This window comes from Lepisma saccharinum, chromosome 18, assembly GCF_977018435.1.
Source record: "Lepisma saccharinum chromosome 18, izLepSacc3.1, whole genome shotgun sequence".
In the NCBI taxonomy this organism is placed as follows: Eukaryota; Metazoa; Arthropoda; class Insecta; order Zygentoma; family Lepismatidae; genus Lepisma; species Lepisma saccharinum.
Window position 1 is genome coordinate 29648652 of NC_139246.1, and position 144179 is coordinate 29792830.

At 37.4% G+C, this 144179-nt stretch overlaps 2 protein-coding genes across 2 annotated transcripts; both read left to right on the plus strand.

The window, feature by feature from the left end:
- Positions 1 to 24320: 24320 nt before the first annotated feature.
- On the plus strand, positions 24321 to 90398 carry LOC146002183 (odorant receptor coreceptor-like). The gene is made up of 7 exons (XM_083139900.1): positions 24321 to 24605; positions 39828 to 40135; positions 42601 to 42700; positions 66505 to 66656; positions 68516 to 68615; positions 72960 to 73115; positions 90243 to 90398. The coding sequence occupies exons 1-7, from the start codon at positions 24321 to 24323 to the stop codon at positions 90396 to 90398; spliced, it is 1257 nt and encodes a 418-aa protein (XP_082996026.1).
- A 790-nt stretch (positions 90399 to 91188) lies between these two features.
- Positions 91189 to 105062, plus strand: LOC146002184 (odorant receptor coreceptor-like). Its single transcript, XM_083139901.1, has 5 exons — positions 91189 to 91739; positions 93021 to 93120; positions 94426 to 94527; positions 101808 to 101963; positions 105012 to 105062. Exons 1-5 carry the CDS (start codon positions 91189 to 91191, stop codon positions 105060 to 105062), a joined length of 960 nt encoding a protein of 319 aa, XP_082996027.1.
- Positions 105063 to 144179: the final 39117 nt, after the last annotated feature.

Sequence of the window (144179 nt, forward strand, 5' to 3'; positions counted from 1 at the left end):
TGTCGAAACAGATAAGACCGAAGATTCTGGGTGAGACCTTCACTGCGGACAGGAGCTAATTGTAGGGGAAGTGCCCTTTGATCTGTAGCGACTTCTAGTGGATAACAACATTTCTGTTTCCAACACGGGAAATCTGTTGAAAACATGAGATTTGATAAGAAATTCACAAGCGTTTTTCGAAATATTAACGACATTTGCTGGTAACATGTGTGAGCAACCCCGGTGTAAACGCGGCTTAAGAGCATGGATAAATCCTGGAAAGTTTCGATACAAAGTTTATTTTCCAACAGTTTTGTTATCCTGAATTGGTATTGAACTACAGCTAGGATCGTAGCAGTTAGTTAACACACTATTCTGTTCATCTTTTGAAACTTTTCAGGTACTACAAATCGACAATAACACTCGAAATAGACGATTACGTTACATTAACATGTAAATGTAATGTAATTGTTTGAGCAATGTTAATTTGTTCGAGCAATAAAATATAAATAAGAATTTAAGAATTAAGAATATGATTTACATTTATTGATTTACAGTATATTGATTTATTTGGTGTTTTAAAGTCTGTTTTATGCACAGTAAAGCCAATCGAGACTCGACCTACAGTTTAAAGTGGTATCCCAACAACTATGTGCCTCCACCTGGTATCGAACCCGTCGAACCTGGGACCCCTAATTTACAAGGCAACGACGCACAATATATTTCTTTCTGTACTGAAAACTTCCGTTTCACTTTACGGAAAGAATATAGAAACTTAGGAAAATAGACTGGCTCTAAATTAAGAATCATAACATTGTGTAAGATGACATGAACTTTCTCTTGCTATGCATAAGTAAATATTGAACAGTATTTATTGATTTCATTAAAGAAGGGAACAAATGAAAAAGTGTAAGCAAAATAATTAGTTGCAAGTCTAGATTCAATGGTGACAGTTGTTGCTTGATATGTTGAAAATCTCGCCGTAACTGCCGACCTGAAGGCACCATGCAGTGCATATCATCTCCCTCTCTCACTCTGTGTGGGAGTATGTAAATAGGAGTCCTAAACCAGCCTCAAATATGGTGTTAGAGATTTCAGAAACTGGAAAATTTCGATTGAAAATTTAAAGTTCATGGAAAACTTAAACTAATTTTACCTCGGAAAATAACAGTTGTCTCAATAATCAAATCGACTGAGGAGAATGTATTTTAAACTTTTTGGATGTTATTGTTAGTTCATTCAAAATATCTTGCTCATGATAACCTGTACCTGTAAAATTTTCCAAAATATTGAATTCAATGATTGTCTCTTCATTCCGTTTCCAGTCTCATAACTCTTATTTTGATCAAATATTGCTTACTTGATATATTAAAAATGTTTATGTGCAGATCTACCTGCTAATTTTATAAATCAGCGTTTAAAATGTTTTACATTATTAATGACTAGGCTATATATCTTGCAATTTCTTACGCAACTCACACTGTTTCACATGCAAAATTATTTTTCACTTTCAACCTCTCTAGTGTATTCCAATGTAATAATTTGATTCCACCCCCAAATAATTTGAAGCTTCAGAAAGCAGTTATAATTCCTAATATTTTTGCCTTACGAATTTGAAAAAAGTGGTACAGCAGCATGCCTGTGGTTTCATTTGAGGTGGGGGGCTAAACCTAGAGCCTATTGAACGTAGAGGCAACTTTAGTAAATAAGGCACAAACGGGTTTTCCTCCCTCCTTATGTATGTGTTTGTATGTGTTACCCCAGAAAACCAGAGTAGACGTAGAATGAGGTACCGACAGATTTTTTCTTAGTGTTTAGAACTAAGTTACAATATTTAGAACTAAATTATAATATTTAGAACTAAATCAACCTTTTTATTTGCGTATTTTATTCATTATTCATAAATTAATATTCATAAGACACAAATTATTCATAAACCAAAAGAGTTGATATAGTTTCAAATATTACAAATTAGTTCTAAATATTATAATTTAGTTCTGAATTTTGTAACTTTCTTCTAAACACTAAAAATGAAACTGCCGGTATTTCATTCTCATTCTACCTCTACTAACCAGGTAGTACATAACAGCGGTGATGAGAAGCACTGGCCTGGAGAAAAAGATTAAAAAATTGCTTCAATGTAAGAGAGGTTGTCAGAATTGCAACAGCGTGTTTGTGTTTACATTCTTTAATTTACATATGTTTGCAGCCACTATTGGCGACGACAAAGGCGAATTATGAGTTACAGTTACAAAGGTACACTCATACCCAGGCCAGAACTTGAACATACTTGATTGATTTATTTAAATTATGGACACGTCAGCGCATTGGCCATTGCATTTAGCACTCACTTGGGTTTCCAACCGAGTTCTCACTGCTTTATTTGAAAATGTTGATTTTTCTCAAAATTTCGGAGTGGTTCTAGTCCCTTCAAGCCTCCCCCTCTTCTGCCTACGCCAGTGATTACAACCGAGACAAATACTAGAACTGTTGTGGTCCGCAGGGCAAACATGTTAACACAAAGCAAAGGATTATGCTGCCTGTGTGTCTGGGCTCCAGAGCCTCGTAATTCTGCAGAATACGGCCCAGGCCTTTGGCACGTGGAATTTCTACCCTTCACGAAAGTCACACCTTACACCAGGCACAGGGAATCGAACCCGGTTCCCTCGCTACGTAGGTTACCAGTATACCACTCAACACGCTCGACCACCGAGATATCTACCTGTTCATATGACCCAATAAAAAGCACAGAAGAATGCTGCACGCTAGGTTGATGGAAATCAGATAGCCTAATTATTAAATAATACTTTTCACTGCAACGTGGAAGTTTAACGACTAACTGATAGAAATCATGCTATACAAAAAATATTTTAGTTTCTTTATTTTTTACTTCAGAAGATGTATACTTTCTTAAATATTCCCTCAAAATATTCTAAACTTCATGAAATACTGTTGTTTTGTTAAACAAACTTTACTTCTTTCCTTCATACACGGGAACAGACCCACCTGTGTATCTCGTAGCCGACGTAAAAGACCGGCCCCGAAGCTACGTCATCCAGTGATGCTGACGTCATGAAGTGAGTCCCAAGCAAGACGACGGGAGGATTGCTTCTTGTGCTATTACATGCTACATAAATTCTTCATTCAGGGACTGACACAGTGGCAAACGGAGGACGAAATTACAAATCAATTCACAAGGAGAGGATTATTTCATTCTTTGTCAGTTAAAATAAATACGTTCTAATAGTTTTTTTTGGCGATAAAACACGCCAATGATAACGAACCTAACTAATAGTGCTATTAAAAAGTAGAAACCTGAACTTTGTAGACCTTGTTGACTGACTAAATGTGATGCTCAAAAATTAATTTACTTTTCAGTTTTAAACCACGTTACGATTACATTATTTTCTTCTGTACACCCTTTATTAACGGGCATGGAAAACGTCAAAATATCCATTCACTCAGGCTGGATAAAATATAAGAACTTCAGATATAGTTTTTCATTCCAATTGCATTGCAACACACTCGGAAATCGAGATGGTAGTGTGAATATATGAATGAGAAGTCAGCAGGTCATTCCATGTCAAAGCAACCTATACAAAAATAATTTTGAACCTTTAGTATTCGGATTTTTAAAGATTTTTTTGTTTATACATTACACATATCAAAATGATAAAAAAATAGATTTTCGGGGCTCTTGGTTTTTGAGGTATTGACTTTCAAAAACTCAACAATTGCAAGAAATCGAGAACCTATTCATGGGCGTCCGGAAGGGGGGCAAGGGGGGCGTGCACCCCCTGGAAAACAAAAGTCAACCAAAAATTACATATTTCACACATATCATTTAATTTCAGCCACAATAATGTGTTTTAATTATTGCACGAACATGATAAATTCAAATTTAAGCAATATTTTTTGAGGGATGAACACTATTATTGGGGAAAATATGCCAAGTTGCCCCCCCCCCTTGGAAAAAATCCTGCGGACGTCCATGAACCTATTCTAATATATCAACACACATATGCAGTTTTCAATTTGCTTACCAAGCATTAAAATTGATAAATATGAGATATTTTCATGTTATTTGTAGTCCAAAAATTGTTTAATTAATTATTATAAAGACCTTTCCATCAACGTCTCGGCTTAAGTAACAGTTTTAACCTGGAAGTCAACAATTTAGGAAATTTAATACACAATATAAAATTAATTTCCATACAAACCCATTGCCGTCCCATTATAAAATTTCACACACAGTCAATTAATATCTTTGAAACTTCTATACTTTTCAAAAAAATTCAAAGGGGGTTCTTGAGATTTTGAAAAACTACAAAATTCAAATACCAGTCATGTTGCATTTCAAGTCAAAGCTCATTAAAACAAAAGAGAATGGCATAAATTTGAGCCGTCTAGGTCAAATAGGTTTTTTTCTACAGCTGTTTAAAAATTCCAAAATGTTAAATTTTTGCGATTGTTGAGTTTTTGAAAGTTAATAGCAAAAAATCTGAAATTTTAGTTTTTCTTTACTTTTCGGGTACTATCACTGCACCAAAAAATATCCATTTCTGAGAAGTCAAAGTTCAGACCATTGGTTGATTGGACATGGAATGACCCAGCAGTGAAACCCATCCCCCCAATTTTGGTCATTTTGGCTGCAATTTACTCTTTCAACACCAGCCCTGCTTGTCAGCTACATTCAATTTTGTGGCATTCTATGGAATACACACTAATTTCTTGCACTAGCTGTCCCTTGTAAAAATAAATACATACAAATTGCATCTTGCAACTTGAGCCTATGCACTTTGGTACAGTCAACAGCAAAGATAATGATAGGCAAATTTTCCACCGCTATTTTTGCTACTTTTTATTCTACATCCTGTGTTGTTTTAAGGAATGAAACTATGCTGGTTTGAAGCAGGCATAGTTCTCTGTTTATTGACATCTTTATTTCAATTCATTGGCATCATATTGTGTAATTCAGACTGAATGAAGATGGTGGTGAACAATTTGCCTACTGTTTCTTTCGCTGTTGGGTGTACACACAGGCAAGTTAAAACTCATTCTTGGGAAAATGACTTGTGGAAAATAATCATGTTCACAAATGATGAAGAAAATTAACATTAATAAAAAGTAGTTTTGAACCAGCCAGTTAAATGCTTGTAAAAGATCTATACAAATATCAAAGTGCAAATATGTCATGGAAGTGTTCCATATAATCTGTAAAATTCAAAATTACTTACCTACTCTGAGGAAAAAATGGAATTTTCTATGCACAAATCAGAATTATCAAGTCAAGTGCTGAAATTATGGACATCTCAAGACAGTCATGTCAAAGTTCTGACTGCAAAGAGGCTATTAAATTTGAGATTCTACTTGAAATTTTTTTTTTTAAAGCATGAGATTTAATTTAAGGATGAATGATTAATGTTTCAAAGTACTTCAAAAAAATACTATTGAAACCATACAATTGATTTTTTGCATAACTTTCCTGTAACTTTTTGCTAATCGTGTCGATTGCGATGTGATATGTGGAGTTTGATGATGGGACACTCAAAGAATACCCATGCTGATATTTGAACCTAACCTACACCCTGTCCCAGCTATCTCTGGAGCAGGCAAATGAAAAACAAATTTATGCACAAGACCAATGAACATGTGACAGGAACAGAATTGTATGGAGGGGGGAAAGTGGCTGCAGTTACAAGGCTTCCCAGCAGCATGTACTGCTTCGCTCTACTCACTCCCTTCTCTGCTGCTATGTGCAGCCTTGCTCCAGAGATAGTTGATACAGATTATAGCAACATCTCTGGCTTCATATTAACATTTTCATAGACTAAGAGTCACATGTGAATTTTCACTTAAAATATTTTCAATTTGATGGGGGCTGAAATTTATAAGAACCTGAAACAGAAAGGTTGTTACACCTAGATGTAAATGAATACTAGGCAATATATTCTGCAAATGTTCAATTTTTACCCCTAATGATATATGGCCTTTTGAGGGAGGGGATACACAAAATGGTAAATGACAAACTTATTGAGGTTTGAACATGTACACACACTAAAATAAAAACTATTAATATTCATGAAAGCATGTACGTCCAGTGAATAACATCTTTACTTACACATAGTGCAGATGTACTTGACATGAATGATTTCCAAAAGTTTTCTTGACTTCAAATGTTGGACAGAATGTAGAAGAGGGTATCAATACATTAAAGAAAACATGTGCAAAATTATATTATTTTATATTCATCTTAATTAATATACACATTACATATATTGATGTCAGAATGGAAGAGAAAAAAACTCATTTAAATAAAAGAAATTAAATTCAAACTGAATGCCATTGGTGACATCTCGAAACTTCGTTCTGAAATTTAAATTTGTTCAAAATCCACAGAAAAAGAATAACAAAAGATGTTAAATGAATTGCATAATATTACCACTGACAATTAAATTCTCAATATTAAAATTATTCAAAAACCCCAAAATAAAGAGAAAGTTAGCAAGTAAAGCAAACTAGTTACCATTTGGCTACACAGTAGTTTTCCAAACATTCATACCTGAAACATCTCAAACGATACTACCAAAATCAAAATACTATACATTATGATCGAAAGAGACAAACTGAATACATGCATCAATAAAAAAGGTGTGCTGCAGTTAACAATACTTTTACATTCAGTTCAAAATTAAACATTAAATAAACTAAACTGAGGTATGCACAAGTTGATGAGAGTTATTACTCACATTATGTGAGAATCTTGAAAGTAATTTCTCTCAGTCTCTTATAAAGTTGTTGGACACGTAGTTCAATACTGTGATTTAATATTGTACTTCAATTATGAATATTGCACTTTATAGGTTTACTGTACATAAAATAGAATACATTATTGGATGTATAACCTAAATTTGTATCTAATACATGTGAGCATTTCCACTTTCTATGTTGGGAGAAATTAAGTACAAACCGAAAAAAAAGCATACAGTCCCTTAATAAAACTACAAATAACTAACAAAGTAGAATACAATACAAATATGACAATTCTTGTAGGTCACAAGACATAAGTACATAAAAATTTTCACTTACACTTCATGAATTACATAACAACAAAGTTATCAAAATTCATACTGGACACAATTTCTGTATCTTTCTCCCACACTGAGATTTCTTACAACTCTTATTATTTTCCATTTTTACATAATTGTTTAACAAAATTTTACATGTTACTAAACAAACATTCTCAAGACGTACACCTAATGACAATTTGCAGTCACATTTGTCATGCACAGGCAAGTTGGAGCGAGTTATCTGAATACAGGATAGTTTATGTAAAACAGCCATCTGTCTTTCACACCTCCGAAAATCATCATGATGATTCAACATTATTTGTTGAAGTAGAAACCACACAATAGACACAGCAAGCACCACATTTTCTGTTGGAAGCCTTAATTTCCCACGGTCCAATGCATGTAGAAGAGAAAATGGGGCCTCGGGAACTTCAACACTTCCATCCATTTGTAGCCAAGATGTACAAGTAGCACATTTCTTCCCCATAGTTTCCTTCTTCACTGTATAGCCAGCAATGTATGTAATAACAGGCATCAGATCATCTGGGACAACTTCAAGTGACAAATCTTCATGCAGAACATCCAAGAAAATATCAACATCTACTACATCACATCTATGTTCTTCTTCACCTGGTGCCAAAGATCTGAGAGAGACATTTCCTTCTTCGCTGGAAAGTAGAACATTGCTTCTAAATCGAAGTTTCCGTTCATTCTCCAATACTTGCACATACTGGATGTAGTAATTTGATCCTGACATTTGGCGATACATCCCGAAGCGACCCTCCAAATCATCATTTTGAAACTTGCCTAACAGCAAATAATCCAGTCTGTATCGCTGAAACATGTATGATATCATGGCAACAAAAGCATCATTTGTGGTTATTAGAGACTGGAATGTCTGGGAGGTTAAGGCATTTGCAATGGGGACAGATAGCCTCCACTTCTTTAGCCACAATGACATTTTCTTCAAAAATGAAATAGGCATATCATTACCTTGCCTGATGGGTTCACGATACACATCATTGAAGCGTTTTCCTTCAAATGCACTTTTAACATTGACAATTTTCCACCATGTCACAAATATTTGTAGCAATATACAAGTGTCTTCAAAGTCTGGAAATCTTGCTGGATGATCGTTAGCCACACACTTCAAAGCAGCAATGTTTTTTTCATGGAAAATGCTTAAGGCAAGTTTCACATTTTGCTTCTGTATGCTTGAAGGGTACAAAACCTTGTTTGACAGCAGATGGCCATATTTCAATAAGGAATTCTTCTCCATGTCATACAACACTTCAAGGTGCTTGAATTGTGCTCTGCGGAGAGTTTGTTCATCTTCCACGTCAGGAAATAAAAAGGTCTTCTCCTCCTTTTTATTTATCCAATTATTCCTAACACATTTAATTATGTGCACACTATCGAATATGAAGAAAAGTAGCCTACTTTCATCTAAAGGATGCTTAATATATGGCTGTAAAGTTTTGTTGTCATCAAACAGTTCAAAAGTTTTTCTGTTGACTGCATTGTTGTCTGATATTACAGATATAATCCTGAAACCAATGCCTTCAATTTCTGTTATGACTGAGAGTAATAACGGTTTCAGAAAATCTGCTGTTAAATTGTACACTGGCACAATGCAAACCACGTCATTGTATGATGAGACTAAAGATGAAATCATAAAAATTTGAGCAGTTGTTGCCATTTTTTCAGGGTTGGAGTTACTGTAGCCATATAATAACGAGCCCGCTTTGAAACTGAGTTGAGGATCAATGTATATTTCATCAATCAGTAAATTTATAAGCAACTCGTGATCTTTCATATGTTTCATTTTTGTCTTCAAATACTTGATACTGCCTGAAATTTAAAGAGTACTGACTAACCATTGACTGCAGTGTGCGAATGTGTGGTAGAAATAAACACCGAGATTTCAACAATGCATTATATGCTGTACTAGAATGAACATATACTGCTGCTGCAAAAATTAGTGTCTGGTTGGAATACAGTCTTTGATATTTATCCTGCATGGAAAATTTTAGTTGTTCAACAATGAATTGCAACTCGGTACTTTCACAAAATGTTTCCCTTGATTCCAGTTCAGATATCAATGCAATGAGAGTTTCTGTCTTCGAAGGATCATTTATATGTTCTTCCACATATCCCATAACAACTTCAAGTGTTGACACATTGCAGATCTTATCACAGTGTTTGGGCAATTTATGTCTCTTGAGTTTTACCTTATTGACATACAAGTCAAATGTAAGGTCTGTTTCAATAACTATACAACCAACAATAATTGGATAAGTATCACAAATTTTGTACAAACACACATGCAGTTTGGAATTTTGTGTGACACAGCCATTTCTGTTGCAGCTTGTTTTCTTGTGAATTAAGATATGAAACTATGTCTGATAGGGTATGAAATGTGGTTTGCTCCATATGTACCCTGTAATCAACCAAACTCTCTTGAACTGCTCGTTGAAAGTTTTCTTCTTCTGCATCAACAAGTCGGCGACTACAACTTGGGTTGGATGTGAAATATGAAGGTAGATTGGGAAAGATTGTAGGTAATGCTCCATCTATCAGTTTTGGTATTTTCCTTTCAAATTCTTTAATTTCACCGTTGACTAAAAATTTATCTACCCTCACAATACAGGAGTCGTGGAAATGTTTTGAGCACACCACTGGATACTTTAATTTGGTTAAGTCTGTAGGAATTTTCCGTAGCCATTGGCTGTGAAGTGGTTCAGTCTTTGGGACAACAAATGTTGTTACATGTTCTCCTTCACCATCATAATTTGATCTGCACCCAGCCACACTACAACGTCTAGGCATAATTGATGCAAACCTGCAGAAGATAGCAGGCATTAAGTTGAAACATTCATATTAATCATAAACAATCTAGCAAAAGATAAAAATGTTCACTTGGAATGAATTTTCACATTTCCAATAAATGGTATTATAACTGCACACAAAATAAAATGCCTATGTTGTAGAAATGTGAAAACAATTCCTTCTAGGATTTCTTCCAAAATTTGTGGCCTCATATGGCATAACTTATGAAAATTTTAATTAATTTGCACAATATTGAAAATGACACGCATTAAATATAATTAATAACATATGTTTGAATAGTGATTCTCTGCCACGCAAAAGGTGTCGGTGTGGCAGACAAGAAAAAGAGAAGCACAAGTTCTTGGTGTATAATGCAGAATATAAAATTACTATTGGATGTGCGATATTGAATGGTAGTGCTTAAAAACTATAAGTACTGCTATTAAATATTATCATGCTTGAAAGAAACCAATAAGTATACCATGATTTCTGCCTGAAATACACCACCACTACAAAATTACCATTAATGGGCATTTAATTCTGCGTATAAATTTCAAAAGTGCCTATAAAGCCACATCTCCACATATATGAGCAACAAACCCACTACAGGTGGTCAAATAATAAAATTAAATCTAGTTTTAACAGTTAGAGAGGGTTCATTTTCAGTGCTGGTGAAACCTTTTGTATGGCTAATTTTGATGAAAGTAGATGAACTTCATATATACTAGAAACCACTTTGCGAATGAAGCTATAATCTTTGGGGGGATGCAACTCAGTATGAATTTTGATGTCAATTTCAATATGCCTGCCACTCAGCGACATATTTGTAATTTCACTTTAGAGGGTAGATTTGGGGAGGGGGGTATGCAAATTTGTATACCTTACAAGCCATTAAAATAAACTAAGGGGGATATAAACATGTCTGGCATGGATAAAAATAAGTTGTTGTTTTTAGTTGGGTATAAAATTATTTGTGGTTGGAAATCCCACGGAATCCCCCCCCCCCTAATTCACACTGCGCGCGTAATAATAAAATTTTGAGGTACACATAAGGAGGAGTATCATGAAACAAATAAAAAGTAATATACATACAATCTTTGCTGCACCACTGGTGCCTTGTGAATTCTTGTCCCCTCGTGGGGTATCATGTTGTGTACCCTGTGACTCCAGACAGTACACCCAGTAATGGTGATTAAGGTAAAAATGATCCATAGTTCTATCACACTGCATTTAATCATGTATTCCTGGACATTCACATGTGTAAACCTAAAGTTGAATGCTATGATATGAAGTAGCTAACTGTCTTTAATGTAAATATATCTTGCTACAGTTCAAGGAACTCATTTCCAGTGGAGCCTGTGACCGAGTATACAACTTAACATTTCTTATCTTTTTCCTTTAATTATCAGATCTTAATGCTTTGTGTACAGGTGCATAAAATCTCAAATAAGACATTTGGTCCTGAAATGTGGCCACTTAAATAACCCTCATGTAACCTGGAGTAGTTCCACTGTTTCTTTACTCATGAGTATCTCATTACATGCAAACACATGCAACAAACACATACTAACACTATGAAACCGGAGTACACTACAAAACAAATCCATAACAGAATTTAAACTCACATGCCTAACCTAACAAAAGAGGTCAGGCCGAGAGCAAAAATAAATGCTCATATGTAGCTTCGAAATATACATTACGTAGTTTTAGGAGCAAGAACTGTTACATGGCACATGAATCATACAATCTAGTTGGCTGCACTTTTTGACACTCTGTGCAGTTCAGGTGTATCCAGTGTCAGGTTGGTGTAATGGTGGTGCAAGGATATGACATTCAACCAACTAGACGGAAAGCGGTGTGAAAGTTCAGAATATTCAACAAATGCCTGTCTGCTACTTAAAACGGTAATTTTATTAGATAGCATGCACCACGTGACCATACACCAAACATACACCGGTCCAGACGGTAGTGCAGACACCAAATACACTACTTGACTCCAAATCAATGAACTAGATGACTCGGTGTTGCACTGTGCAACCAACTAGACGCTTCGGTGCAAACAGAGTCAAAAAGTGCAGCCAACTAGACGGGGCTAATATTCCTTGTTCTGAGTAATCAAACTATCCACCTACAGCTCATGAAAAGACTCTCTTTCAAAGAACTCATAATATTAAAAAAAAAATAACATTTGGACACCATCTTAATGGTCATTTTACCATCGCACAGGAATTGAAATTCCAGTAACATTCAATTTAATTAACTTAGGCTATGTGCAGAATGGTGTGCAGATTCAGATTCATTCACAAATTCATATGGCATATTCCAAATCAAATCACCCAGCAAAATCTGAGGAATGATGCACAGGTTCAGATTTAAATTAAATTTTGTATATTTGTTAACACTACCAAGGTATGCACACATGCAATAATTTTCTTCTGCAGACCTTGTAGTTACTGAGAAACAGGAGGCTAATTTTTTTTTAATTTTGCACCGAGGCCATTTTCCAAGTGGCGAAAACTATGTTATTTCAGTGTTGAATGTGCTGGACAGTAAATAATTGCAAAAAAATATGCTTTCACAGTGAGAATTCTTCTTCAAGTGCATCATCATTTTTCCCTAATAAGAGATGGCATTCGTGGGGTGGTTAAGCATTTAGAAACCAAAGAAAGCCTTCCAAGATGGCATGGTGATGTATTTAATACAGCAGAAAGATGTTTCAGTTTCTGTAAATGTAGAACTGAAAACATACAACTCTGGCTGGCAAAAAGGAAACCCTAACATACACACAAAACAACTACACAACAGAATTTCTATTGCAAAAACAATCCATGAAACAAAAGGTTTTTATCACTACTCTCCCCAGAGCCAAAATTTAATTGAAACAAAACAAATGGTGCTGATCCAGATTTTTTTATCACCACGAACTCTTATGTTGAGTGTGTGCATGATCACAGTCAGTTTCTTGGATTAGCATTCTCCAAAGTTGCAGCAGAAAATGATGTTGAAGTCAAATTTATGCACTGCTTTGGATTAATACGATCCTTTCACTGGCCTCCTGAAGAAAATGAAGATGTATGTCATGTTCCAGGATCAACCATTATTGAGGTTACAAGAGGATATTACTTTTCCGAAAAGACTTTGTATTTAAGCATTATTTTGGCAAAATTAGTGATATTGGGATATCAAATATATATATATATATATATAATATATATATATATATATATATATATATATATATATATATATATATATATATATATAATTTAAATAAACTGTTTTCCATGCATGCAAACCAAGAATTAATTTTAAAAGTGTCGTTTGAAGTTCATTCAGTCTAAAAAAGAACAGTTATGGACAATTCTTTTGTGCTGTTGAAGCACAAGAAGCTTGACTCATTTGTAAATTAAAAGAACAACAACAGAGAAACAGAACTATCTCCACATGGGCCTCATCTTATTTGACTGATATATGTGTATGGTATTTTATATGCTGTATAATTTTAATTAAGATAAACGTGCTTTCGAAATGATGTTTCATTACAAAAGTATGTTTAGGCACGTAACTTACTTTTTCCTCTCTCAGATTCTGATCACGTGATTCACATATTCATGTACATAAAACTTCTTTAAATATTTACTAAGATAAGCAATGCAAACCGTACTACTTTTATTTCATAACTTTTCAGAACAAGCTTTAAGCATCAGTTAAAAACAGCACTGGCATGGTAACTGATGTGCCGTATGTTGTTAATGCAAATTTAGTAATGTGAGAAAAAAAAAAGGCTGCGACTATTTTCACCAGGTGTTGAGAACAGCTTATGTGGCTATTTTCACTAGCAAAAGTCATTACCCTAATCGTACCACAACATTGTACTTTATTATATTAGTTGGCAGTGTTGCTGAAATTACTGCTAAGAAGATGTTTTAAATGAAAAGTGGGTGCTATTATTACTGTCACCACGTGATGAGAATAGCAGAAAGTGCTGAAGAACAGACTACATGATCAGGTGTTGGGAAGTACTTACAGAAGTGATTTTAATGCTAATAGCCCTAAACTTGTCCTGCCCAACCTAACCTAACAACAAAAGCAGTTACAAACATAATACCCCTTCATACTTGTGTCATGTGACATATTAGTATCCCATATCAGAACACCTTCTGGCAAGGGCACCCACAGGATTTTTTCCTCGGAGGGGGGGGCAGTCATAGCAACTTTTATTATTACTGCTTTTACTTTTGTAATTATTACTACTACTACTACTACTTATGTTATTTTAAAAAAATTACATACCTTTGAAATGTCCATATTCTGTATATCTACATATACTCTGCATAACAGTACACCTAACATTAATTCTTGGTCAAAAAAGCTGTTTTTTATAGTTAAATCCATGTGAAAATAACTAAGCTTAAATGTACCCCTGATACAAATAATAATAATATTAATAATTGCTGTAACTTGTGGCCTGTAAGTCATAGAAAACAACATATTGTGATGTAAAATATAGTCACAATTTCCTCATTCGAATTTCATTAACTATTTCCAGAATTATGAGGAGGGGCCCCCCTTGCCTTGTGGTCTTTTTCCAACTCCATGACATGCAGAAAAAAGTAACAGTCTCCTGCATGAAAATAAATGGGTACTAATCTGATATTCCCCAGACAGATTTCTTCATTTTTACAGAAGAAACTACTTACGATAATAAGTTCCTGTAGTATTGTCTAACATCTGGAAGGTGTTTTGTGTGATGTGGGAATGTTTCATAGCGGAAATTCAACCATTGACGCATAGCCCCACGAACCATTTCCGGTAAGGTTAGGTTAGGTAGGGTCACGTATAGGTTACAATAGTTAAAAATTGGTGTCGAAAAAAATATGCGTAGCCCCACACACCATTCTTGCATAGCCCCACGAACCAATGACACACAGCCCCACAAATTATTTGCGGAAACGTACGTTCTTCAGTTCCAAAAACACTTTTTTTTTTTTAAAAAAAAAAAAATGCAATTACTTTCATCAAAAAAACGTGAATGCACCTTCAAGAATGTTCCGCGAAGCAGATGGGTAAGTACGAATGTCAAAAATTCACAAAACGAAAAAGTTATAGGTGTCCGGGGACTATCAGATTTCTTAATTTCTACAGAAGAAACTACTTACCGTAATAAGTTCCTGTAGCATTGTCTAACATCTGGAAGGTGTTTTCTGTCATGTCTGAATGTATCAAAGCAGAAATTGTTTTTGTTTTTTTAAACTATGTTTGCCTAACCTAACATTACGTAATGTTTCTTGGTAAAATTCGTTCCATCCCCAAGAAGCATTACGTAAGGTTAGGTTAGGCAAACATAGTTAAAAAAAAAAAATATTTCCACTATGATACATTCAAACATGACCGAAAACACCTTCCAGATGTTAGACAATGCTACAGGAACTTATTACGGTAAGTAGTTTCTTGTGTAAAATTCTGTTTGAATTATAGTAAATTAGTACCGTAGATCATGCACATGGGCAATTTAAAATCTGGTGAAAATAGCTCAAAAGCTAGCTTCACCACCTGGTGATGAAAGTCACTCCGAAAAAACAATAGATAAACACTATATGCTATACAATATATATTGACACTCGCAGCAAAGGAATCTTGGGGACTTTTTTTATGAAATACATACACACATATCTATGGACTTCAGAAAAAATGTCTTAGCGAGAAGTCGATTTCACTAAGATATGACTTCTCACGTTAAGCACTGCATTTTGCTGCTATGACCTCGGCAATGGCTGATATGTGCAAAATTCTGAAACTTTAGCCTCCTGTTTCTCAGTAACTATGAGGACTGTGAATAAAATATTTGCATGTGTTCATACCTTGAACAGATACAAGTCTGAATCAGTGGGTGTCATGGCCTGCGTGATTTGACATGGAATCCATCACATGTTAATTCTAGTCTTGAGTAATGACAAATTGTAACAAATGTTTATATTTCCATGAACAGTTGTAAACTATTGCTGAACAACAACATTAAAGGGTAACAGTTTCATACATCGGAGACACATTTCTTGATACATTAAAGAATTATCAAATATGTAATTTTCTGGGGTGGACCATTATGGAACAGAGTAGATGTGATCATTTTATGCCTAGCCATGTAATGTATATTTTCACAGACATTTAGATATATTAAACACAAACTTACTAAAAAAAATTCACTAATATAAATGAAAACACGTAGTGCAATTGCATAAAATTCATAGTAGCTATAGAGCATTTTTGTGTCATGTAGGACTACTAAATTTTTACACAAACCACGATCTATCTCTGTCATACAGTGTGTACCCTAAATGCATTTCTTAGGAGTACAAAAATATCGATAACTGGGGGAATTATCGTTTACACTCGTAATTGTCATTTTGGAATGTGTTCCAACTAGGTAGAGAAAATATTTCTTTAAATATTAACAACATTTCTTTAAATATTTACAACACATTCTAGGGCCAAACGTGAAATAACGTGGTAGCCAACGTGTTGGCTTTTTCTACAAATATATAATTTCAACATGTTTGAATTTTCTACAATTACATAAATGTTAATGCTCTATGATGTTTTAAGAATACGTAAAAAATATCAAAATACAAATAACTTACCTTATTACTACTGAAGAAATGAATTAATGAGATACTGAATTCCTGGCATTTGAAACTACACGCGCCATATTTCCTACTACAAGACTCACTTGCTGACGTCACGGTTGTGTTTCGGGGCCGGTCTTTTTCGTCGGCTACGGTGTATCTCAGATGACGTCATACGCCAGAAGGGCGAGTTTTCAGGACCGCGTTGCATTCACCTTGCGGTCTTTCCACCATGGGAAAGCGCCAGCTCTAACCCCTATACATTTGTTCGTTCGTAGATTTCCCCTATATCACGTGTCCCTTGCAATTGTTGATATTGCATGATGTACGAAACACTCCATGGTGATGTGGTTAGCACAGCTCGCTACGGCGCCAGGTGTCTCGGGTTTGAATCCTGGTCTAGACATTGGTGTCATTTGTTATTTCATATCATCCTCATCTTCGCGATTAGCCAAAGGTGGCAGAAAAGGGAATTAAAATAAACCAAATCAATCAATCAATTATGGAGATATTTTAGAATGAGTAATCTTGAATTTCAGTCTGCCCATTATTTGTTTTGGTCAGTTTATAAATACTGTGAATCCTTCTTACAACATCGCAAGTATCATTAATGTTTTGGATTTTGCTCAAGCAAGACTCCCAAGTTGTTGTTTTTAAGTCGTCTCTCTTAACGAGGAACGCTAGTGGCAACCCTGCCACGCGCCCCTGCTAGTTATGTCAGAGCAAGCGTTTGCTGTGTTGGTTGCATACGTACAGGATAAGCGCTTTCGAGGTAAACTTTATAGGGAAAAGTTACTTGTTTTTATGATATCTACCAGCTCCCAAGCGTTGTTGAAAGAGTTTTGCGACACCCTGTACAGTAAACGTTCATGCAACTTCCCACTCTTTAAAATTATGCACTTTTTGCGTGGGGTCCGCCATCATAAATTAGGAGGTAGGAAAAGAAACGGATGACACGCTCACTCAACAAGAGGCCTTGCATCAGTGGTGCTTTCAAATCTGGGCCGATTAACAATTACAAAAGTCGGAACGAGTTTACGCCATAGATTGAGCTGATGCACTCGTATCCGGACTGAGATTTTCTGTGTCTTCTACAGATGACTGCAGGCATAGCAGCTTCGTCGACGGACAATATTTTCCAAATAACTGCCCTAAATCAAGAAATGTTCCAAAATAGTGGGACATTAAGTGAGATATAATATGTGACCCCTTACAACTACATCCATGCAACGAATGCACTTTACTTTACCCTTGCATGTTTCACATTCATATTATTTATTAGTATTTTTTGTGTTAAGAACTCTACACCGTTCCAACGACATTAAAGTCTAAAGTCTTAAAATACCACCATAAAATAGAGATTGTTCATTTTGTGCTCGTAGGCTTGTTTTGTTGCACTAAGTCGCTGTGTATTAGTAGCGACATGTTTTGTGCTGCCATTGGTTGGAAATGTTCCGTGTGTACGTCGAACCAAACTGTTTCTTTCAAGTTTAGTTGGTAAAACTACACACAATAATAAAACTAGACCGTATGATCGCAATAATCGAGACAGTTAGCTTCTTGTGCTTTTGTAGTCAGGTCAGTTCGTTCTGCCAAGACGACACCATATACTTTTTATAAGTAGTGAATTGAAAACATTTCTTGTGACTAAGAAATGTCTCCCTGTGTTGCTAATATCGGACTCTTGAGATAACAGTGCAGAATAACGGTTTGTTCGCCTCTACCTCAGTTTGGTGAAGCCACTTATTTTATTGCGACATGTTATGAGAGTTTCTTAGTCGACATACCAACAAAATGTGACGCAACATCAGTTTAGGGTTGTACAGTCACGGACACTTCTGGGTAGTAACGATTCCATTGAAAGTCAGTAGTGTTGCTATAACACAGAAGTGTCCGTGACTACAATATGATTATTTACCATAATATACTTCTCCCAACTCGGCCTCGAGAACATTGGTTCATTTCTTTTTCTTAATCGTGTTTTTTTTTTTATCCTGCGTTTGAGACTGGGTAACGACATGAAGACATACGATATTTAAACTTCTTGACTGTATGCTTGCTTTTGGTGCAAGTGGAACTCGTTTGTTTGAGTTGGTGTTTTAAGTCCGCTTTATGCACAGTAAGGCTAATCGGGACTGGACCTACAGTTTAAAGTGGAATCCAAACCACGAAATGCCTCCACCGAGTATCGAACCCGGGACCCCTTGATTACAAGGCGACGAAGAAACCACTACGCCATTTTTTAAGGAATACCCCTAACCGGAAGTATACCCCGTTTTTCAGTATATTCTCAAGATTTTCATTTCTCGGTTATTCTCCATTTTCAGTTTTTCTCATTTGGACAAACACAAATACCCGTGCCTTACCCGGGACTCGAACCCGGAACCCCTGGCGTCGTAGCGCACCGTGCTAACCAGTCCGACCGGAGGTGGACATGGCCATCGGGGAGGCCTTAGGTGGAACTCGTACCCCTCCTACTTGACTGCGAGAAGAACTACCGAAGTAAGAAAGGACCGGGCGTCCGGTAAAAAAGGCGCGAAAACGAAATGCTTGTGGTCTAGGTGATAGGACGCAAAGAAACACCTGCAGACTTGATGGGTGACGTGGATGTAGAGGTCAGTTGATGAACAGTTACTGTGAATGGGTGGTTGCAAGGAATGAGATTTATAAAACGTTTTATTGTTCGCTCCATTCGCGAAACAAATATTTCTGTACGCTTCACATCAAGTTTATACGTCAATCATTCATTACGAGTATTACAATTATGCCCTATCTCAGGGGATCCCAAACTTCGTAGTTTTAAAAATTTTCCGCGGCGCCCAAGTCAGAATGTAGGCATAGGCCTATCTAAAACTTGCAACGCTAAGTTAGTGTTGTTAGGTTGCTTGCCTTAAGTTAAAAAATAAGCACATATTTCAAATTCAGAAACATTGTTTATGTAAAAAGGACTAAATAAGCAAATGTTTGGAACAATCATATCTAAAACCATCTGTAGACTAACAAGTAAGTGGCATTTCAGTGAAAATATCGCACCCCGGGGAGCCGCGGATCACACTTTGGGAACCACTGCCCTATTCAATTTTGAATCAGTTTGTGAAGAAAGGTTTAATTAAAATGTCGATTAAGACTCACACCATTATAAACTTGGATAGTTTTACTGTACTGGACTTCTGGTAAATTAACACTTAATTCATTTTACAAAGAAATGAAATAAGTGACGTTTTGTTCAAATGTACAGTCTACATGGAACAGCCATCTGAAGCACCACTCTCCTCCACAAACTTAATAACTCCAACAGAAGTAATTTTTTGTCGACTATAGTCTCCAAATTCTGTTCTCACGCAGAGAGACAAAATCGTAACAATTCTATTGCGAGTGACCCTTCACAACGATGAAGAAAGTGAGATCCTAGTTCCAGCAAATAAATTGTTAGGGCCGCTTCGGTAGATTATAGTGCACGCTGAGTGTGCACAGAAAATAGAGTTTCAAATATAATGAGTGGCTTCGCAAATGATCTGCGGAGACTGTATTTGTATAAGCATTATCTTCCTTCCCTGAGGAGAATTGAATAAAACAATGGCTTGGTGTAGCTTTCAGAGGCGAGAGGCACCCCTGACACGCTTAACTTGCAAACCAGCATTCAGAAAGCGACAGGACAAGTTGCATGTGTCACTCTGATTAGGCAATTTTCTCAATACCGTGCTCTTGTTAGCTCATGCGCGGTGAATGTTTGAATTTAAACTAACTGTGCTAGTATCGCTTGCCGCTTGTAGCTTCTGTGTGAATTCTCCGTGTCGCTTGTCGCCTGTCACTTGTCGTCTGTCGTTTGCAGCTTTTTTGCTTTGTAAGGGAGATTTCACACGAAAGCGACAACCAACACCTGTCCCTTGGAAGCGAACCAGCAGTAATGAATTGAACCTTTCGAACAGAAGCGACACGACAAGATGCAGGTGTCGCTTGTAGTTTGCGTGTCGCTCTGATTTGCCAGTTTTGTTAATACTGTGCATCATGTCGCTTCGTACTTTTGTTCTCGCATGCGCGGTGAATGTTTTGCCTTATATTGAATTTTCTAATGTCGCTTGTTGCTTTGGTATAAAATTTCCATGTCGCCAGTCGCCTGCCGTTTAAGCAGATTCCAGACCGAAGCGTAACGCGACAAGCGACAAGCCTCGGTAATCAATGCTACGTTTCGAACTGATACAGCACAGTAAGCTGCAAATATTGCATGTCGCTTGGTTGTGTCACTCAAACTTGCTATTTTATCAATGTTGTGCATCGTGACGTCTCCACTTGTTGTCGTGCACGGGCGGTGAATGTCTTAGTCTACAAGACAAAAGGGATCCGTGTCTCTTATCGATGTGGAAGCACACTGTCGCTTGTCGCCTCCGTCAGAATTCTTCCCCTGACCCCTTCAAGGAGACTTCAGATCGAAGCGACAAGTGGCAGGCGACAACCGACAGGCAACACTGGCATGGACGTCAGCAGGTTTTTTTTTCAGGGAGGGGCAAGGAAGGTATTTTTCCAGGGGGGCAAATAAGCCACATTTTCCCCAAAGTTCCCTCAAAAAACATTGCTTACATTTGAATTTATCATGGTCGTGCATTAATGAACACTAATTATTGTGGCTGAAATGAAATTATATGTGTGAAATATATTATTTGTTTGACTTTCATTTTCCAGGGGGGGCACGGCCCCCCTTGCCCCCCTTTCGGACACCCACGAACACTGGCGACTTCAATCTAAAGCAAGAAATTCACCGCTCATGCTTGAAAAACCTAATGCATCGACCCGCAAGCGACATGTGCAGCTTGCCCTGTCGCATCAATGCGAAAGGTCGAATTGATTACTGATGGTTCAATTCCAAGCGATACGTATCTCTTGTCGCTTGTTAGATATTGCGTTTCGCTTGGTAGAAAAGAGCTTCGTTTCACACAGTTGCGGCATGATAGGCCGCACAAGCCTGCTTTGATTTCTGAAATCTTCAAACAACACAAAAAAGTATGCAAAGTAAAAATTAGATTCAGCGATTAGGGTAAATGTAATTATTTTCTCAATTCCACAGTGGGGCAAAAACTCCTTAAGTACGCCACTGACTGCGCCGCAGTTAATCCCTTCCTTACTCCGCCGCGAGAGGAACTCTTCCTTTCCCCCTCCCCTTCCGAATGCTCTGCAAGCTACGCACTCTCAATTGACGACGTAAAGCGCGTTTCACAACTATTGCCCAATTCGGTATGGCACGTAGCTGCTTACACACAGGAAGAAATCATGTGACCTACAAGAATTGTGATTGGTTGGACGGGTTTTGCAATATTGAATGGTACCCACAACGGATGCAATTGTATTAAATTTACAACACGTAAATCAGACAGGTGATATTGGTACCAGGTTCCAACAAGAATAGTAACCATTTTTTCGTGAGGAAAACTGCATAAATGAAAATTTTCAAAAACCACGGTGGTATTTGTAATCACATGCATGGTCTCGACATTTTAAAATGAATCTGATTATGCTAATTTATCAAATTATAGTGGTTCCAACAACATATGTACACTCACTCGGGCCTTATAAGACCACGTTTACACGTATGTGTGTGTGTGTGTGTGTGTGTAGAATGACCGGACCAACATTTAAGGTAATGAAGTAATAATAAGAATGATCAAAGAAGAAATTATACTGTAAACTGTAAACAGTGAAGATCTATCTCTGAATATTGTATTAGAATACAGGGTGTTTCACTCGCTCTTGGACCCTGATTTTTAAAATTTGCTATGGACTTCCATTGGTGCATGAGAAGCATACAAGCTTAAAACACAGCAAGTGTTGGAAGTGATTCGCATTGGCATCAATGCATGCATGCACACTTTTGTTTCAGTTTCTTCATAAAATATTGAATGGAAGACTTTGCAGGCGGTTTCAGGAACCAAAAACGTGCAATAAATTGTCGCTGGCACGCCTTTATGATCTCCATTTTTTAGAATAAATCTACGTTTTCACTGAGTACTGACTAGTAACTGTATTGCATTGTTCCTGTACTGTAATCATGAACCACTGAAAAGTGCTGACACCCATTACACAACTAATACAATCAGAGCAACAAAAACATAGAGAAACCACATGATCGTAAAGGTAATTTTACAATGTCCCGTATAAAACATTCCTTCTTTCTCCTTGGACCTAGAGAACTTGCGAACACGGTGACGGATGGATTTAAAAAGGCCACCCTTTTGAAGGTTTCTCAGCTGCATTTGAAATACCAAAATTTGGAGAATCAGAGTTTACTAATTGCCACTTTAAGAGAACAAGATTAATTTTTGCTGAGATTTCAAAATAAAAGAAAACAAATTTCAACGACAATGGCAATAAATTCAGATAATATTTCTCGTTCTTAAAGTTGTAATCGTTGAGATGCTTAGAATTGACACGAAGTTCAGGCCACAAGGTCTTGTGGATATTCTCTCACGTAGCATGAGAATAATGCAATTTTATGGAAATCTGATTTTGGATTTCTACACCAACAATAGTCTTTTCAGTGTAACAATGTGTGTAATATTCACTGTCATCCATTACCGATAGCGATTATACAGTGTGTTTTTATTTTGTTTTTCTTGGCCACAAAATAGCCCCAAAATTAAAATCTTGTCAAAAGATTTTTAGGCAAAAATTAGGACCTCGTTAAGAAATGCTCTAGCTGCGGGACAACTATACTACTATTAACTTATAATAATATAGTGTGTATTAAAAGAAACTGAAAATTTCTGATATTGTTTCACCTATCGTAGTTCAAGTGTGTGAGCGTTAGTTTATATGTCGTAAATTCAGGATGCATGTGGTCTTAGAGTGAGAAAGGTTTGTGTGTCACAGATGATATGTTCACTTTCATTTTATTACTATTTCAATCATAATGATTATCTGTAAACAAAAAATCATATTTTACGAAAGGTTCTCGAGTGACATTACTTATTTTCTGTAAACTCATTGTTGGCAAATTATACTACGTATAAATCAGTGTGTAAGTATTAAATAGTTTATAAAAATCAACATGTACATTAGTTTTGTAATGTGATTTACTTACTTAATAATCTACGTTTCTATGTAATAGTGGCTACGGCACTGTTTTCGTTATGAGATTTATGCAGTATAAAGGTGAGTATATAATTTTCCTACAGATCTTCTTTTGCCTTATAGCCAGTCCATTAATTTCTTTCCAATTAAAAAATCCCTCTTTAGTCGCATGGGCATACACCACCCCCTTGTGATTTGCTAAGAACGTGGCGCAAGAATTTCGAAAAACCGCCTATTTGGAGGTTTTCCCGCTGCATATCAAATATCAAAATTGAGTACTTAGGGTTTAGTGATTGCCTCTGCAAGAGAACAAGATTACCTGCTGCTGTGATTTCAAAGTAAAAAAATGAATATTTCAACAATGCTCTTTATAATGCTACCAAGATAATGGAATATATATCTCAGTCTTGCAGCTGTAATCCAACAGGCCCCAAGAATGGACACCAAGTTCAAGCCAAGAGGTCTAGTGGCCATTCTCTGGCCAAGCATTAGACTTATGCAGTTATTTGGATATTTTGTTTTGGATTTCTACACCAACAATAGCCTTTTCAGAGTAACGATGCGTGTAATATTTTCTGTTATTCATACGTCGATTGCAATTATGCAGTGTATTTTTTGTATAGCTGCAGCTATCGTCAGGCTTGGCAATTTCCGAGAATTTCTGTTCTCAATGGCCGTAGCATTGTACCTCGTTCACAATGTAATCAAATTATTGACCATATCCCTGAGGAGGAAGCTTTTCTTCAAAACTCTGACCATGTGGGACGACGTAGAGTATCATCCATTGTTCAAGGAGTCTGACGACAGAGCTAGGCGTAAGACGTACTCACTCAACAATAAGCTTCTCTTGATTATCAACGGGCTGACAATGATGAATATTATAGTATGGGCTATATGGCTTTGGGTCCAAGGTGAAGTAGAGGAGGAAATTGCGGCGGGAAATACTACCATTGTTGTTCGTCACAAACGTCTGCTTATTGACGCCTGGTACCCGTGGGATGTATACTCTTCCATTGGATTTGCAGCCACGTATGCTTTCCAGGTAAATCACAAAATGATTAATACTATGCGCGATCTTACATGTTTCTTCTAATACACATAACATGGCTTTACGCATTAAAATTAATTTAAAATGTAATTTACGATTTCATTTGACTTTGTAAGTTTCGGTGTTTTCAAAAGTCAATTCTAGGATAAAGAATTGAAGAGGGTAGGTTTGCGACAAAGATTAGTATAGTACAAGGTATATTCAAATTGCAAATTAATAATTCTACAGTCATAACATATGATCATTTGACTTTGAAATGTTAATAAACAACAGCATTCGAAAAATTTCACCCTTAGTAAAGATTTTCTAAACTTACAACCGCTTTTCGGGGCTGAACTCCTACCAGAATCTGAGCCCATAAGAAGTCCTTAATACTCGATAGAACAGTTAGCTGATTTTCAGTATTCAAAATAGGACAACATAATTCACTCCAACATTACATTCATTCGAATAGATAATATGCTTAAATACGTTGTCTGGGTTCACATTTACTTCAGATCCTAATTTACATGAGTACACGTTTAGTGAGAGCGCTAATTTGAGAGAGAGAGAGAGAGAGAGAGAGAGAGGGAGAGAGAGAGAGAGAGAGAGAGAGAGAGAGAGAGAGAGAGTAGTTCCTTTCTTTTCTTTAAAATTTAACTAAATTAACTTTCTTTGAATAAGCAACTAATGAGTTCACTCCCTATCAATAGTTATGTTCACAAAATAAAGATCAAACCAATAATTTAAATATATAACTGAAGACTGAGTATTGAAGAGAAGGCGACTCTCTTTGTTGCCAAATTTATTCTATAAACCCGCACACTTCAACAAATAAAAACAATTACAAATGTGATCTGTTGGTTATAACCCTCTCCCCCCATTCGATGAATTTAAACTTACGAAGATCACTTTTTTTTGTTTAGTCCTTAGAAATCTCAATGCTGACTCTTGTTCCACAGGAATTTTACATTGATCACAATATGAAGTTTGTCTAGATGTTCTGAGGGTTATATATTGCGATATATCTGACTTCTTACAAAACCTGAGACTATCCTGTCTCCTTTCTATTTTTTCCTTGTTTTAATTGCACGAAATATTTATAGTCATTGTATCACATTAAATATGGTTGTACCCAAACATTACTGAAATTGAGAATTTTACAATTCATTTACAACGTTATGAATTTCATGATTTTTATATGAATGCATTCATATAAAAATATAATCCTGCAAGGCCCATTGGCAACGTACCGCTGCAGGAGCCGTCTCGATTTCAGTTCCCTCTGCTTCTTCACTTGGGTCGTCAAGAAATTTTCAGTACTCCACCGGTAAGCTCCAATTGCAAGGTCTTCATTAAGTACCCTGAACCTTGATTGTTGTGAAATGTGCAGCTCCTATGCCATTATTACTTGCTTCCGGATGGGATTTCGGCGGATGTGAGCCATGACTGCTTTAACAGCCACCGCTGTACATACGGTGTGAAGTCGACCAACTCTTGGGCGATCTTTCATGTTACCATTATCAATGAATCTCTGGATTGTCTGATACACAAACCTTTTGCTGTTGAAAGATTTAAAGAATAAAGCAAGAGATGATGGTTTTTGAATTTCGCTAAATCTGTATAGATGACCGAGAAGGCGCATGGCTTTTTTAGTGGTAGCTATAGTATGAAAATTAAAAGTGAGTTTTTCATCCATGATAATACCTAGGTCCTTTTGGGTGGAAACGTTTTGGATTGGATTGTTTTCAATACAATAAGTAGACACCACTTTGTTCTTTTTTAGGGAATAAGTAAGGAAAGAGCATTTCTCAGGGTTTAGTTCTAAATTCCACTGACGACACCCCTTAACATGTTCTGTGAGAGCATTTTGAAGAATCATCATGTCATGATGCGATGAGATCTCCTTAAAGAGTTTACAGTCATCCGCAAACAAAAGTATATTGACAGGGAGGGAGGACAGTTTTTCAGGGAGGTCATCCATGTACAGAAGGAATAGGGGCGGCCCTAAGACACTCCCCTGAGGAACTCCAGACAAAACGGGAAGAAATTTAGAAGAGGTACCTGAAAGAACAACACGTTGTTCAAGCTCATGGAGGTAGTACTGGAGTAAAGAGAGAAATTTGCCATGGATGTTAAATCTGGATGATAATTTATGAAGAAGAAATTTATGATTAATTTTGTCAAAGGCTTTCGAAATTTCCAAATATATTGCGTCAAGTTGGGAGTTATTATCAATAGCTCTGACAGCATGCTAAAATTAGACGGAAGTATTTGTTAGGCGATAGAAGTTAGATTGGTCTATAGGATTTTAGACATTTTTTTATCTCCAGTTTTGTGAATGGGCACAATGTTGGCCAGTTTGAAGTATTTCTGAAACACACCCTTAGATAAACATTTGTTGAGTAAGGCAGACAGAGAAAGAGCCAAGGAGTCGGCAGTTTTACGTAGGAATATTGTGGGGATTTCATCTGGACCTAGGGACCGGTGGAGGGGCAATGAGGCGAAAAGGTATTTTACTTCCTCGGGGGATGTTTTGATTGAAGATAGTGCGTGAGGACAGACAGCATTTAAGTGGGGGAGAGGGTCGGAAACTGAGGAAGGTGAGAAGTTCTGATGAAAAAACATTGTAAATTTCGGCTCTTTCTTCTCCACTAGCAATATCAGTATTATGAACAATTCCTTTAAGTATACGTGGGCTTCGTTTTCTTGAATTAAGTAGTGTGAAGAATCTTTTAGGGTTTGTAGTACATTCGGTTGTTATGTTATTTATATGTTAACTATATTTTTTTCTGAGTAGGTATTTTGAATGACGTCCGATGTCACAATAAGTACCGTGAGTGTGAAGATTAGGGTGCTGCTTCCATAGGTACCAAGCCTGTTTTTTTTTTGTTTTTTTTTGTTTTTTTTTAACAAAGAGAACTTCTCTGTTCGAACCAGACGGGGTATTTCGTAGATATCGGTCTCGCAGTAGACACGAAGTCTTTTATCTTAGCATACAGAATTTCAACAAAGTTCTCAACGGCTTGGATCACTTCCTCTTCCATCAACAAAAACCACGGGTAGGCGTTGAGGGCACGCTGGATGATATTCCATGGAGCTTTTCGCCATATGTGGGAGGGGGGGTTAGGTTCCGTTTGACAGATTCCTTGTCTTTCTTCGTGGTAGGCAGGTGCGTTGTGACGTCTTGTGAGTCATGGTCGGAGGTTAGAAGATTTTTTCCTGTAGTTATTAGGCAGGGTTGGCAGTACATAGTCAATGTTGCTGTCACCACGTGTTTTATGCATGTTGAACTGGTTTAACCCTATTCCATGAATGAACGTATCAATAGACCACTGATCATTTTGGCAGTTTATAGTTCCCGTATTTTGGCTTTCCTAATTGATGGGCAGGTTGAAATCACCAAATAACATAATATCACCACTCGTCATTTGCTGCTAATACCGAATCTCTTCAGGCTTCGAGGATGGAAATAGGAGAATTTTTATGTGGGCGATAACACGATCCAATTAGCAGGTTTTTTTTTTTTTTTTTTTTTTTAAATTGAGTTCTATGTAAATAAATTCTCAGTCCATGATTAGGTCTCTTCGTATTTTGCAATTCCATTTAACATTAACGCAGATCATCACTCCTCCACCACGACGACTTGCACGGTCATTTCTAAATACATTGAAATGCTTCAAAAATGGACATTCACTATCAATCACCGTGTCGTTTTGCCAAGTTTCGGTGAAAACTAAGCAGTCATATTGCAGTAACTCGCTTAAGTGAATGTCGCAGTCAGAAAGTTTGTTTTTAATACTTTGCACGTTCTGGTAGTATACGGAAAAAACAGTATCATTACCATGGAAGGGTCCTGGGTTGACATGGATGTCACCGCACAAGAGCACGAGGCACAAGTGAATAGCTTACCTCGCGGTTGTTGGTACTCGGACGTCCGTAGTCCCATCATGGCTGCTGTCTTGGCGGAAAAAGGAAGTTCCTATTTCCTATTTTCCACGTCTCGAACAATGAGCCACTATTCACCATAGTTACTTCAGAGTTCTGATTCACACGTACGTGGTATTGAAAAACACAAAAGAAGCACATCACCAAGAAAATAAAACCACAATTTGCAGGGCGATGAAACACGTTCCCAGTACTATCCGCCATCTCTGCTCTGAACAAACATTATCTTTGGCAGTAACATGTTGAATTTCAAATTTAAAGGTTGGCAGTTTTTCTAAATAGCGTCCGTATTTAGTAAATTTCTTTGAACGTTTTATCATCCAATCCACGTTTAAGCAATCCAGTTGAATGATAATGGTTGTGCTTTCCCATAATATGAACATTTATCTAATGCGAACATTAAACTATATAATTCTATGTCGTCAGTGGTATTTTCTTTTTTCTCTTTTAATCTCTTAGAGTGGAAGGAAACTGGTCTTAACCTTTAACCACCTGAAGGTGAAATTTCGACCGCCCTTAACGCCGGAAGGTCGATATTTCGACTAGCAGTGCGCGGCTGCAATTAGAGTGTAATTTCTAAAAAACTACACACGATATTTCAGTTCTGTCTTTTAATATTTTTAGTATACATAATTGAATTACAGAACAATACATCTATTGTTACTACTACTAACCCGCGAACTTTGAAAGAGTCCTTTGTTTCCCTTTGGTACCGCCATTTTATTATGGGATAAATTTCTAAAGTGAATTACTGCATCCCTTTGAAAAAATAAATTCTGCAAGCAAAAATGAGTAAAAGGTAACTTTTTAAGCAACGTTCCACAATTAAGGATACAGGCGGGACGCGGGGGCAAAGGTCCCATTGTCGAAATTTACCCCGGCCACGTGTTAGTACACGGCAGCGTTTAACGCGTCTTTTCTTTAAAACTGTACACTGTATTTCAATTCTGTCCTGTTTGTTGGTTAGCTTACGTATAAAGGTTATTATATACTGTAATTACAAAACAATACATCCATTGTTACTATTATTAACAAGCGCCGTTTGAAAATGCTCTTGTTTCCCCTTTTGCTACTATGGGATAAACTGAAGATAAAAGGCTATAAGTGCTGAGCTGCTGCATCTATTTAAACAATTTAAATTCTAAATGAAAGAATGAGTATTATTATCATAAAATTAAGGGTCTAAGTGGGAAGCAAAGGCTAAAGCCGAAATTTAGAAATTTTCCGTAATTACTCAAAATAGCAGAACCCTGTAATTTACGTTTTTTTTTCAATATTGCGGCACGTGCATTACATATCCTCATAGAGTAGTCTTTTTTCCTGCTTCCCTCAAAATTTGGTCCATCTAGCGTCCATAGGGCCGATTCTACGACTGTAGAAGCGAAATTGCAGACAATGTCCCGAAGCTGGCAGCCCTGTCGTTGTATATAAGGTTATTATTTTTTATACTAAGGAAGTGTCAGTCTGATTTGAACTAAACTTTGCACGGTTGTAGAAATGTATCACAGCTACATAAAGTTTTAAGCAACGTCAGACAATTTTTTTTAAGAAAAAAATATTCAACTCTCTTCTCCTTCTTCGTTTAACTCTAATTATTGGAAGGCATATTGCATACATTTTACCTCTGTTAAAAGCACTGTCTTTAGGAAAGAAGACAAAATAAATTTCATCTATCTTCGACAATTAGTTCTTGAGTTACGATTTTTTTTCTGTTTTTTGCTTGGCGGCAAGTTTTAAAAACTCGCTCTTGGAAATGTACGGCGTCGTGTTGCCCACGAGACGAGACTTTGGCCTGTCTCGTCTCGTGGAAGTCTCGTTATAATGCTGTCTTGTCTCGAAAATATTCGTTTGTCTCATGACACATGGTCAATCTCGTCTCGTCTCGAATTTTTAAAAGCCTTTCCCGTCTCGTCCCGTGGACAACACTAGCAATGGGAATACATGCGCGCGAGAGGTCTGGCGGCTTATAAAGGTACTGTCTCGTCTTCCTGCAACAGGATTGCATCTTAACCAGATAGACTGCCATCAGCTTGATCTACAAATCGCTTATTGATGTCGGGTAATTTGAACACTAAATTTACTTGAAACAAGTTTTCAATTTTGATCTAATGTTTTTTTTGACAAGCCCTCCCACCACTAATAATAAAGCCTAACAATTTAATTTCTTCCTTTAGAAATTGGAAACTGTGACTTACTAAACGATATTGAAAACACCAAATTTTCTCATTCCATTTAACACTATTTTCAACCCTTTGTCTTTGGAAAATATAAGACGATGTTTTCCTCATTAGTACTTACAATACATGTGTAACGTCACTGGGCACATTAACAACATTTTACAAAACTATTTTTATAAGTTTCATTTCAACCGTACTGAACGTGTCTTAAATTTATAATTATTTGTTTATTATTTCTCTTCGCTTTCTTCTTCCCTTAGATATTTACGATGATTGGTGATTAAATGACATTGATAAAGGAACAGTCACAGATAACACCTTGACAAGGCCGGGAATTCAAACCGGGAACTTCTGTGTCGAGATCAAAAGTCCACAACTTAATGCACTTTTTTGCATTACAATTGAGACCACATTATTTGCGTTGTATATTACTATACTCCCGTACTTTCGACGTGGCCTTTGGCCACGTCTTGTACGCTCGTCTACGTGACTTTGGAACACGTTGTGGGCGCAATCACGTTACAGATGTGGTTCCTCAATGATCTTAATGACTTTGAAAATATCTGCATGTTGTATAGGATGATGGTTTGAAAAGTTTAGAAAGTAACTTTATATGTGTATGGGCTCTAATAAGGTATAAATATTCATACTATTATTGTCTATTTTCTTAATAATGAACTGAGTAAATAATAACCGTTTCAAGATAAGTAGCTGGATGTTTTGCTTAAACGAATTGAAAAGCGACTAAATTGAAAATGCAATATTTACGTATTTTGTTATTTTCACATTTTTGAACGTAATTGGATAATAACTGTTTTCCGTCATTCCTCTCAAATTCCTATCTTGCCTCTGTAATGAATTCTGATGCTCGTATTTTGAAATTCGAAAAGTCTAGCATAATTCCCTTACAGTAGTTTCCGGTGTGAAAATAAACTTTCTTTAAGTTCCCCAGCAACGTCCGTTTCCATGGACAACAACAGGGCACGGCAAGCTCTAAGGAATTGCATGTCATTATACCCCCTAAACATTTAGTTAAAACAAGCACGACGTAGATATTTACGCATTGAGTATCACAATATATACGTAATTGTATCTGGGCTGAAACTCCTTATTATGTAGATGTCACCCTTGTTTCAGGCACCTTTTCAAAACCATGAGTTCATTCATCAGTGGGCTATTGATCTGTGAGAAATATAATGTATTTAGCTAGACAATTAAGAATTGAAGGAAACAATGTGTGCTGCAAAAAATGTCCGCTGCAACGGTTGCTAAGGAAGTGAGAAAAGGGCATTTTCACCCTTAAGCAAGGACCAATTGAGCGATTTTTTAATTTTCCCGGACTTTTGGGACGATTTCATTGGGGGTCGTAATCGGGTGTTTTTCGCCTACGGGGCTTCCTTCATGGAGAACATTTATGTCAGTGAGTGGTGGGATTGGGGCTTTATATACAGGGTGTTTCTAAAGGTCGTTTACAACGCTTGGGAGGTGATTCCTCACACGCAAACAAGCAAAAAGTCTAAGTTCCATTTTTACGACTGAGGCTTCGTTTCCGAGATAGGAGCCTCGCAAAAGGTGACAAAGTATACGTTACACCTGACTGGGACGAATACTGTAACAGATAGAGAGGCGGTTCCAAGGGAATCATAAAGGAATCGTATGTGCTCAGTCCGGAAGTCACTATGAAAAGTTCACTGCACGCATGCGCAATGGAGTCCTCAAAGGAATTGGAGATTTCCAGCAAGAACAATACATGGAAAAGGTATGTAACGCAGCAAGAAGGACCGTGACAATGAGAAATGCGTTAAAGACAACACATCCCGACCTCAAACATCAAAACATGAGCACCGAACACAAAATCCGAAAAGTTGAGCACGGTTGCATACCCCAGTTACACGCGAGGAATGAACGAATCATGTCATGTGGCATACGAGAGACACATTACTCCACCAGGAGGAGGGAAAGAAAAACACAATATCAGATGATTGCGACAACGTGTATTTTTACACGCGACAACTACGTAATATCCCCCCCCCACACACACACACAACAAACAACAAATGCTACAATATCTTACGCACAGACAGTCTGTGTCACTGTACACGAACTGAAGATGTCACTTTCACCACACAAAGGGGGTGGGGAGCAATACCAAGAGTGTTCTCACTGGTATTTGCCGAGGGCAATAATCACAGACGGTTTTCAAAATGTCTGCCGTTTACTTCTACGCAGATATGACAGCGACGAATCAAGGATTGTCGAGTACGAGCAAACAAGCCAGGTGTATCTGCTACCGTCGCGGCGGCGACGTTGATGCGAGCAACGAGGTCCTCAGCTGATGTGACAGGTGTGTCGTATACGAGGGTTTTCATTTCTCCCCAGAAGAAAAAATCGAGAGGGTTGAGATCTGGCGACCTCGGTGGCCAAGGCACAGGCTCATCCCTACCAATGAAAATATTGCGAAACACGTCATGCAGGAAATGTCGTACATTACAATCGAAATGAGCTGGTGCACCATCGTGTTGGTACCACATTTCTTGCCGCAGTGCCAAAGGTACGGTCTCCAACAGTTCAGCCAGAACCTCGCTAAGAAATGCATGATACGTGAGACCATTCAGGCGAACAGGGAGAATGTATGGTCCAATTAAATGATCATGTACTATCCCGCACCACACATTCACTGAAAACCTGTGCTGGTGATGGGCCACAAAAAGTGCATGTGGGTTGTCAAAGTCCCATACATGACTGTTTCTACTATTGAAGACATCGATCCTGGTGAAAATGGCTTCATCTGTCCACAATACGTTTGCCCCGAAGTGAGGGTTTGTGTCCAGCTGATGCAACAACCAATGGCAAAACTCCATACGAGGGCGAAAGTCACGAGGTAACAGTTCTTGTACTTTCTGCAGTTTAAAAGGGTGCATTCCTTCCTCTGACAACACTCGCCAAACATACACATGAGACGTGTTTCGTGCCCGAGCGAGCACTCGCGTACTGGTGCCAGGATGTTCTGCGACCGCTGTTAACACATCTTCTGCAAACTGATGTGTACGTACACTTCGGGGTCTTCCAACTTCTTGCCGCGGTGGTAACACTGACCCTGTTTCACGCAGTCGACTGCCCACTACCTGAAAGAAGGTGTGAGACGGTAAACGTCTATGTGGAAAGCGTTCTCCATAAACACGCCTTGCCTCACGGCTATTACCACGTGCCTCCCCATACATGAGATGCATGTCTGCTAGCTGCTGGGTCGTATTCGCAGCCATTTGTGTAATAGGGAGCTGGAACTGCAAAGTATTGTTTTTGTTTAACACTGGCACACTGCACAAATTGGCCGTATCACCGTACGAACACCACAGACCAATTGTGAACCAACCCTTCGAGTTCCTCTCGCGGGAACAGCAGTCATGAAGGTCAAACGTAGACTACGAGAGCCAGACTTGCCTGTGCAGCGCTTCCAAAACTGGTCTCTTTTACGACACAATGATCGCGTGCGAACACTTTTGGTATTGCTCCCACCCCCTTTGTGTGGTGAAAGTGACATCTTCAGTTGGTGTACAGTGACACACACTGTCTGTGCATAAGACATTGTAGCATTTGTTGTTTGTTGTGTGTGTGTGTGGGGGGGGGGGATATTACGTAGTTGTCGCGTGTAAAAATACACGTTGTCGCAATCATCTGATATTGTGTTTTTCTTTCCCTCCTCCTGGTGGAGTAATGTGTCTCTCGTATGCCACATGACATGATTCGTTCATTCCTCGCGTGTAACTGGGGTATGCAACCGTGCTCAACTTTTCGGATTTTGTGTTCGGTGCTCATGTTTTGATGTTTGAGGTCGGGATGTGTTGTCTTTAACGCATTTCTCATTGTCACGGTCCTTCTTGCTGCGTTACATACCTTTTCCATGCATTGTTCTTGCTGGAAATCCCCAATTCCTTTGAGGACTCCATTGCGCATGCGTGCAGTGAACTTTTGATAGTGACTTCCGGACTGAGCACATACGATTCCTTTATGATTCCCTTGGAACCGCCTCTCTATCTGTTACAGTATTCGTCCCAGTCAGGTGTGACGTATACTTTGTCACCTTTTGCGAGGCTCCTATCTCGGAAACGAAGCCTCAGTCGTAAAAATGGAACTTAGACTTTTTGCTTGTTTGCGTGTGAGGAATCACCTCCCAAGCGTTGTAAACGACCTTTAGAAACACCCTGTATATTGGAATGGAATTACCCTGCTTACCAGCAACACATGACCTCCTCGGTCGCGTTGTGGTAATGTCGACGCCTTGTATCCAAGGGTGAAGGCTCATAGTGGTTCAGGTCCAACTTTAAACTGGAGGTCCAGTCGCGATTAGCCTTACTGTACGTAGAATGGACTTAAAAAAAAAAATAAACTGAAAAACTGAGCAATATGTTTAAAATTTTCATACCCGTTTCGACGATCCCATTCTGCCCACTGGGTAATAAATCTCACTAAAATTAGTACTGCAATGACATCTTCAATACAGAGAAATCAAGTTTCCAGGCATCTAGTATGTACATAATGTCCTTTAAACCTTCATAAGATTTTTCGTCGCGGATAACATAATGTGTCGTTTTAGGAGATAGTCTACAGTGAAAATTTCTGACTGAAGTCTAAATTTTGTCCCTAATACACGATCAAAATAGTGCCAGAAGTCCGCAGTTTTCAAATATTGTCAGTCGACTTATCATCCATTCTACGCGTTATACATTTGGATATAGCTGTAACGTGAAATCAAAAGTAACATTCAACCAGTTACTAACACATAACACGCACTTTGTTGGGAAGGTACGAAACATGTGTTTCTTCACGCTTTGACCAGTTAACATTCGTCATAATAATAATTACACCTGGCTCGAGAGCCCTGGTAGGACCTATCTCGCGATTGCCAGTCTCCCTCACACAATCCTACCTAGATGTGTGGAGATCTTCAACCTGCACGTCGAAGCCTCAGCCGTTGTAGGAGATTTCCGAGACCGGGTTACACTACTCACTCGTAGCTCCCCAATTTCCTCACGATGCTGGGTTGTCACCGGTTCTATACACAGGCCGAGAACCCAGAGACTGAACCCAGGCGTACTCGAACCCATGCCGACCCGCAGTCGGAGTCCAAACCACAGCGACTTAGACCGCACGGCCACGACATTCTTCATAGTCAATGTAATTAGTGGAACGAATTACGACACTCATTCAATCAATGTCGACATTTATTCTTGGTGAACTTGTAAGCATATAACACAATGCTATTGTCGTTCTGTGTAAATAATTATATTTCGTTGCAATCAGTCCAGGGTAAGTAAGTGACCGTAGTTCCCATTCGCCGATAAAATTACCTAGCGTCCATTTCCTTCCGAGGCCGAGAAAACGAGAGAAGTGTGGCGGGTGTGGCTAGCGAGATTCCGACATATTCGCCCAGTGACGTCCCGCTTAATTTTTTGGACATACCTTTAGCATGCAGATATTTATATTAATATCGTAAAAGAGCTCTAGCCTGTGTTATAAGAGTTGTTCAAAGTGATATCCACCTACATTCACACATTCCTGTCATCGTTTCATGAAATTTTGATTCACACGCGAAAGTCAGTCCTTTTTGCTTAGGGGTTCTAAAATTTAACGATCAAGTTTCTCGTAATTTAAGGAGAAGGCATCTAACCGTCTCTCTATCTAGAGGTGAAACGCAAGAGAATTTCTGTGCAAATTGCCTACACATGTCTCGACACACGTCTGTTTTCACGTAAGTGGCATACATAAAAAAATCTTTGTTCTAACGTAACCTTTACGGCTGGCATTTCAATTCCTCACTTTCACACAACACACACACACACACACACACACACACACACACACACACACTGCAATTATACAAAGAAGTAGGACGGCAAGTAACAAAAACAACAATCTTTCCCACAGTACGAAATTATCACGCTTGGTTCAAGGTCTGTTCCTCACTCCATTCGCAGCTCTGTCCAGGGCACCTGTCGTCGCAAAGGAAAGAACAATTCAAACTCGGAGCTTTCCGATTGCAAACAATGCTCACGAAAACATTGATTTTTAACGGTTTAGTCTGCAACGTAATCTTGATACAGTATTTCACATTAGAAACCTCCAAATGATTCCGAGGGATGCAAAACGCTTTCGAGGGTAAATTTAAGCGGCACGTTATTGGTCAAAAATGTCGGCATCTCCGTTAGCGCCGCACGCCACACTTCTCCCGATCTCTCGGCCTCGCATGGAAACCGACGCATGGTATGTAACATGAAGAATCTTTGCCGTAATACTTGTTGTGTAGTGTAACAAGTAAAGCTTGTTACGTACGTTGCAGAAATAATGCATCTTAGGGATGGTGAAAATGCACATTTTCCCCGTTTTTCCGACAGTTCAATTGCAATATCTTTGAGTATTCTTACATTGAGCTGGTCCCATTGCTCTTTTAGGCTCTACATTCAGTTGAACGTTGTTGATCTTTTTTATTTTACTTCGCTTTTCTGCCACTTTTGACTAACCAGGAAGGGTTATAATATGATTAAATTGATAAGGGGGATACTAAAAAAAACGCGCATCCCCAGACCGCGAATCGAAACCGGAACCCCTGGCGTATTAGCGCTGTGTGCTAACCACTCCGATTCAGTTAGGTGTAATGCAGAACTGGTTGAGTGGCGCAGTGTGGCAATAAAAGGTACAAACGTTCTACCCATGACACTATGTTCGAAACAGTGAAGTGCCAACACAGACTGTTAGGACACTATGTTCGAAACAGTGAAGTGCGAACACAGACTGTTAGGACTTCAGGACCTGGTCACTGACTAGCACTTGGCGTGCGGTATTACTGACCGAATTGTCGACAAAGATACTGAAGGACCGAAGGACGCCATGGTGGGTCTGGTGACCAATTGATTGATTGATTGATTGATTTGATGTTTTAAGTCCACTTTATGCACAGTAAGGCTAATTGAGACTGGAACTACGGTTTAAAGTGGGATCCGAACCATTATGTGCCTCCACTGGGTCGGGTGGGCAATTGAGCAGCTCTTGAAGTATATATTAGAGTAATGGTAAAGTATGTATCAAATTTCACATGTCATCTCCTGCCATGTGTAAGTGACCTAATGCCGAATACCTCTTCCGTAGTTTCATAACAAGGTATTCCTTTCCGGAGGAACATTTGGATTAGAATTTTACCTGTCCGGACTTGGAAGATATGTTCCATGTGACATTTCGTCAAAAAGAAATATGCGTGATTTGAATCTCTCGTCATAAACTGAAAGTAATTGATCAATAAATGACTGCACTTGATGGATTGAATATAATTTATGGACACAGCACACACGCTACATATTAGCATCCCTATTTAACAACAAATTAAGTAATGGAATATTATTAAAAGGACAAACAAAAGGATTACAGTTGTGTTCAAGAATAGAGCATTATATCACAATTTCAAATTCGTATTTATATTTCTCACTAGACGATATGCTATAATAATATATTAGTGCCCAGTTTGAGAAATATAAAAAACGATATTTGCTTACGTGTACTTACTAATACTGCAGAGAAAACAAACTACATATCTGCAAAAATGTCCAAAATGTTCAAAGTGTTCTTTCTCAAATCATCGTGCAATTGTTTTAGTATGCAAGTGTTCTACTTTTCATTATGTTTCGCGATTAATAACTAACTAAAAATCTAGCCTTCGTAAACCCGAAGGTTTATTGCTGCAGTAATACAAGCCTTCCATATGTTCCCATACTGAGCAAGATCTATCCATTCTTTTCCGTTCTTACCAATTTTCTTTAGACCCATCTGAACGTTATCTCTCAATCTTCGTCTAGGTCTTGTGCTAAAATGAGATTTCCTGTAAAATCTTATTTCCTCTTCCATTCATGCCACATGGCCTGCCAACCTAGGTCTTCTTGATTTAATTATTCTAATAATATCTGGACAGGAATACAAATTGTGCAGTTCTAAATTATGTAACTTTCTCCACTCACCTGTCTTCTCATCTCTTTTAGGTCCAAATATTTTCCTAAGGATTTTATTTTTAAAAACTCTTAATTTATGTTCCTCTTTTAATGTGATGGAGCAAGTTTGGCATCATATAATACTACAGGCAAATTACTGTTTTGTTTATTTTAACATTTATTTTATTAGATATTATAAGAGAAGTTTAACTTTTATGAAGAGAAAAGTAATACGAATTTCCTGAATTAAGCCTACTTTTTATTTCCTTTTTAATATCATTTTTAATTCTCAGTATTACTCTTAACCAGATGAATTTGGAAACTGTTTCAAAGGAGTTGTTATCAATTTTGATTATTAACTAACACTCGGTTTCGGCCTGTAAGCATATATTTAGTTTCCTCTTTGAAAACTTCCAAACCTATCTCTTTAACTGCTTTAAAAGCTATTTCAGCATTATTCTTGATTGTATATAAATCATCCCCCAGTAAGTCTACATCATCTGCATATGCTAACAACTTGGTCACACCGTATAATTTTAGTACTTCGTTAGTTTCTTTTACCTTCCTAACAGCGTATTCTAAGGCAAAATTAAAGAGCAACGGATATGATGTATCTCCCTGTCTTAACCCATAATGAGTTGTACATTTGATTGATTGATTTAGTTTATTTTACATCGCGTTTTGTGCCTCGTGGCTAATTTGCGAAGATGGGGATAAATGATGAAATGATGAAATTGATGACTGGACAGTCACAAACAACCAAGGTCGAGCGGGATTCGAACCCGGGAACCATGACTTCGCAGCGCGATGTGCGAACCACTCGGCCACAGGGTCCGGCGAGTTGTAAATTTGTCAGACACATAAATAACTACATGAATATAAATTTCTGTTTGACTGTTGCATATTTTTATCATATTAACAAGCTTCTTAGGTATTACAAACTCGATGTATATATTATAGAATTTATCTCCTTTGACTGAATAATATGTTCTATTAAAATCAATGAATAAGATTAAGATGGTATACTAATGTAAAACTTTTTTATATCTTATTACCTTTTTGTATTAAAAAGAAAATAATTCAAGTCCAATTTGTCTTATTGAAATGCCAAGAGTATCTAATATTCTGTCTATTTTCAGATATACTGGATTACGTTCATTGCAATTCAGGTGCCAACATTTGACGTAACGCTATGCTCCATGCTCAATCATATCTGCAAGCAAATACGTCACCTGAGTGAAATTGTGGAAGAGGTGGTGGAGTTGGGACGTGACCAGATTGAAGAGGAAGAGGTATATGGATATTTGGAGACCAAAGATTCCGGTAATTTGAGCGGCAATGAAGTTAAGATTATGGCTTTCACCGAAAGCAGATCCCCATCTCATAGAAGACGTATTTTGCAATCTGCAATAGAATACTCGATTAAAAGGCACTGCGAGATCATAAGGTACGTCCGTATCTTGAACATTAAGAAACACATGATCATGAGCTTGCTGGTGACCTTTGTGGCGCAACAGGGAATCAATGACAAAAACCTAAGTAAAGAAACAAACGAATCATTGTGTTTGCATCATCTGTTTCATCTTTCATCTACTTGTGAAAATTAATTTAAGAGTATAAAAGGCATAAAATGAATAACTATAAGAATAGAAATAGTTAGGGAACTCATCAGGAATGTGTAACCTTTAATCATTGTAAATGATTGGTCGTTGACTCATGATGAATTGTTTTGGACTTTTAACGATTATACTTGTTGTTATCTATCAACGTTTGTTACGTTCCTAGTAACTTTCCTCACCCTTTACTCCTATAGCAGGGAGCATTGTGTCTCTAAGGGTCTACACTGAAACCTATCTTCAGGGTAGGTGCAGAACAAATCCAACCAAAGTACAAAAGTTTTAATGAAATGTTTATTTACTGCTTGATTACTTACAGCCAGTGGATAGGTAACTCGTAACTGGAACTTGGAGATCAATAGTTAATAGATAATTTCAAACTTACTAGAAAGGTCAAACTAGGGTGGCCGAAACCTAGGTTTTACAGAAGAGCGTCATACACCTATTCACTTCTTCCTAGATTAGACCGTTCCTATCTGGCCAGTCTAGGTTTTACAGAAGAGCGGCTTGCACCTATTCACTTCTTCCTAGACTGACACTAGAACAGACCTCCTTACAGACCAAGCTGCTTCGTATTTTATACCAAAGTTCCAGCCTCGAACCCCTGTCTTTAGGTAATTTCTTATTACAATATTCCAAATTACAACACAAGGATATTTGAAAAATACATAGTTTGGCTATCAATAATTTACAAAGAAAGTGTACATATTCATTTGAGTTAACAATTATTTCTTTAAAGTTGATAAAATCTTACATTTTGGAAATATGCAAATTTAAATGTTCCACCATTAATAAATTACAATTAGATTAGGTAATCAAACATTGATAATCTTTGATTGGCAAATCTATATTTACATCTTAATAAATGCCCGTTGTCTTAAGCGAGCTGACTTCATTAGATTGTTACAGAAATATGAATACATTTGTTCAAAAAACGCCTTGATTGGCACGTTCATATTTGCGTCACAACCCGAACCATACAACATGTAGTATCATGGACATTAACAAGGACTCGAGGTAACACTATATAGATTTTTCTTTTAACATGGAAATTCAAAGTTACAAAATAAGTAAGGTCGAAACACGTTTCGAAGATTCGTTTTGTCTCCGACTTCAGAATTTTTCAGTGACATGACACTTCTGTAAAAGTATCTAGATTCCATAATAAAATGGTGTGAATTGTGGAACTTAAAACTTAACTCTCAAAATGTCCTACGATTACTTTATCCTTAAATCAAAACATATTAAACACAAAATACTACATAAAAATAATTGTATTCAAAGAGTTGCCGCACAGTAGGACCTGGGCGTCGTAGTTGATGAGAAACTCTCCTTTTCTGAGCACATCTCTGCAGTCACTAAGGGTTCTATTTGTTTGTTGGGTCTACTCTACCGTTTTACCGAAATAAACTACCTGCCTCCTCTCACCAACTTCAAATAGTTCGATTCACCTAAAATTAAATACTGCTATCCAATGTGGTCTTTGATATACCCCAAAATTTAGATAGACTATATTCTGTTATAAATGTGGTTACGTTTCTCTTCTCAAAGCCAAGATTATGACACAACCAGCATTCCCTGTAGCAAACAGTGCCCACCCGATGAAATAATTTAACAATCCAAATATACAATTTTGAAAATCAGGCAGTTGAGTAGAAGGGTGTTAAATAAATATATAAATATAAATAATTTTATCACAAGTAATTTTAGTATGCGTTATCATTTTTGTTGTTAGTACAATTCAATGTTAAATAGATAGTGCTGTATGTTTAATCTTCTGCTAATAAATAAATTAACCATGACAGAAGGTCCAATTTAATTTGCTTTACATTTTGTACCCTATTTCACGCCACCAACTGCTTTCCCCCCAAAAAAAACTGTATTCGGATACTACGTATACATGACCTCAAAATACAATTCATTACCTACCCTAAAGATAAGAGAAGACTCAGCCTAAAAATATTGGTATATAAGAGACCAAGTAAATTATGTAATATTTCAAATGAAATCTAATAATTTAAAATTATATTTTGATTGGTACTGAATGTTTAAAAAATGTCATCAAATGAAAAAAATGCATTTGATTTTCTCAGAACATCCAGCTGAAGAAGAAGGAACGGTAGACTCCATGTAACGTCTCTCATTGCGAACCACCCTCATGGTGATGAGACACATTAAGCTGACCTCTTGTCATCCAAACACCTACAGCATGCCAGGCATTGACCGTCGATGGGCAGATGGTTATGTATTTATGCTAGGAATTCACAAATTAACATGTATTAATGATTTTCTCTAGGTTACTGGATGCCATAAACAACATGTATGGATTTCCAATGATGCTGCATATGTTGCTAGAGACCATTGCTGCAACACTGATTGCTTACGAGGCAAGCAAGGTAAGTAATGTTAGTTATTGAAGTCCTAGTTATGAAAACATTCAAATTGTTGAAGAGTGAGAATGTTTAGTGTTTCCATAGATATTGGTAAACAAAATGATCTTTTCATTGTTCTGCAAATTATTTTTTCATTTCATATTTCAATAGATAAAATAACAAATGTATAGTTAGTCTAATTGTTGAAACTTACGGAACACAAATTATCAGGATATATTTGTAAAATAATGATATGAAATACTTAATTTGCTGTGATTATGATTCAAGGAATATATTTACTAGAACTTGAAGGCTGCAAATAATGCCACACAAACTAACTAACAAACTAACTCTCTAGCCTTTTTAAAACCGAATGCTCATGGCTGCAGCAACACAGGTCTTCCATCTGTCCCTATCATGAGCAAGATCTATATACTCATTTCCATCCCTACCGATTTCCTTTAATTCCATCTCAACGTTGTCCCTCCATCTTCGTCTTGGCCTTCCTACAGGTCTCTTACCATCAGGTTTCCCAACAAGAATCCTGTAAACTTCTCTTTCCTCTCCCATTCGAGCCACATGGCCTGCCCACCTAAGTCTTCTTGATTTAATTATTCTAATAATATCTGGACATCAATAAAAATTATGTAGTTCTAAATTATGTAACCTTCTCCACTCACCTGTCTCCTCATCCCTTTTAGGTCCAAATATTTTCCTAAGGATGTTATTTTCAAATACTCTCAAATTATGTTCCTCTTTCAATGTAAGGGACCACGTTTCACACCCATATAATACTACAGACAAAATTACTGTTTTGTATATTTTAACTTTTAGTTTCTTAGATATTAAACGGGAAGACAAAAGTTTATGAAGAGAGAAGTAATATGCATTTCCTGAATTAAGCCTACTTTTTATTTCCTCTTTAATATCATTTTCATTTGTTAATATTACTTCTAAGAATTTGAATTTGGAAACTGATTCAAACGAGTTGTTATCAATAATTAGATTTTGATTATTAGTTAACACTTGGTTTCGGCCTGTAAGTATATATTTAATTTTCTCTTTGTTAACTTCCAAACCTATGTGTTTAGCAGTTTTGAAAAATATTTTAGCATTATTCTTAATTGTATTTATATCATCCCCTAATAAGTCTACATCATCTGCATATGCTAACAACTGATGCACACCACTTAATTTTAGTCCCTCTTTAGTTTCTTGTATCTTCTTAACAGCGTATTCTAAGGCAAAATTAAAGAGCAATGGAGATAATGCATCTCCTTGTTTTAACCCATCATGAATGTCAGACACATTAATACCCACAGGAATTTTACTTTCTGTTTCACTGGTGCATACTTTTATCATACTAACAAGCTCCTTAGGTAATTCAAACTCGACTAATACATTATATAATTTATCTCTTTTGACCGAATCATATGTTTGATTTTAAATCAATGAATAGCTGATGGGCATTTTGATTATATTCCCACTTTTTATTAAACTGTCTGTCTGATGTGAAAAATGTTATCTGTAGTTGATCTGTTAAGTTTAAATCCACATTGATAATCACCTATAATTTCATTAGCATATGGGGTTAGTCTTGTTAAAAGAATGTTAGATAATATTTTATATGTTGTTGAGAGTAGAGAAATTCCACGGTAATTATTGCAGTTCATTTTATCACCTCTTTTAAACACAGGAACAATTATGATTCTTTCCACTGTTGAGGGATTTCTTCTTTATTCCATATTAAACAAATTAATTTATGAGTTTAACATATTAACGAATTTCCACCATATTTAATTAACTCAGCTGGTATTAAATCAATGCCAGGTGCTTTGTTATTCTTCAGCCTTTTAATAGCATCTTCAACTTCAGTCAAGTTAGGTTCTGGAACTAAAAGTTCTGCTGTGTGTACTTCATTTACTTCTGATTTATCTCCTACATGAACATTTAAAAGGTCATTAAAGTAGTTCTTCCATGTATTTAGAATATCGCTTGGGTCAGCTAGAAAATCACCGTGTTTATATTTTATCAAGTTTAGTTTAGGTTGCCACCCCTTTCTAAATTCATTTACACCTTTATATAAATCCCTGATATTTTTGTTTTTGCTGTTTGTTTCAATTTCGTTAATTTTGCTTTTCAAGTAATCTCTTTTTTACTTCTAAACATGCGGTTAACTTCTCGCTTTATTCTATTATAATTGCTTAGATTTGTATCATCAGAGTTATTTTACCACCTAAGTCTAGCCTGATTTTTTATTTGTATTAGATTATGACATTCATTATCAAACCATGGCTTACTTTTTTCTTGGTTTACGGTATCCTATACTTTCTTTAGCTGCTGATTCTATTTCATTACGTATGTGCTTCCATTTCTTATTTACGTCTGTTTCATTTATATTTTCATCATCATTTAAATCCTGCAAAATGTCAAATCTAATTGACAGTTTAATTTGGTAATCAATCTTAATTCTTTCATCAGTAAACTTTCCTGTATTGAATTTTAGAACTTTTAGATCTTGTTGCTTATGATATATCACTGCGAGTCTTTCTCTTAATTTAGCAATTACTAAATAATGGTCACTGGCACAGGCGGCACCTCTATGTGAACGAATATCAATTGTACTAGTATGCCTTCTCTTATCAATGAGAATATGATCAATTTGATTATGCGTTTTACCTGGAGAAGACCAGGTATATTTATGGATATATTTATGTTTAAAAGTGGTACTTTTCACAATTAATTTTTTTGAGGTTGCAAAAGTAATTAATCTTATACCATTATCATTACTTAATTCATGAAGACCTTTTTTACCAATCGTGGGTTTCTTATGTCTCTTCCTTACAAATCTGTGCATTACAGTCACCTAACAGAATTTTCATATCATACTGGAAAAATTTATCAGAGACCTGTTCTAACTCTGCCTAAAAAACATCTTTAGTGTTATCATCTTTAGTAGTGCAAGTTAGTTGTTTCAAAATAATACTTGGTACGAGTGTTTTTGGAGCCTCTTTTTTTATCAATCGAATATCAGTTTTTGACATATTTTGACAATTTTTTGTCGATGTTTTAGCGCTTAGCGATGTTTTAGCGAAATTTCCCTTTTTTCCCACTCATACTTGGTACGAATGCCACGATCTTACGTGATATAACTTAACCTATCCTTTTTTATTACGTGCTAAACTACACGAGAGCCTCTACTAGTAGTGTAGGTGCCCGGGTTCAAAGCCATCAAGTGAGGATCAAAAAAACCTTAAAAACTCACTTTCTCTCAACATTCCGCGCCTCATTTATTGCGCTGACGATGTTTCGCAGCGAAGAAAAGAGCACCAAAACATCAAAAACTCAGTTTACTCATTTGAGGATCACCAAAATCTCAAAAAAAAAAAAAAAACCTCATTTTCTCTCCACGTTCCGTGCCTGACAAAGGTTGGTATGGTACGTTCTGGAACCATTTTTTTTATCTATTTTTTTTTATTTTACAACGTTTTACGGGCTAAACTAACCTACAATGAGAGAAAAAAAAGCTCTGTTATTATTTTTTTAAGCTCCTCCTGCAAATTTTTGCTTTTATGCTAACTCGTCCTTTGACCTACAACTTTTGAAATGACTTACGACATTTTCCTATAAGTCTGCTGTCTCCTCTTACTGTAAAAAAGGGGTCCCTCAGTGTAATCTACTACGACCTTGTGTGCTCTCAGCGTAACCTGCTACGATGTTTGTTTTTTTTTTAAAAAAAAAACTCATGTGTGTGTGATCTTCTGCGGTGTGTGTGATAATCAAAATTATTATTTTTGTTAAGACCCTAACAAAAAAAAAAGAATAAAAAAATTAATATCCCCCAAGCCATAGAGAGAGAGAGTGGGGTGGATGTGCGCGTGGTGCCCACAACACAAAAAGTTCTATAATGGTCATGGCTATCGAAGCCCTGTATGCATGCCTCTGTAGAGAGAGTTTTTCACGAGTTATTATTATTTTTTTATTTGCGCACCGAACTAACTTACATTGGGCACGGATCGTAGTGTGCAGCGTTAATTTGATCGGAGACGCCTTATCGACAGGATCGTCGTTCTGCAGTACCGTCGAGAGAAAATCCAAATTGTAGACACACGCTTGCCGAAATGTTTCGTATGCGCGGAAGGGTGTGCTCGGACCAGTGTGGAAATTTATTTTTCGCACCGACACCGAGGTTTGAGAGCGTCTTCGTGCTCGAATTGTTAGAGGGACTCGTGGTCGAAGATGCGGTGGTGTCCGTCGTGCTGGCGATGCTCGTCCTCTCTTAATTTCGTCGTTGGTCTCGGGACGTTAAGGCTTCTATCAAGAAAGGATTCAAAACGATTTTGTCGGGCTGGCGCAAATCCAAAACTAATCCACTAGGATGATGAATTAATTGCAAATTTGCAGCGTCGACGTCGGACGACGATCTAAACCAGGCGCGGCATTTTTGGCATACTCTGTAATTGTTCGTGGTGGGTTGCAGCGAGGAAGATTCCGTGCCTACGAGTATAACTTTCAAATCCGAAGAAATGAGCGTCGTGGGGTTGTGTTGCTCAGCGTCTGCAAGAAACACATCGTGTGGCTTCGTTCTCCTGCTGGTCGATCTGGTCGAGGATCAAGCTGAATCCCAACTTCGGGGAAACGACCGCTTTAACGGTATTGTTGCTGTTTGCTTCGATTCCAAATAATCGCCTGGCTCCGAAATTGCGATCATCATCTTTCATGTGAAAATAAGAAAAGAGCGTTCGCACGACGTCGACCCACGGCGAGGGGATCTTTACCCAGTTCACGCGCTCGATGCGCTCCCGAACGAACGCCGAATCCTTTTTGGGGAAGTAGCGTTCTTTGCTTGCGTCCAGGTTGAGAGAATCGATGTACGTGGCCCAAGACCACACGTTGTGCTGTTGATCGCTGCTGCTGCCACCACCCTCAACGATCTGGTGGAAACGAAAATTATCCGGCAAGATCGTCCGTTCGAAGGTTTTGTACTGGGTCGATATTCTTTTTTCCGTCCTCAGGAGGCGCAGAAATTGAATTTGAACGCTTCAGTTTCGGTCACCTCCTGGTACAAATCTTTCAGGACGTTCAACTTGTTTTCCAAAACAGTATAATGCAACACCAGGTAATTGATGTTGCAGTGTATGATGAAGAACGTCGGGATGATGCAGCAGAATCGATAGATCAGACCCCAGCCGAGAAAGTAATGCGTGTGGAAACGATGCTGGGTCGTCCACGTGAATTCGTTCAGAACGTGGCTGTCGCAGACGGTATTCGGAAAAATCGTTCGCAGGTACCTGGCCGGATCCTTTCCGAAAACCTTCTCGAAAACGTGTGATGCCAAGCTAGAGCGTTGATGCAATCGCTCTTGAAACTAGCCAGCTGTGGGACGGACAGATCGAGCTTCCTCCCTAGATCGAATTGCGTTGCGTGCCTTTCTACGAACGCCAGGTAAGCCTTCGCCGTGGGCCACACGATGCTCGTGACGATCTGTTCCCCCGAGAAATTCTATAAAAAATAACATACCTGAAATTCTATTCACAGTATAGATTGAATTTTTTCCCCAAGAAATTCTATATAAAATAACATACTTGAAAATTGTATTCACAGTATAGATTGAATTTTTTTTGAGTTTTGTAATCACCCCGAGAAATTCCATATAAAATAACATACCTGGAAATTATTTTTTTTTTGGTTTGTGTGATCTGAGAAAGCATAATGGAATCCACCAGTTTGATCGAATGTGTTACTTGCAAAAAATTAATATCTAAAATTAATATTAGCAAGCACAGGGCAAGATGTAGCGAAACAGGTTCGAGTTTAAATCGTTCGTTACCTTCTAAGCCTTGTGCACGATGCGGAAAGATGATCAGCATTGCAAATTTAAGTAAACACCTGAAAATTTGCAAACCATCGACCGAACGAGGAACATTGAAAAGGAAAATCGATAATTCAGAAACGGAAGCTTCCACTTCCAAGCGAATTAAATTATCTAATGAACGCAAACCAATTAGATCTGCATTCAACCGTCATATTCAGGATTTCTCTTTTACTTCGGAACCAGGCCGGGACATTCTTAGTTTCTTGAGTGAAACGAAAACATCCGTGATAAATATTCTAAAAAATAAATTGGAAAATAATTCCATAAAAGTATATGTTGATCTATTTTCCGAATACGAAAAAGTCGATGGTACAACAAGAGTCTTTTATCATCGAACAAAAAACCAGCCTCTTCATTTGGCGGACGTCGAAAATTTGGACGAATTTTATTCCGATCTTTCAAATGAGCTGGTTAAGAAACACGACGATTTCGAGGCTAAAGGGTCGGGATGGTCTCTGTGTGGAAGTCCTCACACGTTAACCGTTTACGTGAACCGATTCTCGCCTCTTCGCGCTTCCAGCTACGTTCCTCTTCCACCGAACATTCAACACAAGAGGGCTGTGTTAAATATACAGAACAGCGATAACAAGTGTTTCCTTTGGTGTATATTGGCTGCACTGCATCCTGTTTATTGCAAAAATAATCCACAGTGGGTTGGACATTACAAACAATACGAGTCCGAGTTTGAAAGTGTAATGTCTGACATTGAATACCCGGTGACATTGTCGGATATAACAAAGTTATATAACGTTTCTCACAACGTTGCAACGTTTAGAAAGTCGTTGATTTTGTTTCTGTATTTTCCGTCGTTGGGTTTACTCGTCATGTCGATCGTCGCGAATCCGAAATCGTCACTGTTCCAGCAAGAAGAGCAGCGTTCCGAAAATTGATTGATCAACAGGACGTTGAGTTTAGATAACATGGAAGGTAGAAATTCATGATCTGCCGTGCGGTGTACAGTCTCCATTGTTTGCTTTCGGAAACCAAACATATTCATTGTCCTTGCTAGTTCTTTATTGTGTATGTGATAATTTGAGACAGTTAAAGTTTTTTTTTATTTTAGTTATAGTTATTGAAGTTTATTTTTTTTTCAATTGCATTGCCTACAATTTTTACTAATTTCTAAACAATAGTGTCCCCAAGGCAACGTGTGGATTCCACAAGACAAAATACATCTTTTATCGTCATGCGGATCTAATGCCACTTTCCTAACTTTGTTGTAATCACGTGGTCTACACTTTGGATTCTTTGTTCTATACTTAGTATCGTCGATTGTGAGTAAAGGCAATCGATGTAATCGTGGAAGGTGAGTTTGTTCTCCACCGTATTCTTGCCCACACCTTTTGCTTTCTTCGTGACGCTACTCTCTGTTCTCATGGCATACATTTTCGAACGCAAACCCGCGAACTCGACAATAATATCACCGTTACATTCATCTTTCAGTTTACCTAGGACTTTTTTGTTACGAGATGGAATTCCAAATCTGTTGGGTTGAGGATACGCAGAAGTATCGAAATACTCAAGCATGGAAGGATTTTTTATGTCTTCGTATAGGTTAGGTGTTTGTATGCTGTAAATAAAGCTGTCGGTGTCCGTGTACAAAAGTGATATTTTATCATTGTAGAAGGGTTTCATCACGTCGTAATGAAATTCGAACATGTAAAGTTTCGACAAGTCGAGAACCGTTGCGCCAACGTAAATTGGTTTTCTGAATTTCATCAATTTTATATCTAGATTGAAAAGTGCCAAATTCTCGTTGTAAATTTTTCTCGACTTGAATCTAGGATCGGCTATCCACTTCCGACATTTATTCTTATCGGAAATTAATTTCACGTCTACGTGCTTTCTAACATTCTCCATGGTCTTTCCGTACACCGCATTGTTCATTAATTTAAAGAAGTCCTTGTCTAAATCGGAAGTGGCAGCTGTTCTATGTTGTGTGTTAGTTTCTATGTAAGGTCTTAACCACGTGGAATGTTTAAACTTCAGTATTCTTCTAACATTTACTATCTGAACACCCTTCCCAATCAAAAACCGGAGATTCTTGTAGTGGACGACGTATCTCTGTTTAGGGTCCAATGTTAACAAAAGCTTGTCTTGAACCGAGTCGGGTGGACATTTGATTCCGGGAGTCGGAGGCAAATCCGAAAACGTGTCGTGCAGGTGGTCGGAGAATTGGAGATCTACCTCTGCGAAGAAACCACACTCGCTATCGTCGAAATGAATAATGTCTATCGAAGTGAGATCTAACCATTCGAATCCCCCGTAAGGAAGTTTCTGAACCATGGCATGTCCGTAGAGATTATTAACGTCGGCGTAGAAGATGTAATTAGTTGCTCGATTTGATTCGTATTCTTCTTTCATGTGTACGTGATTAGCTTTTGCATGTCTCTGTACGCATTGCACCATTCCACCTCGTATCCCTCTTTCGATAAATAGCAACATGTCAACGTCCGATATCAGTTCCAGCTTGACCTTTGTCTGGAATAACATTGCCGACCACGCTAATCCTGGTAGACTGTAGAAATACGCTGGATCTAATTTATAAATATTCGTTGCCGTTTTCCTGAACGCTTGAAAAACATCCGCGAGTATCGTCACGTCTAATTTTAAGTATGCGTCGTGGTAGTCTCCGAGTGTCCTACATCCTAATTTCTCCCACATGAGTTGCGCGTGTTGGTATTCTTCGTCCGTGATTCCTTTCTCTCTGAGTCTGCTGTAAAATTCTCTTGGAAGTGGAAGAGCGTCGTCGTTAAATTTAGAACCATCACCATTCGTAAGGATAAACCCCTTTACGTCTAACGAGTTCTATGTCTACGTTGGGAAAACTAGCTCTAGTTATTTTAAATTGATCGTCGGTGAGTTTGTTCGCTAAAGCATCCAGACTTGCAGAGAGAAATCTATACGAATCCAGAAAGCGCAACTCGATTGTATTTTTCGTTCCCGGAATCGACACTTGCTTGCTGAGACTAATGTAGCGTTCTTCATTCTCGGCCAAGACACCTATACGTTTCGGATCGTAGCCAAGATGTCTCACCAGGTGGTGAAAATCATATCCGCTTCCGTTGTGAAAGAATATGGGGATGAATTTAGGTTTCTGGATTTTAAGATTGCACGTGTTGCAAATTCCACCTATGTAGTTTCCGCCGAAATGATCGTGGTGGAATATTTTTTTGTTCTCATCAGTGAAACTTTGATCACATACCGGACACACCTCAGTGGAATTGTAATTTTGAAGTTCATTTTCAGTTAAAGGTGCCATCGGTTTTGATGTAAGCAGTACGCTACCAATTACCTCAACCTCCTCCACCATTTTTTCCAGGAAGTGTTCGATTACATTTGGCCCGCGGTATATATATGCTTCATTTATTTTATCACGTCGCACAACAACATAGCCGAAACTATTAGGTTGATGAAGCTGGTACGGCGTTGTGGAGGAAAGTTCGGGATCCGGTTCGCAGTAGGAGAGTGGTTTGAGGAACTCCTCGAAATCTGCGACGATGATTGCGGGATGTTCCAACAATGCTTTGTGCATTTTGAATTCTTCGACTTCGTTCGTTTCGGGCATCAACATTCTAGCCGGTCTGTTGTCACCGCAATAAATTTTATGTTCGGCAAGTTTATCGATAGCAATTTGACGTCCGGTGTAATTTTGATAATCAAGTTGTTTTCGATCGTCGAACGTGGTTAGGCATCTCGGGCAAACTTCGATGTTGTTTGCATACTTGGTAGTTTGACTTCTGACCAAACGTGATAGAGAACGAATTAGCGTGTACTGATGAACATCCTCGTTTGAAATTAGAAGAAGATTTATTACACGAGCATCGTCATCGTCGATATCGCTTATCCTGACGGGATGCACGAGATATTTATCTGACGTGAAGAAATATACATTAATAGCGATGCGTTTTCGTGCACGATTTTCGAACTTTGTTATATCCGACAAGGTCACCGGGTATTCGATGCCAGACATTACACTTTCAAATTCGGACTCGTATTGTTTGTAATGTCCAACCAACTGTGGATTATTTTTGCAATAAACAGGATGCAGTGCAGCCAATATACACCAAAGAAAACACTTGTTATCGCTGTTCTGTATATTTAACACAGCCCTCTTGTGTTGAATGTTCGGTGGAAGAGGAACGTAGCTGGAAGCGCGAAGAGGCGAGAATTTATTCACGTAAACGGTTAACGTGTGAGGACTTCCACATAGAGACCATCCCGACCCTTTAGCCTCGAAATCGTCATGTTTCTTAACCAGCTCGTTGGAAACTTTATAATAGAAGTTGTCCAAATTTTCGACGTCCGCCAAATGAAGAGTCTGGTTTTTTGTACGATGATAAAAAATACTCGTTGTGCCATCAACTTTCTCGTATTCGGAAAACAGAACAACGTATACTTTTATAGAGTTGTTTTCAACTTTATCTTTCAGAATATTTAGTACAGATGTTTTCGTTTCATCCAAGAAACTAAGGATGTCACGGCCTGCTTCTGACTTAATTGAAAAATCCTGGAGTTGGTTGTTGAATGCAGATCTAATTGGTTTGCGTTCATTAGATAATTTAATTTGCTTGGAAGTGGAAGCTTCCGTTTCTGAATTATCGATTTTCCTTTTCGATGCTTGTCCGGTCGATGGTTTGCAAATTTTGAGGTGTTTACTTAAATTTGTAATGCTGATCATCTTTCCACATCGAGCACAAGGCTTAGAAGGTGACGAACGATTAATTCTCGAACCTGTTTCGCTACATCTTGCCCTGTGTACCGATAAATTGTTCCTTGAGATTAGCTTCCCACAAGTAACACAATCAGTTTTATCATTTTTACGATTGAAACTGGTGGTGGATGCCATTGCTTTCTCCAAAATCACAGAAATCAAAAATTCTAGTATATAGCGATACAATTTTCAGGTATGTTATTTTATATAGAATTTCTTGGAGTGATTACAAAACTCAAAAATTGAATCTACTGTAAATAGAATTTCAGGTATGTTATTTATATAGAATTTCTTGTGTGCGAATACAAAAAAAACTCAAGAATTCAATCTATACTGTGAATACAATTTTCATGTATGTTATTTTATATAGAATTTCTTGAGGTGATTACAAAACTAAAAAAAAAATCAATCTACTGTGAATATAATTTTCAGGTATGTTATTTTATATAGAATTTTCTCAGGGCGAATACAAAACTCAAAAAATCCCATAGGACAAAAAAACAAACACGTGAAACTCTATAGAGGTGTGGTAATCTATAACCGCAGCCGTTAGAGAACCTTTTACTTTCTTTTGGTTGGGCACCACGCACCCCTGGCGAGGTTATAGGGGCCAGGGGATCCTAAAAAAAAACAATTATTATTATTATTATTTGTTGGTTTTTTTTGCGTCACAATACGGAAAAAATAATGAGAGGCACATACGCGCGCGTTTGTATGTGTGTGGCACATCGTTTCCCCCGAGAGAGAGAAAAAGGTTTACAAAGGTCACGATATATAAACATTTGATCCCGGACTTGGAAAAAAATTACGATAAGGTGCACTCATCCTTCAAGGATGAGAAAGTGAATTTACTCATCACGGCTTTTCTGCGCCGTGAAACATCGTCAGCGCAATAAATGAGGCGCGGAACGTGGAGAGAAAGTGAGATTTTCAGGTTTTGGTGCGATTTTCTTAGAGGTCAAAAAATCAGGGTAGTGCTCAAAGGTACATATTGACTACTACTCTAACTTATGCTCGGAAATCCAAAATGGCGACCGGAAGTGGGGTTATCTTGGAAACGGGAAGACTTAGCAAGAATCTGTTTGCGGTACGCCTATATGTAAGTAAAATATCAATAGAACCTATGATCGGAAATCCAAAATGGCGACCGGAAGTGAGGTTATCTTGGAAACGGTAAGACTTAGGAAAAATCTGTTTGCGGATTCATCATTTACGCCTATATGTAAGTAAAATATGAATAGAACCTATGTTCGGAAATCGAAAATGGCAACCGGAAGTGGGGTTATCTTGGAAACGGTAAGACTTAGGAAGAATCTGTTTGCGGATTCATCATGTACGCCTATACGTGAGTAAAATATGAATACAACCTATGTTCGGAAATCCAAAATGGCGACCGGAAGTGAGGTTATCTTGGAAACTTTAAGACTTATGAAAAATCTGTTTGCGGAGTCGACGACTGCAAGATCAAGAACGTTTATCTCAAGAATGGGAGGAACGAAGTGTTCCCGCGCGAGAATTACAACCTCGACATGACCAAAAATAATTCCACGACGCACTGCCTGCCAATACTCTATGCAGCGTCATCCTGGTCGCAGAGAAGTCCTTCGTCCACGACGTGAAGAACGAGAGGGTGACGGAACAGTTTTAAAATTCATAAAAGAATTGCCACATACTAAAAAAAAAAAAATTAACATCCAACACATTTTAGGTTATATAAAATTTGAGAAACCTTAAAATACTGAAATATTAAAACAAACAGAGTCCAATGTAAGTTACTTCGGTGCGTAAATAAAAAAAATGATAGGTTAAGTTATATCACTTAGGATCGTAAAAAAAATTAAAAAATCGTAAGAAAAAGGGATAGGTTAAGTTGTATCACGTAAGATCGTGATATACCTACCAAGTACGAGTGGGGAAAAAAATTTTGCAGTGAAAATTGTACTAAAAACATCGCTAAACGCTAAAACGTCGACAAAAAATTGTCAAAATATGTCAAAAAGTGATATTCAATTGATAAAAAAAGAGGATACCTACAAAGTACTATTTTGAAACAATCAATTTACACTACTATCTTTATCTTCCGTTGGTGCATGTATGTTTATTCAAATAATTCTACACCACCTACTCTGTAAAACTGCATATGATATCCTATCATTAATAAATTCTACTGTTTTAAGAGCAGAGATAATTCCATTATTTATGAAGAAGCCTGTTTCAAAATTATGATTTTCAGTACCACCATAGAAAAAAGTATAATTTTTAGTTTTACAATTCCCTTCTCCTAGCCACCTAACTTCCTGGACAGCTAAGACATCTAATTTATACTTAATTATCTCATTAACTGTAGACTGAAATGCCCCAGGCCGGTAAAGGCTCAGAACATTCCAGGTGCCTAATTTAATATCCTTATTCCTAATGTTGATCTTATCGTTAATCTAGGGACCTCCCAAAGTAGACCCCACCCAGAGATCCGAATGGGGGACTATTTTACCTCCGGAATATTTTACCTTCCGAACATCCATGGCCTCATATTGCTGTTTCTTGACATGTCTTTTTAACCTTGCAGAGTTCTCAGCTCTACGCCTAACTCCCAATATGAATGGAGGACCGCACCTGTTGTTGGTCAGCGGATCCCTCGGATCTAGCTGGGAAGATCACATTGTAGTCCACCAACCATACCCCACTTCTGCCGATTGTGGGACGCTCATAGAACCATGACAGGACAGCTCTGTAAATCCCAACATAGCAAAATGTTGAATATTTTACTCTGTTGGTTGACTAACATATGTACAGTATGTAACATTGTTATTCGTACACATAGAACTTCCGAGGATAAAATGTCATATCTACTAGTAAATATAATAATTTTCATATGTACCTGGAAATTAATGTTAATTAAGGTTTCACCAACAAATGTCAATAAAAATGTATGTTCAAAGTGTATAAACAGAGCATATAATTTGTGTGAAGAGAGAAAAACACGCTGTTTCATGCAACATTGTTATTCGTACAGGCAAGAGTTTCAATCTTTCTCGAATACAGCGCCACCGCTATTCGGTCTATTTCGTGCAGTTTGCAACTTTGTAACAAGTTTGAACATGCGGGCGCGCTCCCCGTGAAGCGGAATGCTGGCGTAGGTATTGTTGTAGGCCTATCGTCTATCTATCAGCGTGTTCGAAATGGGCAAGGTGAAGGAACTTAGTTCCGATCTGAAGAATGTTATTATAAATTTGGCCCTTAGAGGTTATTCGTTAAGAAAATTTGGACGAAAAGTCAATAAATCACACTCCACAGTTCAATACATAGTAAACAAATTTAGAGACTAGAATGCCGAATGTGCCGAGAAAACCAAAAGAAAGACGGTTGAATAAACGTGATGAACGCTTTATTTTAAAAAGAGTTCAAGAAAAACCCCGACTAAGTGTTCCTCTGTTACGACCGTTTGTAGAAAATGTTGCTGGCAAGATGATGTCGGATCAAACTGTCCAACGTGGCTTGTGGAAGCATGGATATCGTGGTAGAATACCACGAAAGAGGCCATATGTAAATAAGGTGAATCGCAGGAATAGACTTTCATTCGCGAAACAACACATCCACAAGGTCCAGGAATTGTGGGATAGTATCATATTAATGATCACATTAACACAGTTCCTACAGTTAAACACGATGGTGGGTCATTAATGATTTTGGGCTGTATGTTGTCCAAAGGTGTTGGTACCATCAAGTTTATTGATTTATTATGGATGCATATGTCTATTTGGACATATTGAAGAACAATGTAAAGCAGAGTGCCAAAAAAATGGACATGCCGCCTATCTACAGATTCCATCAAGAAAATGACAGTAAGCATAAGGCGCGAGTTAACATGAATTGGCTAATATGGAATGTGCCCAAACTACTAAAAACACCAGCTCAAAGTCCAGACTTTAATCCCATTGAGCATTTATGGGCAGGTTTGAAGAGGCGAGTCCATAAAGCAGGCGTCAAGTCCAAACAAGAGATGAAAACTGTTGTGCAAGACGAGTGGAATAAAATAAGCTCTGAAACATATCGGAAACTGGTTAATTCTATGAAGAACAGGTGTCAAGCAGTAATTAAAGCCAAAGGATGCGCATCAAAGTATTAGAACTGTCAGTCAATTTGCTCTGAATATACTTTTTTATTTTATATTATTAAGTGTACGAATAGAAAAGTTGTACAAAAAATGGCATGTTTCACTTTCAGTTTCATTTAATTGATTATTGTAATTGGTTATACAGAATTTGGGTAAGATTTTATATTCCTAATGAAATAAGTTATTGAATTGTAAAGAAATAATTTCAAAAGAGTGTATTTCCTTTCAGATATTAAAGCATTTTCTTTGAAAATCCGTGTGTACGAATAAGAATGTTACATACTGTATATGTATGTCAATAATAATATTATTGAAAAAAGTAGGTTTACACCACTATTAACCCATTGACGTCATGTATAAATACCTTCGGAGTTGACCAATAAATCGTATTTAAATTCCGTAGTACGGCAGTTTGTAGTGCAAAAATATATTAAAATAATTGCCTACATAAAAGTTGAAAATGTTAAGTTTTCCATAAAAACCAAACTTCGGATCAAAGAGTTGAAATGTGAGAATTTATAAGCTTTATTGGCTCAGAACTGTGTAATAATCCAATTTTTTTCTGAAAATTATATCTGGTTTGGGATGTGTAGAAAAAGAGTGTCAAAGGAATATTAGCATTGACACCAGATTCCAAGAAAAATTGAGTTTTGATCCTAGTGTCGAAATAACAGATTATATGCGCTTTGAGAGGCTAAATATGCATAAAAACTTGAAAATTACTTATAAATTTAAATTGGTTACTAAACTGGGAAAAATGCGAAATTTTGATGCCAACATAAACACTATGACTAAAATTTCTCCCAAACTTTTAAAGCTGTCCTTTAACGAGGCGTTTCCTTGTTAAAAACAAAATGAAACAACTACGCACGCACTAATTGCGTGAAATATAAAAATATAATTAAAAAAACAGTTGTGTTGTATATGTACTTTTCTGATGAATGGAGCATAGAGATACTTGGTTTCCCCAAGTATACAGGGGTCGGAATTGTTTTGGTCGCCATTTTGAAACGGGTCAGTGGATTACAAAATCATATTCGCAACCTTTTCACGTTTTCTGTGACCTTTACAACGAGGTATTACTCGACCCACCCCATGCCATTTGAAATTTTCGAGGTCTTCCCTAACTTTAAACGCCCTTTTGTGGGTCACGCGGTTTCATCCTTTTTTAGTCCCGCAGTCATCATGTGGCATATCGTTCGAAAGCTTGTGTCCTGAACTTTCCGAAACTGTTATGGTGCTGCACTTATCTTAATTGTTAAGCTCGGTATACTCGATTTGGATCATCTTCCTTTTTTTTGCAAAACCATTTTCTAAACGGAAAACGGTAGGTGGTACAGACAAATGTTTCATATGACAATCGTAGTTTTTCCCCGCCTTTCCGAATCTGCATTCCAAACATATCCTTCCCATTTGAAAATCGCACGAACGCGCATGTGCCCCCCACTAAAACCACAAAGGGTTGCTTTCGGGCTGTTGCAAATACTTTTTACGGATCCTTTGGGCCCAACTTAGTGGTGCATTTATTTGTTTCAACTTGATACGATCTCCTATTTTTATTAACTTCCAAAATGCGGTCTTAAATATATAAATGATTGAATGCATTTTAAAGTGTGTTATGTTTTGTTGTAATTTTTTGCAACCTTGTAATTCTAAAACCACTCTTGCAATTTATTTTTCAGGATGAAGTGGGAGGTTTCGTTGCGATTACTCATGGATACATGATTTCCACATTACTACGGGTTTTCCTATTTTGTTACTTTGGGCAAGCAGTTATTGACGAGGTAGATATATGTTTCAGTATTATGCTGGGTTACACACGCACACACACACTTATATATATATATATATATATATATATATATATATATATATATATATATATATATATATACATACATATATATAAATTTAAATCAATTTTCAAACCATATTAAAAACACATACATTGCTACTTTATTCATGTTGAAAAGTAAATATCTTGCTTTCAGAGTTCTTCTCTGTTCACAACTGTGTACGACACTGCTTGGTATGAAGGAACGGAAGACGTCCAACACTTTCTAAAGATTGTTACAGAACAATGTAAGAAACCTCTAAAGTTCTCAGGAGCCAAGTTTTTCACTTTGTCGTACGATTTTTTCTCTGTGGTAAGTTTATTAGCACAACTTCATTATTTATCCTCCTAGAAGCAATATGCAAACGGACAGTCTAGCGGCTTTTCGGTAGACGATCCTGTGAAGGCACGTTACCAAAAACTAAGAAAAGTTTAATATTTTAATATTTTTAGTACACATTCTCTTCACTTTAATTGACATATTTCTTGTCTTGTGTTGTTTTAATATTTTTATATCCAAAAATGTTTTTAATATTGGGTTGCTTTCTCATAGCGTGGATAAGAATCGTATACAGTAACAATCAAAATTTTTTTTGCACCTACAAAATTATAACACTGTTAAGACTTGTTTCCATGTTCATATAAAACATTAAAATGCTGACGAAAATGATTTACCTAACTGAAAACTAGATGATTTAAGAATATTTCACAGTAGCCGAAATAAAACTATTCAATCAGAATTAATATTTTTTCTAATCACAGAAAACCAAGGAATGAAATTTGTTGTTCTACACTGTCAATAGGTAGTACGCTCACCTCAATTAAAACTCTGGAAGTTAGTTTCTTTATACAGCATATTTGCAGAAGATACAATTCAAAATACAAGTACTGTATATCAATATACGCTGTATTAAATACAATTTATTACTAACTTCTTTGACCCTGTACAGTCGTGAATTTTCTTCTGAACCCTCTTTTCGCAACATCCTCAGAGTCTACAAATGGAGTATATTTCTTTAGTATCTACGTTATGGAAGACCATAAAGAGAATTGAATATACTTATATTTATGCTTATGGATGTAATATTATTTTCTTTTCATATCATTGTTTTTGTTTTATCTTCCAGTTGCTGGGATCTATCGTCTCCTACTACTTGTTTCTAACACAGTTCAAGTAAAACGAAAATGAGAAATACTCTCCTACTTACATGCTATAATGTGAATTAATGTCAATACACTTTATCATTATATTGTATTAATGTATAATTTCAGAGGTGTATGAATTCAATACAATAATAAAACATATTTTAAGCACAGAAAGTTAATTTTGTGTATGCTTTAAAATATCATGAAGACTTGTGTAGCAAGTGACAAGTGCCATATTCATCCACCCTTTTAAATCTTTATTCTGTATCACGCCGAAGGAGTGACTCGAACCCGGGAACCCTGGCGTCAAAGCTCGATAGTCTAATCACTTCGCCAAGGGGTCCAGCTGAAGCGTTGCAAGTAACTTGCGACAAGCACATTACACCGGCGACCTTCAGTGGATCCCGCTGACACGGGAATCGACAGGAAATCAGTTGAAATAACGTAACGTCAGCCTTATGCAAAATGTACCGTTAACGACAAGACGAAATTCGTCCAACGGCTTTAACGATCGGAAATTTGAATCCCCCTTAAATAGATCGCGAGACCAGATCTCAGCTCCAGTTGTAACCAGAAAGTTATCGATTAAACAGTTGTTGCCTCCAATTTATAGTCTGATTACCAAACGAGTTACAGCGAGAAGTGGTGCGCTATGAAAGTTTCATTTCAAGGATAGAGCCTGCACACAAAATCCTAAGTTCGATCCCAAAACCCAGTGAGGTTCTGTACGATTTGTATCTAAGGGGAAGAAATTAATCGGATACTGTAGAATACGTTCTCCTCATCTCTGCTGGTCCTTACATTTCGATTCTACAATATAAAGTAGAGGTGTGGCATAACTTTCTTACACTGCCTTTTCAGAACAGGGGCGTAGATAGATAGCATATCCGAGAGAGGTTTTAACATAAATTTTGAGAACGTTTGAGATGTAGCACAAATTTTCATTTTACGCTGAAATCGTCAGAAATCAAAATACCGAAATAACAAAAATAGATCAACACGAATAAGTCAAAGATGGCACTATTTGGTATTATTTAGCAGCATTTGCTCTGATTGTAGACAGAATGGTATACTATCAGGTGTCAGGTCATTATATATTGTGTTGAAATGTGTAGAAGAGAAAGCCCTTTAGATATTCTCACTCAAGTTTTTTCTACGTAAAACAGGTTTGAGCTACATGTTGTGCGCATGGCCATTCGAAATTGGAAGGACGATTTTGTCATTGACAATTTTGCATAGATAATTGAAATAATTTACCAAACGGTGCTGAAAGGGAGTATGTAAATTGAAAATGGACAAGACAGGCATTGCTGAAGATTCGCGTGGAGAGAGAACCATGTAATGAACTATAACTATGGAAAATGAAAAGTGGAATTGATTGAAAAGAGTTGAGTGTGACACGCCATTGGCCAGATTAGAGCGCATATTCTATAATTGGGGAAATAAATGTCTTTAAATAATTGGTGAGAGCTGATATATCACTAGTTCCGAAACTAAACAGTAAACCTAAGAAACACGTGGCCCTTTCTGCTCCCTGGAACATGTTCATCGAATGTGAACTTATGGGTAAATCTTCATTAGACAATGCTATTTTAATGCTATTACCAGAGATGGAGTAAGATGACTTAAAAGGTAATGTTTGAGAGACCTAGTGAGAGTTCAACTACCAGAAAAATACATTTCATGTAAAAAATAAACGATCAGGAAAAAATATATGTGTAAATAAGAACCATAATAAAATATAAACCCTGTGTTGATACTCAATCTCTTGAAGGTGTAAATAGGAGTATAAATTGAACTTGTGCGTTGCGTCAGGTGGATTGAAGAACTTTGATTACACACTCATTTCAATAGCCCCTGAAATTATCTACTCCCCTCTTTTCCATTCGCAAAACGTGATGCAAGCATATCAAGAGACTAATAACTGGGAACGGAGTTCTTGCATTTAAAATATCAAAATTGCGCTTCAGATGTCAGTAATTGCCACTTGTAATATATTTCATTCTTGCAGTTATCTTGATTCAGTCGTTGAGGATGGACACCAAGTTTATGCCTCGAGGTCTTATAGCCATTATTTGGCCAAACATCATAGCTTTCAAGCTATCTGGCTTTTATATAATGGATTTTTACACCAACAATAGCTTGTTCAAAACAACAATGCGTACGATATTCTGTGCTGTGATCACATCGATTGTGACCATGCATTGTTGTCTATATATCGCTACAGCAGCCTTTACCATTAATGATTTTAATCAATCTTCAATATTATTCTCCTTATCAATTTTTACTATCCATGATGTGACAAAATTATTGTTCCTATTTTTGAGGAACCGTACGTTCTACAAAACTGTGACCTTGTGGGACGAAATTGAGGATCATCCATTGTTTAGAGAGTCTGGCGAAAAGGCTCGCCACAAGTCATATTCACACAACAAAAGGCGTCCATTTACTTTTCATGCTTGTGTATCATGAATGCCTTCCTCTTATCGATGTGGCAGTTTATCAAGGGAGACATAAAAGAGGAAAATATGACGGGAAATACTACCATTGTTGTCACTCAAAAACGTCTAATTTTTTAAATCTGGTATCCTTGGGATAAAGATACTGCCATCGGATATGGACTGACTTATGGTAAGAATGACTTTTTTTTAGTTTATGTAATAGTGTTAATGTAATGCAAGATGTTAAATTTTTATATTGAAAATTTATCTTGTATTTGAATACCAAACGTGAATTTTGATTTTCTTCAACACATAGTTTTTCATACAAGGATTTGTTGTACAGTGGGTAGCAAAATTTAATTGTACTAGTAATAAATTTTTAACCGGTGTGTCTATGTAGGCTATTCTTATCGATATTTACTCCTACACGTAACTGTGTACTTGGACATTCAAAATTCTCGTGTACTCCTCACATGGCATGACTAGTAGCGACATTTTGCGTGAATAATGATGCTAAATGTATTGGCAACTTAAGTGTTGATGAACTTTCACTGGTAATGAGTCTACGACTGGGTTGAGAAGTTTTAAAAGTATGAATTTTTTGAAAATGTAAATACCTCGGTGGTTTTTCCGTCGATCACGAGAAGAAAGATATTATTGGGTTATAATGAGTTAGGTTTAGGTTTAAGTCCACTTTATGCGTAGAAGGGTAATCTGGACTGGACCTACAGTTTAAAGTAAGATCCGAACCACAACGTGCCTCCACCGAAAGGCTAATCGATAACCTGACACAATCAATTTGTCATTTTTCACAAAATTTGTGTGTCCTTGGCAAGAAATGACGCCACAGATTCGATCAAATGTTATGTTGGGTTGCCAGTATGCAGGCGGGAAAACAGACTTTTCTGAACAACCGTGGCGCCGAAACAACGCACAAACGAGAAAAATGTTACCGAGAAAAGTTGTTTATTCTGATGTCATATATACGTTCCTGTGGTCCGTGGGCTCCATTAAAATGAGCCCTGTGTATATATATATATATATATATATATATATATATGGAGTACTTTTTGTGAAAGTGCCCCTGAACCTCAATTTTTAAAATTCAATGCAATGCTGTAACTTTATCTTATCTTGTGAGTGAAGAACCTGAAATTGTCTGTTGGATACAAATTCAAGTATTATAAGTACAAGTTAGAAGGTATTTCATATGTTATTCGTTTATTCTAACTTTTTGATTTAGTTGTGTTCTCTATTGTGTCCCACCCTTGACAAAAAAATTAAAATCTACCCTAACTGTTACATTCCCCTCTCAACTTCACTAGAATATTTAGAGGTCAATTACCATCTCTCTATGTCGTAAATAATTAATTTTTCATAATTTTACGATTCACAGAATTTAAAATAGATTTCTTATTATTTGAAGAGGCAGGATTTCGTCTGTCCTACCAGTGACACAAAATTGTTCATTTGTAGCTATGAATCTGGGAAAGTGTTTTAAGGGTAGGTATGTATAATTAACAGTATTTATCATATTTCATTTCACAGAAACTGTAAGAAAAATGTTGCTTGACTGTCAGTAGAATAATTACTTTAATACACAAAATATAGTCTGCGTCTCTCTCATATATATATATATATATATATATATTTATGAGGTATAATGTGTGAAGATAGAGAAGAAACTCGTTCAATGGTCTCTTTAGACAGTTCATTCACCTTATGTTTCCGCCGACTTCCTCTAAGTTATCCTAGAAATGCACTGCATTTCCTAATGCCTCCGTACTGAGGTTATACGGGAGTTGACGAAAGTACACCTCGCCGGTAGAGGACTTGAGGATTAATAACCTCTAGTCCAGCAGGAGTATAACACATGAGGTCCCAAAGGACATTGCTCTCAGTTAACTCAGTAACTCATTCGATACACTTGGCGCGGGATAACGGAGGAGCGTTGGTACGTCCAGAATCACTTGCGGATTTTAATTTTCTCAAATCTTTCAGTTTTGTTTGTTAACATAACGAAGGAAAAAAATGTGCTTCATCGGAAAAGATGATGAAATTCCTCTCAATTCACGAAATATCTGTCGAACTGAACACGAATTTTTATAATAAATTAGAATAATCTCTATGCGTTGTTGCATTGTATATATCTCCGTGATAACTTGCCACAGACTTCTTCATACAGATGTCACAGTTCCATCTCGTCATTTCTGTCAGTGTTGCCATAACAATCTTCCAAAATTCTGACGTTCAAACTGGTAGACCCTTTATATAGTCACAATCCTTAGTATATTTTTTTAAAAAAAATATGCAATAACTTACAAGAAATATAATTTTGTTTCAATATTATGAACCGAACACTAGCACATTTCTTTTAGTAAACTTTAAAACTCTTTAATGGTTTAATTTAATTCACTCCGACGTGTGCTACCAAGTACTTTTACTCTGGAGTTAGTATTTGATACTTTATACTTAATTGTAATATGTTATATAACTCTATGTTTCATCCTGTTTCAGATTCTCATGGGTGCTTTCTCATACTTCATCGCGTTAATGGAGCTTCAATAAATGAATCTGTGTAGAGTGGACATTGGTCTTACTATTTTCACACACTTTAATTTATGCAGTGCGGAGTTCAAGAACTAAAACACAAGACATCACTAGAATTCCATAACTGAGCCCCGTAGCTAGATATTTTGGCGCTCTAGGAAGTTGCTTTGCGCACCAATGTTGCCAAGCGCTGATATGTTATATCCGTTCTTCCATATTTTCTTCTAATGCCATAGCTTGTGAGCTTTTCATGCTACAAATTTTGAAATGAGTAAACAAAAAACAAACAATTACTGGTTTGCATTTCTGATTGCTTTAAAATAGCATATTTAGGAATATGTATGTCTTAGTGTCTATAGAATATCCTACTACAGTAAAACCTCATTAATCCGGACTAATGGAGGGGAATACGTTGACCGGTTTAACGGTTAATTGCATTGCACTTTGGGTGAAGCAATTCGAATCCACTGATGACTGTTGATGTTCCGGGACTTGACATCCGAAGCTATGTTTCCTTAACCGGAGACGCGAACCAAGGATCGACGACCGTCCAATCGGGCGACCGCGGAACCCTGAACCAACAGACCAGCGGTAGAGTTGTTTGGCACCTCGAACTGGGGACTTCGGTCTCCCGGACGTATTGTCAAACCCTTTACAATCTTTCTGTCTTTTCTCTTCATCTTCTTGTCTTTCTTTCTGTCTTTTCTCTTCATCTTCTAGTCTTTCTTTCTGTCTCTTCTCTTCAACTTTCTGTCTTCTCTCTTCATCTTCTTGTCTTTCTGTCTATTCTCTTCATCTTCTTGTCTCCAAGTTTTCAATAAATCTATCATTTGGTTCACAGATTCAGACTTGTTTAGACAACCTTGGCATTTAAACCTAGTTCTATCAACATTTTCATTCGTGGCATCCATATTCAAACAACTCAAGTGGAACAAACACTCGCATCCTTGACATTTGACTGTTCCTTTTTGGACTTGGTGTCATCAGAGCAGCACTTGAAGGTCAGTATGGTTAATTTTCTTTGTTCCCCCATTAAATACCTTTTTGACATGACTAAATACTACTATTTCAGTTTTCACACTTTTAAAATGTAAGTCCTTTTTCTTGAAGAACCTTATCAAACTAATGAAGTCTCAAGTTATTGTTTCTTATAGGAATCTTCTACTCGTCGTTGGTCATCTTCTTCGACTGCAGTGGTCAGGATTCTTCAGCTTCTACGGCACTACTGCAACTTCGATTCTAACGAAGATCTCTTCCGTAATAGTCGTCTGGCTGGATTCTTCAATTGTCGAGCCTCTACGTTGTTGTATGCCAAGAAGAATCTTTTAGGTATCGGTGGTTGAAGTTCTATACTGTCCAGGCCCCACATTGGGCGCCAAAAAGGATCTGTTACGTTCCTAGTAACTTTCCTCACCCTTTACTCCTATAGCCGGAAGCATTGAGGCTCTAAGGGTCTACACTGAAACCTATCTTCAGGGTAGGTGCAGAACAAATCCAACCAAAGTACTGAAGTTTTAATGAAATGTTTATTTACTGCTTGAGTACTTACAGCCAGTGGTTAGGTAACTCGTAACTGGTACTTGGAGATCAATAGTTAATAGATAATTTCAATCTTACTAGAAAGGTCAAACTAGGGTGGCCCAAACCTAGGTTTTACAGAAGAGCGGCATACACCTATTCACTTCATCTTAGACTTGGAGTTATCACCGGAGATGGCCAATTTAGGCTTTTACAGAAGAGCGGCTAACACCTATTCACTTCTTCCTAAATTGGAACTTATTTCCCATTCGGCTAACCTAGGTTTTACAAAAGAGCGGCATACACTTATTCACTTCTTCCTAGATTAGACCGTTCCTATTTGGCCATTCTAGGTTTTACAGAAGAGCGGCTTGCACCTATTCACTTCTTCCTAGACCGAAACCAGAACAGACCTCCTCACAGACCAAACTGCTTCGTATTCATACCCAAAGTTCCAGCCTCGAACCCCTGTCTTTAGGTAATTTCTTATTACAATATTCCAAATTACAACACAAGGATATTTTAAAAATACATAGTTTGGCTATCACTAATTTACAAAGAAAGTGTACATATTCATTTGAGTTAACAATTATTTCTTTAACGTTGATAAAATCTTACATTTTGTAAGATTTTACATTGTATTCAAAGAGTTGCCGCACAGTAGGACCTGGGCGTCGTAGTTGATGAGAAACTCTCCTTTTCTGAGCACATCTCTGCAGTCACTAAGGGTTCCATGTGTTTGTTGGGTCTACTCTACCGTTTTACCGAAATAAACTACCTGCCTCCTCTCACCGCCTTCAAATAGTTCGATTCACCTAAAATTAGATACTGCTATCCAATGTGGTCTTTGAGATACCCTAAAATTTAGATAGACTACATTCTGTTCTAAATGTGGTTACGTTTCTCTTCTCAAAGCCAAGATTATGACAAAACCAGCATTCCCTGTAGCAAACAGTGCCCACCCGATGAAATAATTTAACAATCCAAATATACAATTTTGAAAATCAGGCAGTTGAGTAGAAGGGTGTTAAATAAATATATAAATATAAATAATTTTATCACAAGTAATTTTAGTATGCGTTATCATTTTTGTTGTTAGTACAATTCAATGTTAAATAGATAGTTCTGTATGTTTAATCTTCTGCTAATAAATAAATTAACCATGACAGAAGGTCCAGTTTAATTTGCTTTACATTTTGTACCCTGTTTCACGCCACCGACTGCTTTCCCCCAAAACACCCTGTATTCGCATACTAGGTATACATGACTACAAAATACAATTCATTACCTACCCTAAAGATAAGGAAAGACTGAGCCTAAAAATATTGGTATATAAGAGACCAAGTAAATTATGTAATATTTCAAATGAAATCTAATAATTTAAAATCATATTTTAAATGGTACCGATTGTTTTAAAAATATCATCAAATGAAAAAATGCATTTGATTTTCTCAGAACATCCAGCAGAAGAAAAAGGAATGTAACGTCTCCCATTGGAAACCACCTTCCTGGTGATGAGACACATTGAGCTGACCTCTTGAAATCCAAACACCTACAGCATGCCAGGCATTGACCGTCCATGGGCAGATGGTTATGTATTTATGCAAGGAATTCACAAATTAACATGTATTATTGATTTTTCTCTAGGTTACTGGATACCATAAACAACATGTATGGATTTCCAATGATGCTGCATATGTTGCTAGAGACCATTGCTGCAACACTGTTTGCTTACGAGGCAAGCAAGGTAAGTAATGTTAGTTATTGAAGTCCTTGTTATGAAAACATTCAAATTGTTGAAGAGTGAGAATGTTTAGTGTTTCCATAGATATTGGTAAACAAAATGATCTTTTCATTTTTCTGCCAATTATTTTTTTTAATTTCATATTTCAATAGATAAAATAAGAAATGTATAGTTAGTCTAATTGTTTAAACTTACGAAACACAAATTATCAGGATATATTTGTAAAATAATGATATGAAATACTTAATTTGCTGTGATTATGATTCAAGGAATATATTTATTAGAACTTGAAGGCTGCAAATAATGCCACACAAACTAACTAACAAAGTAACTCTCTAGCCTTCTTAAAACCGAAGGCTCATGGCTGCAGCAACACAGGCCTTACATCTGTCCCTATCATGAGCAAGATCTATATACTCATTTCCATCCCTACCGATTTCCTTTAGTTCCATCTCAACGTTGTCCCTCCATCTTCGTCTTGGCCTTCCTATAGGTCTCTTATCATAAGGTTTCCCAACAAGAATCCTGTAAACTTCACTTTCCTCTCCCATTCGTGCCATATATATTACCTAACACTCGGTTTCGGCCTGTAAGCATATATTTATTTTCTCTTTGTTAACTTCTAAACCTATCTCTTTAGCAGTTTTGAAAAATGTTTTAGCATTATTCTTAATTGTTTTTATATCATCCCCTAATAAGTCTACATCATCTGCATAGGCTAACAACTGAGTCATACCATTTAATTTTAGTCCTTCTTTAGTTACCTTCCTAACATCGTATTCTAAGGCAAAATTAAAGAGCAATGGAGATAATGCATCTCCTTGTTTCAACCCATCATGAATTGTAAATTTATCAGACACATTAATACCCACACGAATTTTACTTTTTGTTTCACTGGTGCATACTTCTATCATACTAACAAGTTTCTTAGGTATTCCAAACTCGACTAATATATTATATAATTTATCTCTTTTGACCGAATCATATGTTTTTTTTTTCAAATCAATGAATAGCTGATTGACATTCTGATTATATTCCCACTTTTTTTCAAGTGTCTGTCTGATGTGAAAAATTTGATCTGGAGTATTTTCTGTTACGTTTAAATCCACATTGATAATCACCTATAATTTCATTATCATACGGGGTTAGTTTTGTTAAAATAATGTTAGATAATATTTTATATGTTGTTGAGAGTAGATAAATTCCACGGTAATTATTGCAGTTCATTTTATCACCTTTTTTAAACACAGGAACAATTATGATTCATTAAACTGTTGAGGGATTTCTTCTTTATTCCATATTAAACAAATTAATTTATGAAGTTGACATATTAACCAATTTCCACTATATTTAATTAACTCAGCTGGTATTAAATCAATGCCAGGTGCTTTGTTATTCCTTAGCCTTTTAATAGCATCTTTAACTTTAGTCAAGTTAGATTCTGGAACTAAAGGTTCTGCTGTGTGTACTTCATTTACTTCTGATTTATCTCCTACATGAACATTTAAAAGGTCATTAAAGTAGTTCTTCCATCTATTGAAAATATCGCTTGGGTCAGCTAGAAAATCACCATCTTTATCTTTTATCAAGTTTACTTTAGGTTGCCAGCCCTTTCTAAATTCATTTACACCTTTATATAAATCTCTGGTATTTTTGTTTTTTGCTGTTTGTTTCAATTTCGTTAATTTTGCTTTTCAAGTAATCTCTTTTTTTTTACTTGTAAACGTGCGGTTAACTTCTCGCTTCATTCTATTATAATTGCTTAGATTTGTATTATCAGAGTTATTTAACCACCTAAGTCTAGCCTGATTTCTAATTTCCATTAGATTATGACATTCATTATCAAACCATGGCTTACTTTTTCTTGGTTTACGGTATCCTATACTTTCTTTAGCTGCTGATTCTATTGCTCCCAATTCTTATTTACGTCTGTTTCATTTATATTTTCATCTTCATTTAAATCCTGCAAGACATCAAATCTATTTGACAGTTTAATTTGGTAATCTTTCTTAATTCTTTCATCAGCAAATTTTCCTGTATTAAATTTTAGAACTTTTAAATTTTGTTGGTTATGATTTATCACTGCGAGTCTTTCTCTTAATTTAGCAATTACTAAATAATGGTCACTGGCACAGTCAGCACCTCTATGTGTACGAACGTCAATTATATTAGTATGCCTTCTCTTATCAATGAGAATATGATCTACCTGATTATGAGTTTTGCCATCTGGAGAATACCAGGTATATTTATGGTTGTCCTTATGTTTAAAAGTGGTAATTTTCACAATTAAATTCTTTGAGATTGCAAAGTAATCAGTCTTATACCAATATCATTACTTAATTCATGAAGACTTTCTTTACCAATCGTGGGTTAAAATTTATATTCTTTGCCAATCTTTGCATTACAGTCACCTAACAGAATTTTCATCTGATACTGAGAAAATTTATCAAAGCCCTGTTCTAACTCTGCATAAAAAACGACTTTAGTATTATCATCTTTATCTTCCGTTGCTGCATGTACTTTTATTAAAATAATTTTACACCACCTACCCTGTAAAACTGCATATGATATCCTATCATTAATAAATTCTACTGTTTTAAGAGACGAGAAAATTCTATTATTTATGAAAAAACCTGTTCCAAAGTATTGATTTTAAGTACCACCATAGAAAAAAGAAAAATTTTTAGTTTTACAATTTCCTTCTCCTGGCCACCTGGATAGCTACTACTTCTAATTTATACTTTAACTATCTCATTAACTGCACACTGAAATGCCCCAGGCCGGTAAAGGCTGAGAATGAGAACATTCCAGGTGCCTAATTTAATATCCTTATTCCTAACGTAGATCTTATCCTTAGTCCAGGGAGTCCCAAACAAGTCCCCACCTGGAGATCCGAATGGGGGACTATTTTACCTACGGAATAATTTACCTTGGGAACATCCATGGCCTCATATTGCTGTATCTTGACATGTTTTTTTACAGTGCAGAGTTGTCAGCTCTACGCCTAACTCCCAATATGAATGCAGGACCGCACCTGTCGTTGGTCAGCGGATCCCTCGGAACTAGCAAAAATAATGGAGTGCAAAAATAAATTAAAATAATTGCCTACATAAAAGTTGAAAATGTTAAGTTTCCCATAAAAAACAAACTTCGGATCAAAGTGTTGAAATGTGATAATATATAAGCTTTATTGGCTCAGAACTGTGTAATAATCGAATTTTTTTCTGAAAATTATCTCCGGTTTGGGATGTGTAGAAAACGAGTTTCAAAGGAATCATTGAACACCAGATTCCACGAAAAATCGAGTTTTGATCCTAGTGTCGAAATAACAGATTATATGTGCTTTGAGAGGCTAAATATGCATAAAAACTCGAAAATGACTTATAAATTTAAATTGGTTACTAAACTGGGAAATATGCAAAATTTTGATGCCAACATAAACATTATGACTAAAATTTATCCCAAATTTTAAAGCTATCCTTTAACGAGGCGTGTCCGTGTTAATAACAAAATGGAACAACTATGCACGCACTAATTGCGTGAAATATAAAAATATAATTAAAAAAACAGTTGTGCTGTCTATGTACTTTTCTGGTGGATAGAGTAGAATAGTTTCCCCAAGTATACAGGGGTCAGAATTGTTTTGGTCGCCATTTTGAAACCGGTCAGTGGATTACAAAATCATGTTCGCTTCCTTTTCAGGTTTTCTGTGACCTTTACAACGAGGTATTACTCGAACCCCACCCCCCATGCCATTTGAAATTTTCTAGTACTTCCCTAACTTTAAACCCTCTTTTTTTGGTCACTCGGTTTCATCCTTTTTTTAGTCCCGCAGTCATCATGTGGCATATCGTTGGAAAGCTTGTATCCTGAACTTCGAAACTGTTATGGTGCTGCACTTATCTTAATTGTTAAGCTCGGTATACTCGATTTGGCTCACCTTCCTTTTTTTGCAAAACCATTTTCTACACGGAAAACGATAGGTGGTACAGACAAATGTTTCATATGACAATCGTATTTTTTCCCCGCCTTTCCGAATCTGCATTCCAAACATACACTTTCCTTTTGAAAATCGCACGAACGCGCATGTGCCCCCCCACTAAAACCACAAAGGGTGGCTTTCGGGCTGTTGCAAATACTTTCTTAGGAATCCTTTGGGCCCAACTTAGTGGTGCATTTATTTGCTTCAACTTGATACGATCTCCACACACACACACACACACATATATATATATATATATATATATATATATATATATATATAAATTTAAATCAATTTTCAAACCATATTAAAAATACGTACATTGCGACTTTATTCATGTTGATAAGTAAATATCTTGCTTTCAGAGTTCTTCGCTGTTCACAACTGTGAACGACACTGCTTGGTATGAAGGAACGGAGGACGTCCAACTCTTTCTAAAGATTGTTTCAGAACAATGTAAGAAACCTCTAAAATTCTCAGGAGCCAAGTTTTTCACTTTGTCGTACGATTTTTTCTCTGTGGTAAGTTTATTAGCACAGCTTCATTATTTATCCTCCTAGAAGCAATATGCAAACGGACGGTCTAGCGGTTTTTCGGTAGACGATCCTGTGAAGGCACGTTATCAAAAACTAAGAAAAGTTTAATATTTTAATATTTTTAGTACACATTATCTTCACTTTAATTGACATATTTCTTGTCTTGTGTTGTTTTAATATTTTTATATCCAAAAATGTTTTTAATATTGGGTTGCTTTCTCATAGCGTGGATAAGAATCGTATACAGTAACAATCAAAAATGTTTTGCACCTACAAAATTATAACACTCTTAAGACTTGTTTCCATATTCATATAAAACATTAAAATGCTGACGAAAATGATTTACCTAACTGAAAACTAGATGATTTAAGAATATTTCACGTTAGCCGAAATAAAACTATTCAATCAGAATTAATATTTTTTCTAATCACAGAAAACCAAGGAATGCAGTTTGTTGTTCTATACTGTCAATAGGTAGTACACTCACCTCAATTAAAACTCTTCTTTATACAGCATATTTACAGAAGATACAATTCAAAATACAAGTACTGTATATCAATATACGCTGTATTAAATACAATTTATTACTAACATCTTTGACCCTGTACAGTCGTGAATTTTCTTCTGCACTCTCTTTTCGCAACATCCTCAGAGTCTACAAATGGAGTATATTTCTTTAGTATCTACGTTATGGAAGACCATAAAGAGAACTGAATATACTCCTGTTTATGCTTATGGATGTAATGTTATTTCCTTTTCATATCATTGTTTTTGTTTTATCTTCCAGTTGCTGGGATCTATCGTCTCCTACTACTTGTTTCTAACACAGTTCAAGTAAAACGAAAATGAGAAATACTCTCCTACTAACAGGCTATAATGTGAATTAATGTCAATACACTTTATCATTATATTGTATTAATGTATAATTTCAGAGGTGTATGAATTCAATACAATAATAAAACATATTTTAAGCACAGAAAGTTAATTTTGTGTATGCTTTAAAATGTCATGAAGACTTGTGTAGCAAGTGACAAGTGTCATATTCATCCACCCTTTTAAATATTTATTCACGCCGAAGGAGTGAATCGAACCCGGGAACCCTGGCGTCAAAGCTCGATAGTGTAATCACTTCGCCAAGGGGTCCGGCTGAAGCGTTGCAGTAACTTGCGACAAGCACATTACACCGGTGACCTTCAGTGGATCCCGCTGACACGGGAATCGACAGGAAATCAGTTGAAATGACGTAACGTCAGCCTTATGGAAAATGTACGGTTAACGACAAGACGAAACTCGCCCACCGGCTTTAACGATCGGAAATTTGAATCCCCCTTAAAAAGATCGCGAGACCAGATCTCAGTCCCAGTTGTAACCAGAAAGTTATCGATTAAACAGTTGTTGTATCCAATTTATAGTCTGATTACCAAACGAGTTACAGCGAGAAGTGGTGCGCTATGAAAGTTTCATTTCAAGGATAGAGCCTGCACACAAAATCCTAAGTTCGATCCCAAAACCCAGTGAGGTTCTGTACGATTTGTATCTAAGGGGAAGAAATTAATCGGATACTGTAGAATACGTTCTCCTCATCTCTGCTGGTCCTTACATTTCGATTCTACAATATAAAGTAGAGGTGTGGCATAACTTTCTTACACTGCCTTTTCAGAACAGGGGCGTAGATAGATAGCATATCCGAGAGAGGTTTTAACATAAATTTTGAGAACGTTTGAGATGTAGCACAAATTTTCATTTTACGCTGAAATCGTCAGAAATCAAAATACCGAAATAACAAAAATAGATCAACACGAATAAGTCAAAGATGGCACTATTTGGTATTATTTAGCAGCATTTGCTCTGATTGTAGACAGAATGGTATACTATCAGGTGTCAGGTCATTATATATTGTGTTGAAATGTGTAGAAGAGAAAGCCCTTTAGATATTCTCACTCAAGTTTTTTCTACGTAAAACAGGTTTGAGCTACATGTTGTGCGCATGGCCATTCGAAATTGGAAGGACGATTTTGTCATTGACAATTTTGCATAGATAATTGAAATAATTTACCAAACGGTGCTGAAAGGGAGTATGTAAATTGAAAATGGACAAGACAGGCATTGCTGAAGATTCGCGTGGAGAGAGAACCATGTAATGAACTATAACTATGGAAAATGAAAAGTGGAATTGATTGAAAAGAGTTGAGTGTGACACGCCATTGGCCAGATTAGAGCGCATATTCTATAATTGGGGAAATAAATGTCTTTAAATAATTGGTGAGAGCTGATATATCACTAGTTCCGAAACTAAACAGTAAACCTAAGAAACACGTGGCCCTTTCTGCTCCCTGGAACATGTTCATCGAATGTGAACTTATGGGTAAATCTTCATTAGACAATGCTATTTTAATGCTATTACCAGAGATGGAGTAAGATGACTTAAAAGGTAATGTTTGAGAGACCTAGTGAGAGTTCAACTACCAGAAAAATACATTTCATGTAAAAAATAAACGATCAGGAAAAAATATATGTGTAAATAAGAACCATAATAAAATATAAACCCTGTGTTGATACTCAATCTCTTGAAGGTGTAAATAGGAGTATAAATTGAACTTGTGCGTTGCGTCAGGTGGATTGAAGAACTTTGATTACACACTCATTTCAATAGCCCCTGAAATTATCTACTCCCCTCTTTTCCATTCGCAAAACGTGATGCAAGCATATCAAGAGACTAATAACTGGGAACGGAGTTCTTGCATTTAAAATATCAAAATTGCGCTTCAGATGTCAGTAATTGCCACTTGTAAAGAAAAGGATTGAGTGCTTCTGTAATTCTCAAGTAAAACAGTGAAACTTTCAACAACGTACTTAGCAGTGATGTTAAAATCAGGAATATATTTCATTCTTGCAGTTATCTTGATTCAATCGTTAAGGATGGACACCAAGTTTATGCCTCGAGGTCTTATAGCCATTATTTGGCCAAACATCATAGCTTTCAAGCTATCTGGCTTTTATATAATGGATTTTTACACCGACAATAGCTTGTTCAGAACAACAATGCGTACGATATTCTGTGCTGTGATCACATCGATTGTGACCATGCATTGTTGTCTATATATCGCGACAGCAGCCTTTACCATTAATGATTTTAATCAATCTTCAATATGATTCTCCTTATCAATTTTTACTATCCATGATGTGACAAAATTATTGTTCCTATTTTTGAGGAACCGTACGTTTTGAGCAATTCGAATCCACTGATGACTGTTGATGTTCCGGGACTTGACATCCGAAGCTATGTTTGAGATGCGTATGGGCAGTACTGAACCACCATCTGAACACACACGCCTGATCAACATCGAATACTTGAAAGGTGCGTGTAAAAGATGAAGATTTCTCCTGGCAATTAGTGTCACGGCAGTTGTGGTACGCCACTTCAGGTAAGATCAAATCAGCTTCAATTTTGAACAATCCATTCCTTAATAACCCTGTATATTCTAAGTCACTCACTGTGGTTCCATCAAAGGCCAAGAGGCAGTACTGAAGAAGTACCAGCATCCCAGGACTGTATACCCTCTCCATCTCGTCCACCAACCTTACGAAACTAAATTCAATATTTCTGTAAGATACGAAATGATGAGGGTAATAGTGCCATATCTAGCTTACAAACATCATGTTTGTAGCATTACCAGTTCTCTCTTTATGGCTAGAATGCCATTATTATGTCATTTGTTGTGAAACTTACAGCAGATCTACACGTTATGTTACCATCATATGTTCTTAGTATTGGTGTTTTTATACACCCTGTATGGTGTTTCCGTTGGTGAAATTTTCATCAGAAATACTTACGTCCGATTAAATATTAGTATTATTTAATTATTATTATTATTTATTATCTCAATAGGGTTACAATTAAGCCATACAACATTTCATTTTGAACAATATTAATATAAATAATGAGTTGATGCCCTATGTAGTAAAAAAAACTATGCACAAAAACTACATCTAAGGAAAATGTGATGAATTTACATGAGTATAGAAAGTGTTCTATAGTAGCAATGAAATATAGAAAGTTTGAGAGTTATACAAATTTAGAAGAAAGGAAAGTGTAAAGGTTTTTTCGTTTGGATATGATTGTGTATGCCATTACTGTTCGTATTACAGGGATGAACATTTTAAAATTCAGGGTGTCTCATAAGTAATAACGCAAACTGACACAGGTGAAAGTACACGATAATATAAGCAAAAAGGTCTCACTAAACATGTGTTTCCGAGATAATCGCGAATGTGTGATTACAAGCCGCCACTGACTTCATTGTCTGTAAACGTCGTCCTAGTTGGTAAAATGCTAATAATGTGTGCGAATGTGTGGGAACAAGCCGTCATTGATTGCATTTTGTAAACACCGAGTGCTTTACTTTTTGCGCGGTCCGAGTTTTGCTCTTTGTTTACAAACCAGAACATTTCCGAGAGGTGGCGTTCTTATTAAACAGATGGATACAATCAGAACACAATTAAAGTAGAATGTTCAATAAAAGCAATGAGATATCCAATGACTTTTGTTACTGTTTTATTAGCATTTTACCAACTTGGACGACGTTTTATTGATTAAAGCAAATAAATGTAAATATACATTTTTCTGTTTCTGATACTGTATAGCTACATGAATCTACTATGGAATGTTTATTGAGTGTATTATATAATAATTTCAGTAACGTTTCTTCTAGCGAAAATAAATCATTCTTAATGCATTCTATAATTGTAACTGAAAATATGTTTTACATTATTTGTAGCTGAATTTTGAAATTTTTTTAAATGATAGTTTGCAATATATCAGCTGCCATATTTTTTACACTTAAATGATAATTACATTACTTTGCAGTTTAACATGATTAGTATTTTCTATATTTGTCTACAGAAAATGTTTTCTATTCTTTCCTCTATAAAGTATTGAATTTTTAATGAAGATAAATTTATGGATATTTACACAGTTTACATATTATATTTCCTTTCGTATAAGCTTCACCCTCCTTTGTTAGAGTCTAATAAACACCATTAAATGAATACGAGATTAATGTACTTTCACCAAAAGTAATTCTGAAATGTACAAAATTCCTATGTACATTATACTATAAATTATTTATTTATATCTTGATTTAAATCGCAATTTAAATCAATCCACCTTGCCAGCTAGTAAACGAAACTATTATCACTAAACTATTACCTTACAATTATAAGTACCATAGAAAAGTGTCTCTAACCTAGGACATTACATGTTAAGATAAAAAACGCAATTCAGAAACATTTATTATATTTATATTTCAAGAAAACGCCAACTTTCACATTATAAGAGCCATTAAATTAGTAACACGAGAAAACGTGACCAAATATACGCGTATATTGACCGTTCAGCATGCCGCGAGAAATATGATTTATCTCCACCAAATAAAGCTGAAGAAATGATCTCAACTTGCCATACGGGCAGATTCTTGTAGTTTATTTAACAATGGACAGAGCAAAGGTGGTAGTGTGGGTGGTGTTTGTTAAACCCCTGCACACGATGACAATATGAGCAAATAAACAATGGCCTGTTTAAAATTAGAATTTCAGATGCAAAGTAGGATCCAAAATATCCTTCTGAATATTTTTTTAGTAGTGTTTGTTCCAGACATAAAAAGATATATACTAAATTCTTTCTCTGGGGGGACCCCAGTCAGAGATTAAAAAATATATCTTCTTACGGCAATAAAAATCTTTGTAGGAGGAAAAGCCCCGGCATCCTCCCAGTTAATTCATATTTGTGTGTGTATATATTCGGGTGGTCCTTACTATTGAAGTTCTGAAATGTTTTTGTCTGACCGTCCTATGTTGTTCTATGATGTAAAAATATATGTTGTGAAAAGTTTCATGCAGGTCAGGCCATATTTAGAGGTCGCTCAACCAATTTAAATTTCGTATTTTTTCTAATTTTTATATTATTTTTCCAGGAATGGTGAAAACTGAACATGGCAGCAGCAGCTAATACTAGACGGGTCTCTACAATTTGGTTAATTGGCTCTGAAGAAAGTGAACTGAAAGGATCCAAGTTATCTTCAAATAAACAAGTGTTAAGTGTCTTCTTGTACTACCATAAAATCTTGAAAAAAACAATTCGTTATAGCTCTAGGACCGTTGTAAAGCAAACATCTGTATTTTTGGAAAAGGCTCGCATTCCCATTCGTCATGAACAGGAATTTATATATATAAAAAAAAACTGGAGAAGCTTTATGAAAAGTGGAATAAGATCAAAAAAATCCAATTGGAAAACAACTGTGAAGCAAAGCAATCAATCTCTATTGGTTAGAGACCTTGACACATTTTTTAATATAATATCATCAGGAAGCCCTACAGATGATCAAGATCCCTGACGACAAAGATTTTTTTCTTCAACAGAGAAAACCTGGTCGCCGTGGTTGCTTTGGGCAAGTCGATAAAGTGTTGGCATTAAAAGAAACGAGAGCCGAACAACGAAAACGAAGAAAAAGCAAGCGTCCCATAAGAAGTACGAGAAGCAACATATGACTCACACTGAAAGTTCTACTCTAATTCCCTCCAGTGATGAGCACAGTGGAAGTAATAGTGATGATTCGGAACAGGAGAAAGCAAATTCAAGCACTGAACAAGAAATGACTACAGCTACACCTTCCACTTCAACTGCTTGCAGCCGTAAAAGGGAACGGATGAACATTATCACACCATCATCTGTCGCTATGGCCTTAGAGTAAAGTTAAGTGATAGGAAAGCCACATATCTGTTAGCTACACCTGCTGAGGGTCTTGGCCACAAATTAGATGATCTTAATATTAACAGGACTTCTTTTCGGAGATATCGAGAAAAAACACGTGCAGAACTTGCAAAGAATTTAAAGGAAGCCTTTCGGACAAACTCATCCTTTGTTGTTCACTGGGATGGTAAAGTTCTTCCAGATCTGACTGGGAATGAAAAGGTAGATCGACTACCAGTGATTGTGTCTGGTGTAGAAGTAAATCAGCTGCTTGGCGTACCAAAGTTGCAGTCAGGTACTGGATAAGCGATGGCTGGAGCGGTGGCTACTTTGCTTGAAGGGTGGAGCTGGTTCACCAAGTAAGCTCAATGTGCTTTGACACTACTGCCAGCAACACAGGTCACAGAAATGGAGCTTGCATACTTTTGGAACAGAAGTTGCAAAAGCACCTTCTCTACCTATAATGTCGTCACCACATATTAGAACTCATTGTTGCAAGTGTGTTTAACGAGGCTATGTGATGTACATCATCTGGTCCCGATATAGAAATTTTTAAACGTTTTAAACAGTCCTGGAATAAGCTCTATCAATCAGCTTACGAGAGTGCAACCAATAACGCAACACTTGCAAGAGTTTTGGCAGCATTGGGAGATGACAAGGACACTGTGACTCAATTTGCAGTAAACCAGATTGAGGGAACACAAGTCAGAAATGATTACAGAGAATTTCTAGAGCTTTCAATTATCTTCTTGGGATATGTTCCTTCACGTTGAATACACTATACAGGGTTAGTCAAAAGTATCGGGAGGGGTGTAAGGGGTGACCTTCCACGTAGTACACCCAAATGTCAACCTCACTTCCACGTCAGTACACCCTGGACTGAAGACTAACGAGGCTCTGGCGACTGGCCCCATGGCCAGTATAATTTTGTTTGTGTTGTCCTGTGTTTTGTCCTTACTTGTGCCGAGTGTTCTTTGCAGCCTTGGCTTTTAACGAAAGTCAAAACATTTTAATATTTTATGATTTTAATTACGCAACGTTAGAGTTGTTATGTGAAACGGTAAGGGGCTGGACCCCGTATAGTGTGACGGGTGCAAAATAGCCTTAGTGCTGACGCACCCAAAATTTTAAAATCACAATTAAAATCACAAAAGTATCGGAACAGGCCAGTAATAACGAGACCCGTGGACGGAGGAAATCACATGTTGCAAGTGGGTATTGGTGCGGAATCTGCAATGAATGGGAGTGTTGCCATCATGGCAGCCATTTTGGATTCCGCCATATTGGATATCACACAATATTTTCAAATGGAAAGGGATATGTATGACACATCAATTTTGCTAGAATCGTCCCTCAAAAGACAATCCGAACTCATTTTGGAACTTTCGCCATTCGTGAAAGGGATATTGTGTACTACGTTAGACTACAAAAAGTGAGATTTGTCTGAAAGAATTGTTTACTGTATTCTTGTGGGTAACTGTACACTGCAAATTACAGAGAGCATGATAAAGAAAACATGATATTGACTTACAGAATGCCTCAAAGCAAGTGCTCACACTGCTTCTCGTCGACTGTCTGACAATACTATGTCAACCGATCGTAAAAACTGCAAAGTGCACGTTGTAGCATATCCCGAGAAAGTCCTCTTGTTTCGTCAACAATTCGATTCTGTAGATAATTCAGGGAATGTGGTTTTGTTGTGCGATATACATTGTCCTTCATGTTCCCCCATAGAAAGTAATCCAGGGGTGATAGATCGGGAGATCTTGCAGGCCATTCGATCATACGTCGTCTTCCAATCCATCGTTGTGGAAAGGTTTCATGTAAGTATTGTCGAACATCCCGTCCATAGTGTGGCGGCTCTCCGTCCTGTTGGAACGAAACACGATTAAAGTCCTGTGTCGACACTTGGATGGATATCATATATATCACACATATTGGATATCCAATATGGCGGAGTCCAAGATGGCTGCCATGATATCCACACCCCCATTCAATGCAGTTTCCGCACCAATACCCACTTGCAATATGTGATTTTCCTCCGTCCACGGGTCTCGTTATTACCGGCCTGTCCCGATACCTTTGACTAACCCTGTATGTCCCCTGGCGCCTTCCATCTTGCTAGATAAATGGGAAAGGCATTGTATTCTTTTAAAATATGGATGTTTCGTCGTCAATTCAAACTCTATGTTGGAAGAAAACTGATTGTGTAACATCTGAAATTTATATGTGTGTATTTATCTGAGAGCTTAGTTTGCAGGTCATCTTCCTGTTTCAGCACCCTCTAATGACTTGAAACTACTGCAAAAACTAAGTGCTTATAAAAGGATTAATTCTGGTATCTCTAAAGTTGCCAGTAAGAAACTTGAAGGTCATCTGTTGTATTTAAGTGAGGAGCTTGTGGGTTTATTCATTTAGATTTTGCGATATAGTGGTTGGCCAACGGCTTGGACTACCCTTTCTGGCTTTAGCATTGGTGCTGTATTATAAATGACGTTAACTTATAGAATTGTTCCATTGTTCTAAGTAAGAAAGTACTGAAAAATATAACAATTGCTTGAAAGTTTACGAAGTGCAATAAGGCTTACTTTAGTATCTTTCTTCGTGCACAACCCCAATATTGTACTTTTGTTTGTGTATAGTGTTTTTCGTAAAAATAAAGCTTGGAGTGTAATTGGGTGATCGACCGTTCGCGGAGGGAAATGAAGAAGAAGGGTTTCAAGTTCTTGTTCGTGTTTTATGCGTATATTACTGCAACTAGTGGAGCTAATGGCGCTGTGTGATTCAAGATGGCAACTTGCGAACAGGAGAAGGGCATCTTGGGTTGTGGAATTCGAACACTGCCATTATATTATTATATTTTTTTCTATTATAATTGTCATTTATAAATTTTTATTCTTTCATTATATTAACAAAGAAAAATAATGAACACTGTAATTAACGTTTAAGAGGAAGAGAGGTATTGGAGCGTTAACTTCATCACGTAAACAAAGTTGTAAATAAGTAAGTTAACTAAATATCTCGACTAAGTGTCCCATGCGTGTACTGGGTGTACTCTATCGATTTACTGATATAAACAAATTGTCTGTTCTCATCACTTGATACAAAACTTTCGTTTCCGCTAAAAATGAATACTGCTCTCCGATCTGGTCCATTGCATGTCTCTCAAATTTAGATAGAGAAAATTTGGTTCTAAATTTCTTCTTGGCAATTATTCATCTACTAATTCATCTACTACAACACCTGCAAAGTCCAGGGCCTCCTCAATGATGCAGTGGTAGCGTCGTCGTCTTGTAATCAAGGGGTCCTGGGTTCGATACCCTGTGACGGCACATAGTGGTTCGCATTCCACTTTAAACTGTAGGTCTAGTTTCGATTAGCCATACTGTGCAAATCAATCAATCAATCAATCAAACCTGCAAAGTCCATCCTTCTTAAAATGTTAAGTATCCACACTCCTCACGACAGACAAACAGACCATCCAGTTTGCACCACCCAAAGTACTCAACTATCTGCTTGTCAAAACCTTGATAATGCCTTATCCAACGCTCCCTGTTATGAAGAGTACCAAGTCAATACAATAATTTAGCACACCAAGTAATAACCCGTGGCAAAACAGCCAATGAAGGCCAGTGCCTACCTACCGACTGCCGGCCTCACTCCCACCAGAGGTAGGCAATCACCCATCCAGTTACGAGGTGACGCGTGGTCAACACAACGAACGAACCCCCAGTCGTTCTATGTTTCCTATGACCAGGTTACGCTATTTATTCGGAACTCCCCAATTTCTTCACGAGGTGGGTGCCCACTGGTTCTAAACACAGGCCGAAATATCAGCAGAAAAGCTTTTGCACTTCTCCAAGAAGACGCGAACATGCGCTCGTCTCGTAGACGGAGCCCAAAGTCTGACGCACGGCCACAGTGCGTGACAGCACACCAAGTAGACAGCTTTTAGAATCAGACACGTTTTGATTGATTTGCTTTATTAACTTTGCTTCTTGTGCGACTTTTGGTAAATTTCCGAAGATGGGGATGAGTGATGATATGATGAAATTGATGAATGGACATTCATAAACATCCGTGGCCAAGTGGGATTCGAACCCGGGATCCCTGGTGTCGTAGCGCAATGTGCTAACCACTCAGTCACAGTGGACGACATCAGACACGTTTTATTTATATTTCACACCGAAGCGACATAGCGACATGCGACACGTGAGTTTCACACTGAAGCGACAAGCTGCAAGCGGCACTTGTTTCTCTGCTCAGGTCACATGATGCCGTTATCGGGTGACGATACCGATATAATTACATTTATCAGTTTGTTAATCACCAAAAGAAAAAGTAAGAAGAGACACTGCTGTGTAAAATTTGTGCACGACAATTTAAAATTTGGAGAAGCATGTTGTGCATTATAAAACGAATAAGTCATACGTACTGACCTCAAACTGTATGCACTTGAGTTCTCGCTTTCCTTTCCAGCCTGGATATAGCAATGACTTTAACATAAGAGAAGTGGCTCTCTCTCAACCTTTGAGACTGTTGCACGGTATATTCTTTTTCTAAAAGTCAGTGCCCGGATTCCAAGAATTTTTCCTTGTAAATCCCTTTCCAGTATTATAAATTTTACACATGAATTAACATGTACTCTTAAAATTCATAACTGATAAATAAATTCTCGCAGAAGCAAGAAGAGTAATAGTAAAACTATCAATAAGTGGTGTGATCAGTTTTTGGCGACCGGCAATGTATTGAAAGAACAATGTAGTGGCAAACCAAGAATCCAGGAACAGGTTGTAGAAAATGTGCGGAGGTCATTCGAATGGAGTCCACAGAAGTCAGCAAGACAAGCAGCGAGAGAACTTGCTATGAAACGGTCAACAGTTCACAAAGTTATTCACCGTCGACTGCGCTTGTACGCACACAAGGTACAAATTGTACAAGAAATCAAGCCTGATGACCGATCAAAGCGAGAAAAGTTTGCAATCAGTATGCACGATCGAATTGCTCAGGACGAAACCTTTTTATCTCGCGTGGTGTTTTCAGATGAGGCTACAGGGAAAGTGAATCGCCACAATGTCCGTATTTGGTGTACCGAAAATCCCAATGCATTCATAGAACACGTGGGTGACAGTCCAAAAGTAAATGTTTGGTGTGGTCTTTTGGAAAATCAAATTGTTGGGCCGTTTTTCTTTCAAGAGGATACTGTCACTGGTAACAGTTACTTGGATATGTTGGAAACATTGCCATGCCACAGATAGCAGCCATGCAGCCAACATTAATCTTTCAACAGAATGGTGCCCCACCCCATTGGAGCCTTGCAGTTAAACAGTTTTTAAATGACACATTCCCATGTCGTTGGATTGGCCGTGGCGGTCCAATTCCTAGGCCTCCGCGTTCCCCCAATATTACCCCACTAGATTTCTTCTTGTGGGTGTACGTCAAAGCCAAAGTATACGCTACAAGAGTGAACGACATACTAGACTTGAAACATCGCATAAGAGATGTCATAAACTCTGTCACAGAAGACATGCTCCGCAACACATGGCGTGAAATCGACTATAGGTTTGACATTCTTCACGCCACACGAGGCGCCCATGTACAAGTGCACTGAAATGAATTTTGTGAATTTTGGTGAAAGCTTGATGAGTTACATTATCATTTTTATGTGTAGTAATTATAGTACACCAATTTTCCTTTCAGCTATATTTGTTTAAAATGTTGGAGTCTCATTGTGGACACGCTGTATTTTACACTAGCGCAACTGCATCGAAAATTTTGCACTAAACGCAAGGCCATGAAATTAGGGGGGTGGTAGAAGTTCGAAACATGTCCCCGTGTGTTCGGAGGTTTAGGAGAATGAAATATCTCGTTGGTAGAGTTGGTCTTTGTAATCCACGTGATACAAACTGACAGTATTTGCTGAAAAGGACAGGGATGACACAAAAGTGCCCTCGAACTAGGCAACGCAGCCCGTTTGACGTTTCCAACAGTGCGCGGGAACCAGTGACTTTTGTCCCGCTCTCGCTATGCTTTATCCATTATGTGGCACCAGCGCAATTCTACGAGGGTGGTTCAGCATGCTCCGCCCCTGACCCATTTGCATTGATAGTAGAGACCTGTAATTTTATATGTAACATTGTTCATTCTTTAGACTAATATCCACAAAGTTTCAAGAATTTACAACACTTTATCTATTTGTTACAGGTTGATGATCAGTAAGGAGTGTAGCCACATGTGAAGAAATGGAAAAATCTGAGGTCCGAGCAGTGATAAAATATTTACTCAAGAAAAATCTAACACCGGAAGACATCCAAACAGATATGGTGGGAACTCTTGGAGACTCTAGCCCCTGATATGACCTAGTGAAGAGATGGCGCCGTGAATTTAATTGTGGTCGGCAGACCTGTGAAGATGAGCATGGTGGTGGCCCATCTGCAACAGTGACCACACCAGAAATGATTACAAAAGAGCATGACATTACTTTGGCAGACCGGCGAGTGACTGTCCGCCATATAGCAGACACATGTGGCATCTCAACTGGCAGTGTGCATTCAATTATTCATAATCATTTGTTAATGAAAAAGATCTCTGCACGTTGGGTCCCGAGAATGCTGACGGTCGACCAAAAGAGGACACGTTGTGTGACAAGTCAGAACCTGTTACGGACAATAAAGGCTGACAAGCCAAAGCTTCTGAAGAGATTTGTTACAATGGATGAAACATGGGTTCACCACTTCGATCCCGAAAGTAAACGCCAAATCATGCAATGGAAACACCCCAATTCTCCACCCCCAAAGAAATTCAAGGTTCAACCATCAATGGGCAAAGTGTTCTGGGATACAGAAGGTATTCTTTTGATAGATTATCTCCAACAGGGAAAGACAATCACAGGTATTTATTTTGCAACTCTAATTGAAGAATTACGTACTGCCTTCAAGGAGAAACGCCGCGGAATGATGGCCCATGGTGTGTTGTTCCATTGTGACAATGCTCCCGCCCACACCTCCCAAGTTGCGGTGGCTGCAATTCATGCAGCAGGGTTCGAAATTGTCCCTCATGCCCCTTATTCTCCAGATCTGGCCCCCAGTGACTTCCACCTGTTCCCGAACATGCAGAAACACCTTCGTGGAAAACATTTTGCCAGTGATTCCGAGGTTATGGGTGTTATGAATGCTTGGTTGCAGGACCAACCAAAATATTTTTTTTTCTGCTGGGATTGAAGCACTGGAAGGCCGATTGGTAAAGTGTGTTAATGTTGCAGGGGACTATGTTCAAAAGTGACAGTAATTTGGTTTCCCTACGAGGGTTCCTTCTATGTCAGGGGCGGAGCATGCTGAACCAACCTCGTATCCAGCCGCCTATTTTCATGGCTGTGCGTTTAGTGCCACTTCTTCGTGGTTAGAGCTACAGATATACGGGCGGAGCTGTAGTTAGAGCAAAGCTTTGTGTTTGAGATCCCCAGTGGACGGAGCATGAAAAGGGTAATGTAGTCTCCCTTGTGTCATTCTCATCCACGATGTTGCCAGGTGCCTGCTCTTGCTCTATGATAATTTCCCGATTAAGAATCCTGCTCGAAACGTTTAAGTCTCTAAAGTTCAAAATATATGAGTCAATGAAAATGTTTCCATGATTTTCGTATTAATGAAAAAAAACCTTTATCATATCATTTTAATCTATTACCACCAGTTCTGTGGATCAAATATGCTAACATTTCCGTGTGCTATGTGTTGTAAGTATCCAAAACGTGCAAAATATGTACATAATCATGTAGGATAAATCATTGTAATATGTAAACATATTAAATTATGCAAGATTTCTCGTAGTTTCTCCTTCATTTGTTAAATGATGAAAGCTTCGAGTAGTTTCCTCGGAAATTCCGCCAGGGCCAGTATTGTCTTTTCTTGCGAGATGTGGTAATAGTAAAGATCAAAGTTTGCACCAACTATTGATTCCTGAGTTGTGACTTTCATGACTTAACAACGAGATCAGACAATCAGATAAAAATTATCCAATTTTTAGAGAAATCGTATATAAATGTGAGCCCCACAAATATATTTGCATTTCTCCATGAATAGTAGCCTCCTCGATGGCGCATTGGTAGCGTCATCGTCTTGAAATCAAGGGGTTCCATAACCGGTGGAGGCACATAGTGGTCTTCATCTCACTTTAAACTGTAGGTCCAGTCCCGATTACAGTAGTGTTTTACTGTATATAAAGTAGACTTAAAACATCAACTCAATCAGTAGACTAATCAGAAAATATATCAGAAAAATATATCACATGAAATTCATGTACGCGTATTTGATCATAACAACGTAATCCGCCGAAATTTCGCAGTTTTGCGTGGTTGCAAAAAAAAAGCAAGAAATTATTGTCCTACTTATAATTTATAACCACGTATCCCTAACAACGATTTTCGCTTAATCCACCGTGTTTCATTTCATAAATACAAGTTTAAAATCCTCCATAACAACAACTACCAACTACTATTCGTGGATTATTTAAGAAATAGAAATGAGAAAAACTAAATTGTCCTTGAAGGATAAGAGACGCTCCTTGTGCATTAGCTTGTGAGTAACTGAATCTGATTGGTGTACAATTGTGACGTCAACGCGTCGATTGATCCAGATCTTGTGGCATATGTTTGTCAATAATTCCTCTCTCTTTGTGAGTAGTACAAAAAGAATGCCAAATTATTATCTTCCCTACACCCATTTCCAATTCCCATTAATTAAATTCGTCAGTGTATATTTAATTATAAGCCTCACATCCCTTTTGTAAGTCATAACAAATCTCAATGACGCTATAATTTCGTGTTCAGTGTTGCCAACCACTGACACTTGTCACCTTGTTCAGATACCTAATTTTATGTAAAGTCAAAAAGGATAATGCGAGAAATAAATTGCAGCTGCTGTATCCATTCTCTTAAATAGAGTACATATATGATGGTGTTTGTGACGTATGTTATCATGTGAATGCTACAGCTATTGCTTTCGTCATACAAAGTAGCATTATAATGCACATTAGTGCTTATATTCACAAATATGCTACAGTATAAAAATCTTTGTATGTTGTAATGTTGGTTGTTTCAACATTAAAGTAACTCCACACTGGTTGATTGATTGAATTATGTCATTTTACGTCGCTTTTCTTTTTGCAAATCGATGAGGATGACTGACGATGTGATGAAATTGATGAAGGGACACTCACAGTGAACACCCATGCCCAGGTTGGGATTCAAACCCGGGACTCCTGTCGTCGTAGCGCGGGGTACTTACTACTCCCTCACGGAGGTTGGTAACTCCACAGTGGTGTCACTCGTTATGATTGATATCTCCAAAGATTATCATTTCGTTAAAAATGCGCGTTTCCTACTGGAGATATTTCTAAGTATTTAGATAGAGAGCGATGGAGATAAAGAGTGGAAGAAGGGGACGGATGGAGAGGACGAGACAGAGTCAGAGAGGCAGAGAGGAAGAAGGAGACATAGGGAAAGAGGGAGAGTAGGAGGAGAATGAAGGGTAGAGGGGTAGTTGTGATAGAGGGGTTGGAGAGGGAGGCGAAGTGTGTGGGAGAGACAGAGGGGAAGGGAGAGAGTACAGAAAGACAGAGAGGTAGGAATAGAGCATAGAAAGACAGATAAATAGGGAGAGAGTACAGAATGACAGATAGGTAGGCAGAGAGTACAGAAAGACAGATAGGTAGGGAGAGAGCACAGAAAGACAGAGAGAAATAGGGAGAGAGTACAGAAAGACAGATAGGTAGGGAGAGAATACATAAAAACAGCAGAGATCTAGGAAGAGAGTACAGAAATACAGCAGAGAGGTGTGAGAGAGTTCAGAAAGACAGAGAGGGGTAGGGAGTGAGTACAGAAAGACAGAGAGAGAGAGAAGAAGATAAAAAGAGAAGAGAAGAGACAGGCAGGGAAAGGCAAACAGAGAGGGGAGATTGGAAGAGATTCAAAGAATAAAGAGGGAGAGAATGGAAAAGAGAGAGAGACAGACAGAAGAACAAAACTCTAGAAATAAATCTGGAAGATCAAACTAATGGAGAAGAAACAAATATCCAAAGCTAGAATAAAGAGAAGCTCGAAAGCGAAAGGGAATAATGGAAAAATAACAGAAAACGGGAGAGATAAGAGGACAAAAAGATCAAGACGAAAAATAAGCGAGAAAACTAGATTCAATGACTGACAGAAAGGCGTAAATCTAAAAAGATGAAAATCAGAAATAACGATACAAATGAATGAAAAAACGAGAAATGACCAATTTTCCCTTTTATTGCGGAGGAGGGGGGTCCCTCTTTGCCCCTCTCTGTGGGGGACATGGACACTCATAACTTAATATTAAATTTTGTATGATCAGATTCAGAATTATTCTGTTGCTGGCAATGTGGTGAGCATGGGGAATCAAATCAAGAAAAATACAGAATCTTTGTTGGGAAACCAAGTGGTAAGAGACTTGCAGGGAAATACGGTTGAAAGCGTAAGGAACATCTTGAGATGGAACGAATGCAATTAGCAAGGTCAACGTTGGATTTATCTTGCCCAGGTTAGAAACAGATGAGAGGATTATGGTGCTGCGGCAAAAAACCTCCTGGTTTAGGAATACGTAGTTGTAAGGTGCTTTTCATGTGTACAATTTTTTGGATTTTTTTCCGATACATAGTTGGAATTACTGCAATTGTGTTCCAATGATAAATTTTGGACGTGGCCTTGCTTCAGCGCCTGCGTCGACGCTAAGACATTCTGGGACTGAAGGTCGATGAAAGAAGCCCTGAAATTCCCCTGGATCAGGGAGAAAAGTTCTTTTCTTTGTTTTACGCAGAACAAGACAGAACTGTCGCTCCGAATACAGGACAAGGATGAGAATAAAAGAGTGGAGAGACCCTTCTAGTGCGTCCTCAGGGGTGACCCCGTTCTCCAAGTTGGTGAGACCTCTTCTGATCTGCATGTCTCTGTCCGCACACCGGTTCCCGGTCTTAGCATTTGACGGAAACATCCTTGCACTTTGCATTTGGCACTTGTATGCCTTTATAGGGGCAGGTATTCCGTTCTACCACTTACTCTTTGGATTCATTGACATCATCCTTAACACAGACAACTTTATGAGCATCATCTTCATTGCGATGACGTTTATTTACATCTCACAAGGCAGCTTCAGGATCTTCCTTGTACTTTTCAGGAAAGAAAGGATAACCAGGTTGGCAGGAATGTGTAGTCAGGTCCCTGACTGTTGTTCTGAGTTCAATGACTCTCTCCAACTGGCCATGAAGAATATTGAAACACGATGCTTCAGATTATTTTTAACAATGTATATTTCTACTCAACTGGTGGGGCTTGGGTTCATCGGTCTACCCTTCGTGAAGTTTTCCAATGAGGATAACTCTACCGTGGAATTTCTAGATCCGGCATTGAAGCGAGGGATCAAAGCATCTAAACCCATGGTAGTCACCTGCTGGTTCCCTTACGATGCGTCTCGAAGTCCGGTCTACGAGATAGAAGTCTTTCTCCAATCCCTTGGCACCTTGTGGACCGTAGGAGCCGTGACGACCTGCGATTCGCTCTTCTGTTCCTTTGTCATCTACGTCATCGAAATGGTGGAGCACCTCAGCAGAATGGTTGCCCACGTCACTGGAGAGTTAGCGGACGATCTTCTAACAGATCTTCGTCCAGATAGCGCCACGGACGGTGAGGAACGAAAACAAAGGAACCTTGGAAATCTTGACATCCGACAGCAACTCACCACGGATAAAAATATGGATACGTCCAACGAGAGTGAAGCTCCTGCGAAATTAAAAATTGCGTCCCACCGCCGTAAACTATTGAATATTTGGATAAAACAGCACCAGGCTATTCTCAGGTATGTTTCCATGATAGTCTTGTACGATTTTCAGAAGAAACACAATCAGTTATTTCGTAAGCATTGCTGTATTTCTACTAGCTTCGAGGAACTGACTGAGTTACTTCTTAAACAGAGGAAGTGTGGTATTACTATTTTAAATCAGTGAAATTCAGTATTTTCTAAAACGTATGATCTGTAACAGAAATTAATTTTCATGTTTTAAATAATTTATTTCCTGAAACTGAGTAATTTTTAAAGAGATGAACTGTAAGAGATACTTATTAAAACAAAGGAACTTTTATTGAAACCCAGCTACTTTTTAATCCGAATATACAGGAAGTGAAACTCAAGTACTCGAACTGAAACCCAGTCTCTATCTATTAAATTGAAGTGCTGAAAACAAAACCCACTTACTTTTTAATCCGAATATACTGGCAGTGTAACTCAAGCACTCGAACAGAAACCCAGTTTCTGTCTATTAAACGGAAAAGTTGGAATTGAAAGCCACCCACTTTTAATAAGAATATACTGGAAGTGAAACTCAAGTTCTCGAACTGAAACCTAGTGTCTACCTATTAAATTGAAGTGCTGGAATTGAAACCCAGCTACTTTTTAATCCGAATATTCTGGAAGTGAAACTCAAGTGCTCGAACTGAAACCCAGTTTCTACCTATTAAACTGAAGAACTGGAACCGAAACCAAGTAACATTTTAGCGCATGAATTTCAATTGAAATTTGGTTATTTTTATAAATGCTCTGTGCTGTTTGAAACTCGGCTAGTTTTTAAAATCGAACTGCATGAAAATAATTTATTGTTAAAACACTTTCATATTCAACAACTGTCTTAAACAAATGAACTCAGTTAATTTTTCGAGTCTATGTACAAGATATCCAGATATTGAAACTTATGTTTTCAACATTACTGACTAATTGTAAGTAACACATTTCTGTATAATACTGAATCCATTACAAAATGATATAATTAAAATCTAACGTTTCATAATTTAATTTAATTTAATTTTAGTACAAACAGAATTGCAACAAAGAATAATATAAAAGATCCATAGTATAGCCATTCGGATTGTGTTTGCTCTTACAGCTGTGATTGTTAGTTGTACGGGCACTGATACTTCTGAGTTTGTAATAATCCCATTAAGTTTCCATGGAATTGTTACAACCCAGAAGTGTTCATGACTGTACAAATTATCTCGAAATGGAATTTACTTGAATTTGATGTACATGTGTAATTTACAACACTAGGAAAAGCAATAGCATTAACAGAAGCACCTGTCATTTCAGAATAGTGGACGAAATAGAGGAAGTGTTTTCTCCTATGATTCTATACACTTTCCTTCAAGGTGGAGTCATCCTGTGCTTCCTGGCTTACCTTGCAGTAAAGGTAAGTAGAGAATATCATAGCTAATGCATTCACATTCAGTTAGTTATATTCGACCAACATATATAAAACCCCAATACAAATCACTCACTCTGGTTCAATGATACTAATTCTCGCCATGAAGGAAACCTCGGATCAAGAAATGCTTCGTTACGATCCTCCACGAAATTGTCTCAAGAGACCGAGAATATTCAAACATTTTCCATAGTTTTCAGGTTTTGAATATTAGACTGTATAAACCATACTAACGTAAGATTGTGAACTAACTTTTCAAAAAAGGAGACGTAAAGTGTTTTTACTCATTTGGTTCCTTTCCTTATACTGACGTTCCCACAATCATTATGAGCATTGAGGGAGGAGTCCATGTCAATATTCGAGTGCACAAGATGTGGTTTTAACACGTTGAAAGTGGAAAATACAGTGGCGGCGAATAGGAAAGCGTTAGGGAGCAGATTCCCCCACATTTTGCCACTTTTGTTCACGCCCTATGCTAAACCTTATGTATCAGGAAAATTAAACTGTCATTAGCCCCCCTTTTTTTTAACTTAATCGCAGCCAATGGGCAAGTGATATGTGCATGTTCTGAATGAAGGGGAGATATTGACGTCTTGGATAAAGATTTACTAAGAGAAAGGTACTTTTAATTTTCTACAAATTTATTTGACCTCCAGATTATGCTTACGCCACATAAAAATTCCCAAACACAAAAATACAATATCGGTTTACCGTTATGTATTCAGTGTGGTTTTGATCATGATTGTCGACATACACTTTAGAATATATCGGATTAAATGCTTTTACGTTCCAAATTTATAAAATGGATCTATGTGTTTTTGCTCTTTCCTTATTTGTGATTTTGTCAACAAATTACACTGAAATAGTTTACTGAAACTGAATACCCCAGCCTAACAGATTAACATTTGTGAGTGTCTAGCACAGCGCGCTACGACGCCAGTGGTACCGAGTTTGAATTCTGGAAATGGATGTTCTTTTATGAGTGTCTCTTCATCAATTTCACCATATCATCACTAATCCTCATTATCGCAAATCAAATATGTATTTGGCAGCAACAGATGACAGGCGGGTAGAAATATACTCTTAAATACGTTAATAAACTGGAATTTCATAAGAATTTCAGTTAACGAAATTTTCATTCCCATAAGTGTTCTTTAAACACAACAGTTCGTTTCATGACCACTGTTCAGTGCAAAATGTAAATTGCACTTATATTGATAGGCATTGTTTTTGCAATATCTAAAATATGTTCATTATAACCAGGGGTTTCAAAATAGATTCTTTATTTTTCAGTTCCATGACATCATGACTGTTATTCTGCTGGCAGGATTCTTCACTGTGATGATTCTGCAGCTCTACTTCTTGTCCTTGTCTGGTGAGAGTATCATGAAAGTGGTAAGATGGAAACACTGGAATCTTATTGTTTCTGCAATTGCTACTAGTAGGAACATTTTGTTTATTTTCCGCAATACGTTTTCACCAATTGTGTTGCCAGTCTTTCCACACTATGTTCTGTCCGTGTACATACATACGTGGCCTGTCTGATTTGGGTTTCATCCACAGATCCTGTCTCCAGAAATTTAGCGAACAGCTTACCGACGGTACCATGGTTGATAGGGAACCTATCTGGGTGACGGTGGTAGAAATCATCTACAATCACCCTCGTGCGTCGCTCACTTGGCTCAGCACGATCGGAATGCCTTCTGTCTACGTAAAAGACATGCTGTGTTACGTCACCTGCAATGATGAAGCAAACAAAGAAACGTTAATATCTTCGTCACGGTTGGTGCTAGAGCAACAATTACCATACCATTGAACTTGTGAGAAAATTTCCAACTAAATTGAGATGTCACAAGCTGTGGTTTCCATTTAAAATGTTGAAGATTCAAGATGGCGACCATCATCGGCATACACCTTATAATATTTCCCCCATCCCTATTACAAACTTACAGTGTTACTTTCGCGGAACAGTATGGCATTCAACTTCTATTCGGTTGTCTCCATAGTTTTGGACTAACCTGTATATGCTACTACTCGACACAAACAGTACTGAATCTTAAGAGAATTATATTTAATTAAAATGATGACAATTTACGATTTAAAGACAACTGCATTCTTAAATTACAATAGTTTAAATCAATGGTGAAAGTCTTCCAATATTACGGTAGCAGTTTCCCAAATCTGACCCTGTCTATACCATGCATGTTGCATGCATTCTAATGTACAGGTGTTCTATGGACACCTGTAGCTTGTACAGAGCAATCTAATCTCTGGTTCTTTCCTTTTCCCGAATTATAATTTTGTATTACTCTGAAAAAAAGGCCCACTTCTACACACACGCACCTAAGTAATATTAAATCAATTGAAGTAATACGAAGCTATTTGTGATGCTTCTTCGAGTCCAAATGCATTTATAATTACAAATGAGTTCAATTGTTCAGAATTGGTTACGAAATACGAAACATTAACCCTGCAAAATAGTCATATGTGCTGACCCATCCATTATTTTTAATTCATTCATTCTAATTACATTCGATGAGAAATTTGACAAATATTCTAACTCTACCGTTTTCAATGGACACAACTATTACACTATATTTACCTTTAATTTTTTTCTCGGTACAGTCATGGAAAATAGTCCTTGGGCCACGAGACCTACGATATCGTAACATCTTAAAGACTGTTGTCTATGCCTGGCGGACCTGGATTCTCGGGAATGATTGAGTATTGACAGCAGCGTGAGTCATACCCCAAGGCCCAGCCATAACAAACAACAGCTGGGTGCCGTGAGACCACCAGAAAAAGTTTCAGGAATTGGTTTCTTAACAACAGCTATTCGTAATAAAATGTTCTCCTTACTGATATTAGAATCATTGTCAAGAAAGTTCACTGAGATGGTGGTTTTCGTCGAATCATCATCGCGCAACACACATGCTGTCAACCCAGAAGTCCTTGAAAAAGATTGGAGTTAAAAACAACTACTTGACAAATGATAAGACGAATCGATATTCATTAGTCCCAACTTAGAATTTTGTGTAAGACATGGATCATCATGTCCTATCATCCATTTCATAACTTCATTAATCATCCTCATCGCCTTTGTTGACGCCAAGTGCTAGAAAAGCAATAAAAATAAGCAAAATTAAGAAATTAATAAATGATATTTTCAGCGATTTCACGCAGCGACTCAGTTGCATGTAGACAAAGTTTCGTTAATCAGGAACCAAGGGCCCCCTCGTTGTGCTTCAATGTCATTTTCCCTCCACTTTGCCTGCCGCGATTAACCTGAAGTTGATTAATGCACAATCCACAAAGTGCACCAAAGCGGCGCATATTATCAATAGGTAAACTATGTGATATTATGCTAATTTAGCATTTAGTAATAAAATGTGAATTTTGGGGGGTTCAGTTAAGTGGCTGCACATCCATTACGTAATAGCGATATCATCAAATTGTACGAAGCGCGTCTACACCTACGTAAAGTGTCAGTCCCCGTCATAGTCGTGCGCAGACCCTCTGATTAGAGGAGGATAGCCTTGATTATATTTCAGGCCGGAAAAGAATAACGTAATTTCATCTCACTTGTTTAAATTGTATTGCATTGATGGGTGTGTTTATATATACGCCCCTCCACCCGCCCCACACACACATATAAATACATACATATATATAAATATATACAACACACACACACACACACACACACACACACATATACCAACAGTAAAAATCATATAAATTGTCTCTCAAATCTGCCCGTTCCTTTTACTCCAAACAATTGTTCATGCACTTAAGAGAAAACCTTTTAGCAGCAGTACTTCTCTCCTCGGTAATATAAAATGCATTACAGAAAACAAATTGCGAGCGAAGCGACCAATAAATTTTCAGATCCAAATTTTTGCAAAATAAAAACAATGTCGATTTAATATGGGAAAAAAATTCATGGAGCGCCATATTATTCTCTTTTAAAATTTTTTTCATTTAGATCGTTTGGCGTCCAGAGTTAACTCCCGCCGACCCCTAGCTACGGCTCTGAACTTGACTAGACTGCAAGAAAAGAAGACATTGCGAGCGAAGCGAGCAAGAACATTTTACAAAAGGTATTTATATTTGTATAAAATTTGAAATCAAGGGGGCAATTGCAGCTCTGTCCCCCCCCCCCCCGCAGGTGCTCTTGGCAGTCAGGAAGAAATAATGCAAGAAAGACGTGAAAACAAAATCCATCTTGAGTATCCTTTTGTCCTGCTACTCTTAGATTCTGCTACTCTTGCTTTCCTTTACTTCCATGTTTGCCCCCTAAAATTGATTTCCGTTCAAGGTTGTGGGGGGCTGTGGTTTCGCCACTGCACCCCCTTCCCCCGTAGTTGCCTTGTCTTGAACTTTAATCGGCTTGAAAATACTTAATTTTCTTTAAGAGTATAATATAGTTTAATAACGGCGATAGGATTCATCTATCCGAAATGTCTAGGTGAAAATATAATAATATAGGGGCAAAGATGTCTGGAGTGGAGGCAAGGATTGCCACATCTTCCCCTTAGAAAACGAATGTCAACCAAAAAGTACGTTTTCACATGTATAATTTGATTTCAGTCATAATAATTTACATTAATTATTATAATGAGGATGCAGGAATGCGATAATGCAACACTATTATCGGGGCAATATGCCGCATGAATAAATACCTTGCTTGTCTCTTCGTGGAAAACATCTGCAGACGTCCATGATTAGGGGTGCATTTGCCCTCCCCCTGGCCCCATGGGCGCACGCCTATGATCCCCGTGATGGAAGATGTAGCGCAAAGCCAGACCTTTAAGATCAAATTTGTTTTGTTATTGTTTTTGTTAGTAATTACCTCAGTTTTCTTCCTCTGAAGTTAAATTATTCATGACGACGATTTATGATTACATTAAAGACATGAATAAACATACACAATGAATCCATTTTGGTCGGAACTCGAATTCGGAACCTTGTTCGGCAAGAAATAAAAATATCCATAAGGCATGAGTGTTTCATTGGAGATGTTCCTCTACTTCCGTCATTTTATCACTAATATATTTCTTTAATATACAATAACAAGTCACAACTACCTAAAAATAAATATTATTTTGCATTTTTACATGCATATGTATTTTTACGGTTAGAGTGTGAACTGGCACCTGTTTATTTAGATTGTTCTTTATGTTTCGTGTGTAGTTAAAGATAGGAAATATGCTTGAGGAACGATTAGGGCTACAAGAATTTCGTCCGTGACGGAGTGGTTAGCACAGTGCGCTACGATGTCTGATGTCCTGGGTTCGAATCCCGTCGTGCGTATGGGTGTTCTTTGTGAGTGCCCCTTCATCAATTTCATCATATCACTCATCCTCGTCGTCGCGATTAGCAAGAGGTGAAAGTAAAACGACGCTAAATAAGAAAATAAAAAGACGTATAAGAATCAATCTTATTTCCGGATGTGTCCTACATTTTATAGTTGTGTCTGGCCTCCGGAAGGAATTTGAAAGATATCGCAAATGTCTTATACGTATTTTGAGCATCACGTAACTTCAAATTAGATGGAGAAACAGAAAAACTGAGGGAAGTCTAAGATAACGTGGTTCCTTGGAGAAGTATGCTTAAATCAAATAGTGTGCATGGTTGCTACTGGATGTTCGGAAAAACAATTACAATCCCAGCTCAGAAATTGCTTCACCATTTTCTAGATCAGAAAAAGTCCGGATATATGTATAAAAATGCTTACTTTGTGAAGTTTTATCGATATAAGTGTCGGTAATTTATTCGAAGTAATAAGTAATTTTTCTCGTTATTGGAGAAATAAGGCACACAATACTGTTTTTTCCCAGTGTATAGTAGTTTTTTACATATTAATAAACAAGAACTTCCAGACTTTGTTTACGAAATTGTGAATTTTTTCCTTCCCGAATTCATGGATTGTTTTCTCTTCCTGGCCCCACATCGACGAAAAACGTTCTGTCTTACATACACAAGTTCAAATCACATACAGCCGTGCTATTAATTAGCAGTTGAGGAATTTTGAACTCAACCGTTCACTTCAACATTAATTTTTCAGCTGAAGATGTGTCATATTCTCGTTATATGCTAAGATGTCCTAGTAACCTATTATAGTTACTGCAAATACGACCGTGTTCAACATTTTGAGACAATTTGTCCTACGTTCCGCTGACGAGTGATCTGATAGCCCTATGTGTGATGAGAACTGTTTTTACTCAATTTCTGATATAATTTATTCCAGCATTTCCTTCAACTTTTATTACCTTGTTATTACCTCCAACGCTTACACAACTTTTCTTTCGTGCTCGACCTTTGGGTTCAGAAATGTTTGCAACACCCCCATCTCCCGCGTGTAAATAGCAGGCAACAACACTCTGGAAGACCATAATGTATACAACCTGTTTACTACCTATTTTACGAAAATATTAGAATGTTAGCTTGATATAACTGTGGATTGGAACGAACGAAATAAAATACCTGTTTTATACGCACACTGGAACAAGCGCAGGCCTGCTGTGAGTCACTGTGGCAGTGAAGGTCACTGATCGAAGCAGTTGGTGCTTGCTTACTACAAGCATGCGCCTTATCTTTCCTCAAGGAAACACGGAAATCTTAGTTACTTTCTTTCGCCAGACTAATGGTGAACATTTACAGGAACGTAAGGCGTAGTATCGTATTCTATTGGAATTAGATTTCGTGGTGTTTAAAAGATATCATAACAATATGTAAATCTCTTTTGTGACCTGCACTGAACTTATTTTAAAGTTTCGTTGACATGTGAAAGCGGAAATTTAGAGATCCTTCTTCCTTACGATTTCTAAACAACCGAAGAGTGTGGTGAACATGAAACTACTTATTGTTCACAACAACGATATGCATTATACAAATGGTCCTTAATCAAAAACCCTATTACATCACAGGAAGTGATATTTAAAGCAATTCTACCACGTATCCAACGTAACCAATATTCAGATTGATTCCAAGCTTCTGTTTGGGTTATTTTGTGTCGCATTTTTAGCTCTTGCGATAATCGCGACGACGAAGATGATGGGTAATGATACGAATGCAATGCTACATCTAAGCCTCAACAGGTTTCAAAAATGGATCCTCTGGCTTTGTAGAGAGTTACGGTGATTTTTATTTTTATTTTCATTTGGTATTTTAAGTCCACTTTATGCACACAAAGGCTAATCGAGACTGCATCTGCAGTTGAAAGTGGGATCCTAACCACTGTGTCTCCACCGGGTATCGAACAGAGGACTCCTTGATTACAATGCGACTCCTCTACTACAGCGCCATCGGGAAGGATGAGAGAGAGAGAGATGGAGAGAGAGAGTTACGGTGACCACGATAATCAAGAATTGAAAGTAGCAGAACGCCTAAGCTATTCGTTTGTCAATATTGGAATCGTTAATGAATGTTATGAATGTCAGTTCAAATTGAAAAAAATAAACTACTTGTAAAAGATTTCCAGAGTGCCGTTACAAATCGTTAATTTTTCTCTTTCCACACATTACTTTGCTACTATGTAGATATTTGCATGCTAAGTTGTAGAAAGTGCTGCATTTTCAGTGTTTGGAATTGCGATTTATTTCTGAGAATGGAGTGAGTAGTGGGAAAAGGATCACCTCACATGTTTGGATTATACCTCCCCGCCAAAAAAAATACACAAAATATAATCGGCTGTTGTTCTTATAAGGAAATATAACATGTATGAATTGTCTCAAGAAATATTGGAGCCTATTCACATCCCTACGGAACTTGGAAGAAAGCCCACGTAGAGATTTGGAAGTTTGTTACAACAAAATTGGGATGTATAGTAAATTAAAATGCAAAGTCCTACCTTGTGCTTTGCACCAAGCCATGAAGATAGGGGGTGTGGAGTTAGTGGAGTTAGGACCCCACGCTTTCTTCATCAGGCGGAAGGTGGGAATGATGTGATCAGCACCACGCCCCTGGCCGCCATACCCTCCCCCCTTCCCCAGAGTTTCCTCCAGGTACCGACTTTATACGACGCTGGGTGGGCACCGAAGCAGCTTGAACAGGTGGACAAAATCCCGATTATCTCCCGTCGAGGATCGAACCCAGATCTCTCGCATGGTAATAAAACGCCCTAACGACTGTGCTACTGCGGCACATAGAGTAATTAAGGCAAAATTTGTTTTAGCGTTTCGTTCAACGTTTTTAGGGGAATCATTTTCGGAGATATAACGGGTAGCTCTTGTCGGTTCTGCTACCTGGGTTGAGAAAAGGCGATTTTCTGACTAACAACATTCCACCTGACAAGTCACGTGACTTTCCGACATTTCCTGTGCCTGTTGGCTTTTGCATGAAAGACGAGTTGCTCTTGAAACAGACAGAATCACCCGATCACCTAATGGTGCAATGTGTGTTGCCTACCCTTCCGGCATTATTTACTGCCATTAAAGTCTTATGGGGAATAACTTTTTTCCACCACTGTACGTTCGGTAACAAAATGGTAGTACAACTTTGTATAATTAAGGTTTCTTATTTATAAATATTAAAACATGATTGTAGAAAGTGCAAGTTTTTAAAGCCTTTATTTTTTGCAAAAAAAAATAAAGGTGCACTAAATGTAATTTTAATTAAAAAGTTTTTTAAAAAATGAAATTTTCGTTCATGATGGAATGATTTTCTTTTCTCAGACCTGCGTGCCAACAGATACATTGTACGAGGCGCCCTGGTGGAAATGTAGTGGAGGCATTCGGAAAGACATGAAGATGATTTACTTTAGATGCCAGAAGCCACTGGTGTTAACAGGAATGGGATACTTTGTATTATCCTTCGAAGTTTTAGGATCGGTAAGCGAAGTTGCTGAGAAGTACTCGTATTTTCTTTGCAATATCATTGCTTATTTCTATCTTTTTTACCTTTACCATCACTGGTGGTTTCGGGATATTATTTATAGCGTGCTCCACGGGATTACAATGTTGACCTAAGGAGGGCAATTCCCTCTACTTTCCCTACAAGTACCGTAACGATCTGTACAATCTTTGAAAATGTAAAATACGAAGAACTCTAAATCCCAGACATTTAGCCATCACCTTTCCAGACAGGAAACAGATAGAAACATCTATGAAATGTCTTGTCAGACATTGCTGAGCTTCCTTGATCGCCATCGTTGTAAACAGGCGTAAACAATTGCAATCAAGGAAGAGACTACAGGTACCTTTGTCGGCATTATTGAGTAAATTCGATTGGAATAAATGTCTGGGAGGATGGTGGTCAGTAGTCAGTCAATTACAAGCATTAGATGGAGAGATGGAGAAGTAGGATTGCAGGAAGAACGTGTTCATACGAGTCAGACTCTTTTGTACATTAGCGACAATAACCTTTCATCGGAGATCTTCAGCTGGTGTGCAGAGACAAGTATACCATTTTCCACTAAGCCATGTTGATAAAGTCTGTAGGGGTTTAAACTCAAGTGTTGTGTATTGCCATTCATATGTGTGTAATTATTACCTCTCGCACTTCACCATCAAGCCTACCACAAATAGCGAGTTGCTCCATACACAAGTATAAATGATCAGAGAGCTACATCAAGCCAGTTCGATCCCACATACCGGAGGGTATGATAAGATATAACCTTGGCCGAACATCTACAGTAAGTCAGAAACTTATGTACTAATTCAATTACCTCAAAGGCCGTGGCGTACCCCCGTTGAAATATTTACGAAATAATAATGTTCATAACAAATTATGGAAATTTTATTTTACTAGTATACGATACAAATTGAGTAGGTACATGATCACACAGAAGAAAATATAAACACTACGTGAATGTAATAACAAAATAAACTTTGCTACAATGAAATGACAAGAGAAAATAAATAAAATGTATCTAGGGTGTGTATGCAAATAAATGACAGGAATAGTAATAATGAACATAATACTTAATTTCAGTTCAGTTTAAGGTAAAATAATTTCTAATACTTGTAATTCACATGAATTTTCAGTTTTATTCTTACTTTGATTTTGATCATTATTTACTGAATGATATAGTGTTTTACGAAAGCGTATGTACTTTTACTTCATTTGGAAATGCATTCCACGTTTTAAATGCCGCGCAACTGAACGAAGATGGGCAAGCAGAGCTTCTGCAATGTGATGTATTTTTTGGTGTGGTTCGACTGCATTTCACTCCTAGCTTTAATCTTCTCGGATATTCTGCGTTGTTTCTATTTATGACATTATAATTGTTCAATCCCTGAAGAGGAGATTGACATTAGCTCTGTAAAGCTCGGAAATCACCTGCTTGATACCCCGATAAAACCTCTTCGTGCCAGGAGAGCTTCAATAATAATTTAACATCACAGTAGTCGAAAACAGAGTGTACTGAAGAGTGTGTCAAATGTAATTTTATTTCAGATGAAATGAAGTTAACAAGTGTGTAAACGTAAAGCTTATTTAGAATTGAATATCCTTTTTCACATTGTTTTAGTACATACCAGTCAAGTTGCTGACACACGGAAAATGCTAAATTTCTTATTGTTACAGATAATGCTCTGTTCTGCGTTGCAGTTAATACTTTGTATTCGCTAACGTTAATATGTAGAAGTTCTTGATATTGCTTCCCATAAAAGTAAAGGTTGATTTTTTGCATTTGGAACCAAGGAAATTTATTCACAGCAGTTACTAATATTCTTAATGTAATTCCTTTCTGTAATTTCCCGACATCTGTAGATATGTCATCGGAATAACAGTGTACAGGGTGGGCGGAAAGTACAATTACACTGGCGGAAAGTCTATTTACACAGGACGAAAAGTTTTCATTTTAAGTCCTTATTCATATGATTTCGCATTGTTGGGATGCCTAGCTCTGCAGAACGTTTGCGTGTTGATTTCATTGTTGATCGTTGAATCGATGCTTCCACAGCGGCGAAAGTTCCGCCTCGATTGCTCGGTCTCCCACTCCGAGGAGAATCAAGAACACTTCCCGTAGCAAACGCCTTCATCTCCCACCCCAGTAACGTTGGCCGTGACGGTGATGGTTTTCCAAACGAACTTGAAAATCGTTTATTATATTCTGCAATGTTTTCGCGGTGAATGCAAGTTCATGCACCCACACATAAGCCACCAAATGCTCTTCCACAGTGAAAGAACGTGCGCTCGCCATCACTACTCACTCAGAATGTTTGCGAGTTTTTCTTCAACCAGGAGGCAGCTCGTTAGTCAGTGACGCCAGGCACAGCTCGTGGAAGGTTGCAAGAAGGATAAGGGTGATTGTCCGATAAGATAAGATTATATCCAACGGAATAAAGTAACTTTATATTATTTTATTAAAGTGTAAAGGAACTTTCCGCACACCTTGTACATAACAGAATTTCACAAACATCACGAAGTCAGCAGCTGCTAATATGAATAACAAAGGACTGAAGATTGAACACAAAACGTTCACTGGCATAGTTGATGACAGTTTATTTGTTAATACACGCTGTTGCCTTCCACGGAAATACTTCTCGGACCTTTTAAGTGATGTTGGGAGAAATTGATAATTTCATTGCAATACTTAGCGTATGTTATACTGTGTCACGAGGTTTGTTGATATCAAGAAAAGCTAACATTGTTACTTGCGGCTTATCCATGGATACTATCGTTACTCACTTTCAGGAGATTGGTTTCCATGCCATAATGAGGGCAAAAACTGATTGTAGAGGGGTTAAAACGTTATATATAAGATGACTGTCAAATCTCCTCTCGATTTTTTCCCCGGACACGATCCTGAATTATTTGTATCGTTAGTTCCAAACACCTTAATACGAGTAATTAGTATATTAGATTGTTTAAAACTAATACTCAATACTTGTACATTTTCGATTAACTAACAGTATATAAATCTATAATTACAGATGCTTGGTGCCACTCTATCATATTTCATGGTGCTCATGCAGCTTCAGTAGATCAATAATCTCACAACAATGAGGCAATTTGTTCAACAATAATCTACTCATCTGTTTAAAAATAATAACACTGTCGCATGTTAAAAGCAATCTACAAATTATTTTGCATGTCTTGTGTCATTGCTTTAAAAATTTCTTTAACGGTTCAGTAACAATTTGCATATATTGTTATCACGTGTGTAACTTTAAATCGGTTTAGGCTCAGTTAGAAAATTAATAAGCAATCAGACATGTTTTCTGTGGACATTAGGGAAGGGACAAAACTTTTGCGCTGTATTTAGTTTCAAATTCAGTTTCTTTTTTCGAAAGAGTATAATAGTGTTCTCTTCATTATTATGTTCAAGTTTTCATTTGTTTATTGGTCTTTATAAAATGTCTTGGATAGTTGAGTTGTTATACTATTATGTTATTTAACGTGCACGGTGCACAATAATAGATGATTCTGTGGTACAAACTAAAGAGATTTATGATTTTATTGATAGTTAATTATTTTGAGTTTTTGTTTATCAGTGACATTAGTACTTGTAATTCTTGAGGTCAAATAAAATTTTGGTACGAAAATTATGATTGATTTATTTAGTTTTACAACAAGAATATCAACTTACGTAAGTTGATATTCTTATTTATTGTTCAACCTCATGGTTATGTTTAAATGTGTAATCGTCCACACCATGAGGACAGAAGCTCATACCTATAAAACTCCAATAAATCTTCCTGAACATAGTTTGATTTAAAATACTCTACCGTAAATTAATATACTGCGCTGGTACACATCTCAACAGATGAATAGTATTACAATTACAGGTATTTCTGCACACCTGCTTCTCATTGTTCGTTCCGATACCTTTTTCGCGATTTCACCTCTCCAAATGTCAGCTAATCGGCGGGTAGACAGTCTACGAGAAAGCTTGTCAGCTTTTCCTAGACCGTTTCATTTTTCTATCTTCCCTGGGTGTTGTAACTCCTTTCCTTCCACTGCCTTTTATACGGTCTGTACTTCCAGTCTCTGTATTCCGCCGAACAGAATTTGTGACAGTTTTTGGATGAATATAAAGTCTTCGTGCAATTTATTTCTTGGACACATTATCCTCTAAAATTTGAAGTATCCTTCCATGCTTTCTTGCACTAAGATCTGTACCACACTGCTTTCTACCCATTTCGATTTACTCGTACTTCCCCAGTCAACACACTAACGTTGCCACAACGTTGTATGAATGTTGTATTTATGATGAACGTTGTATGTAGGGGAACAACGTTGTGATAACGTTGCCACAACGTTGTATGCTTGTTGTATTTATGATGAATGTTGTATGTAGGGCAACAACGTTGTGATCAACGTTACAAAAAACGTTCCACTGAATACACTTTAGTTTGGATGATCACCACCATGAGCGCCACAAGCGTCAGATCGGAGTGTTTTGTTTAATCTGAATTTGTGTGTGCACTGACCACCAAACCTTATATTTCCTACAGCGTACACTAGATGGCAGTGCGACTCAAATGAAAAACAAACATAACTTTTAGTAACACAGATAAGGATACTTTCGATTGTAATTAATGAAAAAATGTGTTTTATTATCCTTCGAAAGATGTGCGAATATTGAAGTTGTAAGGAAGATCAGAAAATGAAATGTGTTGAATACAAGTGAAACCCCAATGATAAATATTTTTATTCCAGACTATATAATCAGGAGCTAAGTACTGCAAAAAGAAACTGATTAGCAGGTGTAGTTAGAGATTGGTTAATTCATCAAAATCTCCAGACTAACAATTGCCTATTTTGGTGGAGCAGGAAAAGGTTTTATAATATGTAAAGAGAAACTGTGACGTTACAAACATGAGTTTTTCCTGTTACGCATATGTATTATATACAAAAATGGCTTGGCAAGATTGCTAATAGCTTACCATGTGAAATAACCATATTTTAAATATGCATTGTTATATTCGTAAATTACATAGGCAACAAGGTGATGTCGCAAAAACGTTGTAGCAACGGTAACCCCTGACATACCTAACGTCGCTACATAATGTTCAGTATATGTTGTGATAATGTTGTCAACCAACGTTGCAGCAACGTTGAAAAAAAATGACCCTTAAACGTTGACACAACCTTTTTACAATGTTGTATCAACATACATTCAACGTTGTAACAAAGTTAGGTATGTTAGGGGCTAACTTTGCCACAACGTTGTGGTAACATTACCTTGTTGACTGGGTCGTGTGAGCAAGAAGGAAGACTTCTGATCAAGAAACATTTCAGCGAGGTTATGAAACCAATCCCTAAACAAATGCAACAATTGAACTATACATCAGATCAAATAAAGGTAACTAAACAAGAGCGAAAGGCAATAAAGGCCATGAGAGAATCTGTTTCTTGTCATCCTCTGAATCCAGGGCAATTTTTCTCACTTTATTTGTGGTCAATATGTGATCAACACTTTGGATTCTCCTCTCCTCCCTTAGTTTAGGAGACTTTGTTTTGAGGCAGTCGTAATAATCATCAAAAAAGAGTTTGTTCTTTATTATGGTTCTACCCACTCCCTTGGCCTTTTTGATAGTGTCTCCCTCTGATCTATTTGCATACATCTTTGCTCACAATCAAACAAACTCTTTATTAATATCATTACTTTTCTCATCCTTTAGTTTGACTCGTACTTTTATGTTGAGGGAAGGAATACCTAAATTAGTAGCGTATAAAATGTGTCAAATAATTAAGCAACTCAGGGTGTTTTATGTCTTCATAGAGATTAGATGTTTTGATATAATATACAAAACTATCTGTATCCATATACAGAGGACAGAGGTAATTTTTATAAGAAGGCTTCATTGTATCATAGTGAAGCTGCAGCATGTATAGCTTAGACATATCTAAAACTGTAGCTTCCACATAGACAGATTTGTCAAATTTGATCCATGGCTTCTCCATTTGAAAGAGTGTTAAATCTTCATGATCTATTGTTCTTAATTTATATTTTTGATCTGCCACTAATTTCTTACACATGGTCTTACCATAGACTGAATTATTTATTAATTTATAAAAATCCCTATCTAAATCTGAAGTGGCAACTGTTCTGTGTCTTGTGTTGGTTTCAATACAAGGCTTTAACCACTCTTAATGTTTGAATCTAAGAACTCTTCGAATTTGCACTATACAAATCCCCTTCCCTATCAAAAATACGAGATTCTTATAGTGAATACCATATCTCTCTATAGACTCAAGAGTCATCAGACGCTTCTTCTCTTTTGATTCGGGTGGACACTTGAACTCACTAGCAGGTGGCAAATCAGAAAACTGATGGTGTAAATCATGAGGGAAATCAAGATCCACCTCAGCAAAGAATCCATACTCAGTATCATCAAAATTTTGTATATCTCTTGATGTGGGAACTATCCACTGAAAACCACCATAGGGGAATTTCTGCATCATTTAATAACCATACGAATTATTCTCACCAACATAAAGTATGTAACTACAGGGTTAATTTGGTTTATATTCTGTCATATGTATGCTGGACAATTTATCCATGGACAATTTTCTAAAGGCTTGAGATACTTCAGCAACAATTGTCACATCCAATTTTAGATAGGCATCGTGGTAGTCACCCAGTGTCCTACACCCTAATTCATCCCATATCAGTTGTGCATGATGGTAATCCTGATCTGTGATATTGATCTGAGTTGTCTGTAGAACTCCGTGAGAGGAGGAAGAGACTCATCTTCAAACTTATGATGGTCACCTACATATTCATATGGATAGGCAAATTTTTGTCTAATATGTTTTATGGCCAAGCGAAGAAAACTATTGGTTGTAATTTGGAACTGGTCATCAGATAGATTGCTGGCAAGAGGATCCAATCCAGCAGAGAGAAATCGCATGGAGTCCAGGAATCTCATCTTAATAATGCCACCCAGAAATGTTTACTCTTTTGCTGAGACGGATATATCTCTCTTGATTCTCTGCTAAGACATCTATGTACTCAGTGTCATAACTGAGATGCCTATCCAAATGGTGGAAATCATATCCACTGCCATTATGGAACATTATAGGAACAAATTTGTCTCTCTATATTTTGATATTGCAATTGTTGCACAACATTCCAAGATTTTTACCCATGAAATGGCAGTGGTGATAATTTTTTTTCATTATTATCTGTAAAATATGAATTGCACTGTGGGCAGATCTCAGTAGCATCATATAATTCCTCTTCAGCAGCAGATAATGGTGCTCTTGGTTTTGACACAGATAATACCACACCAATTTTCCTCACTTCATCCTTTATTTTTTTGGAAAAAGTATTTGAGAGTATTAGGTCCTCTATATATACACAGCGTGTCATTTTAATGGCGTCCACGGACCACGGAAACGTATAGAGGACATCAAAACAAACAACGTTTCTCAGTAACATTTCTTTCATTGGTGCGTCGTTTCGGCGCTACAATCGTTTAAAAAAGCCCGTTTTGCCGCCTGAATGCTGGCAACCACACACAACATTTGATTGCATTTGTGACGTCATATCCCGTCGTGAAGCGATGCATTCCACGGTTGCCAGGAACACAAATATTCTATGAAAAATCACATAGCTACAATCTGCCACATTATGTACCGTAAAACAAAAACGACAAAACACATTCTGTAACCTAACAGGAAGTAAAAAAATGATACGAATAATAGTAGAAAGAAATCAAAATTCAAGTGGAAGTGGTCATATCGAATTTTGTCTCAGCTTATATGGCAAATATTTGCAAATCTAGTTACCAAGTTGGCATCTACAATTTAGTCTATCCACTTCATCCTTCTGATACTAGTTGTCTGTGACACATTTAACAGATGACAAAAGAGAAATGAAAGAACTCAAAATTCATAATATAATGTATATTCAGAGCATTATGAGGCAAGTGGCAAAAATGGTTGAAAATACAGGGATATAAGTAGTAGTAATACAAGCTCTCCGACAACTGTGTTTATCTATGCACCGGATATACATGTAATAGTTTTCAACTGTGAACAGGGCAGTATATTCGCTACTGATTCATCATTAGATTGTTTGTGTGGTTGTATTTGTTTTAGCCGTAAGGTTACAAAGTGAACGTCGGAAACTTCCGTTATCAGTACAAAAGTATCACAAGGTATCTGGACACAAAGCTGTAGATATTAACCATGCAACGAGATTTGCAAATATTTGACTTGTAGTTGGGCGTAAACAGCCACGTGTAAGCTGTATGTCCAATAAATTTTTTTGTTGTTGATATTTGACATGTAGGCTGAGACAAAATCCGACATTGATATTTCATTTTCAATACGTTTTTTACCATTTCTCATATCATTGGTTCACATCCCCTGTCCCATGAGGTGACTGTTGATCTTCTGGCTGGTAGGCTATGATGTTCGGTCTACTGGACGCGTTTCTCGCTTCGTTTTACAACTAATAAAGTGGTTGGTAGTTTGTAATTTTTCACAAAATTTGTGTGTTCCTTGCAACCCTGCCGTGCGCTGTTTCGCCGCAGGAAATGACGTCACAGATACGATGAAATGTTGTGTTGGCCTGCCAGCATACAGGCGGCAAAACCGTGTTTTTTGAACAGCTGTAGCGTCGAATCGACGCACCAACGAGAGAAATGTTACTGAGAAAAGTTTTTGTTTTGATGTCTTTTATACGAATCTGTGGTCCGTGGGCGCCATTAAAATGACACCCTGTATAAGGCTCATTAGGTTCTAATGAATTGCACCACACAACTACATAACAATAACTACAAACCTCATGGAGCTGATAAAGTGTATTCAAACAGATTTCAGGATCAGGGTCTGAATAGTTGAATGGTTTGAGAAGTGCTTCAAAATCTGCTATTATTATAGCTGGATGCTCCAACAGGGCCTTGTATTGATTAAATTTCTCAACTCCTTTTGGTTTGGGCATAATCATACTCACAGGCTTTTTCTCACAACAAATCATTTGTGCTCTTCAAATTTCTGGTTAGCAATTTCTGGATTATTAAATTTGACACAGTTCTGTTGAATACGATTATCAAATGTAGTCAAACACCTATGACAAATTTTGATTTCCCCATGATATTTAGTTATTTCGCTTTTAACCAAAAGAAAGAGATTGCGAATAAGACAGTAATGGAAATTTTTTTCATCTGAAATAAGTAACAAAACAACAACAGCATTATCATTATTGTTGGTGCTTATTTTGAGGGGATATACAAAATTATTCTCTGTATAGGCATACACATTGATTGCCAAGAATTCTTTTGCCTGTTTTTCAAATTTTAGTTTAAAGTTTACATTTACTTTTAAGTTCATTTCTCAAGAGTTCCATTATTAGTGATTTTATGTTCTGCAAGAAATTGTTTCTATCACAGCGTGGCTCTGATTCAGAAGAGTAATCATTGAGTCGAGCACCAAAAGCTGTAACACTAGGTGTAGTCAAAGACATACTTTGTTTTGGTTCAGGGCCATTGGTTGGAGCTATATCTGCTTCTCTTTTTGTAGGATTGATCTGGCTGGTTGAGGGTTGAGATTCACAACTCTTCTTATGTCTGCTGATATTGGGTATGCTAATAGAATTTCCGCAATAGAGACAGGGTTGGGTTGGTAATATAGGATTTTTTGGCATTCAGTTTTAGAAGAAGAATTTACCATTGTTTTTATTTGGTATTTAGATACATTTTTTTCTGGATACACAACTCTAGAAGGTTTTGATATTTCAATCTCGCTTAGAGATAATGTATTTAGCACAAACACTTCTAAAAAATTGAATAGGAACTAATCTATGCTTAAGTTTATTAAGAATAGTAAACTATTTTGGGTATTGGTTATTATATATAGATTTTACTGGAGACAGAAGTATATGCCTAAGTGTATGAAAATAGCAAAATATTTTCGGTGTTAGTATTTTATTTATATTACTAGACAGACAGGTCTATGCCTTAGTGTATTATTTAACTGTACATATATGTGTCACATTTGCTCTCACATATAATTGCTTACAACTACTCTCAATGGCAACTGTTTTTTAACAACTAATGGCAATGCCCAAACAAAACCTATATATATATATACTCTGAACCAATCAGCAGGGGCCACGTGGCCCAGGTGGGACATTCCCGAACTAGCCTAATTTCTCAGAATTCTCACCACAGTCACTGACGAGACATTCCCGAGCTAGCTTAGTTCTCGGGACATTCCCGAATCTCACTTACAAGTATAAGTTATCATTCTCAAAATCTGCAACTGTGGAGGAGAGGAAAGGGAAGGAGCATACTTATATATATATATATATATATATATATATATATATACAGGGTGTCATTTTAATGGCGCCTACGGACCACAGATTCGTATAGAGGACATCAAAACAAACAACTTTTCCCAGTAACATTTTTCTCCTTGATGCGTCGATTCGACGCTACAACCGTTCAAAAAAGACCGTTTTGCCGCCTGGATGCTGGCAACCCAACACAACATTTGATCGTATCTGTGACGTAATTTCCTGCGGCGAAACGGCGCACGGGAGGGTTGCAAGGAACACACAAATTTTGTGAAAAATGACAAACTACCAACCACATTATTAGTTGTAAAACGAAGCGAGAATCACGTCCAGTAGACCGAACATCATAGCGTACCAGCTACAAGATGAGCAGCCATCTGAGGGGAAGGGGGAAGTGAAACAACGAAATGAAAAATGGTACAAAAGTATTCAAAATGAAGTGTCAATATTGGATTTTGTCTCAGCCTACATGTCAAATATCAACAACAATAAATTTTATTGGCCTTGCAGCTTACATGTGGCTGTTTACGCCCAGTTACATGTCAATTATATTTGCAAATCTCGTTGCAAGGTTGATATCTACAGGTTTGTGTCCAGATGCCTTGTGGTACTCTTGTGCTGATAACGGAAGTATCCGAGGTTGACGTTGTTACATTGCGACTAAAACACGTACAGCCACATTAACAATGTAATGATGAATCAGTAGCGAATATATTGCCCTGTTCACAGTTGCAAACTATTACATGCGTATCCGGTGCATAGATAAACACAGTCCTCTGAGAGCTTGTATTACTACTATTTATATCCCTTTATCTTTTAACCATTTTTGCCACTTGCCTCATAATGCCCTGAATATACATTATATGTGTTGCATACCTTTGCAATTTTGAGTTTTTTCATTTCTATTTTGTCACCTGTTCAGTGTGTCACAGACAACTAGTATCAGAAGGACGAAGTGGATAGACTAAATTGTAGATGCCAACTTAGTAACTAGATTTGCAAATATTTGACGTGTAAGCTGAGACAAAATTCGATATGACAACTTCCACTTGAATTATATTTTCTATCTACCATCGTTTGTCTACTTTCCGTTAGGTTAGAGAACGTGTTTTCTCATTTTGTCTTACGGTACATAATGTGGCCGATTGTAGTAATGTCATTTTTCATAGAATATGTGTGTTCCTGGCAACCCTGGAACGCATCGCTTCACGACGGGATATGACGTCACAAATGCTATCAAATGTTGTGTGTGGTTGCCAGCATTCAGGCGGCAAAACGCCCTTTTTTGAACGACTGTAGCGTCGAAACTACGCACCAACGAGAGAAATGTTACTGAGAAAAGTTGTTTGTTTTGATGTCCTCTATACGTTTCCGTGGTCCGTGGGCGCCATTAAAATGACACCCTGTGTATATACAGGGTGTTTCTAAAGGTCGTTTACAACGCTTGGGAGGTGATTCCTCACACGAAAACAAGCAAAAAGTCTAAGTTCCATTTTTACGACTGAGGCTTCGTTTCCGAGATAGGAGCCTCGCAAAAGGTGACAAAGTGAACGTCACACCTAACTGGGACGAATACTATCACAGATAGAGAGGCGGTTCCAAGGGAATCATAAAGGAATCGTATGTGCTCAGTCCGCAAGTCACTATGAAAAGTTCACTGCACGCATGCGCAATGGAGTCCTCAAAGGAATTGGGGATTTCCAGCAACAACAATGCATGGAAAAGGTATGTAACGCAGCAAGAAGGACCGTGACAATGAGAAATGCGTTCAAGACAACACATCCCGACCTCAAACATCAAAACATGACCACCGAACACAAAATCCGAAAAGTTGAGCACGGTTGCATACCCCAGTTACACGCGAGGAATGAACGAATCATGTCATGTGGCATACGAGAGACAGGAGGAGGGAAAGAAAAACACAATATCAGATGATTGCGACAACGTGTATTTTTACACGCGACAACTGCGTAATATCCCCCCCCCCACACACACACAACAAACAACAAATGCTACAATATCTTACGCACAGACAGTCCGTGTCACTGTACACCAACTGAAGATGTCACTTTCACCACACAAAGGGGGTGGGGAGCAATACCAAAAGTGTTCGCACGCGATCATTGTGACGTAAAAGAGACCAGTTTTGGAAGCGCTGCACAGGCATGTCTGGCTCTCATGGTCTACCTTTGACCTTCATGACTGCTGTTCCCGCGAGAGGAGCTCGAAGGGTTGGTTCTGTCCGGCATTCGTCCCAATCGTGTTGCAGGTGCTGGGATATGATCAGCAGTTCGCTCTCGGTTGTCATACGCGTTGAAGAGTACTAGTATGTTGCATTGAAAGAAGTTGACGTGGTGGAGTGGGCAAGTCAAGTATCGCAACAATTGGTCTGTGGTGTTCGTACGGTGATACGGCCAATTTGTGCAGTGTGCCAGTGTTAAACAAAAACAATACTTTGCAGTTCCAGCTCCCTATTACACAGATGGCTGCGTATACGACCCAGCAGCTAGCAGACATGCATCTCATGTATGGGGAGGCACGTGGTAATAGCCGTGAGGCAAGGCGTCTTTATGGAGAACGCTTTCCACATAGACGTTTACCGTCTCACACCTTCTTTCAGGTAGTGGACAGTCGACTGCGTGAAACAGGGTCAGTGTTACCACCGCGACAAGAAGTTGGAAGACCCCGAAGTGTACGCACACATCAGTTTGCAGAAGATGTGTTAACAGCGGTCGCAGAACATCCTGGCACCAGTACGCGAGTGCTCGCTCGGGCACGAAACACGTCTCATGTGAATGTTTGGCGAGTGTTGTGAGATGAAGGAATGCACCCTTTTAAACTGCAGAAAGTACAAGAACTGTTACCTCGTGACTTTCGCCCTCGTATGGAGTTTTGCCAATGGTTGTTGCATCAGCTGGACACAAACCCTCACTTCGGGGCAAACGTATTGTGGACAGATGAAGCCATTTTCACCAGGATGGATGTCTTCAATAGTAGAAACAGTCATGTATGGGACTTTGACAACCCACATGCACTTTTTGTGGCCCATCACCAGCACAGGTTTTCAGTGAATGTGTGGTGCGGGATAGTACATGATCATTTAATTGGACCATACATTCTCCCTGCTCGCCTGAATGGTCGCACGTATCATGCATTTCTTAGTGAGGTTCTGCCTGAACTGTTGGAGACCGTACCTTTGGCACTGCGGCAAGAAATGTGGTACCAACACGATGGTGCACCAGCTCATTTCGATCGTAATGTACGACATTTCCTGCATGACGTGTTTCGCAATAGGTTCATTGGTAGGGATGAGCCTGTGCCTTGGCCACCGAGGTCGCCAGATCTCAACCCTCTCGATTTTTTCTTCTGGGGAGAAATCAAAACCCTCGTATACGACACACCTGTCACATCAGCTGAGGACCTCGTTGCTCGCATCAACGTCGCCGCCGCGACGGTAGCAGATACACCTGGCTTGTTTGCTCGTACTCGACAATCCTTGATTCGTCGCTGTCATCTCTGCGTAGAAGTAAACGGCAGACATTTTGAAAACCGTCTGTGATTATTGCCCTCGGCAAATACCAGTGAGAACACTTTTGGTATTGCTCCCCACCCCCTTTGTGTGGTGAAAGTGACATCTTCAGTTGGTGTACAGTGACACGGACTGTCTGTGCGTAAGATATTGTAGCATTTGTTGTTTGTTGTGTGTGTGTGTGGGGGGGGGGGATATTACGCAGTTGTCGCGTGTAAAAATACACGTTGTCGCAATCATCTGATATTGTGTTTTTCTTTCCCTCCTCCTGTCTCTCGTATGCCACATGACATGATTCGTTCATTCCTCGCGTGTAACTGGGGTATGCAACCGTGCTCAACTTTTCGGATTTTGTGTTCGGTGGTCATGTTTTGATGTTTGAGGTCGGGATGTGTTGTCTTGAACGCATTTCTCATTGTCACGGTCCTTCTTGCTGCGTTACATACCTTTTCCATGCATTGTTGTTGCTGGAAATCCCCAATTCCTTTGAGGACTCCATTGCGCATGCGTGCAGTGAACTTTTCATAGTGACTTGCGGACTGAGCACATACGATTCCTTTATGATTCCCTTGGAACCGCCTCTCTATCTGTGATAGTATTCGTCCCAGTTAGGTGTGACGTTCACTTTGTCACCTTTTGCGAGGCTCCTATCTCGGGAACGAAGCCTCAGTCGTAAAAATGGAACTTAGACTTTTTGCTTGTTTTCGTGTGAGGAATCACCTCCCAAGCGTTGTAAACGATCTTTAGAAACACCCTGTATATTTGTAGGTAATGAAAAAATTATTATTCCTCCTGGGCAATATAATTTATCTACTTTACAATCTGAACTTCCTAACAATGTATTGCTATCTCAAAACTCTGTAACACACAGAGTGGAGATTGTATCTACCAAAGAAAGAGTAAACCTATCTGCCGTGGGGGAACTTCTGGGTTTCCCAAACAATAGCAAATTAGAAGCAGGTATTAGGCAAATAGGTACATTTATACCACAATTCTTAGCTATAGAAACATTGAATATTCAGTGCAACGTTGCCAAAAGAATGGTTATCAAAGCTTAAGAAAATTCAGTTGGTAGTCACGAAGAGACAGGTATAATTGCTACATTTAAACCAAATTCGGAATTTATGGAACTTATCATTTATTCCCCAATCCCACCAGTCTATTTCCCTGTTTCTGTTAATAAAGTTAATTACATAGAGATAACAATTACAAATGAGAAAAATGAGATCATCGATTTTGCCGGTGCTATTACCACTGCGATAATAGAAATTAATATTTAAATATACCACTGCAATAATAAAAAAATATATAAATACATACCAATGGAAAATATCGAGAGTTATGAGTTGCAGTCATTTCCTCCAAACAGGAGGACATTTACTAACCTCAATGAACCAAATAAAGATATTCAATTTGACATAACAATAAGCGATGGCTTTATTCATCCACATAGATCGGATTTGTATATAAATTTGACATCGTCAAGAAAAATAATAGTGAAGGATATCCCTTCCCCGGGGCTAATGTAAAACTTATAGATAATTTTGTTCCATTCTTATTCTCACAAATTGAAATTAGAAAGCATGTTACAGTCATAGACAGAATTGATTATCCTGGGATTACATCCACTACAGTGGGAACAATGAAAATGTCCAAATCAGAGAGTGCATATTATAAAGTTGGTGGGTTCGAAGCTGGAACAAAAATTCAAGCAAGAAGTCACACAGTACTGTTCCCCATGAGATTGTTTTCTGGTTTTTTCTCTGATTATAAAGAAATTATGTGGAAACGTGGTTTGAAAACTTTGAATCCAGATAGAACAGCCAACAATGCTAGTTTACCCGAAGCTGCAAAATGTGTGATTCAGTCTATGGAGTTACGCATGTCTATAGTTGAATTCGAATCGAATTATGCTCTCAAATACAAAGCCAACATTTTGAAGAATCCCCAAATTCCGATACAATTTTATACATATCAATGCATACAGAGGCCAGTGGAGGGCAAATTTTTTGAATTTGATATTACTAATCAGTTTCAATCTCTACAATACGATATGCCAGAGTTTGTAGCTGTATTGTTTCAGACAGGGAGAGATGACAATCAGGAAAAAGGTAGCAGCCAGTTTGATAATTGTAAAATTAGAAATGTATATCTGAAGAATGGTCGAAATGAGGTATTCCCAGGTGAAAACTACAATTTAAACATTGAAGATCAAGATTATTTGAAATTTGTGAAACCTATAGTGCATTTAAACGAGTAACTGAAGGAAACATCGATATTTATTATAATCCAGACGAGTTTATAATTCACAGACCAATGTTTTTAATAAATGCATCAAAAAGTAATTGGTAGTTATTAATGATCGAACAAATATTAAGTTAATATGTGAGTTTCATGAAACTTTACCTGAGAATACCATATGCAATGCAATTTTAATTGTAGAGAAATCATACATATATGATGTAAAGAATGAGAGAGTGATAGAACAATTTTAATAGAATAGAATAGAATAGAATAATTTTAATACTATTTACTATTTATTACTATTTAATATAATATAATAAAAATACAACAATTTTAATTTTTTATACTATTTAATACTTATATATATTTTAATAGATAATAGAATAATTTTAATACTATTTTAATATTAAATACTTAAAACTAATGTATTATTTTTAATACATTTATTACAATGTTTACTTGTGTTATGTCCATATTCTCTAGTATGGACATTGCAATCTAATATTTGCAATTTATTATCATTGCTATCAAGAGCTACTTTATTTTTTTGTAGTATAGACACTAGGTAATTTGCTAGTTAAATAAACATTCTTTAAAATCTTTCATTGTAAGTTCTCATGTACATGCTCCACTCACATTTATCACAATGTTTACTTGTGTTGTAATGTACATATTCTCTAGTATGGACATTGCAATCTAATTTGCATATTATTATTATTGCCATCAAGAGCTACTTTATTTTTAAATGTAGTATGCACACCATCTAATTTGCTAGTGAGATGATATGAAGACATGTTTCTTGTTTTTGTTTTCAAATAAACATTCTTTAAAATCTTCCATTGTAAGTTCTCTTGTACATGGTCGACTTACACCCTTAGCTCTTTTAATTTATTCTTTGCCCTGAATATTTAGGCAATACATTTTTGGTCTTAAACCAGCAAATTCTGTTATTATAGACCCTGCTGCCTCATATTTCATTTTCCAAGGGATCATGTGCCTTTCAAGATTGTATAGTGGATTATTTTTTGGATAGTTGCTAAAATCAAAATATTATTTCATACTGAGCAAGTCACTGTACAAATCAGATGTTTCTATCACATACACAAAACTACCAGTATCCATGTATGCTATTTCAATTTTATCTTCGTACCTGGGTTTCATAACATCATAATGAAATTTACACATTTCTAATTTAGCTAATTCTAGGACGGTAACACCCGCAGCTATGGGCATATTAACCTTTACATTAGTGTTTCTTCTTTCAATAAGAGTTAGATTGCTATCAATGATTTCTGTAAAACTCTTAAATCTAGGATCAGCAACAAGTTTTAGAATTCTTTTTGGATCAGATGCCAAATTACATATTACATGCTTTTTATTGTCTTGCATTAATTTTCCAAATTTTGAATTACTCATTAATTTATAATAATTTTTGTCAACTTTAGAATTTGTTTGTATTTGATTCTTTGTAATTTAACCATTTATCTTGTTTAAAGTTTAACCCTTGATGGATTTTGGTACGTTTCATACCTTGCTCCAAGTAATATTGCAACAATCGATAGTGAACATGATTTTTTTTTTATTTTCAAATGATAATATCAATTTTGTTTACTCTATACCTGGGACCTTCTGAGAAACTGGTGCCATAGCTAATCCGTGGTGTTCGTCATGGAGATCTGATGGATATTCCAAATCAATTACCAAGTAACAACCCTCTGGATGATCTTCAGTCCAATTTAGGAAAACCTTGTCTTCAAGTTCTATCTCGCTCATCCATTCATAATGACCGATTGGCAATGATTGAGTCATGACATAACCATATAAATTATTCATATCAACATAAAATATGTATTTAGATGGTTGACGAGGATCGTAGTTAGATAAATATTTATTGTTTGATTTTGCATATCTTAAAGGACACTGGACTATACCACCACGTTTAGCAGATTCAACAAACATGATCTGGTCAATATCGTTAATAAAACCAGTTTCAACTTTAGTATTTAAAAGCATAGCCTGTCAGGATAAACCGTGTGTTGTGTACATGAATATAGGATCTACTTCATACAATTTAAAACAACGATCTCGAAAAGTTTCGAACACATCACTCAATTGGAGAGTATCTAAAATTTAGTAAAGTGAGAATCATAGAACTTAAGACCTTCTGTAAACAAAAGCACGCGTATCCTAACAGTGTTGCAAACTTATGAAAAAAAATAATCCACATAGCCTACAAGGTGTAAAAACGTTCCATTTGTCAACAGATGCGGAATAAGCAGTGTATTACTGATGACCTGTTGAAAGTTATTGAATGTATGTAAAAAAAAAATGTACATCTTGCCTGTTGGCCGACTTTCAGAATCATCGCCGAAGTTTCCTGGCTCGAATCCCGACATGGGTGTTATTTATGAGTGTCCCTTCATCAATTTCATCTGACGATCACTCATTCTCATCGTCGGGGTTAGTGGAAGAAAAGCAACGCTAAATTAAAAAAATCAAATACAAAATATACATCTTATCGCCCAGGAGTAAGACGGTTCCGTACCAAAGGATTAACTTTCTCTCATATTTTACTAAAGAAACCTTGCTAGAAGAATGTGACACATTGAGATAAAGTACGTTTTGAAACCAGGGTTTGTTCATTAAATTTATATGATGTTTGAAAGTATTATGATTTATTATTATAGATAATGAAAGTAAGCTAATACACTAGGCTGTGATTTGGTTGACTAAATTAATAATTATTAATTAGATAAAAAATAATGGAAATAACTCATTTGGTTTGATTGGTTTGCTTTATTTTACTTTCCCTCTTGTGCCACTTATGGCTAATTTGCGAAGATGGGGATGAAATATGATGATATGATGAAATCGATGAATGGACATTCACAAACATCCATGCCCAGGCCACGATTCGAACCCGGGACCCCTGGCGTCGTAGAGCGATGTGCTAACCACTCCGTCACGGGGGCGGCTATCTAATTTGGAATTCAAATATCACCAATCCCTCATCGTCTCGTAACTAATGACAAATGTGCGTGTCACAACGTGGTCGATCTACACCTCAATGTCACACATTCCAGTATCCTCCAGAGTGTACTTTAACATCTCTAAAGTTAGTTCATCCAAAAACACATGTCCTTCTCATCCCGTTCAAAAATGCTGTATTATGCAGCAAAGACACCAAGGGAAACTAAAACGGCAACTTAGAGAAGCAAAAAAGTGGGGAAAGAAGACTGTAGAATAGAATACAGAGATATTTTGAGGCAGTCACATTTTATTGTACGCTACATATAAAATAAAATGCATATTTGGAGGAACAATTTTAAATATTGTCACATTTTTCTTCTCTCTTGTTGAGAGGTGTTCATTTTATATCGACCTCCCTCACCCTACGGCCTGCCTTCTTCACCCGCAAAAGTATTCCAGAGTGTGAGGATGTCACCATTCAGATGGTGAACACCTCTGGATTATAGATCGACTCCTGCGTCCCACCCCACCCCCATCCCCGGAGGATCGTCACTGACAATGTGAAATCAGACTATAATATGCCGACATTCGACATACCACTTCCGTTTCTGTACTTAGTGAGAAGTATTGAGGTTGGCAACAGCCTAATAACGGATTTCTTCCGCATCATGTGGTCCGTTCTATGAAAGTACGCTAATGGAAGAAAAACGTGTAAATTACATTGGATTATACATTTTAAAATATATTTTCATTAAAGGTTTCTGTTTATAATAATAATACGTGATTATTGTATAAATTACAATCGATCACGTGAACAGCAAGAAAATAGCGCCAGTTTTAAACATGGCGACTTCCATACGTGCAAGAAAGTCTCTCGTGTTTTCACAGAAGTCTTTCGGAAATACAGCCGTTTGAAAAGTGGCAAGAAGCAGGTTGTTCTTAACGTTTATGTGACGCTGTGTCGGTACTATCCTGAGCAAGCAGTGAAGTTGGTGTCCAAGTGTAATTGTGTGTGTGCGTCTTTGTGTTTTCGGTGTGGTGAAAGAAAGGAAAACGACCGGTCAAGTTGTGAGTCTCGCGAAAAAAACACGTTGTTGCTCGTATAAACAAGTACACCGATTTTGAGTTAGCGCAATACAACGCGAGGTGCTTTCGTATTATTTCAATCAAAGAGCCGTCCTGTCCACTGTGGGGAAGATGTTGATAGTGATGATTGATGACGATCTCTCCAATTTTAGCAGTCGATGTTAAATCGACTCTTGTGACACGTTGAGTTCCTTTTTGGGAAGCAAATTTGACAGACCGTACTCTGACAGGATGATGTCTAGCGCCGAAAATGCCTCAAGTTCAAAAAGGAACTGCTGAATCAAGGTAAGAAAATACATTACTTGCATGAGACGTGCTTAAATAATGTGCTTATTATCGTCTTCTTGTTTTCTGGTGCACAAGAAACCGAGAGAAAGATAAACAATCTCTTGTTATTCCCCGGCTTATCTTTGTTTAGCTTCTGATAAAACTGGCGGTATATTTGTTGCACAAAGGAGAAAACAATACTCTACATGTCAACAATGTTGGGTAATAATTTGGTGGAAGAGGAAGCAATAAAACCAAAAGGCTTGAATTTACTGAAACGAATCTCTCACTCTCTTGTATAACTTTGGCGCTGTCATACTGAGAGAGGACGGGGGAAGGGGGACCTGTTAACTCAGTGTCAGATAAATGGGATTTTCGGCGTAGAAAAAATATGTTCATTCTTGAACATGAACACGTATTTCATCACTTGTAGAAAATGTATTATACTTCAATGTGTAGATTATGAGTTAAAGTAAAAATACGTTTTTCCATGTTAGGTAAAATTAAAGGTTGCGAGTGAGCAGCATATGATGGCCGCACCATTCACGAACAGCTGGCGCGGAGTGATACGTTGCTCGAAGTGAGACGGTTGTTCCTTTAATTTCTCTTCACGTGTTTTCCCACCTCTTCCACCAAATTTTGTAAAGCATTAATCACATGTTGCTATTTTACCATGATATTATGTTATTTGACTATGTACCAATCGTCCTAGATCCTGTATGAGACAATAATGTTTCTTGTTTTTCTCTGTAACAGATAATAAATGTATAACACATGTACCATCTGATGCTGGATAGTGACGCAGTGGATAAATTTTATTTTTTTTCATCAATACCATAAACTTGCACAGCTATTGGTCGATTGTAGTGTTCTTTATATTGTTTTTCAAATCGACCAATAGCTGAGATATCTACTGGATATTTTATGCCTGACATAGGTTTTTTAAACTCTTTTATATATTCAAGATAATTGTAATTAGATTCACGATATTTATGGTCAGATGTCATAAATGCTATGAGACACCATAAAAAACATTTATAGTCATTATTTTCAATATTTATTATAGCATAGATGTGGTCGGGTAAATCAATATAACTAGATCCCCCAAGAGGGAGATATCTTGCTATTTTTAATTCAAGTTTTTGGTTTGTATCACAAAGTGACCAACCCGAACCTCTTCCTTGAAACTGTTGTTGTTCTAACTTTAGTTCTTCACAAATATTTTCATAAATATCATAAAAATAATTAATATCATTACGATGTAAAGTTTGCACACAGGTATGATGAAATTATTGTTGTTTTTCACTATGAGAATTTATATACATACAAAATTGATTAAAATATATTTTGAGAGAACTCTCTTCAAGTTTTTTTTAATTGCATTTTTAATTTTTTCTTTCAGTTTAGCTAAAAAATTTGGAATATCTGAGGCTTCATCATTTATATATGGTATATTTGTTTGTATACAAAATTTCTTGTTTGTGGTTGAATTTATTTTTTTTGTTATTCTTTTTATATAATTTGTATATATATATATATAATTATATAATTTTTTTAAACATTGTTAGGTTTTATATATTAAAAATTTTAAAAATAAAATTTCTTAGGTTTTATACATTTAATTTTTTTAAAAAAATCTTAGGTTTTATATATTCAATTTTTTTAAAAAAATATATGTTAGAACAAGTTATACTTAATAAAAAATTAATTATAAATTTATATGTTGTTAGTATTCTTCATATCAAGGTACATATATATTTTTATATATAGCTCTTTCTTCTAAAAAATATACACATGTACATTTCAGACGTAAAAATTAATCAGAATACACACATTTGAGAAATAATTATGTACGCTGCACTACAAAGCACTGTACTGCACTGCTAATAACTTAAAAAACAGTATCTACAGATTTCAGACATAAAATTAATCAGAATATACACATTTGAAAAATAATTATATACACTACACAGCAGTACAGTGCAGTACTAATAACTTAAAAAACAGTATATACATTTTAGACGTAAAATAAATTAGAATACACAAATTTGAGAAATAATTATATGCACTGCACTACACAGCACTGTACTGCACTGTAAAATAACTAAAAATCACTATCAATTTACCTATTTATTTTTAAAAATATAATAATTGTAAATATATGCTTAAAATATACTGATATAGGCTCAAAAAGTAAATTTTGCCCCCTATGAGATGAGCTTTGATAAAAAAAAAACAATTATTTTTTATACTATAAAATGGTAAAATTTGGATTTTTTAGATATTTTTCCCTTGGAAAATTAGCTGAAATCAGGGTAAAATAAATAAATAGCAAATAAATGGCCAGATACGTATCATATCCATCTACTTGCCCAATTGCCCTGAAAGAGGCTTCTAAATTAATTTGTCACCTACAGATGGAGAAATATACAGGGAAATTGTCAACTTCGTGGAATGAGGAGGACATGCAGAAAGCGATTAGGGCATTTAAGAAGATTGGAACCGACGACAGGGCGCAGAACTCTTTGGTATCCTTATTCGTATATCCAAAGAAGAATACAAAATGAGCAGGATAAAGTACTTTGACCATGATAAGAAGGAAGAACTGGTGTCGCAGTTACTAAAATTATATTCACGTGTTTATGCCTCAAACACAGTGATGTTAGATAGGTTGCATTCCCATTTGTCAAGTCGCTCGCCCACTCTCACATCATCATCTTTATCATAGTCAGAAATCGTCAGTGAAGAAGGAAACAGTTCTGTTTGTGTGTTCTGTAATATGAAGAACTAATACAACGACCCTGTATCTGTCAAATTGGTTGATTGGGTACAGTCGCAAGAAAATCTAAATATGGTTATCACAGTAAATGTGCAACTGCACAAGGGAGAATACAGTTTATTTGTGGAAGACGTGCTAGCAAAAGATAAGGTCCTACACTCTGAACATAAGGTTTGTAATGGAAATTAAAGACTAAAAATACATATTTCTACTTTAGGTAATTGACCCTTACAAGTGACCCTATTCACCATAAATCGTAATCTTGTTTAGGGTCATGCAGAGTTGAAGTTTAAATACTTCGGGCAAAAAAATAAGAGAACTTGACGAAGTATTAATTACTGGAAATTATAGTTAAAGGATTTGCTTTATTACCATATTCCTGGTCATTTAAAATTTGAACAAAACTGTAGGAAATATTTACATTGTTTGATGTTTTGACCCGAATCACCCTAAGTTACCCTAAATACTTATTAACATTTTTTTGCACGGACACGTTTCTACATTATGTCGAAAACAATACAAAGTACTCATGAAATTATTGTTGTTTCCCCTAAATGTATAATAAGGATAAGTAGCTGGGATTGGCATGAGCCAAAGATCATCTCACCACAATATAGAACGCTGCTCTTAATTATGACAATCAGTCCGAAGAGCAGTTGAAGAATTTCACATTTGGCTATTGGCGAAGATGAAGATGAGTGAGTGATATTATGAAATTGACGAAGAGACACTCACAAAGAACACCCATGCACGATTCGAATCTGTAACCCCTGGTGTCATAACCACCACTCCGCCATGGAGGGTTAGCACAACCCCGTTGTTAGCACTATGAGTCTTTACTGCATATAATACACTCAACAATCAAATTAATTTTCTAAACTAAATTGTAAAAACATGAAGAAATAGGTTTTCTTCAGAAAGAGCAACATCTTCTAAGCAACAATTAAGCAGTGAGCCACATTTGGAACCCTTGTTCCCCAAGGAAGTTCATTATAACGGTTTTGTATTTTTTTATAAAGAAATGCAACCCTCCAGCGGGTGGGAAAATAGGAGATGCGTGCAAGCTCATACGCAAGTTGTCCAAAAACCTGTAACATCCTCCACTATGTGTATGAAATAGGAGGATACAACTCGCGCGCGCTTTGGAGCACTAACACCACAGACTATATTCTGTCCCGGCTATCTCTGGAGCAGGCCAACGAAAACAAGTCTCTGCGCAAGTAGTGACGCGAGACGGCTCCACCAATGAACACCTGAGAGGGAACGGTATTGCGTGAAAAGGGGGGGAGGGAGCTACTCCAATTATCAGCCTTCGAACAGCGTGTACTGCTTCGGTCTACCACTTGATTTCCTCCCCTTCTGTGACGCTATGCGCGGCCTTGCTTCAGAGTTATAATCAAGGAAAAACCCACCCTCTGCAGGGGTCTTGGGTTCGATGCCATTTTGAGGCATCTTTGGAGAGTGGTTCAGATCCAAATTTAAACTGTAGGTCTCGTACAGATTACCTATGATGAGCAAAAAGTGCACTTAAATTAAACTTTAATTCTAGAGCTTGTTAATCTTGATGATAACATGGCAGAACAGTTCTTTAGCTTTTTGTACTTTTTGAGATATGAAACTACGTATTTAATCTGCTCCACGGCTGAGCGATTTTCACAACGCACTACGACGTCAGGGGTCTTGATTTCGAATCCTGGGTTGCGGATGTTTTATTTTGTGCGTCTCTCTTCATCAATTTTATCATATCATCTTCATTGTCGGATTAGCCAAAAGTGTAAGAAAAGCGACGCTAATAACAAAAATCAAATAAATACATCAGAAATTGTTGGTGTATCCACTCACACAATGACCTTCCTAACATGATGTTAGTAACACCACCCTAATTTTTCTCTCAAAGGCCCAACTTGTGGTTATTTTGGCTCTAAATTTATTCTTACCCCAACCTCTCCCCCAGGCCCGTAGCCAAGTTTATATTTCGGGAGGGGCTCATTCCTTATCAGCAGCCTCCAGAGGCGAAAAAGGTGACGGGGTAGAAGCCCTGAAGATGAATTTCTCAGTATATTACATATTATACAATAAGGTGTAGTGAAAATATAGGGCAATTTTCTTTTTTCAAAAAATGAAGATGCCTGTAGTGGGAAAAGCTGTGTTATTATACAGTTAATTAACCCTAACTATTTCAGAAAAAAGAATTGATTTTGAGTGGTGCCCCAGGATCACTTAAGATTTAATATTGAAAATCAGCATTTACTCACCGAAAATTATAACTTTTTATTTATTTTCCTGAACTGAAACACAGAATACCCTCTTTCCTAAGTAAACAAGTACAAAAATAGATATTTGAGTACAACCATAAAGTTGTGCTACCGAAATACATAAAAATAAACTACCCAAGTGCCCATTTGTACCCAACATATGTAACAATGTTAAACTTTTACATTTACATATAGCCCAATCTCGTAATACTAATTACTTTTACAACTTATATTCTTTCTTAGTGTGAAATGTTTTCATCAATGCTCTTGACTTGATAGTTGAAATGATAAATCCATCTATTTGCACTGGAGTATATACCATCACCACAAAGGTTACAAGAGTTGTCAATTTTTTTTAGGGTTTATCAGTCGATACATACACCTTAGCAGTCTTGCAGCTGTTGTTAGTCACCTAGAATGGTTTAATGGGCCTGGTTTGTGATTCGCTAATTCATTACTGCAGTGTCCATTTTTTACACTAATACACCAATTATAGAGATACCTCTGGTCAGTACTTAAGTCTTCAAATCAACATTCTCAACAAGCTGACAAGAAGAAGGAAAATTTATTGGATCGAATTGCACAAGAGGTTGTTTTTCGCAAGTTTGTAGAGCTTTTCCTATTTCCCCAGAAAAATCTTTTGGACCAGTTGTGAATCCATCAATTTTCTGAAAGAGATGGCGCAGTGGGAGTTCATTTAACAAATAAGCCACTGGAGGGGTCTACCAAGTTCTTTTTTGAGTAAAACAATAACTCCTCCTTTGTTTCCTGCATTCACATTTGTACCATCATATCCAACTGCTAAAAGATCATCCATATTTATTTCCTTCCTAGCACAGAAGCTCAAGATCTCATTTTTTATTGTGATTCCTATATACTTGGAATTTGGCTCCTGGACTAAAGTCACATGCTCTTCTGTTACGACGCGACCATAATTATTCACTCCTCTCTTCTCATTAATTATTTCTTCTCTGGTCCTTCCGGCCATCAAAATACAATCCAGTCAGAGTATCCAAACTATCAGCAGCTGGTTTCCTGACTTTACTTCTTTCCCTTCTAACCTTGCTCCCATCTATCACTTTAGAAACATCTGCATCACTAATAACACCTACATCTTGAAGAACTGCACTAGCAACTTTAGCTGCACTTCTGTCAGATATGCGATGTCTGTCACACTCTCTAGCAAAATTCTTAAGAGGCAACGGCATTTGAGTTTCGTTTGAGGTTAATGAGGAATTCGCTGAAGTGGAAGGCATTTCCGATTTGGTTTTAAGTACTTTACTCGTGTCTCTGTCAGTATCTCAACCTTCTTCCTCCAGTTCACTTTATGGACTTTATTGAGGACTACTAGTAGCAGCATTGACACTACAGCTTGACAAATGTTTCTAAAGTCTTGCTTCTTCCATAGCTTTTCTTGCTTGCTTCTTCTGCAATTCATTGCATTTTTTAAATCAGTTTTTCCAATGAACAATTTTCTCGTTGTTCTTTGATCCAAAAGAAATTCTCTTTCTTGAATAGGGAATTTCTTCTCTCTAGAACAAGCAAAGGTTGAAAAGTCTTTACACTTGCAACACGATATATCAAATAATGTAGAGTTAGCATGTGAGCAATGATACAAAGCTTTCATCAAAATTCCTACTACTTGGTGAGAAACACTTTCACTAATTTCTGAAACATGAGGTTCTGAGTTTTTCTCATTTTGCTTTTAAAGGCGGATATGAAGATATAATTTCATCACATCCAGAATTCTTCATATATCTGTCAATACGGTAAATTAAGTGGAAATATGAAAACTTTGGAGGACTTGGGGTACCAGAAGAAATTGACCTAGAGAGCTGATTTTTCATATTTGACTATCTGATACCAAAATTCAACTTTCTTGACTACAGGCATTTCGAAATTTTAAAAGAAAATCTCCATGTATCTTTCAATACGCTAAAACAAGTGAAAATATGAAAACTTCGGAGGCCTTGACGCACCAGACGAAATTGACCTAGAAAGCGGATTTTTCTTATTTGACTATCTGAAACCAAAATTCAACTATCTTGACTACAGACATTTCGAAATTAAAAAAAAAAATCTCCATGTATCTTTCAATACGCGAAAATAAGTGGAAATATGAAAACGTAGGAGGGCTTGGGGCACCGGAAGAAATTGACTTAGAGAGCTGATTTTTATATTTGACTATCTGATACCAAAATGCAACTTTTCTGACTACAGACATTTCGAAATTTTTAAAAAAATCACTCCACCCTATTATACAAGATGTTTAAATCCGGCTCAGGAAGTAAAATTAATTACCAGTATACACTATTTAAATTATATATTTGTAGGATTTGGAGGGGGTTCAGCCTCCTTTGCCCTCCCCTTGGCCACATTCCTGCTCTCCCCTTTCCACCTGCCCGATACGGAAAATTATTTGTGAACAAACATCCCTGGATGACTTATTCATCACTGTAGGAGACGTATTGAGGGGCGCTCCCTGACGCTATGCCCTGAGGATAACTTTTACCACCAAATACCAGAACAAAAGCATTCTGTTTCCTCAGTTGGCGTCATGTAACGTTGTGATGCATGCGCTTGGTTATTTGTATGTTTTGTTTTGTATAGTTGTATGCAGATTGCACAAGAAGAGAAGAATTACAGATTTTCGGAGTAAGAAAAGTAAGTACGTATACATGTTTTCTACAATTTTGTTTTTATTTTTCCGTTGAAGTTCTGATTTCACAATTCACTGCCTAATTCCAAACGCTTGAGTAAAAATAAAGCATGTGTTTAGCCCAAACTATTGAACTTAAATGGGAGATCAGCTTCATAACCCAATATTTAACATAGCACCATAGTTTAACACTCTCTAGCTTCTCCTTCTTTTGTGTCTTTCTCCCCTCTCACTCCTTCGCTTATGTATTTCGCCTTTTTTCTCTCTTTCGTTCGGTCTCCCGGTGGCGTAGTGGTAACGTCGTCGCCTTGAAATCAAGGGGTTTCAAGCTCGATACCTGGTAGAGGTTCATTGCACAGTGGTTCGAATTCCACGTTAAATTGTATGCCCAGTTCCAGTCAGGTTATCTGTACATTAAGTGGATTTTAAAAACTCTCTTCCTTTCCTGTCTCCCAGCTTCGTGTGTGTGTGTGTGTGTGTGTTTACTTTGTACGTCAGCGCGCATCGCTCAATTTTTTTCTATATCTGCCTCTCACTAGTGATTCTCTTCCCTTTCCTCCACTCACTGCCTTTGTAATTTTCTTCCTTACTCACATTCTCTGCTGCTTCTTCCATCTCTTCTTTCTCCCATAAAGGGCTTCTTTCTAATGATGACATGTTAACATGATGTCAATATATGTAACTAGTTTACATGCCATCACACTCATAAGAAAAAGTGCTTTAAGGGAGATAAAAGAGACGAAAGAAGCGGCAGAGAAAGTGAGAAAGGAAGAGAATTAACCACACATGGAGTGAAGGAGAAAAGAAGTGAATCACAAGTGAAAGATAAAGCCAAATAAAGAAGTGATACACAGAGATACACAAGAGAAGTGGGGGATACAAAACCGGGAAAGAGAAGGAGATAGTGAAGGAGAAAATAAATGGGAGAAAGAGAAACAGGGATGCGAGAGAGGGGGACATAAATAGACAGAAAGACAGAGATAAAGATATGTAAAAGCAATCTCCGGGTTTCCATTGTCGCCTTTAATCACCAAGCACATCGAATTTACACAAACTGAATTTTGTTATTTCTTTTATAAAAATGGATTAGGCGTACAGTAAAAATCTAGAATATCTTAACCTTATTTACGAAAGTTCAGAAATATTATTTTAATATCCCTGAGAGAAAATTGTTCTACCAGTGGTTAGCCCAGGAAGAGGGAGGGGTGGTACGTATACTTTTCATTTAGTAGTCAGTCCTCATTTTGCCATATTTTCGTACCTCTGACCTTTTTTTTAAGAGTACCGGGGCAAAGGAAGCTATGGCCCCACCAACCAACGCCACTTGGTTAATTGGATTTCATCCATTGTCTAGTGCTTTCATAAGTGTAGTTTTAAGAACTAGACAGTGGATAATGTCGAATTAACATTCCATACTAACATCACTTCGAACAATAAAAAATACAAAAATGTCATATTTCACTCATCTTAGTAATTAGGAACGAAATGATCCTAAGACTTGTATAAACATTTTTTTAATGCAACTTACTTGTTGTTCATTAATCTTAACTGTACCATTAATATGACACTCAACTAGTATTTTCTTTATATATACTTATATATACTTTGGCAGATGTTTACTCTGCACATTCTGCAGTACAGAGTTTGTAAAAATGAACGTGCAATACAAACATAAACAAACACCCAGTAGCCGGAGAATGTGGTGTAGTACTAGTCATAAAACGATCGTGAATACTACATGAAGGTACATGTATACATCGACATCCACTGCAAAGATCACTATAAAACTATTTACTATGATTGCAAGATACAATAAAATATCCATATTTATTCACGTAAATAGTTTCCCCATCTTTATAATGTGACTGAATTTTTCTTGTGGAAGTCACTTGTCACTGTTTACGGTGATACCAAAGTCCCGTTATCTCTACCTTTTTTTTCTTTTCTTCTGTCATGCAGCCACACCACGAGTGGATACACGCCTTCTCGAAACAGGTAACCAATCATATGCTTCCATCTGTATGACGTTTAGGCACTTGCTTTGAGGCTAGCTGCTATCCTAGAGTAAAGCCGAGGTTTCATGACTCGCGCTGGCTGCAATGCCTTTCAGATTGGTGCAATGGAAAATGATCCTAACTCGAGTGTTAGCCTGAGCGATTATACTAGAACGTCTACAGTGTATAGTGCGCAGAGCAGGAAGGCCAAGTTCCGACCCTTGCGGAACCACTGCATGGGTCCGTCTTATGACCGTGTACAAACAGATTTTGATATACATTAACTCACTCAATATATGTGTGTGTAAATTATTCTAAATGTGTTTTTGTTATGCAAAATCCAAAGAGCTGACGTTAAGTTTGTTGTGGAGTTATTTTGTGGAAAATGAGTTCTATACTTATAGGGGTTAAAAAGAATGATATCATGTCAAGTTTCCTGTTTAATTTTGCTTTTTTACTGCTTAATATGCAATAACTATATCTTTGCCTTTTTTATTCTATATATTTTCTTACTCCCTTCTATGCTTCCTTTCAAATGTGTGTGCAGCAAAATATATATTATCCCAATGAGTAATGACATGTGGAATATACATTTCTAAGTCATAAGGTTATTTTGGCTCTAAATTTACCCTACCACACTTAAATACAAACTTACTCCTAAATATGGAAAATTCAGGATACACCCATGCAACTGATAAATAATTTTAAGTAACTATATATACATAATAGCCAACACGAGATTTAGTCACGTATTTTCTCTTTCATTTTCTTAATTGCTTGAGATACACAATGAATAGCTTTTAATATTTTTTTTCTATTAACATACATAATTTTAAGCACATCAAGCTACCCATGAAAGACTTGGAAATGTAATTATTACAATGACATTTAGTCATGGAAAGTGGTACAGAATTAGAGGAGAGGGATCTCTTTTTTTCCCTTCATTTGTTTTTCTTTTTCTTTCATTCTTTCTTATTTTTCTCCATTTTTTTTCTTTCCATCTGTTTTCTCTATTCCTCTCTCACTGTTTGCCAGAGAGAGATAGACTCCTTCCCTCTCATTTCTTTCCTTCTCTCTTCCCCCTACATCTCTCCCTTACCTTCTGTCTCTCACTGCATTTCTGTCATTTTTCTCTACTCCAAGATACATATATGAAGGAGTCTCTTTTTTAGAAAGAGAGGGAAATAAATCTATATGTGTGTGTATCATCTCTATCTCTCATCTTCCCTTTCTCTCTCTCTCTACTTTCTTATCCTTCTTATGTGGGAGAAGAAAGAAACGTGGTGGGAAGAAAATGGATCGAAAGGTGGGAAGGAGGAGGATGGAAAAGTGAGAAAAGTGACAGGTCGGCGTTGGTGTTTTAAGTCTACTTCATGCACAGAAAGGCTAATTGGGACTGGACCTACAGTTTAAAGTGGGATCCGAACCTCTATGTACCTCCACCGGGTATCGAACCCGGGACCTCTTAAGAGGGAGATGTGAAGGGAACAGAGTAAGAGATAAATGAGTTATAAAGTGTTTCTGATTGTAATTCGTATGCAAATTACACCTTTCAAACTATGTAATCTTTTCAGTTCTGCTTGTTTTCATCTGTTTTAGTCCCACATATGTCCCAATTTTTTTTATAGCTCCAAGTCATGTTCATCTGTGAAAAATTTCCCATTCTTTCACATTCATTTTATATGACACAACAGAAAGAAATACTATCTTGTATTTTTAAATTATATTTTTATATATTGCTGAGGATAAACGTTTATCAGCAGAAATGTAATGTACATTAACTGAATTGAATGTTCTATTTGTTTCCTGTTTGTGCTTTTCAATTGCTAATTTTGTTCGTAACTGGTTGGATTTAAAAATTGCTTTGAACAGGTTATCAATACGAAAGTTTTTGTTTAACCTATGTGTTGTGTAAAGTATTATGTCACTTTGTTTTGGCCTATAAGAATATAACAGAACCTGTCCCCTTTATAGTCTTACAAAATTATTATTTTTATTATATTTACACCACCTGCATGTGGTAATGTTTTCCCTGCGCCAATTGAAATGTGATGTTTTGTAATAAATTTCAAGAAAATATCATATTTATAAGTGCTTCATTCCTTTATTTTCAGGAAGTATCACCATTTGCTAAAATAAGATTTTGAGAATAGAACACGTTATCTGGCACTATTTGTGAAAGGAAAGTTTTTCTGGTAGCTGGATGCTAGAACGTGTAATGCACCACTTTACAAACATTTATCTATACACTTCTTGGCATATAGGCCTACTACGTTTTTGAATTACCTGTGTAGCACCTATGGCAGTAGTCGAGTACATATTATTAGGCCATAAATACAGACTGTCGCCTCAAGTCATCCATCTTATGTTAGAAGTTCAAGGATTTAAAACAGATTGTGCATTAAGCACCAGTGTATTTGTGTCAAACAATAAAATGTTCTGTTTCAGCATCTTCTGTATCATTTGTTAGTATGTATTGCACCTACGTTTCTCTTATTGTTCACTAACAACATTAGTGTCGTGATTGAAAATGGTATTAATAGTTTATGTGTGTTTTATATTAATTTTAGGTTACAGGATGTTGATTTCTTTCTGTGTAATGAATGACAATGCTTTTTACTCCTGTATCACTTAATTTTTGTTCAACACTTCTAGAATATTTTAATATTGACACAATACTTTTTTCCATCACTTTTTTAGCAATTCCAACAGTCCTGAAGCACATTAAATGTGAAGTGCTTCAAGAAAGTGTTTGAAAAGTGAAACATCTTCACAGTGAAAACATTTATTGGAACTTTTCCCTTGCAGGTATGCAAGCCCCATGAGCAAGAAAATAAAAAAAATGACGCAACTAGGTGTGTCAGCCTATACACTAAAAATGCACCAATTGTTTTACTCCAACCACACGTTTAGGTGCATCAAACGAAATATCCACTTTAATGTATCATTTGACGCATTTATTTTGATGCATTTAGGTGCATAATTAAGTTTGATGCATTTTAGTAAATCATGTGACAAATTTATTTTGATGCATTTAGATGCATCTTCTAGTTTGATGCATTATTATTATGTCATTGGAGTCAAAAAATTATGCACTTTTATGTGTCATTTGACACACTTTGAGTTCTGTGTGTGGTGTTGAAAAGTTAGTCCTTTGCCCAGGTTCATTCCCAGATATTTTGAGTAGTACTTGCGTTGAATGGCCTCTCCCAGCAGTGGTAGTCTCTACCGGTGATGTATTCTCCAAGGGACGAAGATGACTGCCTCGCTCTTTGTGGGATTCGGCTGCACTCTCCATTATCTGGCTTAACCGTCATATGCTCGAAGTTGGTTTTACATTCTCTCGTATCACACGTCCAGGTCTCGGTGTGAGGCGAAGAATGAGGTGTCGTCAGCGACCACAGCAGGGAATATCCTTCATTGTACTGGAATGTCTACAGTGTACAGTGCGCAGAGCAGGAGGGGCAAGTTCCGTTTGTCCAAACTCCAGCCATCAGATTAACACTCGAGTTAGGATCATTTTACATTGCACCAATCTGAAAGGCATTGCAGCCAGCGCGAGTCATGAAACCTCGGCTTTACTCTAGGATAGCAGCTAGTGCATAAACGTCATACAGATGGAAGCATATGATTGGTTACCTGTTTCGAGACTGCTGGCTGGCAGTCTTGGGTTTTTCCCGGGTTGGGGAATCATTGTGACTCTAGGTGTCTTCCACTGGTCTGGATAATATGATGTTTGCAGGATCGCGTTGATGATGCTCGTGAGGGCGTCTACCCGTTCCGGAGACGGTTTGGAGCGACATGACGGATGTAGGCGGCGATTTCGCGTGGGGTTGCTAGTTAGGAGCGGTCTTCTGGTGGTGTGTTCCTGACTTGGCACACCGTGTCTTCTACACTTCTATGGTGGGGTCTTGTAATCTCGGCAGTGGATTTGGTGTGCATACTTCTTGGAGGTGTATTGCAAATATATCGGCTTGCTTTTGTGGGTTTACTTCTAGTACGGTTGGTTGCCGGAGGACCGTTGTGTATGAATCAGGTCGTGGGCGGACTAATTCCCAAAAGGTGCGGTCCTTCTCCTGGACGGGTGCAAAGCATTGCTCCCACTGCGCAGTCACGTTTTGTTGTAGTCTCCGTTTGATGTGGTGCGCCAGTTCCTCGTAGCTCGCCTTGCTTCTCGGGTCCTGCGATTCGTTCCAGTGCTTCCTGAATGTCCTTTTGGCTGCCAGGAGGGCGTTGAATTATGCTTTGTCGGGGTTGGCGGAGTCGCACATTGCGTTCTTCATGTGTGGTGAGGTTGGTAACTGCATTATCAATTTCCCTCGTTGTTCGTATTGGCATCCTGTGGTCTAATAATTGGTTGAGTCTCCTGGTGTTGCTGGATGGTGGGAGGGGCGATGGCGAAAGTTTTGAGTTGTGACTCGAAGCGACACTACGAAATGGATCGGTGAGCGATTCGAGCCTACTGCCACATTGGCACAGAGAGCCACTGTTATGCTGCATTCGGCGTGGAGTACTACGTTCAGGACGTCGTGGTACCGTCTTGCCGGGAAGTGTGTTGGGTCCGGAGCGACGTCGATTTCAAATCTTGTTCCTGGTAATATGCGAGTCAGTTCGGTCCCTGCCACATTCTGTCTCCTCGTGTTACAGCTGCGGTGTTTTGCATTAAGGTCTCCTGTGATAATCAGGTAGTGCTTCTAAAGTTCTGATGTAACGCTCTTGCATAGTGTTGTCTGGCGGCTCGTAGCAGGATACAGTCACAAGTGGGGTCCTCACCGTGAGGATCCGTCTCTGTTTGCTGCAGGGCTGCGGTGTAGACTTATTCCCTGGCCATATATTTTTGACGAGGATCGACACTCGTTTCCATCGGTGTATGCTGTAGTTTCGCAGCTGGAAGTGGACCTTCGGCTTCAGAAACCTCTTCTGGAGGTATATGAAGTCAAAGTGGTGTGTTTTGAGGTAGTCTTGTAGCTCCAATTTATGTTCCTTGACGTCGTTCGCATGGAAGGACGCAATGCGCAGCTGGAAGGGAATTTCGCATGTATTTGAAGCAGCCATCTTCGTTCATGTCTGCGATCATGAGGGTTATTGCAGTCATCTTTTCGAATGAGCCTCTTTCTGAACGTAGTTTTGGAGCTGCCCTCATGATGTGGGGTATCATCTTTTTGAGGCTGGGCCCGGTGAAGGCTGAGAGGAAGGCCTTTCGCTAAGCTCCGACTGAGCAATGGCCGAGCATAGAGATGAGGAGTGCGGGCCGGAATAATTCTGCTGGCTGTGGTTATCCTGCATGATGGCGCTGGTATTGTCCTCCGTGTGCGATATCTTGTTTCCGGGGAGCTCGGGCGGTTCCTCAAACTTTGGTGGTGGGGTCGCGGGCGCCGGTTCATGGCAGCCTTGCTGTCGGATTTCGTTTTATTCCTGGTGGCATCTGCAAAGGATTTTACTCTGGTCACGTGTGCGAAGACCCAGCACCCTCTGTAGTTGATTGGGTGTTAGCCCCTGCAGTCTGCACATGTGCAGGGGTCTTCTCTATAGCGCTTGTCGCAGTCTTTAGTTCTAAGCGGACAGGGCAGGGAATATATATATATCTTAGGGTGGCTTCGCAGGTTCATGCTGTATTAACCCAAGCGTTGGCATTTCCTGCACTAGAGGATGCCGATTCCCCTGCATGCCTCGACTTGGATCCTGTTGTGGACGATAATATGCTCTTCGTATTTGTGTGCAGCTTCCGGTACTTTTTGAAGTGTTACCAGGAAGAGGAGGATTGGCTCCTTTTTCTCTCACGGTGGTCCTATATCTATTAGCTTTCTAACTTCCACTATTGGGTAGTTCCCTGCGAGCAGGTCCTCTACGATCTTCGCTATGGGTGTGTCCAACTGGAGTTGTCGGATGACACTTTTCAATGTTCTCGGTGTACGCGCTACTTTGGTTGAGTATTAGAGTTGTCTCTACTGGCAGAATGAAACGGTTTTGTCGTATGCAGCTGTGGTTTGTAACTCAAGCCTCAGACCCTAGGAGGTTTATTGGACCCTCAGCTGTTCGTTTACCGTGTGCGCGAAAATATCAACGAAGGTATAGCAATTTTGGTTGCCGTAAATGTGTATTACGGACGGACGGGTGTTCCTTCTTGTTTTTTTTTTTACCTCTGGTGTCGTCTTTGACACTTTCACGTGTGTCTACTGGCTGCGTCGCTGAAGTACGAGAGCGCTGCTTATCACTGTTGCCATCCATTCGGGATTACACTGAACTATTAAAACAGTAACGCTCCCTAGTGAGGTACGGTAGAACTTCGTTCTCTTCCAAGCTCTACAGTGACATCATTTGCAGAAGTGATAACAGATTAGATAAGAATACGCATTGCGATTCTCAACAATGAAAAGAAGAAGAACAAATGCATAACTTGAAATTCTTTCTCAGGATCGTTGCAAAAGTTACAAGCAATTTTGCAAAATATATATTTGGAACGTGTTAATTACTTATAAGAGTTTTTTTAAATATAAATTTATCTCTCATTAGAGGTTTGTAAATTTACTCTATAAGCTTAACTATGGCTATCTTTGCTTCACCAAACTTATATGCTTAAGATTTTGTGTAACGTCGATAAGTGAAATATATAATTCATTTCCAGAGTTCGTCCTTGATAACCACAGTGTATGACACGCCGTGGTACGAGGCAACGGAAGACATCCAAACCTTTCTCAAGGTTGTCACAGAACACTGCAAGAAGCCTCTGGTCTTCTCAGGAGCCATGTTCTTCTCCCTGTCTTATGACATCTTCTCTGCGGTGAGTTTGCACCAACTATTATCAAAATCCACGACAGAGACTCTGGTTCGATGCTCGGTGTAATTGATCTCACGTGGAAATGTTATCGTTAATAACCCTCTTTGGAGTGACTGTAGCTTTAATTAATGGTACCCGAAGCGTTGTGACCATTGTCAGCCATTTGAAGGTGGCATAATACCTTTTCGTTGCATACACCAAAACAGCACACGCTTATTTTCCATGTATTTGTGAAAGTAACGAAATATTTGTCAAAATTATAGCAGTACTATCGCGAAAATTGAAAATATGTTGGGCCAACTTCACAATGTGGTTCACAAAAGTGATAGAAGGGGTTGCAAAAAAAAAAATTGCTATTGCATCATGTTAATGATTAATGGAAGCTAAAGTTAAAAAAATCAGACAGTCTGAAAGTTTAAGAGGAACAAAATATTTGAAAAAGTTTATAGGGGTTCTCATACCCTTGAATTATTTTAACCTATATTTTGCTCATGTTTATGTTATACATTAAGAAAGCGTACAGGTTCGTGATCATCTCGGGGACCAGTGAAGAGAAAATTATGTAATTTTACAAGGTTTTGAAGTTGTTTATCATAAATTTTAAACTCCAAAATAATTTACAAAGTGAAATTGATAAATAATTTTTACTTGAACTTTCGCTATAGAAAATTAATTGGGGAAATATCCCCAAAATGTTTACACATATAAAAGTTCTTTACAATACATCATAGGATTCATAATTTTATGAATAATAAAAACATTATAATAATTTTATGTACCTTACATTTTAAAATTTATCGTCACGTTTGACACTTTTCTTTCGATAAAGGACACACTTGTCTGTATATATCAATGCACAAGGATTTCATTTTTTCCATATCAAGAGAAATAATGGAATAAATAATATTTTGTTTTTTGAGCAGTTACATTTATTCGGAGAATTATGTTGATGCATTTGAAAATTTAATCAAATAATATGGATAGCATTCATTATAAAGTTCAAAACAGGTTATGCAAACTATGTACGACCAAAGCCAAAATCATATAACACCTCTCTTCAATATATGTGTATGTGTGTATATGTGTATGTGTGTGCATAGATATCTAGAGGATATATTTCATTGTTTTGGAAAAAAATAAAAATGCTATACAATATACTAATATGGGCCGTTGTTTGGTTAAAATTCCGTGTGGTATTTTGCTAACTGCAATTTCAATCTGTTATATAATAAATTGGATAAATACAAAGAACAATCGGTCTGGATAGTTTTAGGTTTGACATTGAAAATTGGTCTGGATAAAGTTTGAACATTTTAAACCTGTACATATTTCGTGATTAAACTGGCTAGAGTTTTAAACATGACATTTTAATCAAAACCAGCTACTACTGTCTTAAATCCAATAATATGAGCTGTTTGTTGGTCTATGTTCCACGCTGAAGTAGGAAACTGAAATTTCAGAATATTATTTATTTTGCGAATAAGTTGGTTACATTTTCAGAACTTACAAAACATATAATGGGAAGAAACGAAAACTAAATTGTTTTTCAAAAATGTGTAATAAAGATAATTTGCCATTAAGCTTCCAGTGACAAAAATTCCGATTACCCAACTTTGTTTTTCACTTAGTCCAAATTGTATTTCTATTCGCACACATATATTCGTGCATGTTTTCTATTTTCTGTGCTCTCTCTTTTAATAACTATATTTCCTACTTTTTTTCAGTTTCTGGGTTCAATTGTCACCTACTATTTGTTTCTCGTTCAGATGCAGTAACGAACACAATCTTCTCTTTGATAGTACATAAAGCTACAAGCTAAGAATTTTCTCTGTGTAACATATATGTGTGTCATAGTAATTATTATATAACTTTGGATTACTTTCCATAATTGTACAATTCCAAGTCGTTATTAACTGTAGAGAATTTCGTTAATGTCATGTAATTCTATTTACTCTAAATTTGTAATGATTTAATATATTCACTACATTGTAGTTCGCTTACATTAGAAATATAAGATTTAGAATAAATGTGGAATTCCAGATACGAGTGAAATAAAACTTCTTGATGTTATTGACGTGTTTATTTATTTCATCAATGTTTAATTTCTGAAGTGTTGAGACTTAATTTGAAAAATGAAAATTGGAACTTGTTCGTTCGGGAAACATTGTTTTTGTTTTCAAACGTCATTAGTTCGTCCGTTTCTATAAGCGAAATAAGCATCGAAGATTTCAGACCTTTGGTCATCAATGGCATTTTCATTATAATGTGTAAGTTCAACATAAATTATGGTTTTTCTTTTACGTTGGGTTTATTTTTAAGGATTTTCCTGCATTACTTCGCAATATTATGTACGTTTTTCTTGAACATGTTTTGAAGAAGATACTTATCGCTTTAGGCATAAGGTCGTTGATTGTGAGTGAATAATTGTTCTAAATAGGCGAACTGCATCGTCGGCGGTTCCATCTTACAATAGCATACAGGGGAAGAGTAGAGGGAAAGAGTACTAAGGAGAGTTCCTTCTGACAATAACATTGTACCAGATCAATTGATACTAGGGTCTATTTTGGCTAAAAATAAGCTATATTTTCATATCTTCTGATGGATTTAGCTAATCTATAGGTGTAGCAAATTTCCTAATCATGATACGAAATCTAAATCATCGTACTAGTATGATTAACAAGAGCTTAGCTGAATGTTCTGAGAGCCAAGTTCTACTCTAGGGTCATGTCATTTTGTTGATTTGTTGGATATATACGTATATACAGGGTGTTTCTAAAGGTCGTTTACAACGCTTGGGAGGTGATTCCTCACACGAAAACAAGCAAAAAGTCTAAGTTCCATTTTTACGACTGAGGCTTTGTTTCCGAGATAGGAGCCTCGCAAAAGGTGACAAAGTGAACGTCACACCTGACTGGGACGAATACTATAACAGATAGAGAGGCGGTTCCAAGGGAATCATAAAGGAATCGTATGTGCTCAGTCCGGAAGTCACTATGAAAAGTTCAGTGCACGCATGCGCAATGGAGTCCTCAAAGGAATTGGGGATTTCGAGCAAGAACAATGCATGGAAAAGGTATGTAACGCAGCAAGAAGGACCGTGACAATGAGAAATGCGTTAAAGACAACACATCCCGACCGCAAACATCAAAACATGAGCGCCGAACACAAAATCCGAAAAGTTTAGCACGGTTGCATACCCCAGTTACACGCGAGGAATAAACGGATCATGTCATGTGGCATATGAGAGACACATTACTCCACCAGGAGGAGAGAAAGAAAAACAATATCATATGATTGCGACAACGTGTATTTTTACACGCGACAACTACGTAATACCCCCCCCCCCACACACACAACAAACAACAAATGCTACAATGTCTTACGCACAGACAGTCCGTGTCACTGTACACCAACTGAAGATGTCACTTTCACCACACAAAGGGGGTGGGGTTCAATACCAAAAGTGTTCGCACGCTCATTGTGACGTAAAAGAGACCAGTTTTGGAAGCGCTGCACAGGCAAGTCTGACTCTCGTAGTTTACGTTTGACCTTCATGACTGCTGTTCCCGTGAGAGGAGCTCGAAGGGTTGGTTCTCTCCGGCAGTCGTTCCAATCGTGTTGCAGGTGCTGGGATATGATCAGCAGTTCGCTCTAGGTTGTCATACGCATTGAAGAGTACTAGTATGTTGTATTGAAAGAAGTTGACGTGTTGGTGTGGGCAAGTCAAGTATCGCAACAATTGGTCTGTGGTGTTCGTACGGTGATACGGCCAATTTGTGCAGTGTGCCAGTAATAAACAAAAACAATACTTTGCAGTTCCAGCTCCCTATTACACAAATGGCTGCGTATACGACCCAGCAGCTAGCAGACATGCATCTCATGTATGGGGAGGCACGTGGTAATAGCCGTGAGGAAATGTGTCTTTATGGAGAACGCTTTCCACATAGACCTTTACCGTCTCACACCTTCTTTCAGGTAGTGGACAGTCGACTGCGTGAAACAGGGTCAGTGTTACCACCGCGGCAAGAAGTTGGAAGACCCCGAAGTGTACGCACACATCAGTTTGCAGAAGATGTGTTAACAGCGGTCGCAGAACATCCTGGCACCAGTACGCGAGTGCTCGCTCGGGCACGAAACACGTCTCATGTGAATGTTTGGTGAGTGTTGTCAGAGGAGGGAATGCACCCTTTTAAACTGCAGAAAGTACAAGAACTGTTACCTCGTGACTTTCGCCCTCGTATGGAGTTTTGCCAATGGTTGTTGCATCAGCTGGACACAAACCCTCACTTCGGGGCAAACGTATTGTGGACAGATGAAGCCATTTTCACCAGGATGGATGTCTTCAATAGTAGAAACAGTCATGTATGGGACTTTGACAACCCACATGCACTTTTTGTGGCCCATAACCAGCACAGGTTTTCAGTGAATGTGTGGTGCGGGATAGTACATGATCATTTAATTAGACCATACATTCTCCCTGTTCGCCTGAATGGTCGCACGTATCATGCATTTCTTAGTGAGGTTCTGCCTGAACTGTTGGAGACCGTACCTTTGGTACTGCGGCAAGAAATGTGGTACCAACACGATGGTGCACCAGCTCATTTCGATTGTAATGTACGACATTTCCTGCATGACGTGTTTCGCAATAGGTTCATTGGTAGGGATGAGCCTGTGCCTTGGCCACCGAGGTCGCCAGATCTCAACCCTCTCGATTTTTTCTTCTGGGGAGAAATGAAAACCCTCGTATACGACACACCTGTCACATCAGCTGAGGACCTTGTTGCTCGCATCAACGTCGCCGCCGCGACGGTAGCAGATACACCTGGCTTGTTTGCTCGTACTCGACAATCCTTGATTCGTCACTGTCATCTCTGCGTAGAAGTAAACGACAGACATTTTGAAAACCGTCTGTGATTATTGCCCTCGGCAAATCCCAGTGAGAACACTCTTGGTATTGCTCCCTACCCCCTTTGTGTGGTGAAAGTGACATCTTCAGTTGGTGTACAGTGACACGGACTGTCTGTGCGTAAGATATTGTAGCATTTGTTGTTTGTTGTGTGTGTGTGTGGGGGGGGGGATATTACGTAGTTGTCGCGTGTAAAAATACACGTTGTCGCAATCATCTGATATTGTGTTTTTCTATCCCTCCTTCTGGTGGAGTAATGTGTCTCTCGTATGCCACATGACATGATTCGTTCATTCCTCGCGTGTAACTGGGGTATGCAACCGTGCTCAACTTTTCGGATTTTGTGTTCGGTGCTCATGTTTTGATGTTTGCGGTCGGG

Excerpts from the sequence above, each read along its gene's own strand:
- LOC146002183 (XM_083139900.1), top strand. The coding sequence starts at position 24,321 with ATGTGGGACGACGTAGAGTATCATCCATTGTTCAAGGAGTCTGACGAC. Across the intron at positions 40,136-42,600 it reads AGGCACTGCGAGATCATAAG|GTTACTGGATGCCATAAACA; the intron begins GTACGTCCGTAT and ends GATTTTCTCTAG. Across the intron at positions 66,657-68,515 it reads TGTCGAGCCTCTACGTTGTT|GTTACTGGATACCATAAACA; the intron begins GTATGCCAAGAA and ends ATTTTTCTCTAG.
- LOC146002184 (XM_083139901.1), top strand. The coding sequence starts at position 91,189 with ATGTATATTTCTACTCAACTGGTGGGGCTTGGGTTCATCGGTCTACCC. Across the intron at positions 91,740-93,020 it reads CAGCACCAGGCTATTCTCAG|AATAGTGGACGAAATAGAGG; the intron begins GTATGTTTCCAT and ends CTGTCATTTCAG. Across the intron at positions 93,121-94,425 it reads TGGCTTACCTTGCAGTAAAG|TTCCATGACATCATGACTGT; the intron begins GTAAGTAGAGAA and ends TTTATTTTTCAG.